Source organism: Chenopodium quinoa, unplaced genomic scaffold (assembly GCF_001683475.1).
Source record: "Chenopodium quinoa cultivar QQ74 unplaced genomic scaffold, ASM168347v1, whole genome shotgun sequence".
Classification (NCBI taxonomy): domain Eukaryota; kingdom Viridiplantae; phylum Streptophyta; class Magnoliopsida; order Caryophyllales; family Amaranthaceae; genus Chenopodium; species Chenopodium quinoa.
In genome coordinates, this window is record NW_018744137.1 from 396,239 (window position 1) to 537,094 (window position 140,856).

Consider the following 140,856-nt stretch of genomic DNA (forward strand, 5'->3'; position numbering starts at 1 on the left):
ACAGTATTAATATTTTATTTTTTAATTTTCCTCTTTTCAGTCCTTTTATTTTTTAACGTTCTTTCTGCTTTTGGTTAGTCGACAACGCCCTTTTTCTTACTTTACATAGTTGTATTAATAATGTGTTGAATGTTGATTGTGTTCTTGGTATGTAATATAAGAATAATATCTAATGGTTCCAATATCTAATTTTCCTCATCTTTTGGGTTGAATGTTCAGTGGATTTGGGATCATGTTCCATTCTTGTTATGTGGATTCTTATTCATGGAATTATTCACTACGAATTGTGTTTATGCTAAATAATCTATGTTATCTACACCATGTTCGTAGACATGTACTATAAATTACATGTAATAAGACTTCTTCTATTAAGGAACTAGAATTTCCCAATGTTTAATTTTTTATACCTTTTGAAAAAAAAAAAAAAAAAAAAATAAAATAAAATAATAATAATAATAATAATAATAATAATAATAATAATAATAATAATAATAATAATAATAATAATAATAATAATAATAATAATAAAGACATATTAGCTTTTCAATGGAGTGAAATTTAGAAATAAACCTTAATGCATGGATTATTTTTTGATTGATAGAAATGATGGATTGTGAAAGTGAGGAAGGAGTTGGTGAGTTGAGGGGAGAAGTCTGAAGGGAGAATGGATTAATTAGGTTTGTATATTACTTTGTACATGCTAAATGTAGGGCCGACAATCCGTGATCCGACCAGATAATAACACGATCCGACCTCGACCCGATACTGAGAGAAACCCGACCCAAACGAAACCCGAACAACCCGAATTCTACCCGATTTGACCCAAATTTCATATTTCGTAATAACATTAAGTTTTACACTATTTTTGATAGTTTATAAGCATAACCCAAAATCGACCCGAAATCTGACCTGAACCCGATCTAATGACCCGAATTGCCACCCCTAGCTAAATGAGCTAGCAATTTTAGTTAGCTTATTTAATACTGAGTATTTTTTTTAAAAGAAAAAAAAAGGTACCTGTTTTTTTGTAATAAATGTTAATGCCAAATTGCCAATGCAACCATAATTACATGTCAATGTCTAGCGTTTCTTGTTGGTTAGATTCTTGAATTGTAGAATGGTTTTCTATTTTAATTGAAAAAAAATGTGCATATTAGGTTGACTTAAAATTTAGTTCGTTAGGTTTCAAAAAAAAAAGAAAAAAAAAAGAAAAAAAAAGAAAAAGCTGGTTAATGATTGTGGTTTGTAAAATGCTTACAATGATAAAATTGTGCATATTAGGATGATTAAGAAATTTACATTGTCTCTAAAATTATTATTTTTTTAAAAAAAGTTAATATTATGTAATTAATTATTTTATCAAAATTGTGTTACGGAGTAGTACTTAGTGTCTATATTTAATATCGATATATGCTAAATTGGCAAATTGCTAATATGCGGCTGCCATAATGGTTGGAATTTTACTGGCACAAACTAATTGTATAGAAGATGGACTACAAAGGAATTATCACCAATGAAAATTGCATTGCTTTTTGGTGCAATATTAACAAAATCTGGTATGAATTATACACGCTACCTACAAAATCTTACAGTGGCTGCAGAGCTGATTATACACACATTTACAGTATACAACTTCATCTGTCCTCTATTCATCAAACGGTATGCTTCCGCGTTCTTCCTTGTATTCATTCACCAATTCGATCAGAAATCTCAGCACAATTCTGTAACTGAACTGACCAAGCATGAGCCTATTGCACTAGCATTGACGATCTCTCCGTCCTGGGATTGAAAGTCAAATCCATTTACAAAACAAAAACATGCTTATGAGATCCTGCTATTACTCATCCTCTGATATATTGTCCATGAATAGAGGTCTACCAGGTTATGGTTGAATCTAAGCTTAAGAACGTACACATCACAGTCACCAACAAAAAGTTGATGAGTGTTTAATTATGCATTAATCCTCTTATGTATTTTGCTCATTGAATCTCATGCTGAAAGCTGAAACCTCTCTTATTGCAGTTTTTGTCATAAAATCTGAGAGCATGGCATTCGTACAGGTGAGAACACAACAGTGAGCCGAGCATGGTCAGACAATGAGTAGTCTTCAGGCCACATCCCTTTCTCGACTTCAGTGGGGAAGAGAACTGCATTTTTAACGCTGAACCCAATAGCTTGCACCGTGTCATTGACATCACAGCCATGTACACTTCCATCATCATCCGTGTCTTCTGAATTCCAGATTCTTTCCTGCAATAATAAGCAGCTTGCAATATAAGAACATCAAAAAAAGGAGATAGATTGATTTCATAATGACTATTAGTCTCTACTCTCTAGTCATTTACAATGATACAAGTTTCATTACATGGGTCTGTAACTCTGTACTTTGCTAAAATGCAGATCAGGTTTTTATGTGTTAGCAACACCAAGGTCGCTTTTAAATTAACATCAAAGTCCAATGTGAGCAAAAGTAAAGTTTGTTTTCACCTGAAATTCACTGTAATCGAGAACTCCATTTCCATCAATATCTGCCTGAACCCACAAGTCTTTCATTTCTTCCTCACTCAGTCCGTAAGGTTGGCCAGCTAAATTTAGCTGCAAAAGCAGAAATATCAGTTAGAAATGTACCAGAGAGGGTAAAAATGAGCTTGATGTTGAAAATCTATCATTACCTGTCTAAGAGCCTCACAGAAACACGAGTAAGTTATATAATCACCCCCGCTATCAGCCTTTATAAAGGCAAATGCATCATAAGCTGTCAATGAAGCTCTCCGAAGTAATGACTGTAAAGAAACAGATTGCCAATTAGATACATAGCTGAAAACTGCAACCTTGATTGCAAGCTTAAAAAGAGATTCATATTTGATAATTAATACTTTTGATATTAATTACAGTGACAATCCAGATGAATAGATCTACAGTGAGATGCAGCAAAATCAATAGATGAGAGTAGTTCACCAAGTTGATCATCATAACCAACTGATTATTATGGTTTCTGAATTTCAAAATATTATTCAATCATCAAATCATGCCATACTCAATTAAAGAAAGTCAAAGCATCAATGTATAACACTATCCTATGGAGTAATAATTTAGAAAGTATTTTGACAAAGATCTTCAATATACAGACGAGTAGACGACTAGTTTAAGAATATTGACAGAGATTTTCATTATGATTAACACTTTTAAGTTTGAAATTTAAATATCTAGTTTATTTCATAAATTTCCAACAAAAATCCCAAACTAGCCAAAACTTAAAGAATTTCGTTAGCCATAAAGAATTTCCTAAGCGTGCTAACATATAAAATTCTTATCCCCAATCCTTTTCAATGCATTAATATACTAATTTCTTGAAACAGAAAGATAAGAAACAGGTAATCAAGGCAATTACAGTCTAGCAGACATACAAGCAGGATTTAAGATACATAAAGAAAATAAAATATAAAATATACAAAGTAAATGAAGAAGGCATTCAACCTTGAACATGCTAAATACTGTCTCATTCCAGCTTGTCTTGAGAATCTTCCGACACTTGTTTGGGTTAAGAAGCCATATGAAATCAACCCCACAGATGTTTCCTCGGTGATTGCGATGGCTAACCCACTGTGTAAAAGAAATGAGTATGAGAAAAGGATGAACCCTAATTACAGCTGTATATGCAAGAAGATACATTTATTTTTGAAATAATTTAGGTGATGATCACCTTATGAGCATCAGCATCCGTGTACTGATGAGCAGTGTCATATGATGAGACAAACCCTTGAGATCTTAAAAACTTGTAAACATGTCCACGTTTGCTGCCATTCCAATCACTGCAGCAAAAACAATTTAGTGATCAATCAATGTACTAATGTAGTACCAACAACCAGCAAATCCTTAGTTGCAAAAATGTAGTACATATGTAAGAAGCTTACCCACAGAGTAGGATAGGCATGGGGTTCAGCTTAAATTCTTTCTGGTAAGATTCCACATTTTGTAGGATCTCATAAACCTGAATATTACGTAATTTCACGATTAGAGGTTTGTAATAGTCAAGAAACAACTACGCCAACCATATTGAATACAACATACTTGGTGCAATCTCACTAGGCAGAGACTAGAATCATGAGGAAACAATAAGTGAGTGTTCACTATGATAATCTCTTGTCGGACATTTGTACTTCGATTTTGATAGAAAGGGTTAACTAATTCAACATGTAGTAACTGAGCAACACGATCTCCAATATCATTCAATAGCAAATCTCGGTGATTAATAACTTTAAAGTAATCTCGATGTACTGCAGTCAGCAGACCTACATTTTCCAGAAAAAAAACATCACAGGGTCTCAGTCAGGAGGGGAAAAAAACACAAAAATTATATTGTCTGCGCTTAGCAGCACCGTAAGCATAGATACTAAAGTAGGACTACAAAGTACTATAGTCAATTAGTCATTGTTTATTTTACTAGTTGATTGAAAGTGGTGATATAACACAATTTTGTATTATGCAGCAGTTGATGACAATATTTTAGCTGGACATTACCACCAACCACTGCTGTAATAGAAATATGGAATACAATACCCAAATCATGCAACTAATTTCAATTTATTAATGGCAACACCACATGAATGCGACGTTGCAAACCTCACCAAACAATAGAATAACGTGATTTATCACCGGTCCACCGCCTTTCTCTTCCCTACCAAGTACCAACTCCTTTAGTCTTTGTATTTCCACCTCTCAGTTTCCCAAACAGCAACTTGGACCGTTAGGCAGGATGGTTGAGAATCTAACGAAATGATCATGTAAATAGAAATACAAGAAACAAGTTTCACTCCACACTATTACAGTATTAACAGTACTATAACATATAACTCACAAGAATACAGAATCACATTATCATCATAATTCAAGGCAAACTATCTAGCTAGGACGACTACAGAATAAACGTTTGACATTCAACAGCGTGAATTAATAGAACAATAGCATATGTTTGACAGCCAACAATGTGAACTAAAAGAGCAATAGCATACCGTCTCCACGATTGTTCGTTCGTGCTAGCTGGAAATTATTGTAACCAGCATCACCAAGCCGCTTTTCATACATACTGACAAGTTCTTCATTACCAACCCAAAACTCCTAAACACAGCATATAGAAATCACAAGTATTAGCACCCCAATAGACCAATAACAAATTGCAATGCACCATTAGCATACTATTGAACACAGGACATGAAAATGCCACCAACCTGAAGACAAATAATAGTAGATCTCTCACACAACAACCAATCTAATATCCTTTGATTTCTAGCTAGCCAAAATGCTCTGTAATCGCTCTCACGGCCGTCTTGATCCTGTTACCTCCCCGAAAACAATACGAAAATCAGCAATAATCACCAGAAGACCAACTGAGAATGCAATCACCAACAATATAATGAACATTATAATTCATAATAAGAACTATATTATAAAATGCTAATCAACAAACCTCATCACTCAGCCTTTTGTAGATTGGAGCAAGGATATTAAATGTAGTACATGTAATACATTGATCTGTAATTGATGAAGCAATTGCATATCTCCCAATTCTCGAAATTCTTCCCTTCAACATACTTTTTCTTCTTACCATTCCTATTTTCTCACCCTTATCTTCTTCTCCAATTACTTCCAGCGCAACAAACAACAAAAATTGATGCTCCTTACCTATAAATTCCAATTAAACCAACATACATAAATCTTATTATAATTGAAATTTTATATTTGTTTCAAAAGCAATCAAACCCAATTCAATATTTATAAAAAACATACCCAGAAACATATATTCATCATTAAAACTTCATATACAAGCCATATTACGAAGTAAATCACTAAAACATCACTCCAATGTCAAATTATATACAATTTCACAAATCCCAAAGCGACCCAGAAACAAACACCTTATGTGCATTCCAAAAACGCAGAAAAATAACAAAAAAACTCAAACCCATTAAACCCAATTGTCAAATAATGACCCCCATAATAAAACAAAACAAAACAAAACAAAAAATCTCAAAAAAAATTGGCTTTTCCCTCACCTAAAGGGTTCTTCAAACAGCAAGAAATTGTCTTTAATTTATTACAGTATTATTAGCAACAAAAAAAATCAAAAAAATTTGCAGAATTTATTTTCTGGGTTTTTGATTCTTAGATAATTGCTTAAAAATAGGAAAATTGGGAACTTTTTCGAGATTTTGGGGAAAAATATACAGAATATAGAGAGAAAGAGAAATTAGATGCCGGCCTGTTTAAGTTTAGAGAGAGAAAAAAAGAGGGAAGAAGATTTAATTGTATTCTGTAAAAATATAATTAACTGAAATACCGGTACCAATGTTCTTCTACAAATTGGTCTCTTTTTAAAGATAAGAACAGAGTAATTAATGAAGTCTCTTTCTTAATCTTAAGATAAATTTGATTGACTGCTTAATAGGTTTAATAGTGATTTATATGGCTATATTTATAGGTTTTTAAATCTATAATAAAAGAAAGAAAAATATTTGTAAAAAAAAAATTATAAAACCTACTTGTATAAATTAATAAATTCTTTTTTGGCTTTTTTGGTTGAATGAATGGACCATGTTACTTGAGCGTTAATTAATGATTATAGACTCTAATGTCCAAGTATATTTCCTACTTTAATCATTAAGTAAATGTTATCTTAGGAATAGTTATTAGTATCATAGTATGTATGTAACAAATATCTTGGGATATTTGGTTGCTTGATTATGGAAAAAACCTTGAAAAGATATTTGTTTAAGATTTAAAAAGTGGATTTAATTAGGTTAATTAGTAGATTAAAGAGAGACGATATTCTATACCTATGTTCATATAAGTTTGGACAATAAATTTATTTGTTTTTTTTTTTGGGATAAATTTACATAAGGGTAACCCAATCCATAACTCAAATAAGTTATGGGAGAAGTACATATATATGATAATATGAAATGTGACAAATGGTTAATGAATGTATGTAAACGTGTTTCCTAAGGCAATAATAATGTTTTTCAAGTAAAGATTGCCTATATTTGTGTATGTTCTATTTACCTGATTTTCACTGATTTGAACTTATATGAATTAATCTGAACTTATTAGACCTTATTAAAACTTATTTTAGTTGTAATTTGTACTTGGGTAACCCTTATCAGAACTTATTAAACCTAAACTGAACTTAACTAAACTTATTCAACTGAAATAAGTGAAAATAAAGTGAACAAATAGACCCTAAGTAGTGGTCAATTGAATTTTTGATTAAAAAGTCAGATAAAAATTTACTATTTCAATCACCTTGGCTAGAATTGAATTATCTAAAGGCAATGCATATTATGTCATGTTATAAAAGTGGGAATTGATTTTGACACCTCCATTCAACAACATGGTTTTCTATGTTCTGCTCACATAGGAGTGTGTCAAAATCAATTAGTGGTGTGCTAAAATCAATATCCAATAAAAGTGCATGCATATATACTTAGGCCATGTTTGGTAATTGGCTTTTTAATAGCTTTTTTAGGTGGTCAAACAGCCAAAAAATATGTTTGGTAATTGACTTTTTAGTCAGCGAAAAAGCTGGCTTTTAAGCCAAAATGAAAAAGCTGCTTTGAGTAGCTTTTTTGTTGGCTTTTGGCTTGTTGGCCTACAAATTATCTAATAAACAGCCAACAACCAACAATTAATTTACCAAACACTTTTATAAACAGCCAGCTAAACAACCAATTTCAAAAGCCATTATAAACAGCCAAACATTCCAGCTAGTCAAACAAGCTAAGTGAACCAGCCAACCGCCAACAGCCATTTGCCAAACAAAGCCTTAGTATACAAGTACTTTTTTTTCCACTATGGACTACCCTATCCACCCATGCATGCATGGGTGTATTGGAGCATTTTGAAAGGAAGGTGTAGATTTGTGAATAATGTTGGTTATCATAGATGCATTTTCCTAAGACATGATTATTAAAACTAATATAAAAGTGATTTTTAATCTTGAATTTCATAACAAAATCATGTCTTGATAAGTTTTATTATTAATGCAATATTCATGCATGTAGTAGTAAAGATTAATTAGTATATCAACTTTCCATTAAATTTGCTTCTTTGTCTTGCACATTTTAATTATTTAAAATCTTACTTATGATTAACATAATCAAGTATGCTATAGCTTTATGGTGACAAATAGGGAGACAATAAGCTAGCCTCGTGAATAATGTTTCAATCTTCTTCTATCTTTAACGAGCCGAAAGTTAAAGTTAATGAATTCCTTTTTACTATGGATCTTTTTGTTTACTTCATATTAAGCTAAGATCCTTAATTTATGTGATTTTGTTCAAGAACATGTCTTTTTAAATTGTAGAATGTGCCTCTTGGCTTTTGCTATAGTCGAAACGATAAAATAGAAAAAACATGTTCTTTTGCTTATTGTCCAATATACGTGATGTGCTAGCTCAATTGTCGCATTCTATATGTAGGACTATAATAGGAGTTGTTTTAAATGCCAAATAAACCACAAAGATTTATCTCTTTTTCTGTCAAGTGTTGACAAATCAAATAATAACACAAAACATGGAGTGTATAATGTGTATGTGTTACATCATTATTTGTAGATTCGTAGTAATAAATAACTCTGCACCAACAGGTATATGTCATCATCCTATTTGATAATAACAACAACAATGTCATCAATGCATGTACTTTTTATCTAGGAAACACAAAATCATTCAAAGATGAAGCATTAGCTCTTCATAGCGGCATAACACCAAAATATATTTTGTATGATTAAAGGAGACAGTCTTATAATTATTCATCCCTAAGGTGCAAGGTGCTCAAGAAGTTCCACGTCAAAATAATCACATAATCGTTGGTATTTGTTGCATTATATGACAATTTGACAATTAGAATATCCAACACATCTAAGCTACCGAAAATCAAACTAAGAAGGTCAGTTAGTTTCATATGATTCGGATATTATTGTTTTAATTGGTAAATAACTTGTCTATCTCCCATTAGTATATACGATGTATTAGGTATTTTTCTCATAAGAAGAGACTTCTAATGTTCCTATTTTCTAACCCCTCCAAAAAATCAATAAAAGACCAATTAAAATAGTGTTCAACATTGAATCCTTAAAACAAGGTAAGGTTTTATAATGTTTATTTTTAAAATGCATATGTTTGCCATCAAATAGATTAGAATTCAATTTCACAAATTATGTCAACTACGCTAATAGCAAATTGATTGATAAACTTGAGACTTTTAATACGGTGGTCAAATTGTCAAAATTATTTTGACAAAGATAAGTGTAGAGCATAGATGTTTTAGTTTATTAGTAGTTAAATTACATGTTATTTGTACATTTGGACTAAAATCTAATTTTCATTCTTTCAAAATATTTTAACATCATTATTACTTTAAAATTGTTAAAGGCACAAGTTGTACAGTTTGCTTGTCAAATTGTTGCGCTTTCAAGATGTAGATATACAATATACAGTCCAATAAGGCAATAAGTGGCTAAAGATAAAGTTTGTTCAAACTTAAAGCAATAAAAAGCAAATTAGTATAATTTGACATGAGAAAAGTTAGGTAACAGGAAAAAGGTTACACTTTAATTAATCACTTTCTGTGCTTATTACTGTTCAATTTTGTTGCAGACTTTGCACTTTTGCAGCCACCCACAAAACAACTTGCTTTGAATAACTGATTACTGCAACAATTGCACGCACGGATAATAATGATGATTCCCCTTTTTGTTCTGTATGATTAAGGGTTTAATCATTTAACTTATGAAAATTTCTCTTAGCTTTAATCACATATTATATATTTAATAAGTAAAATTTATATCCGAGTTTGATTTATATCCTTACATGATATGATATGAGAAAAATAATCATAATAATAATATTCCCATATGAAATATATACCAATGAGTCTCAAATTAATTAGAGCAATCTTTAATTGAATCAATAGACTTTTTAAAGTACTCCCGCCCCTTTTTCATAAACATCTTCTCAATTCTCAATCCTAATGACTTGGTATATAAATTTATATTACAATAGTTGAGTAGGTCAATATATATAAATACATCCAGAGATAATAATTATTGAAGTTATATTTTTATAGTGAATATGACAAGCGATTAAAAAATAACAGATGAAGTAATATATAACTTTATGCCGTATTTTATAAAAAAAGTAATGTTGTATTCCATAACGAAGTAATCTGTAATGACGGCTATTAATTTATAATTTCATCAATATACATCAAATAATTAATATATTATTGTAATTATAATATATAACAATGAACTATAGTAGTTTAAACAAAAAGCGTCCTTAATTAAATTGCCTAGTATTTCAAATGAAGAATGTATGTGGTTTAGGAGGTTTTGGAAGTCACGAAACAAAATTATTTTTTGTTTAAAAATAGTGAAAATGAAAGGGAAATAATATAAATTAAATTGAGATCATATGAACGTCAAAATTTCAAAATCTAAAATAAATAAAATGTTCATGGAGTCAACATCAATCTACCGACGTGAGAGAACATGTTTTAGCATTTTATTTGGTTTGGCACCGTCCCTCCTCTTTTGCCCCCTAATTAATTTTGATATGACGCACGGCCATTGCACCAAAATTCACTAAAAACAAATGAGTATTAGAAATAACGTTAATTCATCAACCCTAAATATATTGAAGGTTATTTTATAATTAGTACCCTTTTTGATATTAATATTTGTGGAAAAATAAATATTGTAGATTTTATAATCAAGTATCACACAATTTCATACCCTTTTTGATAGTATGAACATTATCCCTTATAATAACTTTTGTTTATTTCTTATTATTGTATCCAATGTATTAGCAATACTCCTTCTGAGAAGAGTCTTCTATTATTCATTATTTTTTCTTATCTTAAAAAAAAAAAAAAAACGAAGAAAAAGAAAAAAAAAAAGAATATTTGAAAGATTGAAAGCCTAAAAATTTATAAATCAATACAAAGATTAATCTTATAAATTTACATCAAATGTATGGAATCACCATTGCATTATTCAAATTTAATTTTAATACAAGTTTCATCAAAATACATAATCAACACATCTTCATTGGAACTCATATGTTCGTTATATAAGTAGTAAATAAATTTCTATCAAAACTTCATACAAGTAGCTAATTTTAACACGTTTCATGTCTTTTAAATACTTACTGCTGATAATTAAAGATTAAAGCATATAGTCAATCCACTAGCAGTAAAATCGATTTTTAGATTTTTTTTTAATTTTTTCAAAAAAAATCAATTTTTAGATAGTAAGTGTGAATGTGTGATGATAACATTATCATCGAAGAATATTGATAGATCGTGAATCACATTTTCTGCCCGCGTGCACGTACATAATCTGCTTGCTGTCTTAATCATAGGTGCATTACACCAAATTTAGTCATCCCATTTTATAATCACAAAAAAGAAAGTTAAGCTACCTTACAATTTGATTTTGTTGAAGACACGTCTGAATTTCTTGATAAATTATTATTAACAAACCCAACCTTCATTTTCTTAATTAAGACAAATAATTCCGAGTTGAACTTTGACCGCTAATTTCTCTTGCAATAACGAAACTAGCAATTTATCTAGGAGAAAATCTATAGCTTATATCATTATATTTTGGGGTAAATTTTTGGTCTAAGTTTAATCTCAATAAACAAAGAATTGACAAGTATTTAGAAATTAAATTACAGATGTGATATGTAGAACTGACACGCATTGAAAATGGCTAGAGTCAAAAGTGAGTATCTCTAAATTTTAGAAACAAATATTATATACCTAAATAAGGCTTAATGTTCTTACATATCTCTCAAATTCTCATTTAGCACTCATAAATATAGAAATGACAAGCTTGCAAAATTGTTGCACAATCTAAAATAAAAAGAGTAGATTGAAGATTGAATAAGTCCTTTTACTCCGTATTTCAATGAAATTAGAATATTTTATACACAAAGAATTTGAACCCGTGATCTAAAAGTTGGATACCTTATTACCTTACCAACTTCACTTCCCTAAACTAGTTTGGCGGGAAGATTACTCAATTGGTAGGGTTATGGGTATAATGGTTGGATTACTCCTAATCTCCCGGATTATGACTCCTTATGACCTTATGCAATCATTTTATCTAATAATATGTATTCAAATGGAAGTGTAATGTGCAGAATTGCATACAATGAACAAAACACAATACAAGTAATAGATACTTTTTTTTTTTTTGACAGGAAGTAATAGATACTTATTGCTTGTAAATATTCTAGAATAATAATGGGCCAACAAGAAAACAATTGGTTTAATATTGGGCTTTAGGTGCAAATTGGCTTAGGCTAGGGGTATTTTAATAAGGCCTGCCCTCTACATATAATGGGTCTGGCTTGACAGTCAAACAAGCACAATTTAGTATCCAATACAATGGAGCTGCCGTGGGCCCAATAATACATAAAATCTCTTTAGGCCTTACCCGAAACCTCCAATATTTCTCAAAAAGCGTAGATATTAGCCTTTAATTTTAAAATTTTTAGAATTTTTTTCACCCAAAAATAAAAATTGCCAAAATATTTTCCATGTTCCCTAATATCCTCCGGGAGTCCAATTGGATTGGTGGAACCATCCAATTTGCCTTTAAACGACCAATTTACCGGTTTATAACTTGCACCGATCTCATTACCTCAAGCTTACCACGAACATTTATGACAACATATAATGATCATATATGATTCCAAACGGCATTATATGACCCCGAAGTGTATCCCTAAAAATTTCAATGCATTTCGACACCGGGCCCCAAAACCTCAAAAATTCTCAAAAAGCGTGGATATTAGCCTTCAATTTTGGAATTTTTTGACTTTTTTTTGTCCGGAAATAAAAATTGCCGAAATGTTTACCATGGTCCCTAATACTCTCTGTGAATCCAACTGGTTGGGTGGAACCATCAAATTTGCCTTTAAACAGCCAATCTACCGATTTACAACTTGCACTGATTTCATTAATTCAAGCCTACCACGAACATTTATGACAACATATAATGATTATGAATGGTTCCAAACGGCATTATGACTTTGAGATGTATCCCCTAAAATCTCAAGCCTTTTCGACACCGGGTAACGAAACCTCCAAAATTTCTCAAAAAGCGTGGATATTAGCCTTAAATTTTGGAATTTTTTGACTTTATTTCGTCCGAAAATAAAAATTGTCGAAATGTTTACCATTGTCCATAAATCCTCTGGGAGTCCAATTGGGTGGGTGGAACCATTCAATTTTCCTTTAAATGGCCAAGTTATCGATTTACAACTTCCGTCGATTTCATTAACTCAAGCCTTTTCAACACCTTGCCCCGAAACCTCCAAAATTTCTCAAAAAGCGTGGATATAAGTCTTTAATTTTGGAATTTTTAGACTTTTTTTCGCCCGAAAATAATAATTGCCGAAAAGTTAACCATGGTCCCTAATACTGTTCGGGAGTCCAATTGGGTGGATGGAACCATCCAATCTGCCTTTAAACGGCCTATTTACCGGTTTATAACAAGCACCGAGTTAATTAACTCCAGCCTACCACGAACATTTATTACAACATATAATGATCATATATGGTTCCAAACGGCATTATATGACCCCGAGATGTATCTCTTAAAATCTCAAGCCTTTTCGACATCTTGCTAGGGATGTCAGTGGGGTGGGTCAAGTAGGAGACCCGCCCCATCCCCGCCCCAATGGGGCGGGGATGGGTCTCGGTTTGGCGGGTGGTGGGGCGGGGATGGGGATAAAAACCATACCCGCCATGGGTGATGGGGCGGGGGTGGATTTTAAGTTGTACCCGCCCCATCCCTGCCCCGCCCCACCCGCCCTACTTCGTACCCGCCCCATCCCCACCTCATACCCACATCTATATATCTTTTAAAGCAAAATTACATACTTTTATTCTATTTATAAAATAATTACATAAAATACAATATTAATTATAATACTTTGTACGACACTTATATTATAACTCAAAATGTGTATAGAATGTTTAATTTTATAATTCGTATTAATTATGTAAGATTGTGTATTTGAGATATGGATATAGGTGGATCTTGGGTGGGGATTAGGCGGGTATTTGGTGGGGATGAATATCCAAGTGGGGGGGTGGGGCGGGGATGGTTTTGGAGTTGTACCCGGTGGGGCAGGGATGGGGATGAAAATTGGACCCGCCGCGGGGATGGGGATGGGGATGAAAATATTAGGTGGGGATGGGGATGGGAAGGCCAACATACGCCCGCCCCGCCCCATTGACATCCCTACATCTTGCCCTGAAACCTCCAAAATTTCTCAAGAAGCGTGGATATTAGCCTTTAATTTTGGAATTTTTAGACTTTTTTTTCGCCCAAAAATAATAATTGCCAAAATGTTTACCATTGTCCCTAATACCGTTCGGGAGTCCAATTGGGTGGTTGGAACCATCCAATTTGCCTTTAAACGACCTATATTACCGGTATATAACTTGCACCGATTTCATTAACTCAAGCGTATCACGAACATTTATGACAACATATAATGATCATACATGGTTCTAAACGTCATTATATGACCCCGAGAATGTATCTCCTAAAATCTCAAACCTTTTCGACACTAGGCCCTGAAACCTCCAAAATTTCTCAAAAAGCGTGGACATTAGCCTTCAATTTTTGGAATTTTTTGACTTATTTTCGCCCGAAAATATAATTTTTTTTAAATGTTTACCATGGTCCCTAATACCCTACAGGCATCCAATTGGGCGACTGGAACCATCCAATTTGCCTTTAAACGGCCAATTTATCGGTTTACAACTTGCACCAATTTAATTAACTCAAGCCTACCACTAACATCTATGAAAACTTATAATGATAACATTTGGTTCCAAACAACATTATATGACTCTCAGATGTATTCCCCAAAATTTTCAAGACTTTGCGACATGAGGCCCCAAAACCTCCAAAATTTCTCAAAAAGCGTGGACATTAGCCTTCGATTTTTGAAAATTTTGACTTTTTTTCGCCAACAAATAAAAATTGCCGAAATGTTTACCATGGTCCCTAATACCTACCGGTAGTCCAATTGGGTGGGTGGAACCATCCAATTTGCCTTTAAACGACCAATTTACCGATTTACAACTTGCACCGATTTCATTAACTCAAGCATACCACGAACATTTATGACAACAAATAGTGATCATATATGGTTTCAAACGACATTATATGACCCCGAGATGTATTCCCTAGAATCTCAAGACTTTTCGATACCAGGCCCCGAAACCTCCAAAATTTCTCAAAAAGCGTGGATATAATGTCGGGGCCCGGTATCGAAAAGCCTTGAGATTCTAGGGAATACAGGTTAAAAAGGGTTTTCACAGGTCAATTGGACTCTCGAACGGTATTAGGGACCATGGTAAACATTTCGACAATTATTATTTTCGAGCGAAAAAAAGTCTAATATAATGTAACCTGAACTGTTATTAACCCGACCCAAACCCGATAAGAAGTATGACCCGACGTGACCCGACTTAAGCATGACCCAACCCAAACCCGACCCGCATAGGTTATGGAATTAATCTGAATTGACTCGACCCACTCTTACCCGACCCAAACCCAACCCGTTTACCCGACCCAAATCCGATCCGCTAACCCGAATTGGCAGCTCTAGCTTTAGTAACAATCAAATACAGTATTGGATTTTTGTGTATGTATAAAATGCAAAAAAGTTATACACTTAATGGCGTGTTCTCTTCAGCTTATTAAATTCAGTTAAGTTCAGCTCCAATCACTTTGGCTCAATTTTTAATTTTCTTCTCTCATAAACAATTTATTTCAGTTCAATTAGCTCAATTCAGTTCAGTTCAGTAAATGAGAACATGCCCTAAGACTTTAAGTCCTTAAGAGTGCTTCTCTTAATGCTTTATAAGAGTATTTCTCTCAATGATTTATCTTAAATTAATACATATAGAATATATTATAATATGAATACTTCCACCGCTCTACAAATATTGCAATGGAAAAATGGAAAATAAATTCATCTTAAAGCACAATTTCATTGTTAAAGATTTTGAATTGATATAAGAGTAGTTGATGGATTATATTGAAAGTATATAGCGAATCTAATCCAATTAGACCCACATAACTATATTATTTTCTTACTTATAAATCACAACATTTTAAAACTTTGAGTGTGTAAATAGTGTCAAAATTATATACGTTTCACTATTTAGAGAGCTACAAAATCAATATATATATTTCTAGAATAAATTATAACCTAATTTGACCCCAATCCAGAACCATAAGACCAGATACCCGATTCTGCTCACCACTAGACTCAATACCTCAAATTTTAACTTCTGAGAGCTAAGACCATAATACCACAAGCAAACAAATAAAAAGATAGGCAAGAAACAAAAATAGATGAAAGACATAATTGTCTAGGAACATAATAAATGCTCACATTAACAGAGTCACAGCTGTATGTGCATCCCTTATTTCACATCACATGATCATTTCCCTTTGTACAAGACATTCCGTTACACCCTTTCTATCATCTTGCATTTATTTTCTTTAGGCTCTTCCCATACTTTACCAAACACATCAATATTCAATAATAACACACCAAATCATATAGTATACCTTATATATATAAACATAATCTCTTCATCATATACATTATACTCCATATCTTACAATGGATGAGTCTAATAAGGTAAGAGCAAACTACAAACAGCATAAGAAGAAGATGTTGGCACGAAATCGAGGCGCTAGGATAAGTTTTTCGGCTAACTTGCCTAGTGATGTTTGTGGGGTTTGGGCTGATAACACTATGTGCGCGGTATTATACACGAAAGATCCTTACAAAGAATTGAAACGATCGATACTCGAGATGGTTCGAGAGGGTGGAGTTTGTAATTGGGGGGAGATGGAAGAGCTGATATACTGTTACATTGCTCTCAATTCCTCTGATGTTCATAGAATCATTCAGGATGCTTTTCTTAGCTTGTTTAGCTGATCAAAGAGCATATAGTACATAAATTTAAGCATGTTTTTGTTTAACAATTATGTAGTGATCTGAGTGTAAGCTCATTGTTAGATTGTAACTAAGACTACTTGAACTTGTAGAATGCCTTGTTCTGCTATTTTAATAGTACATTATATTATCATATTATGTTCATTTAATTTGCTTTGGCTACCAGGCGTATGCCTTGTTCTGATATTCTTGTGTCAGATACTTATTTTAAGTCCTTGGTCTCATGTTAAGCGAGCGAGAGGGCAACTTCGTTGCTCATCTTATCTAGATAGGTTAGTTCCTTTCGGTGTGGAATAAGTTTGGGAGAATCATTGTCCTAACAAGGTTTCCTCTTATAGTCTTATGTACTAATGGACTCTTTGTCCCGTGATTAATACTAGCACTGCTTCCTTTTGATTAAAACTTTATGAACAAGTTAGACGTTTGTATCGGTTTCATAAGTACCTATTGTTAAATATGTTTATCAATCAATTATTTCACTATGCCTTCAAAACAAACACTCATAAATTTGATACAAAATGTACTGTGTACATAATCACTACACCAAAATAGCAGCATTTTCAAACATAAGAGCATCCAAGGTTGACAATATATTGAGGAGTGATTTGATGAGTGACCATTAAAATTTAACACGAGTCCTCTTGTTTTTGTCTTGGTCTTCCATTTTTCTCTACCTTTTTGACCTTGTTAACCATTAATATAGGGCTTTTTGAGTAGATGGCTTTCGATCCTTGAGTTACAAAATTGGTTATCTAAGATGGTCCCAAAATCTATCTACCACATGCATAGTTTACAACTTGTGCTTGTAAATAGGTTAGCTATTACTTCATTCGTTGCACCCATTTAAATCATGTAGACCCCCTCTTAACATTATTTGGATCATATCATATCTACTACTCTGACACTATATAAACATACATCTATTCCACGACTATTATAATATTACTTATCATCTAAGATTATATTCTCTTTACCTTAAAAAAGTAATTTAAGGCTAATCATAGTTGATCAACTCAATCAAATATAAGATATGGTGACATCAGAATTAATCTGACCTAATACGATCTAATAAGTTCATATGCATATATGTTATGATACCCTCCGCACAAGGTCGAGAATCATACCTATGTCATAGAAAAAGAACAAGTAAAAGAAAGAGCAAGCTTCATAGATTTGTTTGGAGTTTAATGGAAGCAACGAACAAAACTATACACATTCCCCATGCTCATCCTTCCAAAAATAATACTGTACTATCAATTTCTTGTGGTTTATAATAATGGGACCCTTTACCTTCAGTTTGCCCGTATTAGGCCCATCTTCCTTAATTGAAATTATTCTTACCATAAAAACAAAATTAGGTCAGCATGTCATATTCTCTTTAAAATTTGCCTATTTTAGGTTTACGAGGCATATAATTGAGATCAATACCAATGATTTTTATAGGAAAATCGTACTTTATTTCACATGATAGATATAGGGAATATTATGTTTAGAGTTTTAGACGAAATGTATACGATTTACCGAAGGAATTAGATGATTGCTTAGCCCATTTCATAAAAAATGAACCCCATATGACTAAATTATGTTGGACGATGCCAATGGATTGTATATGAAATGGATTAATGATATTTATAAAACATATTAGATTGAGTTTTAGACGATAACATGTGGTTTACTGAAAGGTTCATATAAAATGGTAGCTCATTTTATAACAAATAGACCCCACACTTGATCACTCGTTGTCTGATCAAGAAGTTAAATGTATGGCTAATGTGCCGATGATATATACTTATATATTAATTAAGCCCTTAATTAGAAGAATGGGTACATAATTGAAGGTTCAAATCCTAGACAAACAATTATTTTAGTGCACTAATTTAACTCAATTTTCTCATATACCCTATTGTAATACTGTCTATAGTTTCCTTTCATCTAGCTAGTCTACTTACTACAAGAGGATGTGCTAATAATAAAAGAAAAACTAGGCTCAGCTAGTTAAACAGATTGTTCATGATCATTTTGAGAGACATGACTAATAGGTGATGCAGTTGGAACAACAGTTGCTGACATTTGTGACCTTGCTAGCTCACTGCTTTTGGCTGTTTCTCCTTCATTGTTGCTTGATTTTGGCAGGGTTAATTTTGTCTTTTTACCTGTACCACTACCCCATAAGAAGGCATACAAGCCCACTATTATCACCAACATACCTATCAAACTGCATTGGAAGTTAAAAATGTTACTGAAAATTATTATTTTTTTATGTGTTTCATTGTAATGTAAACTTTTTTTTTTATATATAAAAAGTAACCATGAAAGATTGAAAGCCAAATATAAGTACTCGTAAAATTTTAAACTATAAAAGGGACCGTGATAATCATATTTATTCATAAGGTAGTATTTCCGCCTCTTATATTGACATATATATACAGTGTGACAAAACAGAAGTCGATATATGAATGGAAGTACATATATCACTATCCTATAAGACATACATGTCACAATTAATTGTATCATCAATATTTTCCTTAGGATCCAAATTAAGAACATAAAAAGGAAAAAGAGGTCAATTTGTTACCTTCCACTTCTAAGCTCTTGACCAAGAGCTGAGACTTCTATAATGGCTACAAATATCAAAGCTAACGGATTAAACATGGCTGGAAAAGTGGCACCCTTGCTTTTAACTGTCCATGAGATCATACAAAATGATGCTGCCGATGCCAGTACTCCCTGAAATTGTCAATTAAAATTTGGTCTATTCATCGTGTAAAATAATAAAATAATATATCCACGTGTAATAAAAGGTTAGTGATAGTAGAATTCAACTCGATCTAACACAATAAATAGTTAGATTGGACACACGAGAGATTGTTCATAAGAACAGAAGATTAATACTACCTCCGTTACATATTATTTGCAATGATTATACATTTTTCCTCTTTATTTTATGTCAAATCGTTGCAAATAATGTGTAACGGAGGGTTGGAGGTAGTAGCTACGTTCTATAAAAAGGAGAAAATTTTCAAGGTATATACCGAGTAAACAATTGTAACTAGTTGAAGGTTCCACCCAAGCTTCCATGCACTTGAACTCCTGTCTAAGAAAACGCCAACAATTGCTCCTTGAATTGATGCTGATAAACATGTTAACATTGTTGCCCAATACTTTAGTGGAAATTCCTTTAGCAACTTTGCCTGAAAAAATACATCAATTTATTAGAAAGCCCCAAAAAAAGGGACTAATGCAAGTAACTTATTTATGAAGCCGGCCCGATGGGCCATAATCCTTGATCCAACTAGTTGATATACATGGGCTTGTAATATGGTTTGTTTTATTTATTTGTTTTAAATTTAACATTATAAAGCGCTGTCACGAGGAAAAGTACCTGCACAATGAACCAGAGAGCGTAGCATAAAATACTTGTACAAAGTTTGATAGTGCCAATTTTGAAATCTGGCTTGATTATTTTGGCATCCTTAATTGATTCATGACCGACAACAAGTAAGCTTCCTCTGTATAGACTAATGATGATGGCTCCTGATAAACAGAAGATCGTTCCTATAACCCTAACAATTCCTTTGATGGTCTTCAAATTAAGTTTCTCCAATCTACATCATACGATCAAAGTCACATGCAATCTACATCATATGATCAAAGTCACGTGCAATGTGCCAATGTTCACTAAAAATCAGATTAAGTTTCTGAAATGGATCAATGCATACTATAGTTCATGGAAAAACTTACTAGAAATTAAAAACTACTTGTAATAACATGATCAGAAATGTTCAAAGTCACATGCAATGTTCACTTAAAGCATATTTATACACCATAATTAAGTTCATAACCATATTATTTAAATATATTATCGTGTAATTTTGTTGAAACAAGACATATATACTTAATTAGAGATTGGATCCTAGATTTTCTTTTTCGTTTTTTGGAAGCAAGATTGGATCCTAGTTTTGATCAAGACAAATTTGCTTTTGAAAAGTGATTAGTTAAAACATAAATTAACTTAATGATTGATTAATTTAGAGGTGTAGTCAAAATTTGGTGTGTACCTTGAAATAGCTTTATCTTTTGAGAAGATAAAGTAGAAAACGTTTAAAATTTGCAAAAAAAGTAACGTACCATATTACTATTAGCATGCATGCTTTAAAGTATTTATTATTATAATACATGTGTGCATGCAAATATCATGCATGTATAAAATAAGTTAATGTAAATTTACCTTGTAATGAGGGAGAAGATGAAAGTAACAACAGGGATTAAGTTGAGGAAATTGGTGGCGTAAGTAGCTGTTGTGTCACGAAGTCCATAATAGAACAATCCCATCCCCAAAATTATCCTGCATTATTTTATACCACAAATTATATGCGAAGTAATTAACTCGTTATAAAATTATGCAAAACACATTTCAAATTGACTAATAAATCATACTAATCATATTAATTAGTCTGTTCATATTTTATATATACGCCTATCTTTAAGCTTATTTAGAAAACGAGCTAAAAAGTTGTAGCATCTTGATTATTGTTAGTGACAAAACATTTTATGTGTACCCTTGATAACAGATAACATTGCATTGAGACTTGAATTTAAAATAAAAAGGCAGCATATTATGAGAAATGCGATGTAGCAGGACAGCATTATATTGTGAATTGTCATTCAAATTGCTAGTAATAACTAACAACACATATGAGAACAGAAGGTACTATATTATTCTTAGTCATTTCATGACGTAAAACTTTAAACTGACCAAATTTGATGTTTTTTAGTTAAACTACGTACGTAGAATGAGAATATTAAGAAACAATCTTACATTTTTGACCGAATTGTTTAGCATTTAGCACAAATGCACAAGTCACTCAAAGAATTAATACCTAGACATGATCACTGCTTCAATAGTACTGATAATATATATGGTATACTTTATTGCAAAATTGAAATTAAATATCAATTTCCACTTTAATCTAAAAATAACATAGTATTATTATCTATCAAGATGATGAATAGAATATGGATGGTAGACTACATAATTTACTTTGTAATTCTCCCTTTGAAATTGCATATAGTTCAAACATACATGGCGAATGGGTGAATTATACATCATAGGATAGACAATATATACTTATTACAAATCATAATTTACTCCGTAATTCTCCCTTTATTCCTGAATAATTGATGGTTATTACCTAGAAGTTGCACCAATAATATCTTCTTAGTACTTTAAGCATTGTCTACCAATAATTGATGAGATAAAGGTTAAACCTTATGATATTAAAGGTTCATACCACGTACTCTAAACATAGATGAAGAATGGAAAAAAAAAAAAAAAAAAAAACATTGAAATGACACTAAAAAAAGTCATAAAGCTAAGAAATGTAGGAATATGTCCAAATAAAATAAATAAACCTATTTTTGTGTTTGAGAATCAAAAGAAAATCAACAAAATATGTTTTTGATTAGTTGGAAAGAGAAATATAACGTGTCGCATATGATTTTTAAAGGGAATGTCCTTTGTTCTTGCCTATTGCCAAGTGCCCTACTACCCTAATTAACGCAAATCACTTGGTTACCTTACGCTAAATTCTTGGGTTGGTTGCCTATAATATTTCAATTGTGACTGAAAATATGTTTATGGTGGGTCAAAGAAAATGGCCACTTTTTTTTGGTTAATTTTTTACTTTATTTTAATTTAAATTTGATTTTTTTCCCCCCTCAAATCTTTAATGTGATATTTACTCCATAAGTCCGCATATAAATGTAACAACTATTATAATAAATCTGTCTCTATTTTATTATCTCATTTATACATTTTCTTTCGATTTGACTCATATGAGTCCAACATTATATTTTTTTTTTTCACTTGTATGGAGTATTTTTTTTTAGCAACAAGAGCGGGTGATGAGAATCGATCCCAAGATCTCTTATAATCAGAAGGGGAGCTCTAACTACTTGAGATATCCCTCACTGAAGTATAAAATTATGTACTTATACGGAGTAACAAACTAACGATGGGGTGTTATTACACAATTTCTCAATTTATGGTAAAAGAAAGTTGGTGAGGAGCTGATTACCCGGATACAGAACTCAAAAAGACCCAAACTCCCGCCATCAAGGTTAACTTTATGTTACTTCCCCTGCAATCACAACATTAAACTCAAATTATCTATTAACAATTTAACATTAAAAAAATGCATGTTTTAATCGTGGATAATTTGACTATTATTATACAAACTTATTTTTATGGTGTTAGAATTAGCCCATACATTTTTTTTTTAAAAAAACTTCGTAATAAATTAAGCTTTAACGTTGGTAAAAAAACTATGTCCGAACTGATTTTAGTATACATCAACAATGTTTTCTTTTGAATTCTAATTGACATTGCAAAATCACAAAGGTGGGACGCAATTGTAACCTTATCACCTTCCAATCCCAAAATTTGTACTTCTAAATAATTAAAAAAAATAAATAGAGTATCAATAACAAATGTCATACATATTTGACATTTGCAATATTGATACTATGACCATATATTCATATGTATTAATGTATTTCTTTCTATAGCTCTCATTTCCATATCGGAATTTCATACGTAGCAATTAATGCAGTACAAATGTACAATACATTGGCAACTTTAAAATCCCATAATTACTCCCTTCATGCCACCTTTCCCATAAATTTCCAATTTTAGAAATGAAAATTGAACTTCCTTACTAAGAGGATTCTCCTAAAACATACTAAGTTACATCATTTTATCCATTAACACCAATATTCATGTAATTACAACATGTAACGCGTTCGTCAAAAATAAAATAAAAAATAAAATAAAAAATTACTCCGTAATTAAAATTACTTGAAATTTGGACTAAAGTTGCACAAAAAAAAAATTATTTAAGTTGCACCTAAAATAATTTATAATAATTGCATTAAAGAAGACAACATAAACAAGAAATAAATTAGATTGAATTAATATAATTAAGGGGGTTACAAAAGAATACCTTTCAAGATAGTATGCAAATGGGAAAATACAAATGGCAGCAAGAAGATGACGATACGCAATTAGAGCAAAAATGAAAATTCCTTGCGTTAATATCATTTTTGAAAGAATTTGCAACCCGGTTGATACCAATTGCACCATCAACATACCAAATATTGGACCCGAACTCGAACCCGAAATCATTTTCTTGTAATTCATCGTTACTCTGTTTTTTTATTCCTTCTTTCTATATATATATATTTACTCTGGTTTTTCTCTGTTTTCTCTCTCTATTTTTGAAAGAGGAAAAAGAGAGAAAAGCATTTACTTCTCTAACTAGCGATAGCTTCACTCTTTATATAAAGGAAAGGGGGTTCTTCGGGTGGTAAGTGGAGAATTAGAGAATTTTAGTATCGAAATAATTTAAGGGAATAAAACAAAAGGAGAGAGTTCCTTAAAAAAAAAAAAAAAAAGGAGAGAGTCGAAAAAATAACCACAAGAAAAAACCCCGATAGAAAGATTATTTAAGGACAAATTAACTAAAGGATAATTAAAAACAAACGAATTTGGCTAAATGTTAGGAAAAGGAAAAAGGTAATTTAAAGTAAGTTTTTAAATTAGTGATTTCCAAAATTATAAAAGTTTTTTTTGTGTATATATGTTTTTATGTGTGTATATATATGCATAAAAACATGTTAGGGTGTGTACCATTTTACTAGGGTTTGTGAATGTGTTCATATTTATAAGGGCCTAATGTATGCTTAATGTGCATAGTCACTATCTTTATTAATTACTTTCCTATGTTTAACAAATCATACACGAGCTTTTTATGGACCTTTTTTTCATCCCCACAAATCTCACCCAACAAAATTTTTATTTTATTTTTTAAAAAAAAGTCCCAAAAAAAAAAAATTACCACGTGGTGGATTTTTATATTATGATTGATATATTGCTATTTTTTCTTGATTTTGCAATATTTTTAGTTGTAGTTTGACTAGATTTTTCAGTATATCATGTAAGTGTGCAAGTTTTTCTCAAAGTCACAATTTCCTATATAAAGGTGAGTAAGGTTTTGGTAAAATTATACTTTGAATTTTAATAATTATGTTTCATTGGAAATTAGATTCACACTTGATTATTTATTAGGGTCTATTCAGTTCAACTTAATTTCAGTTTAGCTCAGCTCCAATCAGTTCAGTTCAGTTCATTTCATCTCCTAAACTCCTTCATTCATAAAATATTCATTTCACCTTTAATCAGTTCAGTTAAGTTCAGTTTATTTCAGTTCAGTTCAGTTCAATTAGCCCACTTATGTAAATGTGAACAAACCCTTAATATTAGGACTATAGGAGTAGTTGTTTAGTACTTTAAGTTTTATTGGTCAAGGTACTCAAGGATGTCTTTAATTAAAGGTGAAATTTGCAAAGTAATGTACAACAAAAGTACCAATTTACAGATTATAACTTTTTAAGACTTATTTTGTAAATTATAACTTCAAAACATAACCAAATTATTCCAAACTTCAAAATAATTATAAATTATTCCAAACTTCAAAATAACCAAGAGTATATTACAATAATCAAATAAGACTATCCTAACTTTTTGTTACCTTTTCTATATAAAAAAATAAAAAATAAAAAATAAAATTATTACAGTATGTTTTACTCTAGTGTGCAATATTTGGTCACATTTCAATATTTCAGGGTACTTCTTGAAATGTTTGAAGATTGTTCATTGTTGAGAGGTACAGTTGTTAAAACAAGCATAATTTTCACCAAAAAAAAAAAGCATAAATAATAATCACTGCTCGTATATTCGTATCACATAAAGTTCATATTGAATTTTGTTTATCTTTATTTTTATTTTATGCAAATATGTCTGAATTGATGTTTCACATTGCAAAAAAAAATTGCATAGTTATATAGAGTACTGCCATAAATTGCCATTAGTTTCCCTATAATGATAAGGTGTAACAATTTGTCTCCTAAACAGGGTAGTACAACACTCAATCACTCTCTTAGTCGGTGTTACGCATAACAGATTAACAGCCAGATATGTATATGAAGTATATTTCAAGCCAAAAAAGGTAATACCCTAAGATTTCCTTGTAATTTAAGATTTTCAATTCCTACCTCTCCCACTTAATTATTCTATGCTACTTATGTTACAGAGTAGTACATCTTAAAAAATGGTGATCATATTATGTTGTTTAGTTTCCCAAATAATGTATGCATTTACTTGGAATTTATTTTAATTAGATATTTGCAATGAATTAACATTTCAATGTATGTGAAAGTGTGACAAAAATACAAAATGGTTCAATCCAACAGAAAAGTTTATTAGCCAAATAATCTACTATATAAAGCCATATTTTGGGCTTCAAATCATTATGCATAACTAGTGCAGTGTAATTAGTGCTTAGAAATACATGTAAATACTACAATTACATGGATATTTTGCATCTAGTAACCTATATTATACTTGCGAAGTTACTAGTTCTATCTCTAACCATAATGTATCTTTCATTTTTATACATGTGTTTACATATTAGAGTGGATTTTTGGGTACTGGTGATTATTGTTAGAAAGGTCAAGAGATGTCAATGATCCCATCTCACCAATATTCTGAGGAATAATTCCTGTCAAATGATTGTTGGACAAGTTCAAACCAATGAGTCCAAATAGATTTGTGAGGTCTTCGGGTATTGATCCCACTAAGTCGTTGCTTGAGAGATCCAAGTTCACTACAAGCTTCAACGTTGTGGTGTATAGTAGTTCTTCCCCTTTCAAGACCACCACAGCATTCTCCCCCGGGCAAAGAAATTCCTGGTGCTGGTGCTGGTTCTGGCGCCATTTCGTAAGTTGAAGCTATAAACGCCATTTCATCGGTATGCAATGACTTCATACTCTTCAAATGGCCAAAACAACTAGGGATGCTTCCAGTCAAATTGTTTATTGCAAGGTCAAGGAATTGAAGGCTAGGGAGCAAACACAATCTTGATGGAATAACACCTTCAAGATGATTCGCTCGCATGATAAAAATTTGCAAAAAAGGGTGACTTTTTGCATCCCAATTTGGAACCTCCCCAGTTAGTTTATCTTCACCAAGATCCAAAATCACCAACTGCGAAAGTTCATTCAGTGTTGCAGGTAGAGTGCCTTCTAAGGAGTTGTTGTTCAGTTTAAGATATGCCATACTTGGAAGTAGCCCAATAGTCATGGGGATACTTCCAGAGAGTTTGTTAGAGGAAAGGTCAACAACACTCAAGCCTTCTGAGTTGCCCCAACAATCAGGGATTGAACCAGAGAGTTGGTTACTTTGAAGATGTAAGAGTTGTAAATTCTCTAAATGGCATAATGGAACTTCCACTACACCATTCTTAGAGGATGAACTATTGAACAGAGGCCCAGAAAGTAAATTATATGAGAAGTCTATGTTAATTAGTTGAGAAGATGGAAAAAAATATGGAATCGGTCCCATAATGTGATTATTGGAGAGATTTAACTCTTGCAAATTAACATTTGGAATCCAATTAATTATTTCTCCAAAGAGCCCCGTATTTGAAAGGTTCGATGCCGAGAGCTTTTTTTGCATCGTTAACCATTGAGGGAATTGGTTTTCAATTTTACAGGACTGCATATGAAGTACCTCAAGTTGAAACGTGGGCATCTTGTTCCAGTTGAGGTTTATTTTTAAAGCATTATGATTGCTCAAGTCTAAAAACTTTAAACTTGAGAGGTTGGCTAAGTGTGAATCAGACACTACACCTTGAAGCTTATTCGACGAGAGGTCTAATACTTCCAAGGATGACAATGATCCTAAAGAGGTAGGAATGGTTCCCCATAAATTACAACTACTTAGATCTAACTCAATCAGTGATGACAAGTTTCCAATGGATGGAGGAATTGGACCATAAAATCTACTTGAACCAAGTCTTAAAATATTCAACTTTGTGAACTCTCCTAACAAGTACGTTAAGGTATCTGTGATATTATTAAAGGACAAATCCAAATACTCTAGATCATATTTCAAAGGATCACAATGGTAATGGAATAAACATATTAATACTCTAGAAGGGGGGGGGGGGGGGAGGGTTGAATAGAGTATGGGCGTTTTTCGCAAAACAGAAAATGTCAAGGCCTTGAGATCAGTTATAGGGCGGAATAAACTGATCTCTGTTTTACAAATCAAGACTTTGAAAACTATTTAAAGTAAAACAGTTATTAAGTAGAAGGTTATAAACGTTTGTTTTGGATTTTGTTAAAACTGTTTAACACAAAGAACGAAAGCAAGAATAAGGCAAAAATAAAAACAGAAATAAACACAAGGAATTGTTACGAAGTTCAGCACAAAGGCCTACGTCTCCGCCTAGGGTTGTCCAACCCGTAGGATTTTAACCAACTTTTATTTCTTCCCTTAGAGTTCTAAAGCAACCTAGAAGATCTCACTATCTTCTCTCCGTAGTACTTCCCACTACACCTTAAACACTCAAATCCTAGAAATAAAAGCTAACACACTCAAACAACTTCGAGTATTATAATTTTACTACGAAGTGTATCACTCAAGTATTACAAAGTTTAGCACAAGTGAACACTCGTATTTTTCCCTCACTTTTAAGTAATGAAAAGTAGTAAACAATGAGAGAATTAAAGCTCTTAGAATAGCACAAGACTTCTTGAAAAACTTTGATAATGAAACCGGCTGATCTTCATGCTATTTATAAGGCTTTGAAGTTGACTTTAAAACGTTGCCAGCAGTCTCTGGGTCTTCAACAAACTCCAGAAATTTCGAAGCTTTCAAATTCAAATTTCAAAGCTGCTTTTAAATTCAATGTTTATCTTCCAGCTAGAAATCTGTTACAGCATACTTAGCTTCCTAAAAACCAGGTCAACAAGCACAAGTAACAGCAATATTTATCTTAAACAGAAATCTTATCATATTCAGAAAAATTCAACAACCAAATAATATAAATAATAAGCTAGATAAATAAATACATTTGACAGAAAATATTATCTTAGAAATATAAAGATAAAATCAGTTACTTAAAGAATAATAAAAACATAAACATGCTTATAGCAGAATATACGAATAGGTTAGCATACTTAGCAGGATATATTCGAATATAATTTGACAGGATCATAAAATAAGCTAAGATAAATAAACTAAACATATTAGCAAATTAAATAAACATTGACTATTCATTTTGACTTCCATCATCCAATATAAAACTAAGTAGGAATATAAACGAAACAACAAGGGAAACAACAAGGTGGAGTCATCAATATTGGACGCAATTAGAGTAATTCTCATGATTAAGGCCTGAAAAATTACCTCCTACACTAGAATTTTGCAACTCGAGTGATTTAAGATGGCATAAATTCCCCAAGATGCCCATAATTGTCCCTCCCTCAACATGACTAAAACTATTCCTACTAAGGTCAAGATATTCAAGGTCTTTCATGTTACTAAGCCAAAGTGGGATGGAGCCATTCAAATAGGTATTTGAGAGGCCAAGGAATCTCAGGGAGGTCATGTTGGATAAAAAACGAGGGATTGGCCCTTCCAAGTAGTTCCCTGAAAGATCAAGGTGTTGGATAGTCGAAGGTGGAGTTGAATGGGAGAAAAGAGGATTTGAGAAGGAATTGCCAGAAAGTATGAGAAATTCTTGACCTCTTATGCTCTTAAGCGGCCAGAGTGGGATGGAGCCATTCAATAGGTTATAAGACAGGTCAAGGTATTCAAGGGAGGTCAAGTTGGAGAAAATATGAGAGACTGAGTCTTTTAAGTTGTTCTCTGAAAGATCAAGATGCTGAATTCTAGAAGCAAAAGTTGAATTGGAGAAAATAAGAGATTAGTCATAATTACCAATTCCAACTCTTGACAGATGCAAGTCTAACAAAGGAAGTTGGCCAAATATTTGCAGTGAGTTTGGTAGTGATATTGATGCCACTCATGTCCAAATACCGCAAATTCAAAAGAGAAGATAGCCAGAGGAGATTGGACGATTTAGAACCTTGGATAGCATAATGAAGATCTAGAGCCCTTAATCTAGTAAGATTGCCAAGTTGTGGAGGGACGACCCCGCCAAACTCTGCCCCTGAGAGGTTTAGATACCTCAAATGTTTCATTGAGCCAATGAACTCCGGGATACAGCTATTATTGAAATCATTCCCACTCAAATCTAAGTACCTCAGTTGTTTAAGTTCAAGCAAATTAGGATCCAACTGAGAGAATCTTAGCCAAGATAATTCACCCCGTAGATCAAGCCTAAACACGTGACGGGTAACATTGTGACAGGTACAACAATCATCCCCCTTCCATGAAAACAGAACGTTGGCATCGTCATACCAGACACTCGCCTTAAACTTGAAGAGAGCCTCTCGTTCCCGCTTAAGGCAGCCTAAGGCGAAGCCCTTTTGCCCCATTTGTGTATTGATCAAAGGCAAAAGGACTATAACAAATAAAATTATTTCTGGATCAACTTTACCCATTGTTAACTCAAGGTAAAATAAAGGAGTTGTGTTTGTGATTTTGGATGAATGAAAGCTGTCTTGAGAGAGTACTATATATAAGTGCGTTGGACCTCTATTATTTTTACCCCAAAATTCACGCAAAGGCTAGCTTAGTACGCTACAAGTGACATAAATCTCATAGGAATAGAAAAAAAACTCATGTACTATTTTTTTTTTTTGGTGTTTAGAGAGCCACAAGGGTAGGGGTGAGAATCGATCCCAGAAACTCCTGGGACCGGGAGGGAAGCTCTAACCACTTGAGCTATCTCTCACTCTCACCATGTACTATTATTACTAGTAAAGAATAATCATAATCGACGTAACTACTACTAACTCGGAGAATTTAAGTGGAGGGCGGGGCAAGGAAGGTTCATAGTCGTATTATGTTACTAAACTGCTGTAAATGGTACATACAGACAAGTTTGTCAGTCAATGAAGTCTTCCATCATAGAAATAGCATAGACAAATTATGAAGATATAAATAAAGAAATTTATGAATATTTCGAATTATGTATCATCTATACATATATATAATCTATGTTTAATGTTCTAATCTTTAAGTAAGCTGTGTTAATGTTTAACTGGTTTGCATAACTTATCTATTTTGTTAGGAAGGTTAATGAACCAAATTTGTGCAATCTTTCAATCATGTTGTATTCATTTTTTAAGAGGACTAAATAATGTACGTACATGTTTAATTTAATGGCATGCATGCAAAAGAAAGGAAGCTTTTGTATTCAATTGAGCTCAAATTACAATTCTAATTTACTCTAGTTGTCAGCATATTGAAGTACATCCGTACATAACGTGCTTGACAAGTCAATAAAAAAGGAAGACGTAGTAGAAGTCGTTGGTCTTAGTCTCCATTGCTACTACTCTAATGTTAAGTACTACTATGTATTAACAAGCGGGACATATAGGCTAACTGAGCGACAACGCGTTTACGTTTACTACGGGGTGTCTGATTAAAATTTCCACAACTATTATTATTAGGGTGTGTTTATTCCCAGACTCAACCTCTTTTTTCATACAATCATACTCTACCATATCAATTTTCCACTAACTTTTTCTAGCTTTTATACGAAATATTATTCTAACTTTACTAACTTACAAAACTTTCTCCACTTTTAGACTTTATCCCCAACCCCGCTCCGAACTTCATCGCATACTTCCTCCATTTATTTTTAGAGGCCCTGATTTACATATTACACTATTCACACACTTTATTTTGACTAAATTTTGTGATATATATTCTTAATTAATAAAAAACACATAATTATGTAATATTTTTTTAATTCGTCTCAATTTATTATGAGTATGAAGAAGTAAATTGATTGTACATTGTCATGTACTATCTTCCCCCGCTTAAATCCACATAATTATGGACAGGTTTGGTTGGAGAATAATCCAGTCTTAAAATTTTACCAAACAAGCCATAATACTACTAGGGACTACTGCATTTAGTAACACTTTTGTACTTCTGATTTTTATTTGGGCTTTTAGAAAAGCCTTCTGGACTTATGGTTCTAGCCGTTTTAGGTTAGATATTTTCAATCCTTAACCATACCGAAAATGACATAAATTCAAAACAATCCAACCCGAAATCGAACCAACCATTTTAAATCTTTCACTCTGTAATAAATTTAATTAGTCTTTTACTAGAATAGACCCGATCTACAATAACTTATTGTAGACCCAACCTTCCAGCATACCATACAAATGTTATTATATCATACGAAATGTGATTATATTATTACAAAAATGATTATATCATCTTGAAACTGTTATTTATATGTATCACTCAAAAAGTGAATTTATCATTATAAAAAGTATCAAATAGTAAATTACATCATTCAAAGATGATTTTTAAATTTTATCATCTTAAAGATAATTATATAATCTCATTAAATGGTTTAATATGAGATCAAAATATGACTCACAAAAAGATAATTATATCATCTAAAAAAGTGATTATACCATCCACAATGTGATTATATGATTTGAAAGTGTCAAATTTTGGGTCTACAATAATTTATTGTAGACCGGGTCCATACAAGACCAATTGGTCAATTAAAATAAAAACAGAAATATAGAAAAATAAAATTAAATTTATATTATTGAGCAAAATTACCTTGCTAAATTTCTTTAAATCATTGAACTTAATCATTGTAAACCCACCCAAATTTAGAATCTGATTTAAATATACATTTAAACAAGTCAGGTGGTTAAGTATTGGTGTAGCAGCTATAAGACAAAAGAGTGATTAATTTTTTTTCTTCCTAGTGGTTAAATATTGTAACACTATTACTTAAAATGGCTATAAATATTACTACTAAAATAACATATACTCTAGTAGTATAAATTACATATATAATGGTATATTGAAAATACCACTATATTTATAATGGTACATTAAAAGTACTACTAAAACGATAAAAAAAAATGTAAATTTATCGTTTAACCCTATTATATGCATTCTAAATAAATAACTGTTATGCGCCTAGTTGCAATCAAGTCAGGGTATCAGTATCACTTGAGCTGACAATACACACCTACTATGTTAGGCAGAAAAAATAGCACAATTGTTCGAATGAATTAAGATATCATGTGATATTATCCAACTTATTCAGCCCCACAATTAATTCCATTATTGATATTACATGCATTAATACAACAAAATGCCAAAATTTGATAGTGGCCTTTGTTCTTATCGTCGTCCTCCTCAACTTAATCTATCTTTTTCATATTTTACACACTAATTGACAAATTCATCTATCTTCTTTTTATTGCACCAATGCTCTTTATTGTGCCACGTCCATTTACATTACTCGTACACAACTAGTGTTACTCTTACGTGACCAACTTTTACAAACTATATGCTTCATTATTTTCATATCAATCCTCTACCATTACCACCACCACTACCACCGCGAACATTTTTTTCGCAACCCTTTCCTATGGCATGTACAACTTCCTCGAGGAAAGTTCTCGGTTGGTTAGCTCTTATATTAGTTTTACGTGTGGTTTTGGGTAGCGAAGATGGTACTAAGTTGCAACATAAAATTACCATGACTAAATCTCTATCATTTCCGGAGTTTAGTACGTCTATTAACCCGAGGATTGAACATGATGTGAAACTCCTAGGAAGTGCTAAGTTCTCGAGTGACAAGAGAAGCATTCAAATTCCGGATATCTCAGAAACAGATGACCTTAGGCATCAAGCTGGTCGCGCAATTTACTCTTCACCCATTCGGGTGTTTGATCCTAGTACCCAAACACCAGCTTCGTTTGACACTACATTCACCTTTCAATTCAACAATCATACTTCGAGCTCATTCAATGATACTCATGCTTCAGGAGAATCTCAATTATCTCATGGAGGTAAGAAGAGCTAATTTTCGGTTTTGTCTTAGTTTACAAGAATTGTGGGGCAAAGTTCATATCAAACTATGGAAGCTCCTTTAACTCTAAATGATTTGAAGCCTATAATGCACGAAAATATACCAAAATAAACCATTACCCATATGAGATATCGTGATTCCTGATTGTTTAAAGGTTGAATATTTGTAGATTTTAGGCTGCTTTTGGAAAATCTAAGACTAATGTTTGGCTTTTAATCAGGAAATTTTTGAGGATTAGTAACTTTTTTTGTTGATGTCTTTGGTATTATATTAAGATTTGAGATAGCTTAGAAAATGAGTGAATTATTGGACAATCATACAAGCTGCATACTTATCCTGATTACTGAAGTCTCATTTTATGCAATAATCTTTTAAGCTAGCTAGTAGTATAACTAGTATGTAGCATAAACATTTTACCCAAATGAAGCTCTTATTTCCATAGTTTCTAAGCACATTTTGGTACAACAATTATCCTTTCACAAATTAGTTTTTAGACCAGAGCAATTTCAGCTAATCCTAAGGTTCAAAATCAGTACTTAATATATGCCTAATTTTCTCAATTTTACTAATCAATAATATGACTTGTGCTCTCAAAAAGTTAAGATTATAGATGATAGATAAAATGCAGTATAATGTTATAGTGACAAATAACAGTTCAATAAAAATTATATGCAGGAAGTGGACTGACCTTTCTGATTGCCCCGGACGAGTTTACAGTAGGCCGACCCGGTCCTTGGCTAGGAATGCTAAATGATGCCTGCAACGACGACTACAAGTTTGTGGCAGTGGAGTTTGACACCCGCCAAAACCCGGAGTTTGGTGACCCGAATGATAACCACATTGGCATCAACTTAGGCAGCATTGTTTCAAAATCAACTATTAATGCATCAGATTACGGCCTATCCTTTGAAGATGGCTCAACCCATTTGGCTCAAATAACCTACAATGGCTATTCAAAGAGGATGGATATTCGAGTCGGATCACACCCAAGGATGCCCTTAAGATCAGTGTTTTCGGATGACATTGACCTCACTCCATTTCTGAATGAGTATATGTTTGTAGGGTTCTCTGCTTCAACAGGAAACAGAACACAAATACACAACATTATGTCCTGGAACTTTACCCACAAAACCCCTGCATTACTCCGGTATCCAACAAGCGAGACGTGTGAGAGTAAGATTTTGGTGGGTAAGAATCAAGTTGGTGAAGTTCGTGCAGTACCCATCAAAGAAAAAAGGCCATCTACAACTTTTTTGATCTTTGTTTGTGTTGTGGTGCTCTGTTTTGTGATTCTCATCAACCTGTATTGCAACGGCAGGAGACCGAAATCTGGTAGTACTAGTGGTTCGGCATTTTTGGTCTTATCGGAAATGAAGCCCCGGCCAACGCCTCCAAACAAGCCGAGGAGGTTTACAGGGGCAGAGCTGTCACTAGCTACTAGGGGGTTTACTGATTGGGAGGTTTTAGGGAGTGATTCAAGTGGTGTATTGTATAGGGGTACTTTGCCAAATGGGTGTCATGTTGCTGTCAAGCGTTTCTCAATTCAATTCTTGAGCTCTTTAACCATGGACAGAAGGAAGTTCCTAAAGCGGGTTGGGGCTTTGAGCCGGATCAAGCACCCAGGGCTGCTGCCTATCCGAGGCTGGTGTTATGATACAAGGGAATATATGGTGGTTTATGAGTATATGTTTAATGGGTGTGTTGATAAGTGGTTGTTTGGTGTTGGGGTTTTACCTTGGAGTCGGCGTTTTAAGGTTGTGAAAAATGCTGCTAATGGGTTAAGCCATCTGCATTCGCGTCAACTTGCTCATAACAACGTTCAAGTAAGCAGTGTTTTCCTTGACGTGAGCTTTAAGGCCTCAATCGGGGATTTTGGACTGAGTGATCCATTTGGGATTGATCCGGTATCCAGTAGAAGTGTTGATGTGTTCAACTTTGGCATTTTCGTGCTTGAAGTAGTGGCCGGGAGGAAGAGATGGGCAGCCGAGCCAGAAACTAGAGTGTCAGGTTCTAGTCAAAGTGAAATAGAGATGGATGAAATGGACTTGGTGGACTATGCATGGATAATGCATGAGAGGAATGAGAAAATTAAGATGGCTGATCGAAGGATGGGAGCCGTGGTAAATACCGATCAAGCAGTTCGAGTTGTGGACATAGCATTGCTTTGTACCTTGCCTGAGAACAATGGAAGGCCTACAATGGAGGAAATAGTTATGTTCTTGACCACAGACTGCCTCTTGCCCAAGCTGCCACCAAATCGACCGATTGTGTTGTTTCCATACAACAGCGGCCCTCACCTTTGTGGAGGCTACGCTTGTGCTCCCTTCAGTTAAAAATTGAGAGTAACATAATCAGAAATATCAGCTAAAAATCGAGAGTAACATAATCAGAAATATTTGTGTGATCGAGATGAGTTGTTGAAAAAGAGAATGATAATTTGATTATACTGCAGCATTTATTTGCATTTACATTAAATTAATATTTTGATTGTAAATACAAAATAGTGAGCTATGTTGGCATGCCAAAAACAGAAAAGAAAAAAAAAGAGTTATAATTCAGATAGTGTAGTTCTTTTCAACCAGTTGGACAATGCTCTTATTCAAATGAGAAAACTACGTTGAATTGAACGGATCGATACTCAGATTTCAAGAAAAGAATTTGCCCTACAAAAACCTTGTTGCAGCAACAAGTGAACATTCCATTTCCATTTAATCCGTCTATTTCTATCCCCTCTTTAAGCTTGTCCAAATGGCTGGAATAAAAAATTGGGGATGGAGGGAGCAAGTATCGAACACTAGCATCAAGATTCAAGAGAAAACAAGAGCATAGGTAACATTAATTTTAAGTCTACATACTCGTTCTCAAAGAAATGTAAATCAATCTAACTGTAAAAGCGAGGTTGCTGACAAAAAAACTCTAGTACATCTTTGATTCTCATACAAAATCCATAGAGTACAAAACCAAAGAAAGAAGCAACAAAAATCCCAGTTCGCTCAATATAGTTCCTAACTTAACGGTTGGCCTTGGCAACTCTTTCAATCTCATCTTTCTTCTTGATAGCATAACTGCAGAAAAAAAAATTACAGAAAAAATAATAAATAATCCGTAAAAGACAGCATATGACGAGCATTGAGCTGCTCTGGCCTCTAGGTATCTTTCTAAACATGATACTCCATAAGAAATCATCCGTGTTAATGCACGGGATATATCTAGGATTACTATTGCTATGAAAAGATAATATATAAGAATCTTGATAAAAGGTACTCATACTTTTTAATAAAATAAGGTATAGTTGAACAAATTATTACTCGTAGAAAAGGTTAGTTTGATTTAAGCTATACCAAGTTATGTATTTAGAAAGGAAATTAATGGTTCACATATAATACACACAAGAAGAGCATATATGCTCAACAATCAACATACTACAGTTTTCAAACCATGACATTTCAACATTGAATTCAGCATGTCAAGAACTGTACAGCTAGACAGCTGCCCACACACATCACCCAGCATATACAGCTAACTATAGAGCATTCATCAAAACAGACAGCTTACAGACTAAAGCACAAGTAGCAACATTCAGGACAGCAATTCATCAACAGTGGTTATGGGTAGAGTGAAATTACCTGTTGGATGAACCCTTAGCGGCATTGATGAGTTCATCAGCAAGGCACTCGGCAATTGTCTTGATGTTCCTGAAAGCACTCTCACGAGCTCCAGTAGTAAGAAGATAGATTGCCTGATTAACACGCCTTAGTGGAGAGATATCAACAGCTTGACGCCTCACAACACCAGCAGAACCAATTCTGGTTGCATCTTCTCTGGGTCCACTGCATAACACAACATGGTTTAAGTAACAATAAGTCAATAACAGTATAATAATGCTTACAAGAAATGAATAATGTTGTAAAAATATTGAAAGCTAATGAAACAATACCGACTTTTAATTCACTTTTCAAAATGTCCTACATATGATAAAAATGAATTAAAACAAAAACAGAGCCTGTAGAGAAGTCAATACAAAGAGGAACCTATAGAGAAGTCAATACCTGTTTATGATGGCATCAACAACAATTTGAATGGGGTTTGAGTCAGTCAGGAGATGGATGATGTCCATGGCATGCTTAATAATGCGAACAGCCATCAGCTTCTTTCCATTGTTGCGCCCGTGCATCATGAGAGAGTTGGTCAACCTCTCAACAATAGGGCACTGAGCTTTCCTGAAACGCTTCATCTGATATCTTCCAGAAGTGTGAGGCACGTATGTGGCATGCTTCACAGCAGTCACTCCAATGTAATCAGCCAAAGCAATGTCATGCACCTACATGTCAAACCAAGGGCATTCTTAGCACAAATATAAGCACTAAAACACGCATCCAAAAATAATACTTGTAAAATCCATCTATTGTCAATAAACACGCTCCTTAAGAGACAAATATGTTATTCATCTAATGTAGCCACGAAAGAACCAAATCATCCATAATGTCGGCAACTTACAACTAAATCACAAATTCACAATATTGCTTATGAAATTCTAACCCTCTACAGTCTACACACCAATTAAAATCAACAGAATACTTTAAACACAATACAGCAAGGTCACAGTGAATTCCAGAAACAATAGCTACCGTGATTAAAACTCGTAACGTAACAACTAAATCAGGACAACCCGAGTACTTTCATTCCTATTCACATTCCCATTAAAATGACAAACGAGGAAATGAAATTCACAAATACATACATATACATTGTACATGATTATTTCACTACACCAACCGCTGAAAAAATAAAACAATTGGTACGCCTAAATTCCTCAATTCCAAAATTAAATAATCCTAGCAATTTTAAATAAACTATCTCAAATCACTAAAGTATATGGATAAACAACAACTTCAAAACCATTTCAATGAAAATAATCAATAATAAGCATGCTTAATAATTAACAATCTCAAGATCCAACAAAACTAACAAATTAGCAGCAACCTACATCATCCATCATCAAATTAAGTCCAAGTTAAAGCCTTTTCCGCTTAATTAGCGTAAACAAAAGTAAAATCATCTCACATGAACATACAAATCAGTAGAAATAAATAAAATCACACGTTTTGAAACAATAAAGATCGAAAACATAAACCCTAAGTTAAGAGATAAAATAAAGAGGATTAAATTCAAATATATAAATAAAAAGGAAAAGGAGAGATAAGATTACGAACAGTGACTTCTTCGAAGCTCCATCGACCGAAAAGCTTGACCTCATTTTGCAAAGGATCGGAAGTTTCAACAGGGACTGGGACTGCAACTTCTACCGCCGCCATGGTTGAGAGATTGAGCAGAGAGAAGTGGAGGAGAGAGAAAGTGTGAAGTGCAGAACTTAAAGCTCGCAAAACCCTAATTTGCCAAGCTTTGGAACTAACTTGGACCCTTTTTATATTGGGGTTGCATGGATATGGGCCGCTCAGAATTTGATTTCAAAGGCCCACTGTTTTTATTCATTTGCCGTTTTTTTTTTTGGGTGGTTGGGGGGGTTGGTTTATGTGTTATGAGCAGAGGCTTTAAGCACATCCGATCCGACCCGAAAAATATCCGATTCAGATTTAGTCTCGTGTGAACATAACAATATAGCATGAGTTAACTTTAAAAATTGACCCGACCCGACTCGATCATATCAGACCCGATCCGATCATTTGAATTGACACCTCTAATTATGGGGGCAGTGGGCTGGTGTAGATTACTAGGTTTAGATGTTAATCAATCGGATTTGAATTAGGTGAAACTTTATCCGCCATCTATTAGGAGGAATTACTATTTTGTATTTATGAATAAAGAGCGTGTTTTATTTATCTGATTTTTACTCATTTAATTTTATTTAAATTCACCTGAATTTTTTAAATCTTAATAATAAATTCATATTGAAAATAAACTATGTATATCCTTTAAAAAATTCCACCAATAATTGTCATATAAGATAAAAGAAAATTTCACAAGATTGTGTATACTGAAAAATATCACACATGTAACAAAAATTTAAGTAGAATAGGAGGCTTAGGAGCCTTGTACATGAAAAATACAGGGTTAACCATTATTCTTAAAGATAAATACAATTTACGTACATTAAAAATACAACATCAACTTAGGAACGACAAATAACGTAGTGACCCTAAACAGTAAAACAGTTGAAACTACACACTTAATAAACAACGAGATAGGTGTGACAGTTTGAACCTTACATATATTGATATATATACATAGAAAGTTACAAGATTAATCATTATTCTCAAAGACAATAACGATCAACACACATTAAAAAGACAAATAGACAATTTCAACAACAATTATGCTATACACTCACAAAATCATGCGTAACATTTTAAAAGCAATGACAAATAACGTAGTGGCTTTAAACCGTAAAACGGTTGAAATTCAATAAGTTTTAGGAGTTGTACGCTCAATTGTCATCCTCCAATTCTTGATAAATTTCTTCTGTGCGCTTTCCACGAAAGGTCTTGATCCGATACCAGAACATGGGACGAATGTTAAAAGAAGTGGTGGGAATTGAAACAGATTCACGGGTTTGGGCATTTTCCTCTGAATCGGGGTCAACAATTGGGTCTCTTTTAATGGGCCAATAGTAGACAAATTTACGGGCTGGCTTATTTGAAACACTAGTGTAGCTTCGTTTGATCTTTGGGCTTGGACGGCCCGCAAGTGAGACAGATTCAAGAACTTGACAATTTATCTCAGCATCTCTTTCAACATCGTCCATTTTTGTTCGTGATTACTCTATTAAGGAAAAAACAAAGTGTTGTATGATTAGGAACATTGTTATGGCAAGATATTATGCTTGTACGTATACTTGTTCAATAAATTCGGTTTTTTAATTTAAATCATCCTCTTATGTAAATTGTCTAATACGGAGTAATAATTAGACAGAATTGAGAAAGGCTTGACTTCTAACGTGACATAAACAAGTTCAATACGCAAATGAATACTTCAATTGTTTTTTATTCAAAGGAATCAAAAAAAAAAAAAAAAAAAAAAAAAAAAAAATTGCATCAAAAAAGCTTATCACAAATGCAAGTGCAGGTTAATTATCTTGAAATTGAATGCATGATAACACTATAGTATTTGAAACCATCAATTGTATGAATATTTACTATTTAGTCTAAAAATCATATAGAGAGCATAAGATAGAAACATACGTGGTTTGGGTAATACGGAAGAGAAAAGCACAAGTATAACAAATCTTCTCATTGTGAAACAAACAGATTCGTTTTGATTATAAATAATAATGGGTATAGCAATGAGACTTGTTCAATTTCTATGGAAAGAACAAAAAAATAAAAAAGTACTTGAATTATTATACTAGTATTATTGAAGGGTCACAAATAATGGACTGATTACTGATTATTATTTGATCAAGAAAACGATTGCATTTGACATTTTAGGAGCTAAAGTAGTGTGTAACTCAGGTAGTATCTCAAGTTGTTATTTTTTATGATTTTTGTATATGAGAAAATTTCAAAGTTATAATGTGATCAGTAATTGTCTGACGACATTCGAAAACTTTTACGGAGTATAAATATACCATTATCGTAAGAAAGTTTTTTTTTTTTTTTTTAAAAAAGGTTTAAAAATATAAAATATTTTCTTGTTATTATTGTAGATGTGGTGTAGGCATAATTAACTATGAAGTACTCCATAACAAATATTGTAAGAACATCTAATCATATAAGATTTTTTTTTATTTTTTTTTATTTTAAACCATTTGACATCGATGAGTTGGATTAATGACTATGTTTTTATTTTTTATTCTATAAATCATGTGTTCAAAAGCTTGTACTCCGTTGTAGACTAGTAGTAATTACTATACTTTTGAAAATTAAAGCTACGTGGACATTGAGCATTTGCATGGAGTAGTACCACACATGGCACACAAACATTTTTTGACACGCTTTAGTATATATATTATATATATATATATATATATATATATATATATATATATACATATATAATATTAGTCGGTTATTATCAATCAAATTACTTGGTATATTAATTATTAACAAAGTTGTTGCATGTCGTTGTCTAGATCCAATTGCTCTGTTCATAGTCATTTTAATCTAATTTGACCTATATATACGACAATTAATATTAGGGGGAGAATATCAGAATATCATAATATGATACATATACGTAACCACGTACGGCACATAGGTAAAGAACTAAAAACACATTTTATACTCGTACACAGAAACAATATCTTCTACAAATGTAATGTAACTTGGTAAGTTGGTAGAATGGCTTGACTAATTATCCAAAAAATATACAAAGTATAATTATTTAATTTGGTTATAGAATATACATGTGTTATTTAGAAACTAGACATGCTAATGTGTTGAATTCAAAACATGCTACCGATTATTAAGAACTCTCTAGTCTCTACAATTGTAAAAGGAGAGTGAGTTTACCACAAGAGTTGACCTTGTATATTGCTCTTCAAAATTCCTTGCTATAATGATCCGAATGAATACATCGCACGATGAAAATCAGGATTTCGAACTTAAATTAGATCGAATTTATATGTTGAAGAACATCACCAAGATGACAAACAAAAAAATTAAAAAAAAACTAAGCGTATACGAACTAGAAATTAAGCAATAAAATTAGTCAACCTTGGACATAATATTTGACATTTTATTCGAAGTACATTCATAGGTTTTGTAAAAGAGAACACGGAACGCAATTAAGGTTGTAAGGTATATGATAAAACAATTAAATACTCCGTATAACCTATTTTTATTGTACGTCTTCATCTAGAATTGCTTATCGTAAATAGTATTTTGTACAATATTTAATAATATTTTTTTTAAAAAAAAAAAAACTATAATATATAATAATATACAAAGGTTTTTCTAGGGTGACAGACCACATGGAGTGGAAGGGTTTACTTGTAGAGTGTTACTTGTAAGTGTAACAGTTACAAGTAACCCCATACCAAACCATTAACATTCTACAAGTAACCCCTGACCAAATCAATAACATCATACAAATAACCCCGCCGTATCATATAACTAGCCGCATACAAATTTTTTAAAATATTAAATTCTTAATACTCATCATAAGGTAAAATAAAACTAAAAAAAGGATCGATGTTGCGTTACACGTGATTATCTAATGGTTAATGATCGACAATGTCATATGAATCAGGGAATCAATTTAGGATAGTTTTGGAAAAGATGAAGTTTGAGACTAGACCCATCATTTCTAGCACCAACATTCTTAGCAGGTTTAAAATACAAATATACATAAAGTATAATCGTAATACTGTCATCTTTACGATATTCTTTATTCATTTGGCGGTGGAGATACAGGATGGCCTTAGATTGTAAATCTATCTAAGATTAATCTTTATTAATAACTAGTTTTGTGCCCGTGCGATGCCCGGGTTGTTTATTGAATTTTAAAATTAATTTTTAATTTATATGTCAAATTTTAAAACATATCATTGATACAAATTAGTTAGGAAATTATGTGTTTTAATTTTGTGATAATTTAAACTATATAGTAGGCATATAATGACTACTAATAATAATAATATTGGTGAAAATATTTCTTGACCCGTAACTTGAAATAATCATTTGGCGTTGACTTGGTCACGTGACACTTGGTGAAAGAAAAGGGTCATTAAGTGTCACGTGATGGTCACGTGACTATCAACACCGGAGAACTTTGGTCAAACTCCTTCATAATCCGGCGTAAGGTAGTAAATTACAACATTTTTCGAAAATTAGGTAGTCAATTACAACATTTTTTTAATAGGTAGTTTATCGCAAATTCTGGACTATAATAGGTAGTTTTTCACAAAATTTCCTAGTATGTATTATAAATAATAGATGTGGTACATTTTGAACTAATTCCTTTACTTCAAAAAAAAATATTATGATACAAAAAATAAAATTATATGATAATTTATGAGAGTTATAATGTAATTATTTTTTGAATAAAATTATAATTTAATTTGTAAATATTGATACTTTATCGAAAATATAACTCTAAATTAACAATTTTATCCTAAAATTATATCCAAATTTGATTGAAAATAGAATTCTTAACGAACTTTTTTATCCTACAAATTGAATTCTGTATAACTCTATCCTACGTGGCGCGACACTTGGCGAAAAGTTAGAATGTCAAGTGTCGTTGTCTCGTCGCCTGGCTAAAAATTTAGCTTTATATATTAGTTATATAATGTACTGTACTAAAATCCTTAATATATTAGTTACTGGTATTATTGTAACAATTTCTTAATAATAATCGTCGTCTTTTAATTTCTGAGTCTTCTTTAAGCTAGGTATATTGGAGATGTAAGCGATGCTATTACAAATGGTCTCATAAAACCGTCATATGTGCCTACATCACTTCAGTTAGCTGACATTTTCACGAAGGCTTTGAGAAAAGTCAAGTTTGATTTTTTTACTCAGCAAGTTGGGTATCTATGATCCGTATGCTTCAACTTGAGGGGGGTATTAGAAATATTCTAAATACTCTAGGATATATTGTGATATTATTGTGATTAATTTAGGTAACATATCTTGTAAAAAGATATGATAAAATATTGTGGAAAGTTTTGGGTGTCATGTTGTTATCCTAGCTTTATACTTGTACGAAGTATATTCTTGTATTGTGGTCATGGAGTTTAATGTGAACACAGAGAATATATTCGTAATTTGTCTCTAATTTAACAAGGTAAAAGAATATCACATTTTCATTTTAGCTAAATGATCCTCACAAGTTATAGTTATATATTTCTCTCTCCGTTATATACTCCCCACACATTTTAAATAATAAATCTTCTTTCACTTGTTCATACAATTTTTAATAATGCTATAATTTAAAATAAATTAAATACAAAGGGACGAAAAAGGTATAAGGCGTGAATGTCCTTAACTGATCTGATACATACATTGATACTCCATCTGTTTTTAAATACTTGCTTTATTTCTTTACGTGCGGAGTTTTAAGAGGAATTGTATAAAGAAATAAAATTTAAAGGTAATGGTGTACCGGTGTTAGTGGAAGGTAAAGTAAAGGAGAGATAATCTAAAAGTAATAAAATTGGGTCCCACTAGTTGAAAGAAATGAATTAACGGCTATTTCACCAAATGCCACTAAGCACTTTAAAAATTCACCAAATGCCATCAGACTTTTCAGAATTCACCAAATGCCACCGAGTTTTTAAAAAATTCACCGAGTGCCATTAATGACTAACGGCAGTTAACTCCGTTAGTCATTAAGGCTAAATATACCACGTGGTGGCTTATGATTGGTTGCTTATTAAAAACCACCCACCCATCATGACTCAGCCCGACCACCGTCTATCACTGCCACCACCATATCCCCATCTCCAACCAATCCCCACCGCGGCGGCGACCCACCCCTGAACAACCGAGCCGGCGAGCCGGCGACCCAGCCTTGAACAACTGCACCGCCGGCGACCCAGCATAGCCAGCCCGCATCGACAACGCACCCAACCGATTCGCAAACTCTCCTTCTCCCTCGAAAATCCCTCCCCTCACCACCGCCGACGACCAAAGCCCCCCTCCCCACGCCGGAGAACCCAAATCAGTTCATCCCCTCCGAGCTCCACCCTTTCAACCACCACGTCGGAACCCTAAATTAAAATCCCCAAAAATTGAAATCTAGGGTTTCGACACCTTAAACCCCAATATCAATTTCCCTAAATTCGTAACCCCCTCCACTCCATCCCTCCTGCTCCAACGAACCCAAACCACCTCTTTCCCTCCCATCTCCGTCCACCCCCTGAACCACCTATCTTAAAATCGAAAACCAAATTTGGTTTCGATTTTGGAGATTTCGTTTTTGGGGTTTTATTAGGGTGTCGAGGATGGGTGTTTAGGGGGGAGTGGATGCAGATGGTAGGGGGCATAGGGTCAGGGGGAAGGGTGGCCGTCGACGATGTTGGTCGCCGGTGGGGGTGGAGGCAAGGGGTTGGGCTGGCGTAGGGGCGGTGGTGCGGTGGGAAGATTGGTCGGGGTTCGTTTTTTTTTTTTAATTTTTTTTATAATTTTTTTGATAAATAAAATAATAATAAAATGAACCAATTAGAATATGCCACGTGGCATAATTAGCCTTAATGACTAACGGAGTTAATTACCGTTAGTCATTAATGGCACTCGGTGAATTTTTTAAAAACTCGGTGGCATTTGGTGAATTCTGAAAAGTCCGATGGCATTTGGTGAATTTTTAAATTACTCAATGGCATTTGGTGAAATAGCCGATGAATTAAATATTATAAAATCTTTCAAAAAAAGAAAATGGACTAAATATTTAAAAACGGTCGAAAAAAAAAAGTGGAACAAGTATTTTAAAACGGAGGGAGTACATATATACTTCGTAGTGGATGTTTCTCCATGGAAATATGATTGCCCTATCATTTTAATGATAAACAATACTCATCGATCCATTTTTTCACACTACAATATAGACACATTTAGTATTCTAATATTTACAACACAAATATAATTTTTAAAAAATTTCATCCAATAAAATACACAAATTTTTATATGCGGCCTATTGTACCGTGCGGTAGGGGTTACTTGAGTTTTTCAGTTAGGGGTTACGTACTTGAGTTTCTTGGTCAGGGCCCAGGGGTTACTCGAGTTTTTCGGTCATGGGTTACTCAAGTTGTCGGGGTTACTCGAATTTCTCGGTCAACAGTTTCTCGAGTTATAATTTTTTTCCATGCGGCTTGACTGAGAAACTCGAGTAACCACTGACTGAGTAACCTTAATCGAGAGAACCTCTTGAGTAATCTTGAATGAGTATCTCTAATAACCCTTTGACCGAAAAACTCAAGTAACCTCTGACTGAAAAACTCAGTTAACCCCTAACCAAAAACTTGGGTAAGCATCAAATAATGTTATAGAATTTTCACTAATATATGACTATATGAGTACATATGTATTATGTACCTCTTAAATCTGGTTGGTGCATGCATGATGCGTTATTCTGCTCTAGACGTGTGGTAATTATGGTATTAAGTATTAACTAATAAAAAAAAAAACAATTAATTTGATTACGTACATGATTCAGATAATTGTCTATATTGCCGTATACTTTAGGAAACTGTCAGAAAATCGCAACGTTTTTCTGACCAAAGCAAAATTATACGAGTACTACTCTATTATTCTCTTCTGCAACGACTACGAGTACTATTTTTGATAAAATTATTGAAGAAGTGGAAATCTGACTCAAAAGTTTATAAGAATAGCTTTAGATATTCCTTTTACATATACGAGTATGAAAGTAGAACCTTAATTAAACACCTTCATTCTTTTTGTCACTTCATTTAATTTAGAATATCCCGTTTGAAGAGGCATGAAAGTAGAACCTTAATTAAACACCTTCATTCTTTTTGCACATTTCACTTAGAATATTTCATTTGAAGAGGGACAAGTTTTACCATATATATTCATTAATTAGTACTACTTGAGATCTTATGATATATCTCGATGTATGTTATGGATTCAAAACATAATCTTTTTGTGTTAATTACTGTACATACAGTATATGTGCACAATGGTTTAAAAAATTGTAACTAAATATACGATGTGCATTACAAACTTAGAAGAAAAGTAAATAAATCAGATAAACAAAAAAAAAAAACAGATGTAATATTAATTACTCTGTAGAAACATTAGCTTAGGAAGGTAACAACATACGCATCTTATAAAAGATGACACACAAAGAACAACATTACTAGCTCATACATGTTGCTCAAAACAACAATTAGAACACATTGCATAAACACAAAGTACTTCAATGTCATGAGTTATAGCTAACTAGCTAGCACTCAAAGAAACCAGATCAGATCGGATCGGACCGGAGCACGATCGATACTTATTAGGCGCAAGGTTTGTAACAGAAACAACGGCGGCGGAAGCCACGGCAACGGCCACCGGGAAAACCCTCAGTTTTGCAAATATTAGCACAGTTTCTCCTGCTAACACACAGTCCCCTGAACCTGTAACTTGCTGACTCGCAGTATCTTGCTTCTGCCACCTTTGCACCAATATCTGTATTTGATAAATTGCACATTAAATATCACACGTATATTTAATTTGGCTAACATTATTATTGCATCACAAGTACTAATTAGAATTTTTTTAAAAGGTAAGAAAAATAAAATAGTAGTATTAGAAATTTGAACAAAAATAGAGTAATACTTTTACTAGAACAAAGTTGAGTACATCTAACTCTTTTGTCCGATCTCTTTTTACAAGTTTATTAGTAGGAGATTTATTTATAGCTTGAAATTAAAATAAAATCTAGTGTTATAAAACTGAATCCGATCATGTTGTTGAGACTCGTTTATTTTATTATTTATACTTGTCACCTTAGATGGTATAGTAGCTTAATATTAAGATCAGATCAAGTTATTATTACGGAGCTAGTATATACTTAGCATGTAAGACTTTTTAATGACTACATATATTTGCATGTATTTTATATAATATTCAAACTCAAGCAAACAACAAAAAAATTGAGTAGGGTTATAAATTAATTGAAATAGAATGATGAATTAATTGAAAGAGAATATAAACCTGTGGAAATCACAAGCACAAGCATGAGAAGAACAACTGAAAACACACGTGAGGACCGCTCCATTTTAGTTTCCCTCTCTTTCTTTCTCTCACTACACTTGAATTAAAAAAACGAGGGTAGATTTTGTGGCACACTACTATCACTGCACTAAGCACCTCTTTATATAGCCACAGCTATCCTTTATTATAATCAATTACATGTTGATGAAGTGGTGATTGGGAATATATTTGATAGGAAGGACCCGAGTTTAATCTCTCGCAACAATAATTGAAAACGGACTGAAACCTAACCACTCATAACTGATTTCTGAATCCGGATTAGTCCAAAGAGTCAATCGGGTGGATATAAATAAATAAATAATTAAAAAAAGAGCTATCCTTTATTATTATTATTATTATTATTATTATTATTATTATTATTAATAAATAGTAGACCTCAAGTGAGTATATGGTTCAGGATGTTCACCTCTTATAACCATTAAAATCAGTGTTCAAATTACTTGTTCGGTATAAAATAAATTTGAATGATGATATTATTTGTTTTACTTTGTAATCGGTGTAATTGAAATTACATCATAGATTATTATTGATCAAAGTTCAATATCCTTTACCTATAGACTTATATATACACATATTCTTATTTATGATCCAGTTACACATTTAGTTTAATGATGGTGCGACCATTCCACGTATAAAACACTTAATTGCGTAATAAGGATTGTAGTACAATGAGTAATTTGTTTTGTGTATCACTGTAATTAACATTGGTTAAAATAGTCAGATTATGTATTATACTACCCTACTAGCATTGATTTTAAAACAGAGAAAAATAACACAATAAAGTATTATTATACTAACCTAGCTACTAGCATGTTCGATATCTAGAAAAAGCTACTGAAAATAAAGATTTGGAAAAAGCATAGATCAACAAAATAAGTGATTCAAATGAAATAATTATGTATATGTGGAGTAGGTCTCTTTTCTCTTTTGCGTTGGTTAACATAACATTGATTTCCTTTTGAAATGACAATTACACTTACATTAGACATTAGCACATTAGTGACATTACTATATGTATAGTGTTACTATTATTTTCTTGCCTTTTTATCTTCTTACTTGTCATCAACATTATCGGGCATTTTCTCGATCTTGTATCTTCTCTTTTTATGGTCTTCCTTTGCTTTACTTTCATGTGGGGCCACCTTTTTCATGCAAATTAATTATCTTTTATTTTTTGTATTTCTTAGGTGTAAAATTTTGCAGCGCATTTTGTGTGTGGCCGCTTATAAAAGAACAAAGTAATCTATATAAAATTGACCAAGTAACCTCTATAACACTAACTGAGTAATCCTATAGTGTACTGACAAAGTAACCCCTTTAACACTGACCAAGTATCCCCTATTACCCTAACGAAATAACTCCTGCCACACGGTGTGACCAGCCACATATAACACTTCTGTAAATTTTGAAGTTAGGTCTTGTGTTTGGCTATCAATTATGAGATTGAAACTTTCATCTTTAATTTCTTAGCTTTTTGCATGAAAGTAATAAAGTCCACCTAATTTCTTTTTTTTTTTTTTTTTCCTTCTGGTTGTTTATGTTTGACGTGCTACACGTTTTGAGAATCATTCATCATATTTCTAAGTGTAATAATTACTATGTACATACGTCTTGAATCATAATTCAGAGAAAGAATTAATTGACATGCATGAATGCATGATAGAATTTAAGTTGCGGGTCGCGGGTGGAAAACAATACTCCTTCACTTCTACCTCATCTAATAGGTTATTATAGAGTAGTATAACATTTAACTTAGAGCGTTTGTCAATATTTAAATTATTTGATTGTTAATTTGTTTGATAATCTATTAGTAGAAAACTCCCGTAATAACATTTTACTAAGGTACATAATTAACACTATGATTATGTGATAATACTATATGGACAACGGGTTTTTATGATAAGATTAAGAGTAATTATGGACATATTAAAGTTTGTCATCTTGACATGTTCCATCACGGTTATACATATATACATATTCTTTTTAACTTTTGTGGTGGACTTGCCCGAGTCACAACTAAGTAAACACTAATTGTACGCGTTTTCCTTTTCATAAATAATAGATTCACTCCAGCCATCTTAATCATATCAAGTTTATTAGTTAGGTCAAGTTCGTGGCCTTCATGCTTGTATATGTTAGATCAAACCAATCAAGAATTTTTAATTAGAAAAATTGATTCTAATAATCCCACTTTTGGCCGGTTCGCCATTAATAATCCCACTTTTTGATTATTATTTAATAATCCCACTTTTTGATTATTATTTAATAATCCCACCTTTATAGGCGATTTCCTTCTATTGGTCCCTAACATATTGGTAACCGGTTTTATTAGGTGAATATGCTATGTGTCACTTTGTGATTAGTTGAAAATTGTAAAAATTAAAAAATAAAAGAAAAACCAAAAAATTAAATAAAAAAAAAATCTCAGCCATATCTCTGTATCTCAACCCCACGCCACTCTCTATCCCAACTTCCGGCCACCCCCTTTCCCACCCCCACCACCACCGGAATATTCCCCTCTTCACGACCCACTGTATGACAACGCCCCCCTCCACATCACTTTTCCTCTTTTATTCCCCTTTCTCCAACTTCTCACTGCTCGTTAATCTCTCTCCATACTGAAGCATTATCAATGGCTCCCAAAATCCCTAAACCTCCGCAAAACTCTTCAAAGCCCCAATAAACCTCAACCAATTCAAAATACTACGAAGCTATACCAACCGCAAAACACTAGCATCAAGCGAAATTGGTCAATAACTGATTTCGAAATCAAAAATCTACCTTGCTTGTGAAACAAAGGGGGTTTTCCCCAATTTTGCAGTAGTAATTGTTTATTTATTCAATTGTTTTGAATATGTTTTCAATTTTCGATTTTGATGGAGCAAAGTACATAGTGGTGTTGAAAGTGATATTTAAGGAGAAAATGAGAAGTATATACTGCATCATCAATTAAGGAGAGACATGGAGATTCAAATGGGTTTACGCCACCGGAATGTTCCGAGGCTTTATGAGTGGTTTCATGATGAAGAAAGGATTGTTTTTATCCTTAAAATGGAGAAATTCAGATGGAGCTAGGGGGTGGTGGGGTGTTGTCGTGAGAGGGGAAAATCCCGGTGGTGGTGGGGGTGGGGAAGGGGGCTGCCAGAGGATAAAGGGGGTGGCCGGATGGGAAGGGACGAATGTCGGAATTTCGGGTTGCCTTCCGTGGCTTTGGGGATGGCTGAGTTTTTTTTTTTTTGACCAATAACATAATAACACATGTCACTTAAATAAGAATTAAAAAAATTACCCATTGTACAGGTAACCTGTCACAAGGGACCATTAGAAGAGAATCTCGTATAAAGGTGGGATTATTAAATAATAATCAAAAGGTAGGATTATTAACAGCGAATCGATCAAAGGTGGGATTATTAGAATCAATTTTTCCTTTTTAACTTTCAATTTGGAATTTTATATAGGTGATTTCGATTTTGGAGTTACATTTATTAGCTCCATCAATAGCCGTAACATTTATAAGAATATAATAAATCAGATTTTTGGCTAGTAATATTAATCCACATCCATTATTGTTTAAATTAGTCATCATCACTGTTAATTACTCTCATTATTTATATTTTTTATTTATTTATTTTTTTTATGCTTTGTCACTTTTTTTTCTCGCAAAAAGATAATGTGTAGAATAAAAAAGGAATGGAAGGAGTGGTATACATTAAACGATTTATTAGTCTGAAGTTCAAATTGTATGAAATTTATCAATATGAATGGTACAAAGGTATTAATAATTTGATGAGTGTGGTATAGTTTTTTTTAATACTTGTAATTGTTACTTTATTATCAAAGAGATCGAAGTAAGATACATGAACTTAGAGATTTTGTTAAAGTAGCATGAATTTGGCGCATAAGTGTCACAATATCCGTCATAGGTGATGTTTTGAATAGGGTAAAAGTATGACAGATTTTACTTAAACTTTCTTTTCACAATGTTAAAAATTCATTGTAGTACATAACATAAATGTAAATAAATAACTCCATTTGATTAAAAAAAAAACCCATGTTATTATTCAAAACAACCCCATACAGAAAGGTAATACTCATTACATGTACTCAGAAAAAAAAAAAAAAAAAAGGTGATATTCGTTACATATTGAACACACTATCAAGGTGACATATATGAAATGGTGATCTATATTATATGGAGTACTCATCTGTATTTGGTTATTTTGGTATATATGCATGCTAAATAATTAATTAGCAATGTTTAGTGCAGAAGCATCTACGACGGAAGCCTCGGCAGTGGCCTCCCTGGAAGCCTTCACCTTGGCAAATAGCAGCACAGTTAGCCTTCCTCCCACATAGCCCCTTGAACCTATGGCTTTTAGTCTCGCAAGTTCTAGCCTCCGCGACATTTGGCCCTAGCTCTATTCATACACAACAATAACAACGTATTAAATATTAATTCCGTATTACTGTGATCATATATAAATTAAACACCCTAAAAATTTGGTAACGATTTTATAAATTAAGATCAACAAACCTACCTGTAACTGTAAACATAAGCATCACCAAAATAAGAGCCGAAAATACACGAATAAGGCGTGCCATCTTAGCTTGCTAGCTTCTTCTTAATGCTTGAAATCAAAATTAGTCAAGACCTTAATAGCACAGATATAATGATATATATATTATAGTGTATAATATATGGTACATTTATATAGCAAATGGTAAAGGCAAAACCGAGTATATTTTAATTTTAACAAGAAGTTTAGGAATATTAATTAATACCTGGAAATGTAATGAATCAATATGTACACGTTACAAAAAGCAGGGTGCATGAACTAAAAGAGAAAGTTCAATCTCAAAAGAAAAATCCACGTTAGTTTGCATGATTGTATTCCCACCTATTGTAATGTTTGTATTACTACTAAATTGTTTGATTTTAATCGATACTTCACACTACTTTTTAAAAGAGCATAATCATTCATGATATTAGTCTAAGCTTTGGCTATGCCATTTCGAATTAAATATTGATGTTGCAGCTTATCCTACTTGTATACTTACGTACGTACATACATATAATATGTTATGCGTAGTATATGCTTTGAATTTATGGACTCTATTAACCTTTTAAACTTAATAAGAATATTTTATATTTTTTCCAACATATGAGATCTTGAATTCATTGGTCTTAATGAGTCTTGTAAACATCAAAGTGTTATAATTTTCGTTTCCTTCTATTGAAATTGCTTCTTACTCCATGATTCATTAAGTTTGCCCCTTAAGTTCATAACTGATTAAGAGGCTACCATCAATGTTTTTCTTATCAACTTAATCCAATCAAAACTAAATAAGTACCATAAATATTACGAGTAAGTACTATATAATACGGAGTACAAAACGAGTACGAAATCATTCTCCTACAAGGACTAAGGCAACCCAATGGCACGGTGGGATTACATGACGGTACGAGCTTATTTGATTCCAGCAAATTGAGTTATGTGAAGTGGATCTCGCAAAATGGTCAGCATCTATTGTAGTTGGGCCAACTAATGTATTGCAGGCTAAATGCTGCTGGGCTACTGGATTTCTTATTGAGCTTTCAGCTTTCTATAATCTGGTCCATGTGATGTGGTGGACCTAGTAATTTTATTTTTATTTTTATTTTGTTAACTAAAAAAATTCTATATCTATACTTAGTATTTAAAAACAAAAATCATCATCAATTCATCCCCATCATGCCACATGTAATTAAAATTTATTTTTCACCAATGCCACATGTCACCTCCCTTCATTAATTAATCCCCTTTCTTATTATTTTAAAAAAGAACTAGCTTTAATTCAATACATGTATGAATGTTCCCTTCAAAAACAAAAAAACAAAAAAAAATACATATATGAATGTTATTTGATTCATTTTCCCCCAACTTAATATCTCTACAATTACATTCAATTATCACCCATTCTTCTCCTTTATAAACTATTCATTTTCCAATTAAAACATATTATAAAACAAAAGTTACTATTGTACCCCTTATAAACATCCCGTGCATTTGCACGGATCAGAATGCTAGTTCATTATTAAAATAAAGTAAAATGATACTTTCAAACAATGAGCCTTATCTCCATTCCCTCCTCTTAAAAATGATCTTAGGTTCTGTTCGATAAATTGTCATGAAGTTGATTAGTAGTTTGATATTCTATAATGAATTTGTATTGACTGATTTAACTATTTGATTGTAAATAGTTGCTGGTAATCTGGTATAAAAGTGTTTGGTAGATGTCTATAAATTTTAAAAATTCCAATCATTATTTAATAATAAACACTGTTCAAAAAACTTTTTTCATGAGCTTTTTTTTTAGCACAAATAGTTCTTTTTGTAATAATTGTTTACAAGAAAAGAAAATTAGGAACTCAACTGAAGAGAACATGCCCTAAGTTGAGATTATTTCAGAATAATAAAAAAAGATGAGATTATTTTTTTTTTTTAAAAAAACGGTCAAAGTTAGGATTATTAATACCAAAGTAGTTCTTTTCATAATGATAAAATATTTAGAGTGTATTCTATTCACTTAATTTTCATTGATCAGAACTTATCTTTACTTTTTAGAACTTATTAAACCTTATTAGAATTTATTTTAGCTGCAATTTGTACTTGCGTAACCTTTATCAGGACTTATTTAACTTGAACTGAACTTATCTAAACTTAGGCCCTGTTCTCTTCACCTTAAAAAAATAATATTAAGTAAAAATAGTTTCAGTTCAATAAAAATAAGTTCAGTTCAGTAAAATTAATTTCAGTTCAGTAAAAATAAGTTCAGTTCAGCAAAATTCAGTTTTATTAAAAAAGAATTATAATAGAAAATCAGTAAAAATAATTCCAGTTTAGCAAAAATAATTTCAGTTCAGTAAAATTAATTTAAGTTCATTAAAAATAATTTCATTTCAGCAAAAATAATTTCAGTTCAGTAAAATAATTTCAGTTCAACAAAATTAAGGTGAAGAGAACGGGGCCTTAATTGAACTTCTTACACCTGAAATAAGTGAAAATAAGGTAATAGAATAGACCTTTAACAAACCATGAGCTAAAAACTCTAAAAAAAACTCTACCCCTAATAAGAAATTACTTATTATGGAGTAGTTGGACTAATTTAATCGGTATACCAAGACATTTATCAAAATTCTCTAAGTCGCTTTAAATAAATTTAAAAAAATTTATTTGAATGACTATAATACACCCTATATATTTCAAGAATGTTTTCTTTTTTAAAAAGTATTTTATGGTTACCGAGTAATTAATTATTTTTCGAGCAAACAATTATTATTATTATTATTATTATTATTATTATTAAATAACAAAAACCTACAAAGTCAAAAGATTTACAAGAAATTAGTGGGGAGCCGAGATACAATCTGGGCCCCCACCCCTCTAGCTATAGCGAACCCAATCCTGTTAAAGATGTGAGCAGCCGCACGAGCTCCAATATCCTGAGTCCTAGCGAACGCCTGAACCCGCTTCAGCAACGCAACAACATCCTTCTCTAATTCCCCCAATGAAGAAAAGGAGAAAGGAAGAAAACCATAGCCAATAGCCCTGCAACGCGCCCCATACTTGTCTCGCTTCCGCTGAGCCGCAGCCGACATAACACGACCAGGAACGAAGTTAGACAACCCAGATTGAGTCAATGGAGAAGACCCCGTCAAGTCAACACATACATCTAGGCCTCTATCCCAGGAGTTAAGCAACACATCTGCTGGCCGAAGAGCCCCGTCGTTCCCTCCAGTTAACCCAACGTTGACCTCCTTCCTTGCAGAAATCCCAGAGCGGAAACAAATATCAACAAGGGTATCACGAACAACGTTATGCCGATGTTTAATACCCACCATCCCAGCACAAGACACTGCATGATCCCCATAAATATCCCCATCAAAAACTCTTGAGCAAGCAGAACAAGGTGCCGATACGGAGAACAAGGGAACACCCAACCGGTAGCAAAGAACACAACGGTAAGTCTTACCATTCATAGTCTGACCCAGACCTGATATCGGGACCGCTCGCAACCAGGCAGAAGAGTAATCCCCCTGCTGGGACTTCCATAAGGCAATCTGACGCGGAGACAAGGAGAAAGTGGATTCTGCAGATGCAGTGACCTTTGTGAAATATATATCTGCCAATTTCTTCATGAGTTTGGGGGCAGCGATCTCACTAGGGTAACGCAAAAGGTCAGTCTCCACAGTCCTATTAAAAAGACTAAGAGCGTCGTCGAAGGCCGGACCTGGACCAACAATACCAGAATTGCGAAGAAGCGAAGCCTGTAGACCAGAAGACTGCAAACGCGACGCAAGGAAAGCATAGTGTCGAGCATCACCCGCTGAATAGACACCCAGTCCTCCATAAGAAAAAGGTAAGGTGGCAAGGCGCCATTGCCAATCACCAAAACCTGGCCCCGAAGCAGTTACAATGCGCTCCACAGAACCTCGAAGGGCCACATCAAAAGAAATCTGGGCCGCTTCAAAAAGACGAGGAGGACAAGTGCGCATAGAAAAGTAGAGTTTTGAAACTCCAGTACACGCACGAAGAAGTAATAACTCACATTGGGATCCTCAAGCTTAGCAACAGCATCCATGAGCACAATGGTCTTCGACACCCTCTGCCAAACAAGCTCACCACAGAAAGAGGCATCCGCACTGACAGGACCCCCAAGCAACTTAACACCATGAGCAGGACGAGCAATATCTGGAGGAAAGACACCGGCCAGACGGCTACGAGGGTCCTTCGTGGGCCAGAAAACTTCCGTTTTCTCAACGTTAACATGGAGACCAAGACGAGGTCCCTCCACCAAAATCAACTCCATAACCTTCCCTACCACCAAGGTGTCACCAATAATAGTGCCATCATCCAAATACCAAGCCTGCAAACATAAGTCAAAAGAATCCCTAATTTGACAAACCAACGGATGGAGCACCAAAGCAAAAAGCAAAGGGCCAAGTGGATCACCCTGCTGCACACCCTGACATGACCTTAAGGTATGCTCCCCATAATAGAGCCTGGCTGGAGTAGAGTAACAGAATTCAACCCAACGCGAAAGAGCTGGACAACGGAGACGAACCTCACGCAGTAAAGCCGTACGATCAACCAAATTAAAGGCATTCCGGAAATCCACCAGCAACATAGAGAGGCCAACATCACCACCTCGAGCCTCAACCAAACGATTAACAGCATGAAGAATAGCCTCGCCACCCGCCGGCACCCCAACACCAAACTGAAGACCTCCTAAATAGTTCCCCATACGCGGACCAACTAAAGCAGCCCCAACCTTTGAAACCAGACGCCGCCAAACAGTACCCACAGCAATAGGACAAATACCACCACCAGGCTTAACAAGTGGCGTGAGAGGAGCACTAGCAATATACTCCCCCAACTCAGCAGGACAATTTCCTGCGAGAAAGAGATTAACCACCTGCGTAATAGAGCCCACCAACTCATCTGAAATAGCAACCGCAGCACCACTCAAGCAATCCAGAAGGTGCTGAGCACGCAAGCCGTCTCTACCGCATGACATACCACGCGGAAAACCCCTAATTTGATCCAAAACAACAGCAGATGTAGCAATAAGGGGCTGATCAACGGGGATATCCGGTAAGATAGGAGCCGGAAAGGAAGGGTGCTTAGCTTGTAAATCAGCAAGAGTAGCATCATTGTAAGGGGCAAGACCAAAAGACGAAAGAACCCGAACCGCAGCAGTGTAATGTCCGTCACAAATCTTTCTCTTACATTGCTTAATATTTCGCTCAGACAAATCATGCTCATCATCAGCTTCCAACAAAGGAGGAGACACATCTGCCAACGTATCTCGCACAAGATGCACAGAACCACCAGGCTCACACCAAGAACGAATAACAGCGGTGATACTCTCTTCCTGCCGCCGCCGCCGGACACCCGAAGAACACTCACGACTACTCCTCGGGGTAAAAGTTTTAAGAACACAAAGAGGCAACACAAGTAGTTGAACCCAACAAGAGACGTCATCAGGCTTGCAAATCACCTTATCAAGCGCTCCTTTGAGAACCCGAGAAAAACCCAAGCGACACTTTGGAGTAATAGATTTCACCGAACGAAACCGCTTAGATAGCAAACTATCCAGGAGAGCAACATCGAACGCCAAAAGAGGCTGACGAGGCGCACTAGAAACAAGATCAGATACCTCCGAAGAAAGACCCTGAGGTTTAGGAAAACCATAAAGAACAAACCGAACAACACCATCCCCCAAATCAGGTGGGTCCACAATATCATCCGAACCACGACCATGTCGACACTTATTATTATTATTATTATTATTATTATTATTTTTGACGGGAGAATGGGGGCTATTATTATTTTGAGAAAATTAAGTAACCCGTATTTTTGTATGGTTGATAAATTACTCTTCAAGCAAACATTTTATTTTAAATAAGAAAAAAAAAAACACTTAAAAAATTGTTCCGCAAGAAAACAATAACCATCTGAATAAATTCTCCCTCTAAAAATGATCTCATCCTCTTAAATAAAGGGTTTTAGCTTGAACTTCTCCATTCTAGGGCTTAAGCACAGAAATTCTTCAAGCATTCAAAACCTGCTAAAAATGTCGATCTCAAGATTAGCAAGAACTAGGGTTCTTGAATCTTCTCGTCATTTCTTCAACAATTTTTCGCACCAAAATTCAATTACTTCTTCTCCGATTCTCAATCAACTAAGAAGTATCTCTACTTCATCGATTCTCAATCAATCTCCTTTTTATCCCTCTAATAATTACGCGGCGCTACTTTCTCAGTCTCGCAATTTCTCCTCTGGTCGTAATTTTGATCCTTATGAGAGGTATATTTTCTTGATTTCGATTTAGAAATGTAATCTCGTTTCTACATTTTTTCTTGAATTTGTGTTAATGCGACTTAGAATTTTCGTAGTTGTAATTGAAAATGTTCGTTGTTAGTGTGATTCTTGAAATATTGAAGTAATTGTTGCTCTTAATTTTTGGTTTGAACTTGTAACTTCTTGAGAGTTTGTGATTTGTGGTGAATTTATGCTTAAATGAGTTCAGATTTTGGTTTATGCTTTGATTATTGTACTCAATTTTTGTTGAATTTGTGTTATTGTGAAAATTGTAGTGGTAATTTGCAAATGTTGTTATAAATGATGTTCTTATTATTCGACTTCATTTGAGCAGCGAAATTTGCGATAAATTGTTTGCGATAATTTATTTGATGTTCTCCATTAATTTTGACGCACTCTTCTTTGCTCTTTCTATTGTACATTTTTGTGTGGTTTGCTAAGAAATGTTTGCTCAATTACAATTTATAGACCTTAGAGTTTATGCTGGAATAATTGATATTCTCAATTTTCTATGTGAGATGATGAGTTGTTTGTTGAGATGATTTGAGAGTTGAGACAACATTTTGGATGATTAACATTTTGCAAATGATGAATTAATGGTAGATACAAGTATACAATGATGATTTTGGAGGTTTTTGCAATTGTATTGTGTTAGTATGTTGGGATATCAGTGTAATTTGTACGCAACTTGACTATTTGAGTAGGTATATGAGAAGGACAGCTATCAATTGGGGTATAAGATTTGTGCCTCAACAAGAAGCTTATGTCATTGAACGTTTTGGGAAGTTCAGTAGTGTTCTTGAAGCAGGGTTGCATTTACTAATACCATTTGTGGACCGAATCGCATACATACACTCACTGAAAGAACAGACCATCGAAATTCCTGAGCAACCTGCTGTGACTACTGACAATGTTAGCATTAGGGTGAATGGTGTCCTCTTTGTCAAGGTATTCTGGTACTTTCTTGTGATTGTGTGTGTAATTTTTAGTTGTAGCCAGATTGTTATCATACTCCACACCCTTTTTCCACTTGGTATAAAAGTTGTTATCGGCAAAGCAGTGACATATTAGTATAATATTAGTATGCACATATGACTCTTTTTAAAGTTTTTATTGGTGAAGCAGTGACATATTAGTAATTCACTATCCAGAGCGTTTGTTTACGTTATTTATAGTTCAATGCACTTAGTGCTAAATGGGGAGGAGAGGAATGGTGCTAATGGAGAATAACTAAAAAGTAAAAACATAGACTAAAGTAAATATAAAATACTGCAAAAACAGAGAAAAATATGATGTGAGCTGTTTGCGCATGCTCCAGTGCAAAGCTAAGTTCAAATGAATCCACATATTAAGTTTTGTATCAATATGTTACTGCTGGTGATTAGTGTTATACCAGTGTGACAAAAGGCTGCAAAGTTTATCAACAATTTGGCTACTTGCTATTTGTTGCGTGTGCTGAACTTAGGAATGTCAAATTGTAGGTCATTGATGCAAAACAGGCGTCATATGGCAATGATAATGTCCTCTATGCAGTAACTCAGTTAGCACAAACTGTGATGCGTAGTGCTATTGGAAAAATGCCACTTGACAGGACCTTTATGGAGAGAGACACTATAAATGCAAACATTGTGGTATGATTCTTATTACCCTGTCTTTAATCCTTTGCTATTTGCTATTATACATTTATCTCTGAATATTGACATATATATATATATATACCTTATGCTTGCGGTGTATGATCTTATTTGCCTTAGTAGGGTTTCTTCATATTGTGTTTCAATGCGTGATGTATGAGTAAGTTTATAATTTACACAACATTTTGATGTTGAATTCTTCAGTTACAGCTCATGTGAAACCATACTGTATTTCCATGCAATTGACGATAGTATCTATAGATTTGTCATTTACCACATTATACCTTGTACTATATGCTATCGGATTCCTTTATAAAATTTGATCTATAGAAACTCAGGTGACGAGATGTACATAGCATATCATAGTTGAGATAATGCTTTTTTCCCTATATACTAATTGTTGATTGCTGTGCTTAACTCTATCTGGCTCATATATTTGCTCCAAGTACATGCAATAAAATTGTACTACTGATAGTATTTTAGAGAGATTTCAACTGATTATTGCTTTATTAATTATATATAATCAGGAAGCTATCAACGAAGTTGCCTCACAGTGGGGTCTTATCTGTCGCCGTTATGAGATAAGTAAGCGGCTTTTATCACCAACTTATACTCAAAACTTTTAAATTCAACCTAAAATTTTTTTCCCCTCTAAATGCTTTTCTTTGTTTATTATTCAAATTCTTCAGGGGATATTCTTCCACCTCCTGGGATACGAGAAAGTATGGAAAAGCAAGCTGAAGCAGAGAGGTTGAAAAGAGCTTTAATCATTGAGGCAGAAGGTCTGTCAAGCTTTACCCTTCTATTATTTTTGACTTTGAATGTGAATGCTGTTAAGTGTGGGTTATTATATACATATCATCATGAGCTGAACTCCAATACCGAGTATCATCAGTTGGGTGTCGGAGTCTGTCCATCTTACTTAGCCTTTTGGAAAGAAGATCAATTCCCATTTACTTTTTAACCTGTTATACAATATTGTCTAACATATGATGAGTTGAGTAGAATTTGTTCCTAGTATGTATTGCCTTATTTATCGATTCTTTGTCCCCAATCGACAATCGTGGTGCTCTTGACTCTATTCACATACATGCATGTTCTTTGTTCTGCCACTTGCATTCTCATCTACTCTGATGCATTGAATTTGTATTTCTGGTGTTTCAATTGTCCTTTTCATTCAGTTTTACCCCTGTAAAAGCATAAGAATCAAGATGATGCAAAATCATAGTGTTGTTTGATTATAACTTTTGAAGGTTGATTATAGTGGATAATGTACTTTACTTTTGGCTGTTCATTATATGCTGTGTTTTGGCCCTTTTTGCAGAAACCGCTCCTAAAATTTGCTTCAAATATTTTAGGTTATGATTAGGAATTTTTTCTGTGGTTGGCTGTAGGATTAATGTTTGATGTTCTGGTTGGTATCTCTGAAAACTAGTGTCAAAGTTGTCAAAAAACCATGATAGTCAATCAGCAGATGATCTGAGCTTTCTCATTTTACCCTTGTAGTGCAACTTTCACTTGGAAATGAACAAGAAACACCTACTAAATTGATACTAAGTTTTAGCTGAAAATGTAGTGTTACAGGTTGATTGTGCTTCATCACAAGAAATTTTCCTGGGAAAAAAAAATAATAAATAAAGAAAAGAAAAAACCTTCATCACTAGAAATTTTCCTGGAAAAGTTGCTCTTATAGGCTTTCAATATTAACTATGCAACAGCTCTAACCTCTTCTGTACTCTTTAAGTGCAATGTTGGTATAGTATTTTAGAGTGGTAAAATTGTGATCATTTTAATACCTTACGATTACGATTACCAATTGTTTGAAATGAGAGTTTGGGTAACACCCTCTATTTCCTAAGGGTAACATTACCACCTATCGGTTTCCCTTCCCTACCCTGTTGTAATGGTAACAAAATGTATTCTTCAATCCTCGATTTGATACGAGGGATTCCTTTCCTTTGGTAGATGAAACGACCAATAATAAAGTAACGCTTAACATACCCTTTTGCTTTCTTATTTGTTTTTAATTCTATTGTCTTCCCTAAATTTATGTCAAACATGCACTAATTTCCTGTGCTCATTAGCATAAGGGGGTATGTAGCCTCATGGGTGTGCAAGAATAGTTGTCCTACTCCCCTTGCCATAATTTCCAAGTACTTTTTTAAGCATCAATTTCCTGAATTACATCCATGTCTTTGGTATGTTTATCACCCTGAATCATTTATCATACCTAAGGTTTCTACTCCTGCCTTGGTCCAGCTAGCAAGGCGTAGTATTCGGTTATAGTTTAGGTATAAGTACGTTTTTACACCATTTTGGCCTTTTCCCTGACATGAACTAACTGGCGAAATACAAAATTAATGAATCAATCTGCATGTCTAAGGTTCATGTATGTCCAAAATCCTCATAGCTTAACTGGATTTATCAAAGTGTCAAACAAGCTCTAGGTTAGTGGTTTATCAAGCAAACTGCTGTTGGCGGCTGCATTGTTGATATTGGTTTTTGTTCTGCTGAGATGCCTGAAAAACTGCATCTTCTTATTGATTTAGAAATTTACTGTGTCCACAAGACAGTCTTTTACCACCAAATGTTTATTTACTGTGTCATTTGTGTGTAATAGGAAAGAAAGAAGCTGTTGTATTAACTTCAGATGCTGCAAAGATGGACCAAATTAACAGGGCAACAGGTCTATGTTATATCTTTATTGATGCCATTGTAATTTGTAATTTTTGCTAGTTATTGAGCTGTTAATGAACTATGTATAATCATATGTGGATATAGGTGAAGCAGAGGCCATCCGTATCGTTTCTGAAGCTCTTAAAGGAAATGGTCAAGCGGTATAGTCTTCATGTTCATTTAGCTATTGTAGCAATAAACTTATGTTGGTATTTGTTGACCATGTCAAATTTTGTAGGCTGCAAATCTCAAATTGGCCCGAGACTATGTGCAAGCTTATAACAACATGGCTAAGGAAGTAAATAACTGATCTATAACAGCTCATTTACTTAAGTGTTCTAACATGAGGTGTCATTGATTTAATTCTTGCTGTTTTTGTTGCTGTTTCAGTCTACAATTATGGTGCTTCCAGCAGCAATGAATGATGTTTCCAGCACAATGGCAATGGGTCTTTCTCTCTACCAGAAAATGTTTGCAAACAACAAAGGAGATACTTCAACTTTTTCGCCTTTCAATCCAACATCTTCAGCCACTCAAAATGAGAGTAAAGATGATAACAAAGCTACAGCAGCAGAAAACAAACCTGTTTTTTCACTTCAAAGCCCGAAGAAACCTGAGTAGGAGAATTATAGGACATACAAGGGAGATCTACTTTCAGTTTTAATTAGAGAAGAAAACTGAGGAAAATTTTGCTTGATGTAATGTTTAATTCATTTAGCCTCTAAGGTACACAAACTCATTCTGCTTAACAGATATGTCTAGTTGACCTAATTGTTTTAGCTTAATGAAGGAACCATGCCCTCATTTTTCATTCTGTTGGAATGTTCTTGGGGCTACCTTCAGGGCTTCAGGCACCAGTCTGTCAGAATAATGTTTTGAACAAAATTGTGGTTTTGTTCTTCCCTCTTTTAATGATGAAGGTATCAAACCAATTGTGGAATATTTTACTTGATTTATGATGTCTTTCCCATTTAAGTGACATAACTTCTACTCTGTATGAAAGATGACACCTGAGCTGAGGCACGTCTCGTTAATATGCTTGCAAAGGGTCATGTACCACCTTTTTGTTTAAAGAGCACAGGACATGGCTCGGCACGATGAAGTACGGCAAATTATGATGATGGCGCAATGGAAAAATAAGTTAAACTTGGCCAAGACATAGCATGGCATGGTATAGCATAGAGCCATGTAAAGCTACCTTGGACTAAGGTGTGAAGCCATACATCTTTATATCATGCTTATTGGATGAGTATTGAGAATTTTTTTTCCGAAATGCAACAATTACAAGAAATCAAACTCATAAAAGCAAATAATAAGAAATTTTCATTTATGAGTTTGTCTAATTCAAATACAAATACTTGCATAAAAGAATAATAATCACACCCCGACAATTTTTTTTTTAAAAATTTACAAATATTACAATCCTCTGAAATTAGAGCCTAAAATCAAACTCATTTTCTCAATTACATACAACAATCCCTCTACAAAGAATTAGTACAAATCTCAAAAAAAATCCTTAAAATTTTAAAGCAACCCACAAAGAACAGAAAACCCTAAAACAATCAACCAAATCAAATGAACCAACAAAAAAGCTTGACCCGACAATGGGCCCGATCCACCATTTCCCACCTGACAAAACCCACGTTTGGCGACTCGAGTACCCGCGCAATGAGCATCGACGCAACCGCACCAGTAAGTTACCCCATTTTCGCCGCAAACCGGGTCGGGTCGAAAACATTTCACCGGGCAGGATTTTCCGGATGATTCTTCCGGCGAGCATAATTCAGCATTTCCGGAGAAATCGGAAGGTAATCTAATGACGGAAGTTTGGGTGTCGGATTTTACGAATTGAGTAAAGGAAATTAAGAGGAGAGAGAAAGTTAAGAAAGAGAAATTGAAATTACGGTGAAACATTTTAATGGAGGTTAAATTATGAAAATTTAGGGTTTCAGAGGAATTGTAATTGGGGTCCTCAAACCCTGTAATTTGGGGATTTTGGGAAGAATGGAAGAGAAATTGAAATGGTACGCTAAGAATGGTATGGGTCAAATGGTGGTTGAGTTGGTTTACTGGTTATTCTTTGGCTAGCTGTTGTACGCTGTTTTCTTTACTTTTTCTCAAAAAGGAAACATGCCGTTGATATGACACAAGTCACACAACAACTATTGGAGAATGTTTTTTCTTAACAAGTCCTTGTTTGTTTTAAGTAGCAGTTTTTCTTGTAATGTAATACTACCTCCGTATCGTCTATATGCAACTTTGAAATTTTTTATATCTCACAAATAATACACTAAAGTTGCATATAATACGATCTGAAATTAGGATTATGAAATTAATTGGAGCTCTCAATTTGAAATCCCATTATACTTCCTTTATTGCATAATACGTAGTAATTGATGATTAAACTTGATATATATTACGTATGTAAACATTATTTATCGATATTACTTGAAGGTTATTTGTTCTTTCTATTATTTTACCTCACGTGTTGATCAATTAAAGTATAAGAAGTGGTGTGTCTCTAGGATTGTAGCTCACCTTAAATTTCATGGTGTTGCCTTCAATTTGAACCCTTCATGGGAGTCATGGCCATAAGGATGATTAGGAAGGAGAGTTGATATAAGAGTTATTTCTAGATTAAGCCTTAAGAGTTAAGACTTGATAAAGGAGACTGATTTCCACAAATGATTGATGATCTATTATATTCCACACTACCATACTTTATTTTATCACGAATTCAATAAAAAAAACCAGATCTAGTTTAATAAAAGTAGATTTTAATATGTATAAACACGTAGAATTAAGAAAAATTAGTTTTAGTTACTCCGTAGTAAATATTATTTTCATAGGAAAGAAATTATATTACAAATTTACATTGAATACTAGAAAAATTAGATTTTTTTTTTTTTTTTTTTTTTTTTTGTAATAATCAATTTCAGTTAGTAAAAATCAATAATTTAACTACATGTACCACTACTCCACTAGCCATTAGTCTCAGAATTTTTTTTATTTATTATTTATTATTTATTTTGGGAAAAATTACATTTTTAATGTGTGATCAAAATTATTGATGCATGCACTCACAATTAATTCAAGGACATGTTGATTTGTAATTGATCAAAAGTTGATAAAAATTACACTGTTGTAACTTTTTAGGTATTCTTGATCCCAAGTTCCCTCTAGATGCAAAAAGCATTAATCAAGTCCCCAAAAAGATTTCCCATCTTAGTTAACTTGCTAATTTCTAACCAAAAAAAATGTACTAAGTGTCTACCTTACATATGAATACCATAAATTTGTTAAACAACTTAGTCCAAATGAAATAATTAAAAATTACAAGTATTTTTTTAGTAAAATTAATCAAAGGATATGAAAGAGATAAAAATTCCTTAATTGCCGTTATTGTTATTGATAATATGTTGCAAAATTACTACTCCGTATTAATTTTATTAACGGTTTAAATTAACCAACTAAAAAATTGTGTAACAGAAAAAATGCTGTCCTTGAGAAAAAGTCATGCAAAAATGAACCACAAATTAAATGTAAGGCAAAAGCCTAAGAAAAAGGAACAGAAAGTTGCGCATTGTTTATGGAGCATTGCACATTTGCACTCCCTATGTTTAGAGCTCTCTTTCATCCTATAAGAGATGCCTCCTTCCATCATCCAAAGCAGCCTCATTTGTGGAATAATACAATAAAAACTTTCAATAACATTACATTCTTCCAAGTTTTTTCTCATCCCTCTCACCTCCTAATACTCGCCTGAATCGTCCTTGTTTATAACCCCTTTGACGATCATGGGCGGCTGTGCTAGCAGACCTAAGGACTTGGACATCAACGAGCCTGTGCCAGCTGAGGCTCCTGCCGTTGATAAGCCCGAGTCCGACCCCGTTGCACAGGTATGCAAAATAGCTAGCCTACTTTTCAATTTTTAGATAATTAATGTTATACGTTAGTTTGATTTACATTGTTAAAAAAAAAGGGTGCAAGTCACAACTACGGCCTCATGTGTGCATGACATGACATTGTCAATCATTTGAACTCTTAAATAATAAGTCACGTTTCTATTATATGTACATTTGAGCTTTTCCATATTGTCCATAATAATCAAAATTCTAATAAAATGACTATATTGATATGCCAACATTTTTTCATCTTTGAAAAAAGCAAATGCCTACATTTGTTGTTGATTTTCCTTTTGTGTGTGTGTTTGTTATGATAGGAAAATAATGGAGGTGAAGAGACAAAAACAGAAGAGCCCTTAGTAGGTCTCTCTGAAACCACAGAAGAAGCAAAAGAGTCCTCAGAATCAACACAAGCCAGGGAGCTCATCACAGAGGTAGCAGAAACCAAGGCCGAGGAGAAGATCGAGGCTGAGGAGAAGGTTGAGGCTGAGGCTGAGGCTGAGGCCAAGGAGCAGACCGAGGCTAAGGTTGAGGCTGCTCCGGCTGAAGCTGAGGCTGCCCCAACTGAAGCCGCCGAGGCTGCTCCAGCTGAGGTTGCTAACACCTCTGAGATAGAGAAGATCCCTGAGCCAGTAGAAGAAGCCAAGGTAGTTGAGGCTCAACCCTCAGAAGGAAAAAGCGATGCACCTCTCGTTACAACCGAACATTGACCATTTTATAGAACATTATACTTAAGTGCACAGATTTATGATACCTGAGTAAAAATTCTTTTTTGTAATTGGTACAGCATGTAGTGAGAGTTTGCATCTAAACCAAATAAAATGTCTTTTTTCCATTCTGTTTCTGTTATTTACAGTTATGCATATACAACTACTAACATGTATGTATGGGTGATCTGTCTCACATGATACTCCAAAAGGCAACATCCTAATAAAAAATCCTTGGCCTAAACATCCAATAGCCAATTTGTCTTGAATCATGACAGCAAGGAAGCCTAGCAGATGCTGAGTTTTACTTACCTGTGCACGCTCAATAAGATTCGTAGTTTTGTACTCAACAGCAATAAAATCCACATATCAAGCAAAATCTGCACCAGTAATTTTCATTCGATGTCACAAAGGCATATCTTGTTTCTTTATCCCCTCCAAAATCCAGGCACAGTAAGTTCTGAGCATTGATCGTGAACCTACTTATACTGCTTAGCCAAACAAAGACAATATAAGTCAAAACATTATACAGTTTATTCCTATACACTACATCGTTTATCTTCAGGGATATAGCAGGGTTTGAAAGGGAGTTCCCTGGTTAGGCAATTGGCAAATAAACAAAAAAGAACTAGGGAAACAGATGAAGCAATAATCCTGGTACACAGAATAATACCAATCTTGATCATGAATCCTGGATGATCAGAGTATGGTCATTCTGTTCAGTCAAACAATAAGTAGCAGCAAAATATATATGTTAATCATGTGTTAGGAGGATACATAAAAGCAGCCCAAAGTTTCAGAATATGACAATTGACAACAGTTGGCCTGATCAACACATCAAATGTAGTTAATGATATCTTAATCTGTTGAACAACTTTCTTTGAAAAGAACTCTTTTAGTATCTGGCATCTTGATGTTTCTAATCATCAAACTTAGATAGTAATTTTTTAAAAAAAGCCTTTTATCTTGTCTGAATCCAGTGTTGCAGGCGAAATTCAATAACAACGGATGAAGTTCAATTTTACATATGCATGGTTATAGATGCTTCACTTATTACAAAAAGGGATCTTTGCTCAACGCCGAATATGTCAAAGTTTATCAGCTCTATGCTGATATTTCAAGGTGACATCCCCCATTCACAGAGCATGACAAACCTTACACTTCTTTCTAGCTATCAGCATAAACTCTAGAATTTTCGTCTGTTGTAGTAAGCAACATCGAAGTAACAGCCTTTGTCAAGTAATAAGCACAGCTTGAATTCACATGCCGTATAACAGTATATCGTTTCCATCCACTCATACAACTAGCAGAGGGCAAGAATAAGGGGCAGCACTATACAGCAGCAGTAAATTTCCTTTGGCAGCATACATATCAGCAATAATTAATGTTGCAATTTTTCCTACTAACCAGATTTTGATAGTCATTTGTGTCCTACTGTCCTACATGCCAGCCTAATGATCTCTAAAACTGCAGAAAGGACGAGAATATTCACTCTTTTTGTATCTTTCTAACAGGTCTCCAATGGTTATTAAGTAGGCAAAATTCAAAATTACATGCCTAGCAGAGATACAGACATGTATAAAGAGGATTAACAGTGAGAAATTTTCCAATCAACAAAAATAATACTGTTTATCTTTTTATAAATTCAAAATTACATGCCTAGCAGAGATACAGACATGTATAAAGAGGATTAACAGTGAGAAATTTTCCAATCAACAAAAATAATACTGTTTATCTTTTTATAAACACATTATTTCATAAAGTTGATAACAATTTGACACTATAAGTATATAACAGATATATAAGTCAGACACGATCACACGAGTCAGCACGTCCTAGGCACACTGATTTAAGATGTGAAGCCTGCCTCCATCTAGGAGTGCTCTTACTTCCTAAACTTACATCATATCTTCACTATGACTATAACAATATAGCACGAAAAGCCGAAGGTCAAGAGGAAGCATAAGCATCAAGATAAACTGCTTAGCCTATCATTCTTATCTTCTAAGAATTGTTCTCCATTTACACTTTCATCCTTAACTCCAAACATTATTAGTAGAAGCAGGAGGGGATAACTGACTGTAGTCAATACCCAGTTCACAATCAACTGGTTAAGGTACGAGACACTGTGTACATCAATTTGCCAAGCAACTGCTGCCCCTGCACTCTGCACTCCCTTGTAGAAACCACTGTACCTGAAACATTTTACAGAAACTAATGTTTCAGTCCACATCAATCCCATCCCCCAATAGATGCACCAACAGCAATAATACAACACCGCCTATATTTATAACTCAATCTATCATTTTCACTAGTAATTCCAATTCTATAGCAGATTCATTAACTACAATAACACAAAATAACAGATGCACCAACAACAGCAATAATACAACACCGCCTATATTCATAACTCAATCTATCATTTTCACTAGTAATTCCAATTCTATAGCAGATTCATTAACTACAATAGCACTAAATAACAGACCAATTACTACTGCATAACACTAATCTAAAAGTTATGTCTTACCTGCTAAGTGTCTCTGAATCATCTGCCAGAGCACCAATAACCCAGTAAACCATGCTTTGGAACATGGCATCCAACAAGCCAAAGCTAAAATATAATAGGAATGGACCGGCATAAGCAGCACCCGAATCCTTAAAATCCAACTTCTCAGGAACATTATTCCTTGAGTACCTCAACTGATTGGCTAGACCACCTCCCCAAATCGCAGTTCCAAGCAAAGCAACAACCATAATCCCCAAATATCCCCTTTTCCTCCGACTCTGAAAGCTAAAATCCATCAAGTATCCTATCCCAATAGACCCCAACATCTGAGCCCCCCAATAAAACACATTATTAAACCCCCTAGTCCTCAAATTAAACAACTCCCCATTCACATTATTAAACTGATAAGTATAGAAAAAACTGCTCCCCCAAGCAGCTGGCACAATCAATAACATCTTCCAATTCAAGAACAACTTCAAAATCTCAGCGAGTTCAGTCGTTACATTCGAGTACTTAATATGAGCACACACACTCCCATCATTCCTAATCACTTCATTAGGTGGTAAAATACACAATGAAAGAAGTACACCAACACCCATAAAACACATAAATCCAATATAAGTCCCATCATTAACAGAACTAGCCTCAGCCCTATTATAATTCAATATAAATGGAATCAACCCACCTATAACTCCCCCCATATTAAATATACTCCAAAACATACTAATATAACTCCCTTTTCTCTTAGTTGTAGGATATGAAGTCATGATAGCTCCTTGACCAGCCCACAACAAACCAGCACCCACACCCAAAAGTGCACCAGCAGCAATCACAAAACCCTGAGAATGGTGGTGATTATAGTTCACAAACGAGCCTGCGTACAGCACATACGTCGAACACCCGGCTAGCAAGGTCAATCTAGGCCCTAATATATTGTAAATTCCACCACCCAAAATCCCAAACATTGCAAATGTAGTGTATAAAGCTGTATTAGCATTATTTGCTGCTGTATGATCAACCTGACCACCACCCCCCATACCAGATAATGCATTGAACATACCAGGGCAACAAAAACATACTAACCCTATTAATATTACTTGAATTAAAGGAGAATTATACCTTAATTTTGACATTTTTGTGGGTTCTTCTTCTTCCCTTTCCAAACCCATTATTTATATTGTATGATTTGAAATGGGGTTGATTGATATACTTGGAATATTGGATTTGATTGAAAAATGTTAATGATTTGTATTTAGAAAGGTCAAAGGAGAGAACTTTGATTGTGATTTGTAACGTAATGTAAAAAATGGAAATTAGACTGATGGATTTGTCTTGATCTGGGAATATTTATGGAAAACTACTCAATGAGTTGCCAGCTTTGTACGCTAAATAGGAAAAAATGACAGACAGTGAGCCAATCATAGGAAGAAATAGAAGATATTTGGCTTAATTAATATAGAAGGTTCACAAATCACAAGAGAAATGAATATGTTGATTTTGTAAATTCTATCCTATTTTTTTGTTTGCTTGTATTCTCGAAATGAGGTTGTATAATAATATAGAAGGTTCACAAATTAGAGAAAAGCAATAACGCACCAAAACAGAAACAATAACGCAACAGCACACAACAATGCGCACCACAACCAAAATTAATTAGGATTTGTGAGCCCTCATTTGTAGCAATTTAAACCGAATTTGCAGTAAATAATAATCTGGAATAATAAAATCAAAGCCTAAAATTCTCAAACAAACAAATAATTTGCGGAATTAAACAAGAATAAACCAAGATCGATTAAAAAACCTCTAGAAATTAAAGAGGCTTGATACCATGTTAAACTAAAGGAAATACGGGAGAAAATGGCTTAGCCTTTTGTATTGATAATTATTACATGTATATACACAATACATTAGGAAACCTAATTAGCCTAAAACTCCTAATAAGATAAACTTAACATAAATAAATACAATATTAACATAAATATAACCAAACTCTAATGTGTAGCATTGAGTTGTTTTGTTTGTTAGTTGTGATTATTGTTGAGAAGTTTAGCATCTTATTTTTAATTTTTTGTTTGGTTGAGAGAGAGTCGTATGAAGTTAATATTTTAACCAAATTTTAGAATTAGGAGAAAAAGGTAAAGATTCTCTTGTTGTTTATTATGAAGTATAGCTCATGATAATATTCATCTTGTAAAAACAAATATAAGATAAGTAACCAACTTCAAATAAGAAAAAGAATACCACTTAAAATCTTAAATAATGCATCAAACAAGGATATTCATCAGTTGATAACTTTTGTTAATGAAAAACAAATCTTGTATGTAACTGGACATTTCATTAACGAGAACATCTCATTTGATGTAAATACTCCTTCCCTCGATCTCTCACATAAGATGACTTTAGACGTGTATAATATTGATCAACATTAATGCCCTTCCTTAAATCCAAGATTGATTGTGCACTTTGGGATGTCAATTTAGATTTGAGCACTGATATAACTGATATTATAAGCGTCTTTTGTTCATTTTATTTTCACTTAATCAAACAATATACAGTTTAATCGGTTACGACTACGGTCTCAAAAAGTGGAGCCACGTAAAGTCGGAGGGAGTATTTTAATGTTATCCATTCGATCATCTTCAACTTTCTTCCATTTTTCCACGGCTATTTTCAGTTCTAAAACCCAGAAAAAATTAAAAATTATGCTCACTTCATCTGTTTTCCGCAATTCAATCACCTCAATTTCAGTATTTTCATCAACAACTACTAAACCAAAATTATCAAATTCAAACTCAATCAAAAAATTCCCTATTCAATTCAGAATTCGCGCCACTATTAAACAACAAAAACCCCTTCAATCTCAATCTCCAATTGAAGATTTTGATGAGAGAGAAAATTCTAAACCTAGGGTTTTGCTCAATAGTATTAGGGTTTTAGAGTGGGATAAGGTTTCCGACGCTGTTTCTTCCTTTGCCGGCACTTCTCTTGGTCGTGTTGCTTCAAGGGTTTGTTGAAATTTCTCCCAATTTGATTGTAATTTTGTTGAAATTGATTTTTAGGGTTTTGATTTTTTTGTTGTTGTTGTTGTAGGAACAATTGTTGTCGCTTGATCAGACGTATGAGGAGAGTTTGGAGTTGCTAAGAGAGACAAATGCAGCGGTTGAAATTCGCAAGCATAGTAATTCGTCCCTGGATTTCACTCCCATTGATGTTGTTCTGGTTTGTGCCTTCAATAAACTACGCGTAGTTACTATTTTGGGATATTCGGAAAATTTAACACTTTTGTTCTCAATTACTCTGTAGTAGTAATGGTTTATGTTTGGTCTTTTTAATATGACCCTATCTAAATTGAGGGATGGAGAAATGGTAGACATTGCCAAGCTAATATAAAGATTTTTTTTTTGCCCTTTTGTGATTTTATCAGATGCTATTTTATAAAGGGAAGGATTATGTGATTGCTATTTCTAGACTGAGTTATTACTTTTATTCTTGAAAATATGTGATGGAAATTTCCCTATTGAAATTCACTGTAAACTAATTAGGCCTGGAATGTTGATGTCTGTAACTTATAGTCGTGCTGCAAATGAGGACATGGAATTTTTAGTGTGCAAAGTTTGAAATTTGTCTTTGTACTTCATTTTGAGCTTAAGAGTATCAGTGTAAATAAGGTGACATTAAGCAAGGGAGCTACTTTACGTACACAGGACGTAGTCGTTTGTAACTAGTTTTGGTTGGTTTGTTAGCTCCCTTCAATCGAATAAATATTGGGCCTAAATAGTGGTATACCTGCAAGTGGGTGGCTAGCTAGACAAAGTAAGCTTACATGTATTATGTACTTTTGAGATAATCTTAGTGTCGAATTCATAGGTGAGATCTGCTGTAGACCATGCGCGGAGATCTTCACCAGTGGCTGGACAAGAAGCTATGGCTGTTGCAGTTCTGCTACAGATGGCAGAGGCTTTGCAGACTAACATCAAAGCAGCAATCAAAGAAAATGCCGATATGCTTGATCGTTTCATGCCCCTGGCTGATTTGGCAAGTATAAGAAGAATTGTTTTGTATAAGTTGTCTCTCAGCTATTTATTGGATGGATAATCTGTGATTTCACTCTTTATCTTTATGTTTTCCTTTATCCTTTATCAATGCAGATACTGGACTGGGTCACCAACAAATTGCTAGTCAGATCAATACTGCAAGTTATTGATGAAGATGGCTCTGTCAAAGACTCAGCAGTACGTTGCTTACCAATTTAACATCTGAAACCAGAGTATAAAGTTGTCTTGTTTCATTTTAACTTCTTATGGCATGCTTGGATTGGGGGTAATATATTAAGAGGGTAATAAAAGTCAAACTTGAAAAAACATAAGTGATTAGAAGTGCTGTTGTACAAGACAAGGTGTATACAAATAAAAAAGATAGTTGTGCCATGAGGAATAGAGAGAGATGGAGGAATTATTATCCTTATAAATTTATAATGAGGGTAATAGTTACCCACCCTCCCCTAGAGTAACTATTACCCCCAAAATGAGGGTATTAGTTCCTCTTTCTTCACCTCATACCACACCATCAAAACATAATTTTTCTTACAATCACACCATCACTATCTCCTCCTTTCCTACATTCACTTTCATTTTACTTAGTTTGGCTTTTTTTTTTACCCTAGTATTACATCTCTTCAATCCAAGCATGCCCTTAGACATAATTGTTACTGGTATTACTTAAGAAAAGTGTATTAGAAATTTTTGTTTAAGAAATAGCCTTGGATGAACAATGAAATGATATATAATGCAACCATAAGAGGGAAATAATCATATTAAGTGAAATGGCCCATGGTAGATTACAAGATCTTTAAAGTGGTAGTAAAGAGTATAAATTTAAAAAGAGCTGTTAGATGCTTTGCATATACTTTTACATTTAGGGAGTATTTTTTTCTATCTAGAGTTAGATGTTAATATGATTTTATCTGCTACCTTGAGCTTAAAGCTTGTACAGAGCATTTCATATCTAGAGTTTTATATTTATATAATCTGCTACATTGAGTTTAAAGCTTCTTTAAACAATTGTCTTGTTTATTTTTCTAATCTATTCTTGTATTAACATTCTTTACTTCAGAGTGGAAAACTCAAACAGGCACGTTGGCGAGTTTTGAACCTTGAAAACAAGGTTAGGACAACTCTTGATTGGTACTGAATCATGTTTGGATTCCTGCAAACATATAGAAGCCCATATATATTTCCAAAAGGTTACTTTGGTGGATATGTTTTCAGCTAGTAACTTTCCATGTAACTTGCACACATGTTGTCAGCAGTACTTCAATGGGCTTGAGTTCTGTATATTGGTGTTTTTTTTAAAAAAATAAAATATAAAAGTATATATTTATTTTGGGTCTCGATCATTTTTGTCTTCTTTTGCAGTTGCACCAGTTGATGAACACTCTTATTGCAAATGAAACAAATAAAACTAGTTCTTTGGTAAGCAATTCACTTCTATGCATCTGTTGCATTCTTTGTATTTTACTTCATGATATCATCTAACATGCGAGGAAATTTAGGAAGCAAGTAATGTTGATGGAAGATGGTGCATCAGATCAGGAGCACGTCAACTGACAAGTTTTAAAGGTTTATTGCTTTCAAGGTGAACTACTTATTCATGTAGCTAGGGTTACTGTTATATTATTTTGGACTCATAGCATAAAAATACTGTAATCTTGTCCCTGGTTCATGCTTTTCTTAGATTAGTATGCACATCCTCCCTTTTTTTTAGTTGTCCCTGGTTTACATGCTCTACTTTGACCATATTTTGTTATTTATGTGTAAGATAAAAGATAGCCATGTGGGATTTTGTTAGATTCATTTCTATAAGTATTTTCATAATGTTGACATAAGTGAAGGGAGTTAAGAACGATTCATGGAATTTGGGTTTATATTAGCATGTTGCTCTTGACCGAAGAGGATGGAGGGAAAGGATCTTTGTCAACATCCACCAGAGATATAATCTTGGCTCATGCAACTGACTCCATCGTATTGGGATTAAGGCTTTGGTTATTGTTGTTTAATCTACATTTTTTTTTATCATTCATCCATGACCTAGTTCCTATGGCATTATATCCAGTTTCTTTCTAATGAAGAGTGATATCTTTAGAGTTGATAAGTTTGTAATAACTAGGATATCAAGATGAAGTCAATTAATAACCGAAGTTGCTGAAAGGAATTGCATAGTCTTTATAATGGCTTGAATTCAATGAGTGGGGTGGAGTAAGTATATTATATTTGGAGACATGAACTTTGATAGGTTTAGTAGGACTTTGCTTCTTATAGTTGTTACCTATGATTATTTTTGTTGGAACATAGGATTCATATCCTTAATAATCTGTCTTCATGTGAATTGAGATCATGTTCTGACCATTTGGACACTACTTTTCTCTTGATACTTTTTTGAGGGAGACAGTAGGACTGTAGGAGTACTGATTTTGGTCCATGGTTCTTAAAAAGAAACCAAGAAGTTCTCCCAAATGTTATACGGGATTACTGATAATGGCTACAATGTAGAAGTACGCTCTACCCATTTTTGTTTTAGTCTTTGTGGCTTAAGGATGATTTCTGATTTCTCTTTGTGAAAGGAGAATTCTATGGTTTGAAGGGCTAGAAACATTGCTTTGACAATCAACATGTTCGTTATTCTTCGTCATGTGTATTTGTATTTACACAGTAGTTTGCTTACCATCTTCAAGCTTCCTTTTTTTTTTGATTAAAATTTCATTAGAGACGACAGGCGAGATGATAATGTGAACATGCCCCTTCATGTGTGACAGTTTATCTTTCGTTTGCTTAGAAATATTATCCCTTTATCTGTTATCGTTTAAGTTTTATATTGATTTCTTTTAACAGTCTTATCATTCATAACTTTAATTTTTATTTTGTGTTGTTATAGCGGAGCTGGCATGGGGAATATTATTGAGCCAGTCTCTGCTGTGCAGCTAAATGATGAATTAATGGAAGCAAAGGCATCCATTGCTGATGCAGAGGCTGAAGTTCTTTTGGATATAACAGAAAAGGTAGTATATTTCATGCTATGGATTGTCTCCTTTATTTGGTTTGACCTGGACAAGCTATTAATGACTTGTAGCTTTGCTTACTCTTGAGCAGATTAAACTGGACCTTGATAACATTGAAAAATTATTGAAGAGTGTAATTGCACTTGATGTTGTAAGTATAGCTTCTTGGTCTTTTTCCCTCTCTATATGCCTCTATTTTTTCATGGCTTGAAAGTTTTGTAGAAATTTCTTAGAGGCAAATAATGTAAATACTTTACCAAATTGGTGAAACTTGCTTACTACATTTGGTTGTGATGAAAATGTGAAGGCTAATTTTGTTAAAAAAAATCTACATGCTACAGCATGCAACAATTTCAGTATTTTTTTCTTCATGAGGAACTTCTTTCCATTTTTTTTATTCTATTCTTATTTTTTAAATATATATTTTTTCATTCTAGATGATATAATGACATAATGTACTTTGGTTAAGCAGAGAATCGTAGACTTGATCTCTAGATGCCAAAACGTGTAAACTCTAAGTTTGTTGGGCTAATTCATACTTGATGATTCAGAAGAGAGCTCTTGATTTGAATTTTTTCATAACCTTTTATGGCTTCATATAGATCCATGTGATGGTCAATTTATTGGTCTGCTGCCGAGATTAACAAATCTGTTTACTTCCGTAATTTCTCATTCCAGCATTTCGCTTAATGAAGGTAAATGCTAGAGCCAGTTTTGGCCTCTCATTAGAAGGAACCTGTCCTGAGTTACTTCTACTGGATGATAAGAATACACCATCATCTTCAGAAGGCTTTTTGCATAAAAATAACGCTATGAAGCTTGCCTACTCCACCAATAAGCAATGGAAGTTGTGTATGCCCAAAGCATATCATCCTATTTTACTTCAACGACACCGGCATGATCTACGGGAAGCCAAAAAGGATGTCGCTAATGCTATTGCTGTATGACCACTCACACTTGTTTTTCCTATTTGTTTTACTTTCATGACAAAGATATTGTTATTTGTGCTATAGCATTATTATTGGTCATCACCCTTGACCTTGTTTGGACTGAGATAGGTAAAATTATAAATATGTAATTTTTTAAATTTATGCGCTTATCTAGTTCTTCTTGGCATCGTCTTGATCAGCTGGAACTCGAACTCTAATTTCCATAGGAATTTCGGAGAAGAAAAATAAATGGGACAAATTTCGGCCAGCAAGAAGTCACACAAGAAAATATTGAAATCCTACAAGAGAAGGTAATTTTGCAGTTTGTAGAGGTCCTTGCCTTAAACTATTGCCCCAATATGTTGGTCTAATAAACTCTACACTGTAGGTTACTCAATTGGAACAAGCTCACCCAGTTCCTGCTGATATAATGATTGCTAAGAATACAAAAGTTCTTCTTATAACTGGACCTAATACAGGTGGCAAAACCATTTGCTTGAAAGCGGTTGGATTGGCTGCCATGATGGCAAAAGCAGGTGAGGTCTCTTCTCCATTTTCATTAAATTAAGCTACATCTATGTTGCACAGACCTGGATATGGATATTAGATTGGTATGGACCCAGAAAAAATGGCAAGTGTGAGAATAATTTGTTACAAAAAATGTGTATCCAAGATAAATCAGTGTCAATATTGAACATGGTACATACAGCTATAATTGCTATTGATACATGCACTTGGAGTCACCCGATGAAGAGAAGGTGGCCTTTTGGATCATTTTGTGTATGGTGAAGATGATCAGAAGCTCTAGTCATTTAGTTTATTTTATTTACTCCTGTGTTAAGTATTTGTTATAAGAATATTAAGAATGATAAAACAAACAAGATGTTAGTGGAGGCAGGAAGGGGTCTTTGTTAAACTAATTGATGTAATGAATGAACCCCCACTTCCTCCCAAGGGTAGGCAGACGAGTTGTTGAGAATATTAGTTCTTCAGTTTTCATCTGGCCTCTAGTATATTATTATGTGAGTTTTCTCTTAGTTTTTAGAACGCTAGGACATATATATCAACCGTGGTTTGAAACATGACTGGGATGGAAACCAATTTTGTGATTTACGCCACAAATTATGTCTATTATGTCACCTCACAATAATGGATTAACAACATCTTTTATTATCAGGCCTGTATGTTGTATGTGCTGAACCTGCACAGGTCCCATGGTTTGATTCTGTTTTTGCTGATATTGGTGATGAACAGTCATTGTCTCAGTCTTTATCAACTTTCTCAGGACACCTCAGGCAAATCAGTGTGAGTATTGTGCTTGAAATATGATTCAGTCTTTTGATCTTTTTATCATAATAATTAGTGCTGTGTGTGCAGCTTTTTTTTAAACTTCTTACGTTAACTTTTAGAGGCAAACGCTTATGTCTTTTAATACTTTCATGCTTACCGTAGGTACAAACACTGATACCTTTAATTATCATTAAGTAAAACTTATTAACTGATATCTTTAATTATCAACGAGTAAAAACTATTAATCAAAATTAATATTATTTGAAAATATACATTTTGACGAAACTAATAGGATCCTGCATGAATATGTTTTTCCTTATGATGAGGCATCTAAAAGATTCTTCAGTTGTTGAGTGGACAGTAGTAGAGCTCATCAGCTGAATTTGCTTAGTTTGATGACCTGGGCCTTCTCCTCCTTTCCTTATGTTATATACTAACTTCCCTTCACAGTGTCATATTTCTTTCAAACACTAATTAATATTGACCTTTGGCCCTTTGCTGTAAAATTTTAAGGAAATTAAGGATGCACAATCAAATGGTTTTGTATTCTTGTTTCCCCGCTTGAAATTTCTCAAACCCATGTTAAAGTCATCCAGTGTGAGAAAACATTCTTGTAGGAAAGAAAAGATGAAGAATAAAGTTACAACTCATTCTTTCTATTTTATTCTATACTAACTACTAAGTTTGCTTATCACAGATTTTTTTTTTTTTTTAATCCTAGTCTATTTTAGTGATATATATGTGTATGTGAACGGGGGAAAGGTGGGTATTTTATTGTGTTTGTCATTCTGGCTAGATGTTGTATCTTCAAATTGCTTGCTACATACTTGTAAGTAGTCTCAAGTGTTGATCTTCTGTATGGATCACAGGATATACAAGCTAGATCTACTAGTCAATCTCTGGTGCTTTTGGATGAGGTAAGTATACATTATCCGTTTTCATCTCTAAAACATCATTTGTAGTACGCTTCTGATGCATCTTTAATACACTAGAACATAGGAAGTGGTAGGAAAATTATGTTTTGCCCTATACGTAGGTGAAGCTAAGAATGATATTTGTTTCTTCATATATTAGTATTAGATGCAGCTCTCAAGCTATCAAGACACTCTTGGAAACTGACACTTTATTTCTTCATATATTTGTTTAATCTTTACCTATGTTTAGATTGGTGCTGGCACTAATCCTTTAGAGGGAGCAGCACTTGGTATGTCTGTTCTTGAGTCATTTGCTGAAGCTGGTGCCTTACTAACTATAGCCACAACACATCATGGTGAACTTAAAACCCTCAAGTATAGGTATGACTGAAAGAGACTATTTGTTATTTTTAAGACTTAATATTAGAGTTATTAGCCTTTTTGTCACCTGAGGTGAGCTGCAAGCCCTCAGAAGATTTAAAGTTTTTGTTTGAAAATTATCTCTTTTGCAGCAATGATGCATTTGAAAATGCATGTATGGAGTTTGATGAAGTCAACTTGAAGCCAACTTACAAAATTCTTTGGGGAGTTCCAGGTTGTTATCTCATAAAACCTAAGCAAATCCAGTTCAAAAATTCCTAATATCTGGGCTTTCTTTGTCCGTGGCAAATTATTCGATATTGTGCACCGTGGGTGAAGCCAATGAATTCCTTGCTATCAGTTCTATTTTGTTGCCTTCAGCGATTTTTATTTTACATTAGATTTTGTTGTTTAAGGTCTTGCAACCTGGCCAGTTTCATTCCATGCACCTTCCTCCTGTGCACATTATGCTTTTGTACCTAAGACTGTTATTATTGTATTGCAGGACGTTCAAATGCTATTAATATAGCTGAAAGGCTTGGGCTTCCTAAAGTAATTGTAAATAATGCTCGTGGACTATATGGAGTCGCCAGTGCAGAGATTGATGAGGTGAATACTTTTCTTCTGTTATTCTCACTCCGAATCCTCTCACAGACGGGAATTGGAGAGTATTGAATTTTATCAGGAGAAACCAAGGGAAACTTTGAGGGCCCTGTTCTTTGTCCTTCGTAGTGGAAGTTTTACTTTGTAATGTTTGATCAATTTGTGCTCATGTTTATTCGAAAAGTATTGCAATAAAGGCAGATTCTTGTTATTTTGCCAACACCAGCAATGAAAAAACAAAAAAGTACACCTAATTTATTATTTCTTGCTATTGTTTATGTGTGTCTTGGGGGGGGGGGATTGACTTTTGTGCAGTCTTGCTTTTAAGTAGTAAAAATATGATATGATGGGGAAATTGTTTCTCTGAGATTAATGTTTTGGAAAATGCAGAACATCTTGAAAGAGTGTACAGTGCTCTAACTATTGAAAGGGTGTGTTGACACTTCTTCATAGCTTCTAAACATGATGCTTTGAACATCATGAATCTTACGTCTCTTCTCTTGTTCCTCATTACTCTAGCTTGGAACTTAATATGGTCTGACAAGAAGGATTGCATGTGCAAGCCTTTACTTTTCTTGATTCTGAAAAAAAAAAAAAATGACCTTCACATAATGTTTTATTGTTTTTGCAATATTTTAGGTCATATATGATTTGGAGAAGTTCAAGCTAAATGTTGAAGAATATAAAGATGAAGCGCAACGTTACTTGAGGTTAGATCTCCCTTTTTTTTCAAGTACCGGTGATTATAAATTTGAATCCCAGTGCTGTTTAAACTTAAGGATGATTTCTTTTCCTTGTGTGTATCTGGGTTGGGGTGGGGGACTGGTGACGGTTTCATGATCAGTTTTTGTATAATTTTTCTTGAGTACTTTAGCTTGTCCATTAGCTTTACAAATATTTTAGACATGATGTCTAAAAATCTTTAAATTCTGCAATGTCATGGTCCCTAACTGAGTGACTGGAGAAGACTTCCTTGGTCATGTGTATTGTGTACTATTATCCCTTTAGTTGTTTATATGAGCTGGGTTTGATCTGCAATGCCTTCAAGATGGCTATTCTTCAGTCATAGAAGATGTTGGGGATTGGGAGAAATAACTGTTTGTTGTGGGAGAGTTGGAAAGTAATTATAAGAACTGATAAGTCTCCTTACATGTCTATTATGATAGGCTTTCCAGAGATCTTCATGAGAAAGTGCAGCATACCCAGAAGAAGCTTGATGAACATAGTTCTAATCTTAAATATAGAATGATGCAACAAATAACAGAGCTTGCATCTACAGCACGTTCAAATCTACACATGAAAATGCGTCAGTATCGTGCATCTGCACATAAGAGAAAACATCCTGCAGAAGCGAACGTGCAACCAGCTGGTACACTGATTAATAGCCAGCATTATACAGCAGGTTCCAATACTGTTGTTCCCGAAACTAGAGGTACATCTTCTGCCAAGGAGGTCAAGCCATCATCATCAGGTATAACCAATTTATATCCCCTTTAATCTTACATGTAGTCCCTTTACTTGTTAGCATGCGTAGGAGTGCCCAAGTGAATGCAATTATTCCAAACAACCATCAATCGATGGGCCTTTATTTTTTTTGATAAGAAAAGGAAATTTCTTTGGAAAATTATATAAAATGAAACGAGGAACTTTATTTTGGGACGGACTTGGGAGGGGGTAACAGCCTAACAGGGACTTCCTCTTGAATTCTGACAAACTTTCATTGAAGGTCTAGAGAAAAAAACTATAATCCCCAAGGTTGGTGAGACCGTGCAAGTTCCTTCCCTAGGGATGAAGGGAACAGTTCTTAAGGTGGAACCATCCAAAGATGAGATATTAGTACAAGCTGGTAAACTGAAGTTGAAGTTGAAAATGTCTGCAATTAAGTCCTGACTGGTAATAATGCTGTGCAGTTGTGAAGATAGATAGGTATGTCGATTCATCTATCTGTCAGCATCGTATTTGGTAATCTTTTTGACAATGTAGAAAAGAAGTAAAAACAAAAGGTTGGATTGCTGAAGCGTGGAGGATTGCTCTATTTGGAAGTATGGTGGCATTGTGCTGCACTTGAAAAGAAAGAAAACAACAGCTGTTTAGGTTAGAGCTTTCCCATGATGCGGTATTCTATTATGGATATTGTATAGCTACGTGTGTTATATTCCTGATCAAACTTGATTTTTAGATGTTGTAAGTACATAATGTAATAGCTTAAGTGCATGATTATTTTAGCCCTGTTTTTGTATACAAGTGATGACACTTTGTGTATTCATAAAATTATTATATTTAACATTTATATTTATGTCTGGAAAGTTTATGATATCAAAATTAATTGCTTTATATTATTTAACATAATGTTGGAATGCAGAAACCCCCTTCTACTAATGAAGAATTTAATGAGCCTAATTGGAGATCATGAGATGTTAATATGACATGAGCACGACCTATATTTTTTTTGGGTTTTGCTATACATAGCCCTAAGGGCTATGCATAAGAATCAACAATTTCATATCATTAATTCTATTTTTCTTGTTCCAATGGAATCTTATAGTATTATTAATCCAAAATTAATCCATCCCAAAAATGTAACTAATATTTTTCTAGTTTTCTTACCTACACAATTAAATACCATGAAAATGCTTTTTCTAAAAAAAAAAAAGTTCAATATCATCATCCTCTCTCTAGTCCAATCTATCCTAAGATGGATTCAACTAGTTGTTTGGGTGCCGAAGATATGCGAGGTCGTATGTGGCACTTCTAGTAAAATACCTTTATTTGATATGTATGAATGAAATATTTTGAACCAATGAAGATTGGCTAGGCATGGGAATAGTACTCCATAGTTTTGTTGGATGGGAGTACGTTAAAACAAATTAAAAGCTTGAAAAGGATGATAATAACTAAGTTTATCTTCTAATAAACCAAATCAGGCGTATAAACAATTTTTTTTTAAAAAAATAAATATCTTAGCAGCACACTAATATATTGCAGTATTGTCCACTTAGTATTATCTAATACGGAGTAGATGGTTTGGTTGCTATATGTTGTTTCTTGGAAGAATGTGGGTAAAAGATTAACTTGCACGGTGTTTATTTTGGATTTTAATACTACTAAAAAAATTTCTTTTTTACCGTATATATAATATAATTTTCTATTGGTATGACGTTAGATTGTTAATGCTTAACTAACTAAATAAAATACAAAAGTTTAATCCTGAAAGGAAAAAAAAAATAGCTTTAATGGGTTAATAAATGCATTTTGATAATAACTTATCCCATAAACAATATTACATTAAATTAATAATAACTTAAATTAATAATAATATAAGATTCCATTGAAACAAGAAAAATAGAGTTAATGATATGAAATTGTTGATTCTTATTAAGGGCTATGTATAGCAAAACCTATTTTGTTTTTTATATTTTTTAGTTAGGACATATCAAATTTAACCATTGATTCTCTTTTTTTTTTTTTTTTTTTTTTACACAAATTTAACCATTGATTCGGAATTGAAGACTTTGAATGAAAAATGCTGGGATGGAGAGATAAGAGAGAATAGTGTTTGGGTGCTAATGAGATGAGATAACTAGCAAGGTACTCGAGTTTAACTTAATCAACTCTACCACTAGAGTTGTCAAAAGTTGACCCGACCCGAAATACGGACTCAAACCCGATTATTACCCGACCCATCTGAACCTGAAAAAATGGTGACCCAAATCAGACCTAACCGTACCCAACCTGAAATCAACCCTAAACTCGAGTTAACCCGAGTGTGTGAGACCCGAACCCGAACATGAATTGACCTGGAGATGACCCGACCCAAATGTAACCCCTAAATTATTGACCTGAACGAACCCGACTTGAACAGAAATTGACCCAAACCAATTTTAACCTGTCAAAACCCGAATTTAACAACATGAACATTTTTGACAACATATAATGACCATTTATGGTTCCAAACGGCATTATATGACCCCGAGATGTATCCCCTAAAATCTTATTTCTTTTCAACACCGGAACCCGAAACCTTCAAAATTTCTCAAAAGGCGTGTATATCGCCTTCAATTTTGGATTTTTTTGACTTTTTTCGCCTAGAAATAAAAATTGCCGAAATTTTTACCATGGTCCATTATATCCTCCGGGAGTCCAATTGGGTGGGTGGGTGGAACCATCCAATTTGCTTTTAAACTGCCAATCTACCGGTTTACAACTTGCACCAATTTCATTAACTTAAGCCTACCACGAACATTTATGACAACATATAATGATCATTTATGGTTCCAAACGGCATTATATGAACCCAAGATGTATCCACTAAAATCCCATTTCTTTTCGACACCGGGACCCGAAACCTTCGAAATTTCTAAAAAAGCATGGATATTAATTAGCTTTCAATTTTGGAACTTTTTGACTTTTTTCGCCCGGAAAAAAAAAATTGCCGAAATGTTTACCATGCTCCCTAATACCCTCCGGGAGTCCAATTGGGTGGGTGCAACCATCAAATTTGCTTTTAAACTGCCAATTTACCGGTTTACAACTTGCACCGATTTCATTAATTCAAGCCTACCACGAACATTTATGACAACAATGATCATTTATGGTTCCAAACGGCATTATATAACCCCGAGATGTATCGCCTAAAACCTAAAGGCTTTTCGACACCAGGCCCCGAATCCTCAAAAAATTCTCAAAAAACGTGGATATTAGCCTTCAATTTTAATTTTTTTTTCACTTTTTTTCGCCCGGAAATTAAAATTGCTGAAATGTTTACCATGGTCCATAATACCCTCCGGTAATCCAATTGGGTGGGTGGAACCATCAAATTTGCCTTTAAAATGTCAATATACCGGTTTACAACTTGCACCGATTTCATTAACTCAAGCCTACCACGAACATTTATGACAACATATAATGATCATTTATGGTTCCAAACGGCATTATATGAACCCGAGATGTACCCCTAAAATCTAAAGACTTTTTAACACCAGGCCCCGAATCCTCAAAAAAATTTCAAAAATCGTGGATATTAGCCTTCAATTTCGGATTATTTTCACTTTTTTTTTGCTCGAAAATAAAAATTGCCGAAATGTTTACCATGATCCATAATACCCTCCGAGATTCCAATTGGGTGGGTGGAACCATCAAATTTTCCTTTAAACTGCCAATTTATCGGTTTACAATTTGCGCCGATTTCATTAACTTAAGTTTACCACGAACATTTACGACAACATATAATGATCATTTATGGTTCCAAACGTTATTATATGACCCTAAGATGTATCCCTTCAACCTCATTTCTTTTCGACACTGGGACCTGAAACTTTCGAAATTTCTAAAAAAGCATGGATATTAGCCTTCAATTTTGGAATTTTTTGACTTTTTTCGCTCGAGAAAAAAAATTGCCAAAATGTTTACCATGGTTCCTAATACCCTCCGAGAGTCCAATTGGGTTGGTAGAACCATCCAATTTGCTTTTAAAGTGCCAATTTACCGGTTTACAACTTGCACCGATTTCATTAACTCAAGCTTATCAAGAACATTTATGACAACATATAGTGATCATTTATGGTTCCAAACAGCATTATATGACCCCGAGATGTATCCCCTAAAATCTAAAGGATTTTCGACATCAGGTCTCGAATCCTCAAAATTTTCTCAAAAAGCCTTCAATTTTAGATTTTTTTCACCTTTTTTCGCCCGGAAATTAAAATTTCTGAAATGTTTACCATGGTCCATATAACCCTCCGAGAGTCCAATTGGGTGGGTGGAACCATCAAATTTGCCTTTAACCTGCCAATATATCGGTTTATAACTTGCACCGATTTCATTAACTCAAGCCTATCACGAACATTTATGACAACATATAATGATCATTTATGGTTCTAAACGGCATTATATGAAGCCAAGATGTATCCCCTAAAATATAAAGGCTTTTCGACACCCTGAATCCTCAAAAAAAATTCAAATAACGTGGATTTTTTGCCTGGAAATAACGGCCTTCAATTTTGGATTTTTTTCACTTTTTTTTGCCTGGAAATAAAAATTGCCGAAATATTTACCATGATCCATAATACCGTCCGATAGTCCAATTGGGTGGGTGGAACCATCCAATTTGCCTTTAAACTGCCAATTTACTGGTTTACATCTTGCACAGATTTCATTAACTCAAACCTACCACGAACATTTATGACAACATATAATGATCATTTATAGTTCCAAACGGCATTATATGACCCCGAGATGTATCCCCTAAAATCTCATTTCTTTTTGACACCGGGCCCCGAAATCTTCGAAATTTCTAAAAAAACATGGATATTAGCTTTTCAATTTTGGAACTTTTTGACTTTTTTCGCCCGAAAAAAAATTACCAAAATGTTTACCATGCTCCCTAATACCCTCTGGGAGTCCAATTGGGTGGGTGGAACTAGGGGTGTTCAAATCCGGGTACCCGAAAAAGCGCGTACCCGGATCTTCGGGTAGTTTGGAACTCGGCCCATGTCCCGACTAGAGGTGATCATTTGCGGGCTTGGACGGGTAGCGGGTCGGGCCTATGCTTTTTTTTGTCCAACGGGCTTTATGTAGCAAACCCGAACCCTTTAATGCGGGCTTGATACTTTGTCCATGCCCGCTTGTTAAACGGGTCGGGCTTGCCCGCGGGCTAACGGGCCTTTATTTTTGTTTTAATTTTTTTATAACACTAACTAATTTTTTTATTATTTACTTGTGCTAAAATTATTTTGGTATAGTTGTCTTATAATTTTTTGTTCACAAATGGTAATAGATTTTTTAAAAAAAGTTGAAATTATGACATATGTTATAAATATATGTAAGATAAAACTTATTTAAAAAGTGTTAATGATAAATTAAAAAATTAAAATGAAAAATTGTAACTAATAAAAGCTTATAGTTCAATATAGTCTCTTTGCATTTATTTTCAAAAATACACAAAGTATGTCATAACTAACTAATTAAATAAAATTATTAGAGTAATAAAGTAAGAATGTTATTATTATTATTATTATTATTATTATTGTATATTAATAAACGGGCCGGGCGGGCTAGCCCGCGATACATATTTCTTGTCCATACTCGCCCATTTATGTTAACCGGTCGGGCCTAGCCCGCCCAAATATCCAATTTTTTTAAAAAGGTTGTCCAAGCCCACCCTTTTTGCGGGCCGGGTTGGACGGGCTTAGCGGGCCGTCCCGCCCATGAACAGCTCTAGTCCCGACCCGAGAAAATCGGGTACCCGAATTTTCCGGGTCAGTTCAGAGGGTACCCGTTTTTTTTTTTTTTTTTTTTTTTTTTTTTTTTTTTTTTTTTTTGGAGATTAACCATTAACAATTAGAAAAGAAGTAATTCAGTAGCTCTAATCCACCAATTAATACATATTCAATCGAAAATTAGTCTGCTTCCCTTCTCTAACCATGAACCCTATATAATTTATACATATTACATATCATAAAACTTTAATAATGTAAATCCCACATCAAGTTCACAAACACACCTTCAATGAAAGGGATTTATATGAAAAAAATATTCAATATACAAATTGAAGAATACCAAAAATCGATTACAAAAGAGAAATTGAATAATACACAACAAAATGGACATCAGCTCCCTCTACCCCTCGTCCGACGACCACCTCATAGTCAGCCTACAGGGCCCTACACCGTCAATCTCCAACTCAAACAATCTCCGACCTTGATAAATGGTGAGGTGAGATGGTGAGATTTTTGCAAATTGTGGATATTGTTGCCGCCTCTTGCATGCATTGGGGTGAGATGTAGAGAAAATTTTACATTTTACTGAGAAGAGAGTGGAGGGATGAATTGAAATCAGAAGAACAAAGAGAAAGTGAAAAAAAAAAGGAAAGAGAAAGAGGTATGAGGGAATGACGGCTAAGAATTTTGGACTGAGAAAAAAAAACCCTAAAAGGCTAAGATAGTGGGCTGGGCTGAGAATACAAAGTAAGTGACGGTTTGTTGTTGTTGTTCATTTCTTTTTTTTTTTTGTTAATTATTTATTTTTTAACCGGGTATTCGAGTACCCGATATTAGCACAACGTGTTTCATGTCCCGGCCCACGAAACTGTTATTTTACCTGGACGGGTACCCGACCCGCCAAAAACAGAAAAAATTCCTAATTTCCCATCGGGTTTTTTGCAGGTCATCGGGTAATCGGGACGGGACAATTGGGTCGGTTTTTTTTTTTTAACACCCCTAGGTGGAATCATCAAATTTGCTTTTAAACTGCCAATTTACCGGTTTACAACTAGTACCGATTTCATTAACTCCAGCCTACCACGAACATTTATGACAACATATAATGATCATTTATGGTTTCAAACGGCATTATATGACCCCGAGATGTATCCCCTAAAATCTCATTTCTTTTCGACACCAGGCCCCGAAACATTCGAAATTTTAAAAAAATCATGGATATTAGCCTTCAATTTTGGAATTTTTTTACCCAGAAATAAAAATTGCCGAAATGTTTACCATGGTCCATTATACCCTTCGGGAGTTGACCTGACCCACTCTTACCGACCCAAACCCGACCTGTTTACCCGAATTGACAGCTCTACCCGAAACCTCCAAAATTTCCCCAAAAGCGTGGATATCAGCCTTCAATTTTGAATTTTTTTACTTTTCTTCGCTCGGAAATAAAAATTACCGAAATGTTTACCATGGTCCCTAATACCCTCCGGGAGTCTAATTGGGTGGGTGGAACCATCTAATTTGTCTTTAAACGACCAAATTACCGGTTTACAACTTGCACTGATTTCATTAATTCAAGCCTATCACGAACATTTATGACAACAAATAATGATCATATATGGTTCTTAACGACATTATATGACCCCGAAATGTATCCCATAGAATTTCAAAACTTTTTCGACACTAGGCCCCAAAACCTCCAAAATTTCTCAGAAAGCGTGGATATTAGCCTTCAATTTTGGAATTTTTTGATTTTTTTTCGCCCGGAAATAAAAATTTCCGAAATGTTTACCATGGTCTCTAATATCCTCCTGGAGTCCAATTGGGTGTGTGGAACCATTCAATTTGCTTTAAAATGACCAATTTACCAGTTTACAACTTGCACCGATTTATTAGTTTACAACGGCCAATTTAATTAACTTGCACCAAACCCGACTTGAACCAAAATTGACCCAAAGTTGTTTTAACCCGTCAAAACCTTAATTTAACCCGACTTGTTACAAACCTGACCTGAATTCAACCCGACCCGTTCCTAACCCGACCCAAATTCAACCCAACCTGTTACAAACTCGACCCGAAATCAACCCGACTTGTTATTGACCTGACCCAAATTCAACTCGACTTGTTATTGATCTGTCTCGAATTTTACCATACCTATTACTAACCCAACTCAAAAATTCAACCCGATCTGTTATTAACCCGACTCGAAATTAACACGACTTGTTATTGATCCGACCTAAATTCAACCCAAATTGTTCCTGACCCGATTTCAAATCACCTTAAATGCAATTTAGACCACCTTATTATTGTTGATCAAAGCATTTTGTCTTGGGAGACCAAGTCCGTCCAAGCCAGCAAAAGAAGGAAGCATCATCCTCAAATTTAAATGTTAAATATAATATATATTTGTTGTATGGTCAAAGGAGATAATTATTTCTTACTAAATTATAGACTATATTTCCCTAGTATATTGCCATATATATTATAGTCAAATGAAATAATTGGCTTTATGAAAATGGTAATGATCTATTTATAGTTAGTTGAACCCGAATATGACCTGACTTGGAAATGACCCGACCTGATTGTAACCTGCAAATTATGGACTTGAACATAACCCGACTTGAATCCGAGAAAGACCCGACTTGGAAATGACATAACCTAATTATAACCCGCAAATTATTGACTTGAACTGAACCCGACTTGAACCTGAGAATGACCTAACTTGAAAATGACCCGAACTGATTATAATCCGCAAATTATTGACTTGAACCGAACCTGACTCAAACCCGAGAATGACCCGACCTGATTTTAACCTACAAATTATTGATTTGAACCAAACCCGACTCGAACCCGAGGATTACCCTAACTTGTTTTAACCCGTGAAAACCTGAATTAAATCCGACCTATTGTTCACCCGACCCAAATGTAACCCGACCTGTTATTAACCTGACCTAAACCCGATAAGAAGTATGACCCGACGTGTCACGACTTAAGCATGACCCAACCCAAACCCGACCCGCATAGGTTATGGAATTAATCAGAATTGACCTGACTCGAGTTGACCCGACCCACCCTTACCCGACCTAAACCCGACCCATTTACCGGCATTGACATCTCTATCTACCACTAGTGGTTAAAATAGTGAATGGCTTGGGAGGTAGATACTTGAATTCTTGGCCGTATGCCCGTAGCTGGTTCTTTACTACTATAACTGGCAACAATAGGTACTAATTTTTTTAGAACATAATAGGTATATTGAAATTGAAGGTGATAATCTATTAGTCATCAACTCAATAAAAGGAATCTGGGAAATACCTTGGCAGATTGAACATATTATCGAAGGCACTCGTTCTTTTCTTTCTCAGTTTCACAATTGGAGCATCCATCACATCTACTGAGAGGCAAATTACGCAGTGGATTGGATAACTAATGTTGGCCATTTAGTGTGTAGTAGTATGAATATTAATGTTTGTAATAACTCTAGTTTGTTTTCTATTCTTTCTTCTGATACATTAGGAATTCTCCTCATGAGAAGGGCTTCCTAATATTTTTTTCTTCTTACTTTCTAAAAAAAAAAACGAAATGTATGGCTACATGCCTACATCACATTCATTTGAAAAAAAAAATAATAATAATAAATAAAATTAAAATAAAATAAAAGTTTAAGAAAAAGGTGTAAACTTTTAGCCAAACTAAACTTTCCGCGCAAATCACATGAATGCATGACCCATCCTTGAATCTTTTCTACCGTCAGTTATTTAATCAATAACAGCATTAGAAAATTTGTAAATTTTAAGAGTCTAAAATTTTCGTTTTTCTTTTCGATAAATTTTAATTTTTTTTTTACTAATAAAAAAAAATTAAAAAAAATAATGACATACTTAGCCCTTATGGCATATAAGCATTAAATACACTCTTGAAAATTGTATAAAACTAGGAATTAAAGATAAAAACCCGCGTAGATCAGTGTAATTAGTGTGTTTTTGTCATAATTTTTAAATTTATAATAATTTTCAAGAGTGTTTTTAATGCTTATATGTAGTAGCATTTTCCTTAAAATAATCATTAAACATATAAGTTCCCTCAAAAAAAAATCACTAAACATATAAGTCAAGTAACGTAATATCAAAAGTAATTTTAGCACACCCTTTGTGAGAGCACACTTTTTATGCTCCTCTCATATAAAAGTGTGTCAAAATCAATTTCCATACAGTTTAGAAAATCTCCATAGACATTCGGCATTAGATGTATTCATATTAATCAATTTATGTGTGATTTCAATTAAATGTGTAAAGAAGCAAGTAAAAGCAAGGGATGAAGTCAATTTTCCATATATAGATATTCTTCATATATGCCAAATTGTCAACCAACTTCATTTATAATGAATGTTGCAATTGCTCTTACAAGTGTGAAGTGTACGACTCACCCTATATGGGAAGGCATGCAACTATGCAAGTTGTATGTATCGTAGTTTTAATGGCACTACTTGGAAGTTGGAAGCCCATTTATGTTTGTTATAATGCTTGCTGAGTCTATAAACATTACCATGTACTTCTCTATTTTTCCTAGCTACTAGGTAGGAAGGTAACAAACTTTGTTCATTCAAAAGTAAATGCTCCTATTGAAGTAATTGTATAACAACTTATGAGGAGTTCACTCCATATATGTATTTAGTCACGTAGATATTGCATCATTTGTCAAATGGGTAATCGAGTAGTGCCATGTATATATACTCTCTTTTCACAAAAAAAAAAAAAAAAAAAAAAAAAAAAAAAGTAGATATACTCCATTTGTCCATAATTAATTGTCAAGTTGTTATGCACATAGATGTACTTTCTTTGTTCGGAATTAGTTGTCACGTTAATACTTCACAGAAAAGTAGAACTAGAAGTGCGTTAGGTAGAAATTCTAAAGGGGTTATGCGAATGTTCAGCTTTTGCAAATTAAATCTACTAAAGTAACATACAAAAATTCAACAAAAATACTACAACCCAAAGAAGTATATGTTGCAATATAATGCAACTCAACTCAACTTTGATTGAATTTGAGTTGCTTTTGTAATTATTTCTGATGTTTCTGTGAGATATCAGTTGATGATCCTACCTAAAGGAAACCTAGTCGAACTAGAAAAACCCACCATACATAAAAACTATGAAATTAACAAAGTCATCTACCTAGCTTGTTCTTCATCATGACCATCCAACACACATTCACCATCACTCAAAGCCCCAAATTCGACGGTGAAATCCAAGAAATAGAACAAAATAACCAAAGAAATGCAGCTGCAGAACATAGGTATAGGACCAAAGATCCAAAGAAACAATGGGAACGAGAAGTAGAAGGCACGCAATCCGAGTGACCAGAAGTAGCCTCCTCTATTAACAATCCTCCCTACATAATCAGCTGTCATGTATGGAGAAGAAACCTTCTTGAATGGTACATTGATGAGGATGCTAGCGTGACTGTAATACCTTATCGATTGCACATTTAGCAGGAAGGCCAAGAGGAAGCATACCACAAGGCTGAAAAACTTAACAGCTCGCGTCCCCTAATACAAGACCGAACATACTGCCACTGCCTCGGCTTGTCATAAGCACCGCGATTACTGAGCTGAGCATGATGGCTGTTGATGCCAACAGGGTTGATGCCATTATGTTGTTCCTCAGTGTTTGTACTGCTAATACTGCATTCTTTGTGTCCTGCCATATTCATTGAGTTTTGTTAGTGAATTTTTTCTGATGGCTATTCACAGTAATGAGAAAATACAGCAAAACTATGAAATACTAATAAGGCAAAAGGATGACTCAAAGATATACAATGTAAAGTTGTGAACATTTGGTTAGTCGTAGAAAGTACCAAATAAAATGTAAAATTCTTGGAACATTCATCAAATAAAATAAATCATATGGAGGTACTACTGTAACAAGTACACCATGTACGATAAATTCAATTATTTCGTACCCCCTCTTCCGTCCCTAAATTACATTTCTACTTCTCTTTATTATGTGAGGAATAAATGCTAGAATGTAATTTAAGATCGGATGGTGTATATGTTAATCCGTAACATTTTAATTGATTGTAACAATTCACATGTATATGACTGACTATGTGAGTGTATGACACTGTGACATTGATCAATCTCCGATATTAACATACAAAAAATAGGTTTAAAAAAAAAATTATACACTTTCAAGTTACTTGTATTTTGATCCCAAAAAACAATAAAGATTGATTCTTCACCAAATGAAACACAAATATATACATAAAAATAATATCAGAAAATATAAAATTGAGAAAATACCTCCATCATAGCTTCAACCCATAAACGTCGATTAATAGCATGAATTCCAACGACAGTTTTGGTGGGTTGTTTCATGATTTTGTAAAAAAGACAAACATGGTATCCCACCATTAACAATAAACCCAAAGGTACCAAAAAATAATCCAATACTTTCTCCTTCATTTTTATTTTACTTGTATCTTTGTATATTGTTGAAGAAAAAAACCCTTTTAGCTAAATCTTAAATCTTTTGAATGATTTAAATATCAAAAGAATTAATACTATCCCAAAAAAATGGAGGATATTCCCAATTTAAACCCTTATTCTTAATCTTATTATTAAATGTAGAAGAACAGAAAATGTGAAAATAAAATTTTAAAAGATGGTAGAAAGAAGAAAACAGAGGAATTCAAGTGTTTAACAAAATGCATAAGATTTGGAGGAAAATAAGGAGGAATTTTATGACAACAAAAATAGTGTTAACTAGGAAGTATTTATAAAGAGTTACACTTGTTAAAAATTAATTACTTTATTACTTTAATTATAAATTTATTTGGAGTATGACTGTATTTTGTGTGTGAAAGTGTGGAGTCTGCTACTTTGCTTGTGATGCCCACCAAACCTTCTTCATAAATTTAATCCAACGCCGCCAACTTTTTAACTTTCATTATGATCAATTTTGATTCTACAATGTAGTATAAATTTGAAAATAACTAAATTAATTTTTAATTAATACCAATATTTAAAAGCAAATGCTAACGAATGCCCCAGGGAGTGCTTGGTATAACTTTTTATTTTTAGCGGAAATATAATACAGTAAAATAATAAACCTCCCCTAATCATGATACTTGTACTTGGTATAATGTTTGCTCAGATTAAACAATACTCATGGCCGTAGAAGAGAGAGTGCAAAGTGTCCTGTCCTTTTGCACAGGGCCCCCATTTTAAAAAGGGCCCAATTTTTTTTAATAAGAGCCTAGCTTCTTGTTTCTAACGCAAGCATTTTTCTAAGCTTACATACGAACTAATAATTTACTAATTTCCAAGCTCATTTTTCTAAGCTCATTTTACCACCAATTTACCATTTACCAATTCCCAAGCTCATTTTCCACTCTTAAACTAAGCTTCCAAAATACTTCATAATTTCTATGGAGTACAACTTTTCGTATTCCTCCATCAATTCAAATCACATTAGTATTTTCATAAGTACATCAATTTCAGTTTCAATTCCATAGATAAAAGAAAGTTAATTTCACAAGTATATATATCAAGTGGGAAATTTTTTTTCCAATATATACATGGGTTATCTTCAGTCTTTTTTAAATCATATGATTCCCAGTTGATACACAATTAAACTAATATGAATTGAAATAAAATACAAAACCTTGGTTTGATTTAAGGTCATTTTTTTGGGTTTTTGTAATGTCAATTAGATTCTTTAATTTATTTTTTTTTAAACAAAAAAAAATTGTTAGGTTTACCATAATTGTGTTATTGCTAACACTCAAGCATTTTTTTTGTTAAGGTTAAAATTTTCTTAAGTCAATAAGGTTAAGAATTAATACAAATTAAGTAGATGTAAGTTTTGAGTTGTATATTTCTGCTAATATCAGTATGAAACAAAATGTTTACAACTTATATATTAGGTAAAACAAAAAGGTTAAAAATCAAAAAATTGTATTATTTTCAAATTATTAAGGGCCTATTTTTTATTTTAGAACAGGGCCCCTAAAATCATTGCAACGGCCCTGACAATACTACTCTGTAGTTTATAGAGAATGAAAGAAGTAACTTGGAATTATACTAGTAACTTTCAATTTAAGATTGGCCTTAATTAATTCGGGATCGAACCCGGCAAATGTCCACAAAAGGGTTTCTTGTACATAACTATGGTTACCATTGTTAAGGACAAAAGGCCTAAAATGCAGCATCAAATAGGCATACTATGTAAAGGTTGCTTAATGAAAATGCAATGGTACACAACTTTAAGTGGTTAAACAAAAGGGGGATCAGCTAGGTAATTGGCACACAATAATCTTCATATAATGGGTTGTTGAAATCTTATAATCTACCTTCTTCATTATGTTTTAAAAATCCACTAGGTCTGTCAATATTGACTCTGAAATACACAAACCACAAAACAAACGTGACGCTAGTAAAATCATTGGGAAATCCACCACAGATACTACCCAAAATCTGATCCTCACCGGAGCTTCCTCAGGTGTCACCAAAAACATTTTCACAATAGATGCATGACGCCTATCAACATTAATAACACTAACAAACACATGATTTTGTCGTATATTTTTAAATTAATACAAAATACTCCGTAATTCCGTATCATATTAAGAAATATATAAAATGTTTATTCACAATCCTAAATGTCAAGACCACCTCTTGTTAAAATTAGAAAAACGCAACTCTTTTTACAAGTTGATCCAGGCATGTGATAAATTGATAATTATATTTACTGACACGATGTAAAGCCCTTAATAAGAAATCACCAAAAACTGAAGCCATGCGCTAAATACAGAATATTCTCTGATCTCTAGCTTTGTTACATAATTAGCCCTTAGAGGGGAAAAATAATTTATCAACCAAATGATCTTTCACTTTAACCTACAGATTACATATACCGGAGTATTTAAATGCATGAATAACTTAATTAAAGTGGACAAGGTGCTTTAATTTACTTAATTACACAAGCACACAGCACACTTACAGTGAGTTAGTGACGAGTATATACTGATATACGAAGTAAGTATATAATTTAACGTGCACAACAGCACAAGTGTATGAATTATGACTGATGTCTACTAACTTCGCTTATAAAGTTTATAAAATCTAGAGGCCGATAATCAAGATCTAAGATCAACTCTCGTCTACACTACAAATTAACTTAGCATGACCCTGCACAAGAATAGTGTGCACAACAAATTAACTCTGTAAATGTATTTGTTTGTGTGCAGTAAAATTTTCATGGCAACAAATCCCAAATCTGAATTAAAGTAATGGTAATGGACTGATTGTTAATCTAAATCCACAAGCCCGATTTTAAAGCAACCTCTAAATCGACTGTATTTAATACAATAGCAAGCATTAAATAAAGGCAGTACGGTCCATAGACACCCGCACATATTAATGTACTGCTGTATGTACTAAACACCCTATTTTATACAAGAGGGATCAGTACTCGAACACCGAGTTTATGATCCACACTGCATGCCCATAAAAGAGGAGAGAATTTAAAGCTATATAATCTGTTCACCATTCAGACTTTATATTAACAAAAACTTAAGACTCGAGTCGGTCGTGGTGATAGCATCTCCAACCGTACCTACCACCGAAGTGACAAGGATTCCGTTCAAACCGGGGGCATGGCTGCATGGAAGCCTGTGAAGAACTAGAAAGGTGTGAAGTGTGGGGTTGTTAACCTAAGAGTCATCAACCCAATCCGGACCCACATATATCATAAACTCCGTATGTAGTTATGTACCTTTCCCAAAGAAAATGCAGAAACTTAAAAAATGTGACTAAATGCCGATAACATCCAAAAGAACCTGGATCATTGTGTGTAGCATCATATAAGAAATTTGCTGCCTTAACTTCTAACTCGGTATATAATCCACTTGAAAGAAAGGTAAGAAGAAACTGAAAACAGTTTTAGATGCTCAGAAAACTTCTACAATACAGAAACTTGCCTTAAGTCATGTGTTAGGGACAGCAGGTCATGGCGTTTGATAATCACGGGGCCATCATCTACTATACATATAAATTGGGTTCAAGGCATAATCGTAGACTATATGAAACAAGAGAACTTGATTCTGGAACTCAAAACAATGGTCCAGAATTTCAAGGCCATTCAAATAACTCAAACTTAGTTGTGAAAGAACTTACTAGCAAAACTGAGTTCATCTCGCTGAACTCTATGCGGACCTTAAATTAGCTGCCAACTAGGCGTAATTTTCACATAACCTAATTCATATGGAGCATCATACAAAATTGGAAGATTATCTAAGCATCTTCGAATCTTCAATTCCAGAACTACAATAGTGAGTTAAATACAGGAATACTCACTAATGTTCCAGTACTTTTATCCTCTCGAAACAGTTCTGCATTTGGCGATTTAACTCATCTGTAACTTGACCTCCCTTTAAAAGCTTATACTGTGCAAATTTTGCTTCTTCACAGCTCAAGGCAGCTTTTCTGCAAGCTTTAATACTCCCTGTCTCATATAAAAACGAAGAGCGTCAGCAAATGACATTCTCAGCTCAACCATGGAAACAAACAGGAAGAGCGGATTTTTTTATTGTAGTAATTTCAGTTTATAATCATATTGAATCATCAGAAGTTAGATTAGCTGACTATAAGGATAAATTCACCTCCCTGAGAATATGCCCCATGTGTTACTACAAGTCACAGCCACAGCTAGCAACTTAAGTGAATATCAAATAAATGCTGCACCAGACCATCTAGATTGAAAGCTCACTGATATATGTACTAGAGTTTGTTCAGTGATGTTAAAGAGCAAAAGCAAAATAAAGGTGCGGAATTGTGGATTGTGAGTCTAACTTCATCTTAGGTTGTCAACTTGTCAATCTAAATAATCATCAACTAAGTTACGGTTTCGGCAGTCAGCATGGGGCTAACAAATCTTAATAGACTAGAGTTGTATACAAATGACCAGCTGACAGACGACCTATGATTAAAACCAAAACCTCATTTCAGTCATTCTGGATTTCTTCTCTTTGGGTTGAAACTGTTGAATAACAGGCCTAGTATCAACTGAGTGCTCCATTAGCCTCTTTTTCTAATCTTTTTTTGAGTAAGATGGAGTCTAAATCCATAATATGAGACTATGAGTCATATGAGACATGGACCCTAGACCATAGGATTTTGAGGTGGGGAACAGTGCCACTATTCCACCACCTCAACCCCATTGCTTTTTAGAAAGCATGTCAACCACGAACTTTTATTTATCTGTAGCAAACAGAATTGGATTGTTAAATACATATAATATCATATTGCCCAGGAATCAACATGACAAACTTAACAGGTGTTTGAATGCTTGAGCTCTAAGACCACAGCACTTAACATAAAATTATTGTAATTCAGCGATTTGCCAACAGATCAGATCAAAAGGTCAATGCTTAGAGAAGATTTGTGAAGTAGTTGCTTATTCAGACCAGTCATGTATACAGATTACAGAAATTCGGGAAAACTTGATTTAGCTATTTCATTTTTCAATAGTTGGTGAGCTACTCACCACTTAGATCAAGCAGATTAAATAAAGCAGGGCAGTTTCCAATGCTTGATACCATGGTAATTGCACACCAGACTTTCTGGTAATCCTCCCTTGATGTTCGAACCATACACAACTTTGTTATTGGATTCACATACTTAACTGCAGAAATATTCATGCCTCAAGTCAGAAGAAGAGAAAAAAACAAGTAAACAGCCATTAAATCAAATTGTGTTATACGCAAACCATGTATAGTCTCTTACCTTGGAAAGAGCCAAGGGAAGAAGCAAGACCGCACTCCCCAAAGTTGATAAGAATACTGTCTTTTATTGCTTTCGCCACATTGAACTGGGTAACAATAACAGGATCATCCACCATGAGATCCTTGTTAGGATCCAGAAAAATTTCCAACACCATGTACCTATTTTTAAATCCCACCATGACTTCTCACCTGTATAAAAGACAACAGAAAATGTCATCCTACATCAGTCCTTAAATCATTATATTTCAGGAAAGAATACGCAATTAGATGCATGCTGAAAATGCTGATTGAAAGGAGACCTTAACTAGCAGCAATACAACAGTCAAACAAGTAATAAACCCATCACATGAATTCACTACATACCACCAAAATTAACCAAAAGAAATCCTTGAGGGCCTAAGAGCATGAGTGGTTTTGCATGAAGATCAAGGAAAAAAGCAAACATTTGTTTACAGCAAATTCACGGTGTTGCACTAAACATGAAAAAACAATGGACATACATTGATTAGGGCATCAGGTGCAAGCTACTAGAAAATAGCCAAACTAATAATAAAGTTGCTTTCCGAAGCACTACCAAAAATATATGTATCTAAAATGGTGAGTTTATATTCAATCATATTAAAAATGAAAACATAAGTACATTTTCAATGAACTCAACTAACAAGGATCTCATTTTTTGTACTTTTTATTATTTATTACCTTCAAGTTATATAACCAGAATATGTCCATGACAAGTGCCATGAAATATCATTAAGACATATAGAGTAATGAGTCAAATACCAAATTGGCATCGCTTTCGTAAAATTAGGTGAATTTCATCATATCCCAATTAATTGATGATAAATTTTTCAAAAGAATACCCAAGTTCATAAGCAACTATGAAGTACATAATGGAGATTATCACTATTGAGTATTGACTACCATCCAACCACCACAACTCCACAATAGACCAGCTGTAAGCCTGTTACAACAAACATAACTCCAATTTCACACTTATTCCATAATTGCACTGAAAAATCCACACCAACTTCTACAGCAATTAATCAACACTAACATGATCATACCTATATCGAAACACCATGAAATTGAGCTTAAAATCAACACTTTAATATACTAATGTACCCAATAATATGAATTGATAACAAACAATACAAAATACTCCGTAAACAATTCCAAGAATCAATTTTTAACATAAAGGGGAATGAAATTCGGATTAGGGAATGAGAAATGCAGCACTTTAACCTTCAACATTCAATTCAAAATTAATAAGCTTTGTACATGATTTAAGAATCCTAACATAATTCCTAAAAAAAAAATTAAAAAAAAAATGAAAAACAGAGAAGCAAAACAAATCCCTACCCAAAACAAAAAAAACACAAAAAAATACTAAAATTTACTAAGCAAACAAAGAAAAATAAAAATAATGAAAAATCCCTAATTTTAAGAACATACCCTAATTGGCCGCTTGATTATTTGCAAAGTTGCAACGAAAATACGCAGTAGCAGCTTGAATACCTTGAAAAATGGAAACTTGTAGAATGAATCGGCGGGCAGCGAGAGTTCCGGTCAGTGGGTGGCGCCTGGGGTGGTTGTCAATGGAGGTTTGGGTTACTTGGGTCTTGGGGATGGGTTTTTAAATTTTACTTTTAATTTTTAAAATAATTGAAATAATTAACCATGGTTGTGTGTAATGAGTTAAAATTAACGGAAAACGTCAACAATGTCATTAATCAAAGCAAGAACAGAGGCTATCATTGATAAATTTCCTTTTTTTTTTTACCTTATTTTTTAGTCCAAATTAGACCTCGCAATCCTAACCCGACCCATGACTCAAAAACGTCAACCAGAAACTGACCTTAAATCTAACCGACTCGACTACCCGACTTGAATGCGGAGTTGACCCGATCTTAGCCCAATACTCAAAATGACCCAACCTAATTATTCCCAACTTGAAGTTGACTCGATCTAAATTTAACCCAAATCTCTTAACCCAAGCAAGCCCGATACGCAAAATATTCTAAACTAAAATTATCTTATACCCAAAATATTATTGTCTAGTGTCAAAAATGACTCAAACTGTTTCAATTCATCTCCAAGTATAAATGAACTCATAAACCGAATAAAATTATTGATTTGAGCTTGATCAATAATATCGACACACAAATGGAACAACCCGAACATACTCGACCGGGAATTGACTTGAACCGAAAGTGACCCAAGTTGATACCCAACCTGAAACATACCCAAAACCCAAACCCAACACAACCCGAATCCAAATCGAATATTAGATGATTCAAAATGACTCGTCCCATTCCCAATTTAAATGACCCATTTGCTAGTTATAGTTCAAATATAACACTAAGGCAATTACTTAAACTTTAATGTAGCATCGTTTGAATCAAATAGAATCGCGATCCTACTAATCCTATATGATCGGAATATGATCGCAATCATACTGATCCTATGGTATCAAAATATGGTCGTGATTCTAGTGATCCTCGCGATCATATTGATCCTCATGATCCTACTAATCATATGCAATAATAAGAATACTATACAAGCACGATTTTACACATATTCGATTTTAAGCACGATTTTACACATATCTGATTTTTAGCATGATTCTACACATATTCGATTTTAAGCACGATTCTACACATCCAATTTTAAGCATGATCCAAGTCATTTGATAATACACGTAAGATCATACTGATCTGAAACATGTTAAGAATCCTATGCTCGATTCTATACATATTCGATTTTAAGCACGATCCAAGTCGTTTAATGATATATATAAGATCATATGATCCAAATCGCGATTTTGACAACATTGGATCCTATAATTCCACATTTACCCATACTCACTTTCTTTTGTCTCTCCTCCATTCTTTTCCCTTGCTTAGTTGCTTGATTATTGACATATCTATTATTGGCCCAAATGCCCAATGACCCACGACTTACATTGACACAAACCATCCAATCCGTTTTCGACGCTTGTCTTAGTAATTATATTACCCTTTTTTATTCGACTTTTAATCGAGCTGCACCAACCTTAACACCTAAACTATTAGTACTCTGGTCATTACTACTTATTCCTAACTCTCGACAATTATGGGAGTTCATTTTTCTATTATTATAAGATTATCCTAGCCACCAATTCTCTATCTTTATTCCTTTTATACATATGACATATCCCTCATATCAAACAGTAGATAATTTATTTCCGCTATCCTTATACAATTTCATATATCCCCCCTTACCTAGTTACCTTGCTTTATTTTTTATCCCGTAAATGTATTTTCACTTCTTCTCTTCCTCCAAACGTGAGCTAGTTTTGATATTAACTCATAGGTAGAGAATCTACATTATATCAATAATATTAATTAACCATGTACTAAAAATAACAATAATATTAATTAACCATGTACTTGGTACAATGAAGGATATAAGATAATTAAGGTTCATGCATGAGGCCATTAATATGATAAGTTAATTAATTAGTTTGAAACGATTCTCAAATTGCTATTCCTTCACTACTATATATCTTTATTCTCGATTCCTCTCTCATTAAATCATTATTATATTGAAATGTGTTAGGAACAACACAAGTAAGGGATCAAGTCCTTCAAAAAAAAAAAAAAACCCTACTAGTAGATTCCTTCTCCTAGAGATGTTGAATTGCTAAAATCAATTTATCTAATGCCATTATTCACACCACCAAAAGTAACAAAATAAATATCAAGATAAAAAGATCAAAAGGAACAAAAAGTGGGCCCACGGCCCCCACCTACTAAACGTCCAAATCCAAAGCAAAGATCACTAACCCCATCATCATTATTTTCTTAATCACAAACAAACAAAACCACTCACTACTACTAATCTACTATTCACCAAACATTACTTAATTTTTCATTCCCTTCCGTCCCTCAAAGATTATCCTAATTATAGTCGATTTTTTATATTAACGCGTCCATAAAAATTTGATAAGGCTTAAAGAATAATTCGTTATCAAATTAATGGTAAACTTAAAAAGAGGCAAATTAATTAGAAAATCAAGGCGAGAGTGAGAGATAATGACTTGTCAATTAAGAATTTTTTTTTTTACGGATTTTGTAAAAACACTCTTTAAGTGAAGGGGGCATTAGATTAAAAAAATTGTACGGCCTACCATAATGTAACGGCTACATCCAAACATGCAGGAAAGAGGAGAGAGAAAACTATAAACACCGGCCAAAATGAATCTGATTCCACCACGTGTCACCATCTCAAAACCTCAAGTTAAAGTCACCCCACTCACACGTGACTGTTAATGCACCTCCGTCTCACTCGCCAACTTCTTCTTCACTCACACTCTCTCTCTCTTCGTTCTCTCTCTACAAAAATAAAAATAAAAGCGAAGACTTTGACTTCTTCCTAATTTTATGGTCTTAATGACAAATTTTACAAATAAAAGGACAAAAAATGTGATTATTTTTATTGCGGAATTCAAATTTAAGTGAAATTTGAGGAAATTTCAATTGAATTTAGTTTAATTTCCAATAATACCCCTTATGTTGTTTCTTTTATCCCATCTCACTCTATAAATACTTACCTTCCCCTAACCTAACATTTCCCAGTTTTTTCACAAATTTCAAGAAAATTCTTAGAGAGAGAAAGGAGAGAGAGAGTGGAATTTTGTTTTGTTTTTGGTGTTGCTAGGTTTTTTTGCAGGTTCTTCATTTGGGTTTTTCTTAATTCAACTAACAAGTAAGTGTTTTTTATTTTTTAATTATTAAATTAATTTATTTTTGTTTTTGATCTTAATTACTGAACTGGGTTTGTGATTTTCTTTTTACCAATTTGTGGGGTTTTTGTTTAAAATATCTCATGACATTAAAGTTCACATTTTATAATTATTTATTCATTTATGTATTTATCTGAATTAGTGAAATTGGTTCGTGATTTTATTTTTACCCATTTTTTGGATTTTGTGAAAAATTATTACATTATTGGATTAAGTTTACATTTTTATTTTTTGGTAAACTAATTGTGATATAATCATATAATTAGTATTTGGTTGTTTTTAATTATTTTAGCTACCTAGATAGTTACTGATTGGTTAATTTCTGCTTTATATTATAGTTTTATTTCTAGATCTACTGTTTATTATAGTTTAATTACATCTTTTAGGCCAATTTCTAAAATAAAAAATAATGTAATTTGATAGATGGTTCATTAAGATGATTATATAGGTTAATTATATATTCCGTACATGGTTTTTGTGGATGCGAGTTAGATTAGTTGGTTAAGTTATGGTCCTTAGGGGTGCTACCGTGCTCTGTGCTAGTAAGACCTAGGACCGATCTATCAAATCTCGTCTCCATCACTGCTGGTTGTCGCTCTCAATCTACCAACTTCTATTTGGTTATTAATAAAATTATAGTATGGAGTGATTTTAGAATGGTCACCCTAGTATCAGAACATACTTTCTCTACCTGACAATAGCGCTTATGAATGACCCACAACTCCACAAGATATCAACATGGTTTGATACTTGTAATTCGAGATTTGCCTAGTGACAATGAGGAATCATGGTCAGATTTAGCGAGTAATAGGCCGGAATTATTAGAATTAGAATGATCTTGAGTTAAGTATGGGTATGTTGCACATTTTTGTTAGATAGTAGTATTAGGTTCTTAGGACAATTCTTTGAAATCATATATATTTTTAGTAGAAGTTGTATGGGTTTAGGTTAAGGCCCTCTTCGTCGTTTCATTGACATTGCTCCTTTGGGGTTCCACAGACTTTCAATGGAGGCACACACAGCAGCAATGATGACTGGCTCCTCAAATGTTATATATATGTCGACTATTCTGGGTCAGGATGGACCAAACCCAGGACACAAGTGTGATTGGAAATGTCAAAACGAGCATGTCTGTGGAAATATGTACCGATGCAGACTTACTGGGCAGACTCATATCTGTGACAAAAATTGTAACCAGCGAATTCTATATGGTAATCACAACTCACTGTGCAGAGTCAGTGGACAGGTTTTCCCACTTACACCTACAGAGCAGCAAGCAGCTAGAGGTGTCCGCAGGAAGTTTGAACCTGAGGCTTGTCCTTCTGAGAGCTGTTCTTTCAAGCGTCGTCGGGATTCAAACTTACATCCTTCACCTTTCGAGAGATCCTTTTCTGCTGTCAGCCCAATCTGCAGTCAAATTGGAGATGGCATGGACTTGAACTAGATAACTCAATAAGCTTAATGCGCCTTTTTTCTAACTTTTTTTTCCTAGTTCATTTAACTTTTACATTATGGTGAACTATGTGAGAATCTTAATTGCGGAACCCTGTGCGCCCCTTATGTGTGGCAGAAGAATTGTTATTTCTAAATTTAGTGGTTATGTAGAAAACTATAAGACTTCATCTACTTTGGTGCTCCTATGTTGTCAATTTGTCGTATTCCATGTTTGCTCCAAATTTAATTAGCTATAATATGATTAGTATCTCTCTGATATCTGGTGTATCTTGTTGCAGCTTTTGCTATGATCCAGACTTTTCTTTTTATCTCTTGCCTACTTGGTTGGGAATGTCTCAGAAATCTTTGTTTGTAACGATTGTTATAATGCTATTGCTTGCAGCTTGTAGACACTTCCTTCTGTTTTTAGTTGTAAGTTGTAACTGGACTGAGCAGTTTCCATTTCTTGATCCCTGCTTCCCTCCCTGCCCCAACCCCAAACCAAAAATTAAAAGCAAAGAATTGGGGAACAAAGGGAGAAGGAGCAACATAGATACATCCGACTTCCATTATAATTTGTTGTTTGTGGATTTGACATGTGTGCTCTTTTTTGGTGTTATTTTGCAGGTTACAAACTTTTTCTAGTCAGGGAGTTATAATCTGCTTATGTGTACTACATGATTTCTTGAGTATAATTTCTATACAAGGAAGTTACTAATAAATTTTCCTTCATTGCCTTTCCAGGAATGCAGAAATATGGCTATATGTGGGGTTTCATGAAGGTGTCTTAAATCAACTGGACGATCTGCAAGTGTCAGCTGATGGGCTATTAAATCTCTGCTTTGAGAATTGAATCAACAAGATGAATTTTTTGGAAGACATCTTGTGGTATTCATATCTGTCCTGGTATAGGTCTTGAGAGGATCTATGCTTCTCATCTATTGAATATCATGACATAATTCTCCAGTGCTTCCGGAAGTTGATTGCTGATTTCAGATAAGGTTACAGTATCAGCCTTTGTTTTTTATTTGGCTCATCACTTCCCATCCATTTGAGATTCATGTACTCTTGCCCTACTACCAACCAGTAGTTTGAATGCTGCAAGAGTTGCTTCTTTGCAGCTTCGAATCCCTAATCCCTGCAGTTTTTTCTTGTAGGCAGTTGTATTCTCTGAAGGCACGATGAACAAGTAGTTGACATGCTTCAATTTGCAATCTTTTTCACAGAACTACTGTCTTTGAACTTCCTGAAGTCCTGTACAGCCAGTACAGGAAAGAGTTATATTCTCTGAAGGCTTGAATATGTTGGATGAAGAGAGCAGTCCTTCAGTATTTCTGATAAGTTTTAGCAAGATGTATAAAAAGTTTAGTTTGTAAGAGATGCCAAAGCTTTTTTTTTTTTTTTTTTCTTTTTCCGGGTGAGTTTAGGGTATGAGCATTGTGTATTAATAATTGATATAATGTAATTAGTGATAATCGAATCTTGTATGACATAAAGAATTGTTTTCAATACAGTTCTTGCCACCAGAATTTCAGGCAGATGAAAAAACTGTGGTATGTTGCTACTTGACTCAGAGTTTTTGCTTGTTTCCTAAGGTTGAATGAAGTCTACAAAATTTATGGACTTTAAAAAAATGTGCATTGCTTGCATAAATCTGTTTCGAAGTAGAGCTTTTCAGGGGAAGTGTTGCGCCTAACTCATGGACAGGCCATGTTGTTGCTACCATGCCCATCGACCCACTCAATGCACCCTAAGGTGTGGGAGATGAACCACGACACCATGAAAACGGAAGCATTTCATTTCTAGCAGTACTATTTGGGGTAGTACCCCCACCTTTTCACACTATGCAAGAGATACATACATCTTCACTTAGGGCAACCTAAGGTCAAAGGATACTTTTCCGAATCTACTTAGAATAATACAAGTAATCAAAATATCTCATTGGAATTATTTGGTGTATGTTCAAAGCAAAATATTCATTCTTTGCAGCAAAGTAAACTTCAAGTACCTTTTATATGATGAACTTCATTTATATCAAAATCCTATGTTTAAGATTCTTTCCCAAAAATAAAATTGGACTACACGTAATTTGTCACACAAGCAAAGTCAACTTATCAACCCTTCTCTCCCAATTTATCTATTTATTTTAATCCTTATTTGTTAAAATAATTGAAAGAAAGGAATTTCTTTTTGTTGAGGCTATATAAGAAAAATACAAAAATACATACATGATACATAGATAAATATATAAATAAATAATTCTAAACTTTAAAACTTAATATTGCGGCTAATACATGAAGTAAAGTAACGTAGACCTTAGTATTTCCATTGTCGGATTTTTCAAATCCAAATTCCTCTATAATTCATTAAACCCTCAAGACCACCATAGCTTAGAATAGACCCTCCCTCTCTTAATTCCTCCCCTTTTCTAGTGCACAAAACAGAACAACTCTTATAATGCTAAAAAAGCTATTGTTTGAGCTCACAAATTTCAACTTGTATCTCTTTTTATTGCTCTTTCCTTGCACAGTTTCTTGCACATTCACAATAACCAATAACTGCCCATTTACAATATGGCCCGGGACATTATCTGGGTCGGGAACGCCCCCACTTTCATCCACCGGGTTTCAGCTAGATTCCGGAAGGACTGCGAGGCTTGAGACAATTCCAGGTTGGTCAGGCAGGATATGGGCTAGGACAGGCTGCAAGTTTGATCAGACGGGTGCAGGGAAGTGTCTTACAGGTGATTGTGGAGGGAAATTGCAATGTGGTGGGAGCGGGGCAACACCGCCTGCTTCACTGTTTGAGATCACATTAGGCCAAGGGAGTAACAAGGATTTCTATGATGTTAGTATGGTGGATGGTTATAATCTCCCTCTTGTTGCCTGGCCTACTGGGACTAATGGTGCTGCTTGCAACGCGACAGGATGTATTTCTGATCTTAACATGGGTAAATTTCAAGTTGCTTATCCTAAATGCTATGACAATCTCATATGACTTGTCATGCACATGATAAGGGGTGGCTGAGGGCAGAATCGATGTAGATGCCATGGTTTGATCCTAGCCAGTACGGGTTCAACCAAACCAATCTCGAGCCATATATACCAAAGTCAAGTAGAGAATAATTGAAGCTGCCAAGGATAACAGAGCCTTGATGCCTATCTTAGTATCTTTTTATGCTAACAGCTCCTATCATGGATATGACAAGTCGTATGATATAATGCATCATATAGCATTCGCTACTCTTTACTTGTTTCCAGGTGAGAATTATATAGATTAGCTGATGGTTTTCCATGAAATTTTTTCACAAACAGGCTGCCCGAAAGAGCTGCAAGTGATGGGTGAAGATGGAGCAGAGGGAGTGATCGCATGCAAAAGTGCCTGTGAGGCATTTGGACTAGCCCAATACTGCTGTAGCGGACAGTTTGCTAATCCGACAACATGTCAACCATCGTATTATTCACGAGTCTTCAAGAGAGCATGTCCGAGGGCGTATAGTTATGCCTTTGATGATGGCACAAGCACATTCACATGCAAGGCTAATAATTATGCCATACTGTTCTGCCCCAAATCTGCTGCTATGTAATGCCCATTTCTAACTGTCTTTATACCCTGAATCCTATGTATCACCATTAATGTTGTATTCTCTTTAATTGATCTTTCTTTTCTTCTGATCTGGCGCAGGACAAATAATCCAATTGGTGGCCCAGCTACATCACCGCCAAATGTTCCATATAATTCACCACCAAGTTCCACCAACAGTCCACCACCAATAGGTGGCACAGCTATGTCACCACCAAGCATCCCATATGAATCGCCACCAACATACAGTTCACAACCAAGTGGTGGCACGACTATGTCACCGCCAAGTATCTCATATACGCCACCTCCAAGTCTCACCAACAATCCAGCACCAATTGGCCAAGATACACCTCCAAGCTTCACTGGCAATTCACCATTCGAAAAGCACAGTTATGGGGCATCTGAGGGGGAAATGTCCTCCTCGTACACCACCCTACCAAATTATGTGCATATACTTTTGATCGTTAGTTTGCTGTTGTTGAGATAAAATGTTCCTTGAACAGGATCAACTTTCAGCACCCTAGGCGAAAGAAATTCAGAATTAACAAGCTCAGCTAGAGATATGAGGCAGAACAAGAGGTTGAAGGTGTTATACGTGGAAAAATGAGAGCACATAAGGAAATCTCTGAGAATACAGAAACAATGCAGAAGATGGAACCCAGTTCCTTTAAAACTCAAATGACACAAGGAAGATCAACTGTAAATTAAATTACCAGACAGTCCATAGACAGGTCTCAATTATTACTAACATCTTGCGCGTAGAAGATAGAAGAAATCTTCTATAATGTAATATGTATAAACGTTCTCTATCATTATGAAAATTGTTATCACATTCAATAAATAGAAACAAGGGAACACAGGATAAATATCCTATAACTTTGATCAAACTAATTGAAAATTGGACTATCTTGGTTTATCTTGGCAGCTACAAGAATATATCCTAACTGGTGTACAACCTATTAACAGTAAAACAAATCTCATAATTTACTTCTTACCCTTGCCTTTCTTTGGTGCCTGAGGTTTCCTTTTCTTCGGCTGTTTCCCTCCTACATCTTTCCCCTTCTTTTTAGTCGCAGCCTTCATGATATAGTAACCATGCATATACAAGGAAAAAGTTATTTCAAGGAAAATACTAGTATTATATTACATCATAACTACTGTGAATTGTTTAGTACATACCGGTTTTTTCTCTGCTTTTCCTTTAGCTTTTTTGTTAGGTTTCTCTTCACCCTCATTCTGATCACCTTTACTATCCTTGGTCATCTTATCAGTTTCATCATCTGAGTCAAAGTTGAACCCTTCCAGTGTTCCTACTCAGAAATTTTAGCATCAGATAAAGCCTCATAGCAACACAGGAGCTGCACGATGAATCTGAGTAGAATGAGGCTACAAAAGGACTTCAAAGGTTAAAAAACTAACCTTCAACCATAGTCTCAGCATCATAAACATTTGATTGAGGTTTAAGCTGAATAAAATCATTCATGATGGCCTCTATCTGCACAAGAGATACTAGAACAAATGAATTTTCATCACTACGTGATTCACACAATCTTATTATATCCCTCTTGATTAGATGAAAAATTCTAGATTAAACCTCTATAGGAGGCCAACCTAATTCATCATTGTGGATGAGAAGAGCACATTATTCACCTAATGTGGGACATAAAATTTTGGTGCCTTAACCGAAATGTAATGAGCAAAGTACAATTTCAGACACTTGATTTGGAGAAGAATATAGGACATCTTTGAATTAATGAAAAATGATAAATATGAAAAAAAAAAAAATAATGAGAAAATGTAAATGATAAAGGTGTAGGTATCATACAGACATACCTTGGCCTCAGACTGACCAATGCTAACCTGAAGAAAAATTACACAGATTAAGGTTCTTCTACATAAGGTATCGCTTTCACATAGCGAATGAAAAAATTTAGCCACAGCAAAAGGTAAAGACATTTAATGTCGAAAATATAGAAGGATATGGTAACGTACAACGTACCACACAGAAAGTCCTTGAAGGAACTATTACAGTCTTGTATATGGTTCCTGCATTACCATCAAAACAGAAAATTTTAACAAGGAATTGAGTAAACAGGAGGTATATGCATATCAGGAAAGATTAAAAACTTAATTCTATACATTGCATTCTGTGTCCTACAGTAGTACTGTGCGTCCCATCCTATATTAGTATATTGAATATGCCACCTCAACAGCATAGAAACTCTAATCTTAGGCTAATGACATTTGCTTCACTAAGATACTGACTTGGAAAAAATAAAAAGTGGCTGGACATAAGATAAGATGGCTAAAGGAATAGTCGAATAGAGGATCAACAATTACCACTGCATCAAAAGACAGAACATTGGCAACATTTATATTTATAAAAGAATGTCCCTAAAAGTTGTTAATAGCAGTTGAATTTATTTATTTATTTATTATTTTTTGTTTAACTTAAAGGGCAAGATTTGTACATTAGCTATCTATCGAAGGCTACGATTGCTCAATACACAAACCTTTTAAATCTAGAAACATTTCAGACTCTTTTGAAGGAGTCTCTGAAATAATTACTCGTCCAACAGCACCCATATCACCACTCAAATCAATTGATTCACCTTCACACTCAACAAGTGCCTGCAAAACCATATACTTCATATTACTACAAGAAATAATTATATTTCATATACTACCTCTGTTTTTTATTATATGCAACAAAATAATATTATTTGTGACGCATAAAATATTCATTTGTTGCAGATAAGGTGAAGTTATGAAACTCAAAAAATCATTTTGCTGAAAATATAGGATTAACTACAAGAAAGTAAGGAAGGGAGAGAAGGAAGAGTTGGAGGTGAAACAATTATCTTGAACAACATAGTTAAGTAAGATAACAAATTTGGGCTTAAAAAGGCCAAAAAAAAATTAAAAACATAAAAGTGCTTACCTTAGAGCGATGTACTTTATCAGGCAGTATCAAAGGCAAAGTAGAGGAGCTAGCCTACAATTAGCATAAAAAGGTGTATCAGCAAACCAAAGATTAGACACATGCAATATCAAGATATTAATGTCTCTCACTGCAGCTTCAGTTTGCTTCTCAAGTTTGTTTTCCTCTGCGATATCCATATTGCCAACTTCTCCTATCACACACATATACACAAAACATTATTACCAGAAAATGACTTATTTAAAATAAATTTAACAGAAGTACCTCTGGCTCTAAACAACCATGAAACTAAAACTTTGATTATTTACAAGCCATATTAAAAATTAAACTAATCTACCTTCCATTTTCACAGGCTCATGAGTTTTCTTCTCTGTCGGTTGAACATCTTCCTTTTTCATCTGTTTCTTTGTAGATTTTCCTATGACTGTACTTATGAGTGCAGTGTCGTCATCATCGTCATCATCCTCATCTATCTCTTTCTTTTCCCTCATAGTTGCATCTAAATTGGATTCAGAATCTGATGACAGATCACAAACTGAATGAATTGGTGCCTGTTAAATAATAACACACAAATTTGTATCAGAGGCAAGCAAATAAGCAAACTTCACAGAGCCTACCTGAAGATGAAGAAGCATAAGAGAGCCATTACTGCATCTCAATGCAAAGCAATAACAGGTGCACCCACATGACTCTCAAGTCTCAAGCCAGCAATAGATTATTGTCTTTTCAAGCTTAATCCGAGTGGATTTTAATTAGGGAGTATTATAAAACGGATAGAACTCATTGAAGGCTTAGCATGAAACTTACAGTTGCAGGAGTTTCTGCCGATTTATCAGATGTTTCTTCTCTCTTAACATTTTCATCATCTTCACTCCCTGTTTCATAAAAGGATCACATCAAGAACATACTACACTATAGAGAAATTATAAGGATTTTTTGTAGGAGAAGAATTCGTTGAATAGTAAACATCAGAAAACTATTGAGCATGGATATGTCAAGTTTCAGCCTAGAACTTCAAAGATTAGAACCAATCGCACTTTTATTTGTTCATATGAGATTGTTTCAAGACAATAGGTACTAGTGTTTTACAGACCTCTTTTTCCTGTTTTTATCCTTTTGGCAGTTGTTTCATCACCAGCTTTCAATCGTTTCTTAGTTGTCTTCTTGACAGGTGACTTCTTGTTAGATGACTTCTTTGTATGAGTCTTCGGGGAAATCTTGCAATTTTTTTCATCTTCTTCCCCATCTTCCTCTAATAAGTTTGATGTTCTATGCTTTATATCATTATCGTCTCTTGCAGGGCTTTTGTCACTAGAAGGCTCAGAATCAGATGACAAAGTTGTGATAGATTGAGTAGGAGCCTGTTCCACAAAATGGATTTTCAAAAACATAAGAACAAGCAACCAGACACTTCTCATAAAATAAATCAGAACAAAAACATTAAATAGATATATTTACAGCTTACTGCCCTAAAAGATCAGATAAAAAGGTCAAATTCTCTGCCAATTTGTGACAACTACAATGAATATTAAAGGTGCATTGCCGCATTGGTCATTTGGTCCTTAGACCTCCTGAATCTCGCATTCAATTAAAAACCTGATGTCTTACAGTAGCTTGATCAAATTTGTAGTCATAATATCAGAGAATTAAACCCCCAAATGTGCTCTATCCTGTTATTCAATCCAATACTACCACAAAAATATAAGAAGATCTAGAATTAATCCCATCACTAGTAGGTGTAGGTTTTGGTAAGGTCAGGATACAACATTTAAGCAATCTTACCCTAACAATCTGCACAGAAACCGAAACCGATAAACCTTTCGAACAAGCTCAAGATACATCCTTTTTCCGGCAAATTTGCCATAACATGACCAGCATCATACCAGCAACTCAACAAGCTACCCTTAACTAAGCTCACTTCAACCAGAAAAACAATCATTTAACAATTAACATCACTCCCTTCAACATCATTATCGTAACACATCTTGAACACTTCGACTATGTCACTGAACTACTTCAAACACCACTTCTCCAAAAATTAAACACTAGTACACACTGAAGACTGAACTGATACATGAACTCATTGCTACATTAAATCAACCATAAGATAAATTAATAATGAATATTACACAGTTCTTCAAATACCCTAATCCATCAACCTAAAATCTTAACATATTTCAAGAAAAAATTCAGCAACCCATAACTTAGAAACTGAATTTAAGCATCAGAAAATACCTGAAAAGAACGCAACCAATCAGGAGATGCCTCTCTAGAATCTCCCATCTTCAAGATTCGAAATTTCCAGCGTTTCTGCAACTAAGAAAAAACACTAAGATAGAAACGTTTCGAACAAAACTGATACTGTAGAAATGTAGAATTGGTGTAGTGATTGGATCCAAGTAGCAAGTATTGGGAAAATCGAACTAGAGGGTTTTACCAGATTATAACTAGAGGGACTATGAAATCAAAATTGTGCGAATATTTTCAGTGATTAAAATTAGGGTTTTAGAATTGGAAGAAAAAGGGGGATAATGGTTGTTCAAAGTGGTGGAGGGCGGCGACTGGCGGGAGGACGGTTTAGACAAATTAATTGGAGGGAAATTATTGTTTATTTTTTTGTTTACAGACGTGTATGATTTTTATTTTTTACTTACCATAAATAAATAATTATAACTTCTGACTTATCTTGTCAAAAAAAAAAAAAAAAACTTCAACTTATCTTAAAAAAAAAGATATTAGAAGGGTGTTAAAAAAAAATTAGAAGGTTTTTTTTTTAAAAAAATAAAAAATTATTATATTATTGTTACTTGTACAGTATAGCTTCTATATGGAGTAGTAAATTTGTGTGTATATGGAGTAGTAAATTTGTGTGTGTTAGTGAATTATATGGAGTAGTAAGTTTTACTTTACTCTGTTGAAATTTGCTCTATCTAGAAGCTCAAAAGAACTGTGATTCTGTGAAGAAACATATCAAACTACGAGTAGTAGGAAATTTTGTTAAAGAAGAATGTTCACCAAAAACCTAAATACTCCATAACCTCTAAACATAAATTTAAAACTTTTAAAAATACACATAAATTTCAAAATAATAATAGCCGTAAAACCTTGTGATATATGACACATTAGTCTACAATCACAGGAACATGTAAAACCCTAAGGAAATAAACCAAAGGAAAGCTAGTTTATTTAAGAGATTAGATGGAATGAAAAAAAAAAAAAGATGGATTAATTCAAAAATGTAGTTGAAAAAGGAGAACTATAGAAGGGGTTGAAAACTTTAATTTTCTATTAGTTGAAATTGTATTAAAGATTATATTTGTAACTTTCAAATGTACATTTCAAAGTTATTTCCTATAATAAAACAAATTTTTATAGTTTGAGATATTGGTTAAGGAAAGGAAAAGAGACAATATTAAAATAGCTTAGGCCAAATAGAAAGTATCAAAGCATTAACCTTGGAAATGGTAAAAGAACCAAAATGTCTTTACAGAATTAGAAGGGGTTAAAGAAAAATATTAAAGGAGATGAGGAAGACAAAATAATTATGGTTAAATGAGCAAAAAAGTTTTCAGACTAACAGCTAAAAACATTCAAAATACCAAAAAAAAAAAAATTAAAAAAAATATAATAAAAAAAAAACTTTCTGAAAATGGTTTCATTCATTTTGTTAGCTACCGGAACAGTAGTCTTGATAAGCATGAGTTTGATGACTATATCAACTATCTTCTCTGCTATCTGCCCTACTGAGAGGCAACGCAAAACCGATCCATATGAAGGGAAAGATGGCCAAGCCTTCTTTCAGACTGTTTATCAAAGTGACTCGTGGTGATCGCCATGGTTCAGAGATCAGGCTATGGAATAGTCATGCTCCTCAGTCTTGGACTAAAGTCTCCTGCTGCCAGGTAAGGATAATTGCTATGATGCTGAGGAATGAAGATGTTATTGTGAATGGTTTCTGAATGATGTTTGCTTAATCACTGTAACTGTAGTATACGCTGTGTCCCTGTGATGCATAAGCTTGATCTTGTTCATTGTATTTCATTTGATTTCTACGGAGTATGTATTTGTTTCAAATGAAGAATGGAAATTTTGCCAATAATCTATGGTCTAAAAGTGTTGTTCATTTATAGGTATTACTCTTATTAGGCATAAATGCATAATGATCAAGAATTCTATGCAACAAAGAGGAAGTACATACTGATGATTCACAAAATAATAATAGATGCTAATGATCATAGAAATATCGGTACACAATATATTGCATACAAGCTACCTTTTTCTGTTCACCTGGGATTTTTCCCCAGAATAATACTCCGTATATACTTTGTATGAATAATAATATAAATTAAAGTATAAAACGCCAGAGAGGCTCAAGGGCTTCTGTATTATCCTGAATATCATCCGCACTGGAAACCTGCTGCTACATGTGATACTGAGATGCATCCTCATTAGATGTACTTCAGTGAGGGAGTGCTGTGATGCCATAACCCCGCCAACCATATCACAGAGATCAAGCTTTAAATGACTGAAGTCCAGTTGATCAAGGCTGAACAGCACTTTTACAAAATTCCAGCTTCAAATGACAGATGACCAATCTCTAACTCAAGAAATGTCTTCAGCAAATATGATGTCATAGATTAACTGTACTGCAATCCACAACATGAGATGACATAAGAACTTCTATCTCTACGTGCAGCTCATCAAAGTCACAGTTATAAGAAAGCTTCTCGGCTTTCTGCAAGCCCCGCAACAGAATAGAAAAGAGATGCTAAGATAACAGGAAAAATAACAATCACAACTTTATCTGCTTAGTCCAAATTTTTACAAGCTGCAGACATTTTTCTAGATCAAACCTCTCTTATGTCAACCAGATCAACTACCACTTTCAGGCAAAGTTGACAAAAATAAAGTTTACTAAGTGTGCATAAAGTAGATCAAGTCAGAAGGAAAAAGTACAGACTAAACGTGAAGAAGGGTGGGATTTAAAAGGTCAATGCTGAGTCTGAGAGGGAAGTGTAACAAGCCTATGTTTTGTCATATGCAAAAGCAATACTTGGCCATCCCATTGATCCAGTCAAAATCCAAAATCAAATAACAAGGCAGATAAAATCCAGATGGGAGTGAGTACGGAGACATTGGAATATTTGAGTAAGTTGTCACATAGAATTGCAAATACTAGTACTCGGAAATCAAAAGGCCTTGTTCAAGGAAGGATATTTAAGCTGCAGCATATATGCCAATGACAGCATACATACCTTCATCTCTTGGAATATTTGGCTGATCGAACAAAAGCTGACGCAATGCTCCCAAATCTTTGGAACTGAATGCAATTGAGCCTTAGTTAGAATCACAAATATCAAGACACAATAATGGCCAACAAGTGCATTTGTAACACAAGATTTTCAAACCCAAGCAATGCTTTTGAAACTTCTAAGATCTTATGGTTCCACAACATAGATAACATATATCTATAAGCAATAGCAGACCATATGACAAAAATAGCCACATGTCACAGCAATGAAATAACATCCCTTAGGAAATAATAGGAACATAAAAATTCTCCAATTTCTGAACTGTATAGTAGATAATTTTTAATAATGCAAATCATTAACAACGACAAGCCCTTTTTCTTCTTATTCTAATTTTTAATTCTAAGAACTCACAGCCGTTAGTGATTACGGAAAATTGCATTAAACCCATTTCTTATCATATTGTACCTGGGCTTTAAAGCAATACTCAAGAGTGCAGAAACCACTGATGATTTAAGACGGTACCTACATAGAAAACGGAAGATAATGTAAGCTTTAATATGCTTTGACAGTCTTGACACTTGAGGAAAAAGATAATTAAGGCTTCAGCAGAGAGAAATAGCAAAAAGCCTAATCCCTCAAATCCCCCTGATGGTTGGAAACAAGCGACTAATCGTAAACAATGAGGAAAGATAATCCTTAAATGTATCACTCCACCCATACAATTTATACCTTGGTGAGTCATAAAACCAATTCTTATGAATAAGAACAAGCAAAAACAAAGAAGCCAAGTTGAACGTACTCAGAGCTGTGCATCTCCTGCAAAATAGCAAGCCCATCTAAGCAATCTGAAAGACTTGGTTTAATTCCCACTCTTTGCTGCAGTTGTTTAGTGGAAAGCACATGAGATCCTCTTCCAGCAAGCTGCCTACTGTCTCTGACCATCTTTTCCAGAGACAGTACAATACTGTGGAAATCCTCCCTACACAAAGCTCCCAATTAATTTAAAGTCTGAAGTATTCAATATCATGCTATCATACAATCTAATTCCTCTTTAAATACAACGAGGGGAAACACCCACCAAACCAAAACATCCAAAGAAGCTAAAGATTAAGATATAATCACTATCATAGTTTCTGTCATTTACAATTAAAATCCAGGGATAAAATATATGCGCCAAACGAAGTTCAGTTAATTATGCAGAACTAAGCTCATCCACCTAATAAAGCCACACAAAATTTTATTCAAAAAGACTTTTTTGCACATTACCAACTTTGCAGCATAAATTGAAGTGAAACTTAAAACTTTTATACACTAGACAAAACCCTTATCATAACTCTATTGTTGTACTACAATCTTTAATGTCACATTGATTTTTTTTTTTTTGTTTTTTTTTTTTTTTTTGGTTTCCCCGTTTTAGCTATACCAACTCTAACGACTATATGGTCTATATCCAATCGCCATATCATCAGTAAGGTTACATGCTTATATGCCAATTCTTGTCAATTAGAAGCAAATGTAGCCATAAATCTCATACAGCAGAAAAGACATAATTATTTTCATGAGCAATGATTGTATTTTTTTAAAACATCAATATCGATCAATTGTCAACTACAATGTTTTGCCAATTGACTACACTTAACCTAATTAAACTTCAATTGTGAACACACAAGTCACATAATCTTCTTACAACAAAACTACTAACACAATTTAGGGTCTTAACTCTTAAGACTAGAAGGGCCAGACACGGCCATGTTATGAAATTGACCAACTTATGTTACAAACAGAAATATTTGGCCATATGGGTGCTTGAGGTGAAATGAAGAACTCTCAAGTAAAAAGATGTTCAATTGCAAACAATAAAGCAACAAGAACAAAATAAAGTACTATGATAAACAAATTGAACTAACATAGTCTTCTTAATTGAGAGCAAAATTGTCTCCAAAGACTCCATTTGCTTCTGCAAAACTGCATCTTCAATCCCATCAACACCCTTCAAACAACCATAATTCTTCTTATTTCCAATCACCTAAACAGAAATTTCCCAAAATCATAATCAAGTTTCATAATTAATGCGCCAAGATTGAAACTTTAATCTAACACAAAATCAAATATAAAAAGAGTGAATTTAAAATGAAAATTAGAGACCTCAATTCTTCCAATAATCGAAGAAGCATTAGAAAACTGAGAGAGTAGGCGGGATTGAATGTCTTCCCAATTATCCATTTCTTCTCGAACTTTCTTGAATTTTTGTTGATATTTCTTGAGAATATTTTCCATAACAAGAGAAAGAAGTGTTTAACAGATGGTGGTTGTGGCAGAGGAGGCGGCGGTAGGAGTCGCGGCAGGTTGGTCTGGCTGTCTGAGGAAGTGAAAGAAGTGCACTAGTGAGAGTGTTGAGTTGGTTAGGAGCCGACTAGCCGAGGAGGTTTTGAATTATATACTTGGGGTTGGGGCCCTTGAGGGTGTGAATTTAAAACAACTTATGAGCTGGTGGTGATGGCGCGAGGATGGTGTTGGGGACGGCGGACGAGATGGTGGTGGTGCTAGATGTGAGTGCGTGACGCACGTCCCCAATTGGTCGGGTAAGTATGTAACATCTAAGTTTGTTGAGTATATGAGAGGGTTGTATTGTCATGTGGTGCAACCGTTATATGGGAAATCTTTCGATTCAAATGAAAGGGATTTAAAAAAAAATAAAAAATCAATGTGCGATTTGATTTTTACATTTTTTTATGTTAATTTGATGATTTACTTAAATTTAACCCTATTCAATTAAGTAATCAATTTACTTGTCAAATAATAAATTAGAATATGTATGGATGTATGTTTGAGATTGAAACTCACTCATTAAGTTCCCTAGTCTTAAGGAACATTTCCTAAGCTTCATAACTACAAAGTCTACATAACAAACTATCTGAAATGGGGGTAAACATGATGTAACTACGATATTAAACTTTTAGATGCCAAGTATGTTATTTCGTGCACCTGATATGTTTTTTTTTCGGAAGTGCGCTCGTTCGTTTAAGATTGTATTAATTTGCGCACTCATATAACTCCTATAATCTATATCATAGGTTAATTTTGCGTTTTAAATATTTTACAATTATTAAACCATTAAACATTTAATCCCTTTCCATTTTCCAAATATAGCTAAGCCAATAAACTCCCACACCTATTTGCCAGGTTAGGGAATTGGGTCGAGTGACAGCAAAAACTTGTCTTTTGCCACTCCAAATTCCCATTTTATCTATCCATCCACACAACTCTGAAAACCCCTCTTCTCATCTTCTCCCCAAAAACCCCTAAAACCCCAGAAAAGCAATCCACCATGGGAGATGGAAAGCAAGATGTAATGGCGGTTAATTCACCAAAGGGTTTAATTCAACAAAACCCAATTACCCAAATTCAATCTGAAATCAAAAAATTGGAAGTTAACGTTAAATCTTGGCTTTCTAAACAATCTATTCCTGTTGAAGCTGCTGTTGTTACTGCTGGTGGGGCCATTCAAGGTGCCCTTATTGGTGGTCTTATGGGTACCTTTACACAGGATTTATCCTCCTCCATGCCTATGCAACCTCCTCCTGGTAGCCTTGACCCTAATGCTATGGCTAGTTTAAAACAAGCCCAGGTTTAATTTCGAGTTTTCATCATTTCTCATTTTATTGTATTCTTATGGGATGAAATTTGATGTTTTTTATGTTACTTTGAGTGTTATTATTTGGGAAAGTGAATAATTTGATTCTGTTTGGTTATATCTTTAATGTGGATATGAGTGTATGACTGTTGTTTTGTGGATAGTGCATAATTTGATTGTTTTTGGGTATATGTTTAATTTGGATATGAGTGTTTTTATGTTAATTTGAGTGTTATTATGTGGGATAGTGAATAATTCGATTGTGTTTGGTTATATGTTTAACGTGGGTATGAGTGTATGACTGTTATTTTGTGGATAGTGTATAATTTGATTCTGTTTGGGTATATGTTTAATATGGGTATGAGTTTTCTTGTATATTAGATGTTTATACAATCTTATGGAATGATCTTTGAATTTTGTTGTGTACATATCATCCCATTTTGCATTGATTTTGAGAATGAATCCCCTGATATCTTCCACGTTGGATTTGAAGTTCGGAACGTTTGTTGATTTTAGGATTATTGTTCAATTACCTGAAAATGGATTTTGGAATTTTGGTTATAAAGAGGGTTGAGTGGTGTTCATTGAGTCCCTATAATCTCGTTTTAGAACTGGCCAAATGTATTGAGCTTCATGTTGGGGTGCTCAAATTGTTATATCCCGCTTAGTTTTTCGCTTTACACATTTCGGATTGGGGTGGCTTTATAGATTGTAGACACTAAGGGTTACCATAAGAAATTAAATTAACTACTTTTGATTTTTGTTTGTGTGAAAAGGTTTGGGATTTCTAGTGCTACTTCTTACCAATACATTTGTAGAAAAAAGTCCCTATACTTTCATTTTGGTACTGACCTATGAGTAATATATTGAGCTCCTTGTTGGGGAGCTCAAGCTGTTATGGTTTGTCTAGGTTTTTGTGCTCCCTCCATGGAAGGAGTTGATATAATTCAAAGCTGTTGTATCAATATCTAGTTTATGCATCGATGTCCTACATTTTGTGATCCTTGTAGAAGAATAATAGGTTATTTTCATAATCATACCATGTATCGTGTGATGGGGAAATTGATTGCAATTTATAGCACTGTTATAATTTGGGTGGAGTAAAAAGTTGCATCATTTGGAAAAAGGGGGTTATGTTTAACTATTTCAAAAAAAAAAAAAAATTATTTAGCCCCATTCTCAAATAGAAAGTTGCCTTCATCTAGTGCTGGGATTTAGGATGGATCTTTATATATATATATATTGTGTGGTGGTGGTGGGATGATGCTTCTAAGTTTATTGAGAATGAAAGGAGCTACCTCCTTTCTAATGTATAACTATATCTCCTACTTGATGACCAAGCTTTCACTTTTTACCTTTTACAGCCTAACTCCTATTTTATTATTTGTGCAGTTATTGATTTTTTATTTTTTTAATCTTTAGTACTTCGTATCTAAAATATCTATGCACTTGGAAGTTACTGATACAATTTAATTTGTGTGTTCTAAATATCATTTCAATAACTAAGTAACTAACATTTCCTCGATATGTGAGGATGACTTTCTAAGACATTTACTAAAAAATTAGGGAAGTATATCAGCTTGTGCTTGGTGCTAGTCTTGATAAAGTCTTTTCTTGTAGGCTCTCTCTGGGGGTCCATTGGTTCAAGCTCGCAACTTTGCTGTCATGACAGGTGTCAATGTTGGCATCTCTACTGTTTTGAGGAGAATCAAAGGGAAGGAGGATGTATGGTCCAGGTAAGCTTGCCAAATTTCTCATTTGTTGATAATTTTTAGAGGTTTGTTGTTCATTTTTGCTACAAAACCATTTTGCAGTTCTTGCAGAGTTGCAGTGTGACTTTTATTTTTAATCTACCCTTTTGTTTTGCTTCACTGTTGCACGTATTGATTTTGTGTTTGTTGGTTATTGGCAATGGTGCTCTTGCCTCTCTATTTCAGCTCTAATTACCTGGGAAATATGAACAAATTGATTAAGTCGAACAAGTTAGCTAGGCCATCAATCGTTGAAGTACTGGGTTGAATTTTTTTTTTTTTTTTAAAAAATATATATAGAAATTCCTGGTTTAGGAATTAGGAGACACCTCCTTTGTGTCACTTTATTTCTATTGTTTATTTGTTTATAACTTCTCTGTCAAAATGTTTATATGTGTATTAACTTGATAAATTGCAGCATGGCAGCAGCATTTGGTTCTGGGGCCATGTTTTCTTTGGTTAGTGGTATGGGTGGGCCAAACCAAGTTTCCAGTGCAGTCTCATCAGGAGCCTTTTTTGCCCTTGCTCAAGGAGGAATTTACAAGGTTTGTAATGTATTTTTTCTAGTCTAATTAATTATACTTCTCTATACCTTTTGTCTTTTCACATTCCAGTATGGCAGTATCCATATTGATGAGCTTGATCAATTGGGAATATGGACTCTTGAGTCTTGATAATCAAACCTTGAATCTTGATGAGAGATAATTCTTGTACTGGATGAGCTGAAAAGACATATTGATAGTGCCGTGTTAGTGCATGTTGAGACTTTCAGCACCTGGGTATTTGCCGTCTTATTGCCCCCTTGCCTATAATGTTGTTGTGTTTAAGATTTGAAGTGATAACTGATCAGTTCAACGACTGTTTGTCACTGACACTGCTGTTGTGCTTCATAGGTTTAGTATCGAGATTGTATCTTTTATTTCTATATATTGAAGTTATTAGCCTTTTATTTATGCAGCTAGGAGAAAAGTTCTCTAAACCAGTGGTGGAAGATGATCCGTTCTATGCTAAAACAAGAAGTTTGTTATTTAGCCTTGGCCTCCAAAGCTATGAGAAAAACTTTAAGAAAGGCCTGCTGAATGATCGCACATTGCCATTGCTCAATGATAGGTAAGAATCAGTGCTCGTATTTCTTGTCGTCCGTGTTGTCTCTCATATTATTTTTTGTATTGGCAGTAGATTGTAAACTGATAGATATGGTGGTGCCGAAATCGGGTTAAATTTGCTCATAAGTGTTATAATCTTTTACTGTGTATTTCTTGGACTTTCCGATTAACCTCAAGTACCCGTACATATCAAATATTCCGACATAGAATTAACACTTGGCCACTTGGAGGCTTGGAGCTAAACAATTTCAAAATTTCCCTAATGTTGTTCTACGCCTGGATATGTACCCATATCTAACTCTCTAGGTCTGACTATTTGAGTAATCTAGGCCTGGATAATTCAACTATTGGGAGTGTTGATCTCTATTCTCTTCTCTTAAATGCTGCTTGAGGTTATTGGTCTTTCCAAATTCTGCAATCTTGTAAACTCTTAATAGCATATCCTTCCAGTCCAATCATGACATTCATGAGATAGATGATAGATAGGGAAGCAGGAAGAGGTTAGGACTTAGGAGAGAAGAAGGATCAGGAAGACATAAATCACTGATAGATCTGGACTCTCTGCTCTTTAGATGCATGTTTTACTTTCTTTCTAATGTAGTTTATAAACCTTGATTTTCGTGTTTCTTCCCGTGTTTTGTTTAATCACAGAACTAAAATAGTAACAGTGAAATTAGTTTGATTGAAAACTTCCGAATTAGTCCAACTGTAGCACATTTGCATTTTCACGAATGCTAACAGCTAACGTCTTTGAATGATTTGCATGTTCTTTTCAGTGCTCTTAGAGATGTAAAGATTCCTCCTGGCCCAAGGCTTCTCATTCTTGACCAAATTGAAAGGTTTGATCTTTTGCTACATTCATGCATGGCATTTTGTATGAATCCGATCTGATTTTTGTGTATTTGTTAACTTTGGGTACAACTTCATCAGGGATCCAGAGCTTAAAGAGAGGCGAAAAAAGTAGAGTGCTTACATTGTTGTCAGGCAAGCTTACAGGGCAGCAAAATATGTTTTATCGGTAGAGGGGAGTTGAGTCCTGTACTGTAGGTGGAATTTCATTTCAAAGGTAGATTATTGTTGTTAAATTTTTAACTACGATTATGTTGTAGTTACTTTGAATTCTTATTTATCTATGTGAACAACTAGGTTTTTGACAGTATTATTCCAATTAATAACAATAAGAGGCGAAAAATTGAGGATGTAGTAGCTAGGTTTAAATACTTCTACATGGCAGTAACAATCTTGTGCAGCTTCCAAGCTACCAGTATCATGCATTTCATGCTACATGAAAACGTTGGCATTCAAGGAGTTTCATCTAAACACTTTAAAGTCTTTAAATCATTGTAAATCTGCCAAGATTTTACTGTACTCACAGTTGGCCATATATTGGTTCGTCTAACTGAAGCTTGTTTAAAAAAAATGTTGGAGGGAACATCTCCAATTTCGTTTTCTAGGCACATTGCATTACATTTCTGGTACCTCTACACACATCACGTACAACCCGAGTGTGCATAGAGTTTAGATGACACTTATTTGCGATTGATACACGGCCATTAAACCTTGTCCTGTTCAAGTTTCCAACATCGACTGTCCAACTGTTGCTGATAAATTTTGTAGACTTGGTAGAGTATAAGAGACGTAAATTTTGTACTCTACCAAGTTCCAGCTTGAACTTTGAGCCTCTATTTTATACGTCAAGGCTTCTAATTAGCTCATTATGTTGAGTCTTTTTCACTCTTCTTGGTTTTTAATGCTTTGCTTCTTTGTGTATCAAGGAGTTTGCCACTTTTGAATTTAATGTCATTTGTTCTATTGTAGCCTTTGAAACTATATCCAAGTTTTAAAATTTTAAATTATACTTGTAATTATACTACCTTCGTTAATGGTTACCTGCAACTTTGGAATTTTTTATGTCTCACAAATAATACCCAAAAGTTGCAGATTATCATTAACGGAAATAATATGTTCATTATCTTTAAACTATATGCTTACTTGGATCAAAATTGACATTTATGGTGGGTCTATCCCGTCTATAATATAATTTTAACCAAATTTGGATTTTTGAAAGGTGACTGATTTGTAATGTGGGATATTTGGCCATTGATGTTGTTGAAGCTGTCCCTTGCAAGTTGCAACTTTAACCATCTGAATTGTGGTCAAGTGAGGGTGCTTGTGGTAGACCGTAGAGTTCCTCTTACCTTCCAATGAGAAAAATGACAAATGGTTAGGAATGTTTGCTACACAAAATTAAAGCAATAGGGTATTAACACTTTTTGGAAATTTCTCAATAAATCATGAAGGTTGAGTGTAAATTGTTTTAAGCCAACTAACAAACTTTCTGTGTAATAATATTTATGTGGTATATTGACAATTGACTTATGGAGTACATATGTATTGTTAGTGGAATTTAAATGAACAATTTTTTCAATTTTTTGTGTGTAATAGTATTTTTTCATGCTTGAATGCTTTATCGAAATTAGACTTTGATTTCCAATTCATTCCTTGTTAAATGTTGAGGTCAAATGTTCTATGTTCTATGTTCATTCCAGCCTCTAATTTCGTTTGCAAAATGAGGTTGAAGGTTGTAAAACTTTTAAGTAATCAAATATATCGTTTTTATAGGTAAATGAAAAAATTCTTGTCAAATATTTATGTTAGAGCGTTTATCATTCAAATTTTAACATAGATAATATTTTAAAAATTATTATTGAAGAATCCAAAAACGACTTTTAAATTACAAGTAGAAGATCATATTAGGCATTCTTTTGGTAGGATCAAAGACAAATATATAAATTAGTAATTTTAAAATTTAACTTTGATTTTTAATTTTAATTTATTTTTTTTTATAAAAAAGGCATTATTACAACTACAAGGATTATGAGATTTTGGAGAATCACTCATTATGTATAGTGTAGTTAAGTGGATCCAACATCCTAATTATACAAATAAATCACCGTCATTTTTTTAGAAATAAACTATAACTTCATTTTATATCCGAAACATCATCTGAAGAGTTGGATGGGATCAAGTTACAAAACTCATGAGATTGCTAATTGTGTAGGGTTAAGATTTTGGTGAAATTATATTTTGAATTTCAAAAATTATGTTTCATTCATTTGTAGCAAGTAGATTCATACTTGATGAATCATTAATATTAGTATGAGTAGTTTAGCACTTTTGAAAGAAAAAGTAGTGTAAAAATAATTTGTAAAATGAAAATCAATCCATAAAAGTCTTAAATCCTCTTAATTTCATAAGTAGTATCGGCTACATAAACGGATGAACCATTAACATCCATCATTATTTTGTCAAAACACTATTTAAACTAAGTATTAAGTAGTGGTAGTAATGTGGTGATTACGTTTTAGTAGCTTTATTCTCTTATGCGTGTATATCAATTGAATGTCCATATCCTATATTTATAGCTGAAGATGGAGATCATTCTTTTAGTCTTAATATTCTTAACTTTCAATGTCAAGAATTCTCTAAAATGTTGTAGTAGATAATTCTAGAGAAAATATGAGTAAGTAGTAACCTAACATGAATATATTGCAAAGAGAGTAGAGAAAATTATTCATAATAGGCTCATTTAGGTTAGAGCGTTGTGCCATTCAAATATCTCCCAAATTCCAACCATACATCATTTATGTGAATTATAAGGTGAAAACAAATACTTGAAATTAATTTTAACAAAGATCTTATTTTCTTTCTTTCTTTTTTTTTAATGAAGAAGTCTAAAACAACTTTTGAAGAGCAACTAAAGTCAACATTATTAGAATTTTATACTCCTAACGGGCTGTTTGGTAAGTGGGATTATGGGTTGGGAATGGGAATAATAATCCCTAGTCTTTGTAAACTCATATTTTGTTGGTGGGAATTATGGAGTATAATATAAAATGGGAATGTGCATGGGAATAATTAGCTTGTAACCCCTACATTTTATTACTTGGGGGTGACAAGTAATATTTTGGGGGAATTCACTAAATTGTTAAAAAGACAATATTACCCTTGTTTTGTGCCATACATTTTTGTGGCATATGATAATAAAAGGACAATCTTGTAAATTTTGCTTTTAATCCCTCTATTATTCCCACATACCAAACATAGGATTTAAAATTTCTCAATCATATTTCCAAAAACACAGGATTGAGATTATTTCATGAATTCCCACCTATTAATTTCCATTTCCACTTCCACCCTATATTCCCCAAATTTCCAATTCCATTTGCCAAACGCCCCGTAAGAGTCTAAGAGTCTAACATAACTAAGAGTCTAAGATAAGACACAAAAGAATATACTCTGTATAAATTAGTAATTTGTAAAGTAACTTTTTTTTTTTTTTCTATTTTAAAAGAAGGCATTACCGTGAACTCAGAACCCTTAAACGAATGGTATATTGACAAAGTAATTACACAAGTGGAAATTATATAATGCCACAATATTAGATGGGAACAACATATACAAAAAGTATGTTCATATTCTTCCTTCATTGACAACATATCTCACAAAATCAGCCATATTTCCTCAATTTTAAGATTACAAAACTCACCCAACTACAATAATACTACAAATAAAAATTACAAAATTATAAAAATATTAAAATATTATTGTGAGGGAGGAGAAATTGAAGAAGATTGGAGGAGCACGTGAGCACGTGAGAGTTGATCCATCAACGCAGCAATACGCGCGTTGTACTCACGCGCTTGTTCGACGGCTTCAACTTCAAGTTCTCCTAATTGTGAACAAAGTCTCTCCTCGGCCTCTTCCGCCACCCTAACTCTCTCCCAAGCTCTTTGCAACTCTCTCTTCATTTTCTCTTCTCTCTCCAAACTCTCCCTTAACTCTCTTTCCAATTCCGCATTTTTCTTTCTCATCACCTCCATGTCGATATCCTCGACATTTTTCTTTTTATCCGAGGATTTACCATTATATTGTGATGAAAAAACGGCAATAGTAGGTGCCATCGTTGTAACAAATATAACACAAAATGACAAAAACAATACAAAATTTTACTCGATTATTTTATTCGGGAGGAGCGTGGTGTAGACTCAAAAGAAAAGGAGAGTGGTGTTGATAATGTAAGAGGTTATGAATCTTATGATTATGGATTGATTGGAGAGAAAGAAGTTTAGAAGGTTTGATGTGTAATGTTATTGGTGTAGAATGAAATGGCACCATATTTTTATAGGACATATTTAGGGTGTCTAGGTTCAATGTATCTAGTTATAGCATCTTTCATGATATTGGTTTATCTGTTATTTTTTGTTTCCTTTTTTTGTCATTTCTGTTGTTTTTGTGATCAGCATTGACGTGTATGCTTGTGGAATCATATATTTTGGGCTGTAACTCTTTAAGCTTGTAATTTTTGGTCCTTTATCTTTTTTTATGGGCCCAAAACTTGACCATTGATGGGAGCCTACAGCCTACTAGCCTAGTAGGGTAGAACCGTAGAAGCTTCTTTGGTATTTCCACTTGCAAGTATTTGTGAGTTAAACAATAGAAAGTACTTGTATAGTCGTATACTATGGTATTTGTTTTTGAAAGTTTTATTGACACAATAGTATCTGAAAGTATTTGCGAGTTAAACAATACGAAGTACTTGTACAGTCGTATACTATATTTGTTTTTGAAAGTTTTATTGACACAATAGTATTTGATACACATTTCAATGTACTGGTTTGACTTCAGGTATACTTCGTATGTATATTACAATAGTTACAACACCTTATAAAAGAAAGGTTTTTATGCTGATATGAAAATTGCATTCCACTATTACCTTTATTTAAAGCTCATAGGTCACTTGATTATTTAATTAATCCCATTTTAAATGTATTATATCATGCAATGTCTTCTTTAAAAAAAAAAAATCATGTGATGTCTGCTTTAATATTGTTAAATATATACCGTGTTAAAGTATGTTGCAACTATAAAGAAACGAATGAAGTAATTCTTTAATTTTTTTTAGGAAAATTTGATTTAAATAATCCAACCTTTGACGTATTTGTTTTTAATAATCTTACCTTTTGATTATTATACAATAATCCAAGCTTTGTGGAATGTTCTATTTTATTAGGCCATGCAGGTCACTTAACCTATAATAATAGGCCACCTGCCACGTGTCGCATTATTACTTGTCCAGATTTTTTTATTATTTTTATTTTTAAAAAACTTTTTTTTTCCTTTCCTCTTCATCTTCTTCCTCCAATCCTCCCTTCCACACCTCCATGATTGGCTACCCATTTCCGACCAGACCTTTGCCCACCACACCTCAACCTCACCTCCGGCAGCAAGGAACCCCAATCCACCAGCCACCACCTTGGTCGAAACACGACACCCCGAACCCAGAAACCCGACTTCGAATCCAGAAACACCCACCCACCATCGAAACTATGGAAAACCGTACCCCTAGCCACCGCCGATTTTTTTAAATTCTCTCTCCTCCAAATCCATCTTCTTCTTTCTTTCTCCCTCTGTTTCAATTTCCCTCCATTTGTAGGAAATTTTCGATCTTCAAAACCTTAGAATTTACCCCTAATTTAGGTCGATGTTGTTGTAATTGGTGGCTGCTTGCGGTAGTTTAGCGATGGCGGTCATGGTGGTGGTGAGATGTTACGGCCACCGTTGGTTGTGGCCAAAGTGGGCGGTTGTTGTGAATTACTTGAACGACTGTTGTTCGAGGCTGCGTTGTTGAATGGGTGCTTTGGTTGAAGTATGGGCAGTGGTGCGGTGGCGATGAGGGCTGTGTGGTGGTTTCAGGCGAAAGAGGAGAGAGGTTGTATGGGGGTTGTCGGTTGGAGCAATAAGGCGTGGTATTCTAGTGGCTGGGGGTCGTTGAGTGGGCACCAACCCAGTGACGGTGGTGTTGCGGTGGTGGCAGCTATGGGGTAGGAGAAAAAGAGAGGAGGGTGGTGGGTTTGGGGAAGTGGGAAAGGCTAGAAATGAAGGGTTTTTTTTTTTTTTTTCTTTATTTATTCTGATTGAATTTTTTAAAAAATGAAAAGAGGTTTAAAAAAAAGGAAAAAAAAAACGGTTCATCAGGTAAGTGGTCATATTGGCCTGATAAAATAGAATGGGATATAAAGCTTGAATTATTGTATAATAATCAAAAGATTGGATTATTAAAAATAAATATGTCAAAGGTTGGATTACTTAAATCAAATTTTCCATTTTTTTATATACATTTTTAAAATACAATATTTATAAGTAATTAAGAGTATAGAAAATTGACCAAAGTCTTATTAGATTGTCTCTGCACTTGTATTTTCCAAAAAAGAAAAAGAAAAAGAAAAAGAAAAAGAAAAAAAACAAACAAAAATCATGTGAAGGAGCCTCAGCCCCTCAATTAACCTATTGATTGCATTGGATTCATTCTTTTTCTTTAGTGCATTATTTCCCACTATACAACTATATAAGTATATATTGTTCTATTAACTCCCATTGAAACATATGGCCTACCAATAATAATCAGTGGCGGACGGGCCCTTGTGCCTGGTGGGTCAAATGACTCACCAGGGCCCAAAAAAAAATTTCTAACTTCAGGTACTGAGGTGAGCCCGATTTGACGAATTCCTCAAGCAGTCAAGCCCTAGCCCACTTTGCATCTTCCTCTTCGCCTCTTCCTCTTCACCACTTCACCAAATCACCAGACTACCTCCACCCTCCAGTGCTGGCGTGCTGCTGCTAGCCTAGTCGCCTGCTCTGCTGCAGTGCTGCTCAGTGCGAGTGTGCCGTGTGCGACAGACCGACAGTGCTCACTGCTAGTGCTCTTCGCTAGTTCGCTTCGAGTCTTCGACGCTTCTTCTAATATGCTATTCTCATTTTGCTAGTAAGTTGATTTCTATTTTAGTTTAAAATTCTAATCTTCAATTCAATTCACTAATTAGTTAATTTTATTAAACTTGGTTTAAACTTAGGTTGATTTTTAGTTAACGCTTCCTCTTCGCTAGTTCGCTCACGCCTCCAGACTCTGACTCAGCAGGTATCAATTCTACCTTTTTGAGTGCTGAGATGGCTAAAAGTTCATTCAAATTCGAGCACCCTCTTGGTTTGTTACAATTTCTTGATTTGGGATTTTTTTTTTGCCCCCTGAAAATTTTGGTTTTGTTCCGCGTTATTTGGATGTTTGATGATCAAATTTTGTGAATTATTTATCTGGGTTTGTTTTTAAGTATGAATCTTCGAAGCATTTTTGGCTTTTCTTGGTGTAATTTGAATATTTGGTGATCAAATTATGTGAATTATGCATCTGGGTAGTTTTTATAAGACTATATATGAATGTCGGAACAATTATGCTTGATTATGTTAATTATTGCAGTAATTTGTATCTTATAACTTGTAATTTGATAAAGGTTTTGCTTGCAAAGTTTAAAGTCTTGTGTTTTTTCTAATAATGAAATATAATTAAGGATGTTGATTTGATTGATGAATTGTTGTGGTGTCAGAGGTTAGTTGAATATTCTCTCTTTTCATCTCCTTGTTTCATATACTATTATGTTCAAATGATTTTACTTGTATTTGGAATTCTAAATTTTGATTAGTTCTCACTTCAATATATGAGTAGCTCGGAAAAGTTGATTTTTTTTGCTGCAATTTCATGTTATGTTGACAAACTGGTTAAAATTTCTAAAGGGTATTTTTAACATTGTAAGTGTGTTACAATTTTATGGTGGGATGATGTTATATTTTGTTTAAATATGTGGGTTGTAGTACTATTATTTGGTTGTTTGGTAAAAAAAAATTTTTACATATTTGATTATCGATTGTGACTCACCAGTCGGAAATTCCTGAGTCCGCCACTGATAATAATAATGATATAAAAGTCGTAACAAGCACTATGAGATATTATATGGTGGAGATTGAAATATGACAATATAAATATCAATATCAAAAAATTAAATGATGTATCTCATCTCATGTAGTAGGTAATTTTTTTCAAAGATGACGTTGCTAATGCTAGGTATAATCCACCTACTAAACTAGAATCCGCATGAATCAAGCTTAGTTATTATATATGTCATAAATTTCATTTTATTAGTGATTTAAGTTATACTTGTAGGTATTACTAGAAATTCGAGTATACTACTCAATCTAAAGTCGCTCTCAAATCTCAATTGGTTTTGGTATTTGTGAATGATCGTTTATGCCAAAACTTTAGTAATCTAATATAATAATATGATTATATACAGTGCCGGATCCAGGATTTTCGAACTTATGAGTCACCATCAATAATTGATCACTTGTTACACTTCAAAAATTATATAAAAAAAATTATATTTCACCAAAATGATTTCAATCCAAAAATAGGATATAAAAATACATACTATAAAACTATTACATTAAACTAAATTTATGATTTTTTTTACTTAAAAACAAGAATTTTTTAAAATAAAAGTTAGATAACTTAAGAGACCGGTTATTATATATAACAGGTCTCTTTAATGAAATATGAAAGCAGTGCAAAAATTTATTCTAGGCTGACAAAAAGAGACCTGTTATCTATATAACAGGTCTCTAATGACGTGGTGGCAATAGCAACAACAAAGAGACCACCTATCTTATATTTTAATAGGCGGTCTCTTTGATACTTTAAAAACTGACAGTGGGCTAGAAACAAAGAGACCGCCTATCTGTAATAGGCGGTCTCTTAATTATTTTTTTTGTGGTGATGAGTCACGTGACTCACTGTGCACCTTAATAGATCCGCCCCTGATTATATAGAAGTATAACTCCAATAATATCGACGTTACATGCTTTCGATTTATTGAAAGTGATCCTAATCTTGGCTGGATAGTAGTCCAACAAGTAAAAGAGTCAAATTCTTTCAATTTTTCCATAATTTATAATTTTTATTACCGTCTTTTCTTTTTATATTTTTATTATTGTTATAGATACACCTAATCTTTAATTCATAATTAATGTGAATTGTACAAAATGAACTCTTAGTTCTTATTGATAAAGGACCAGAAGTGCATGGTGAGAGAGAATGGGGTTTTGACAATTTTTTACTCCCTCCGTCTCTAAATTACATTCGTAGTTAAATTGAAGTAAGAATGTAATTTAGGGACGGAAAGAGTAGTTAAATAGAAAAATCAAACTTTTTTAAGTGAGGGTGCCATTTTTTTTTATTTTTTTTTTATACTACGGTGTACAAGCTGCAAAAGGGTTTGTAAGCTGTTCAAAAATTAATTAAAGTGAGTGGGATAAAGAAAAAGAATATTAGTATATATTCTTGTGTTTCACTTTCATGCTTGCATGATTAGTTTTGATTTTTTTTTTACAAAGTCTACAAGAAGCTAGCCGAAGGTGGTATAAAAATAATCATTATTATCTTCATAAAAGGTTGTAATAAGTTCATCAGGACAAAAGTTTGTTCCAAAACCAATTAGCAATAATGGAATAGTTAAATATATTTTTAATAAAACATTTTCTCTACTCAACTCTAATAATGCACGGCAATTTATTGTGTGGACAACAAGTTAAATTTAATTACGGAGTACTAGGAGTAGTATTTTTCCTCATATCACGTGTCACATGTATCTCGCACTTATATAAGATACGGAGTATAAAGATAATTAAGGTCATTTGTTCTGATTTACTAAACTGAGTTGAACTGAACTGAACTAAACTAAATTGTTTATGATAAAAGAAACGTAATTTACAAGCATAATTAAGAGGCTACACTGTTTTTACGTACTTTGTACTCGGCATGATTTGAAGTTACAACTTTCAAGTTACAAGTCTTATTACAACCCTCTCTCGATCATATTATATTCTGACGACTTAGACTATTATTCTATCATCTTGCCCCAGTTGTAAATATGGCCCAGGCTCATTAATGAAATTGAATTAGTAATATAGTCCATATAATTAATTGATCTATCATCAAGCCTCTCATCCTTTAGATAAGGTTATTAATTAGAGTGTTAATTTCATTGCTTTGTCATACACCTATACAAGCATGCTATAAAGTGTAACATAATATTATCCCAATACGTAAAAGGAAAAATCAGGAACCACTCAATAGTTTAAAACGAAAAGATCAACAATTTTACGGTCCAATCAAATAAAGCTAGGCTTCTGATATTAAAATTCAAGAGATAGGACAAAGTATGCATGCTTCATGATCAATACCTCAACAGGAACAGCCAGATTGAGAGGTGACTAATGTTTGTTCATGAAAGGAACAAACATATAATGTAATGGATTATGGATAAGTCATTGAGAGAAATTGACATATTTCTTGTAAAATTTATCCTAATTAATGATGTGGATTTATGGGATTGGGATCGGGAATGGGATAGGGATCGAGATCGGGATCGGGTGAACTTGATTCATCCGGACACAAATTATTAGACTTTTATCAATTTTATTGATTAAAACTATCACATCTTACGGATAAAGTTAATCTAGTTCAGTAAACGCTAGAAAGCAGGGGTTGGAGAAGGTAAATGAATCTCACCACTCCCAAGAAAATATAATTGGCGAGTCTCGAATTCGTGAAATCAAAGTTACAAGATGAGTTTTCCACCAGCTTAAAATTAATCATAGAGTTTAATACATAAATTATTGTAGAGTGGCTCATTCTTTAATATACTGCGTATAAAGTAAAGTAATTTTATTCATGATATTAATATTAGGAAAAAGATATATGCAGCCCTAAGGGCTGCATATAAGAAGCTAAAAGTGGAAAGAATTGACAATAATATATAATTATTACACCGATTTATTCGTGAATTGTTAATAAATTTCCAATTTAATACTAAAATAGGAAAGATATTAAATGCCAATTGTTATACCCTTATACAAATATCTGATTACTATAAAAAAAGTAAAGAAAAATTGTACAAATATCTGATTACTATTTAAAAAGAAAAATCAACTTTATGTACATAGTGAATGCAGCTAGTGATGGTGTGTGGGGTGTCCCTTTTTTTATGGCTCAAAATTCACTGATTTGAATGAATTCTTTAATCATTGTCTAATTTCTATCAGTGATTCAGACAGCTAAATTACTTTTTTCTTGATTTGCTACGACACATTAAGCTATTATTTTCAACACCAACATTTATATTTCTTGAAACGATCCCATGTTGAGCTAGCTGTTTCTTTCAAACCAAGTCCAATATGATTTATACTATTATTGAATCACATAATTGAGTTTATATCTCGAAAATAATTCGAGGTTGATTTGATTATATGTCTCAAGACTCTCAACTTGTTTTATCGTAAAACATTGTGATTATTTGTTTTGGTTTACTCGCTCTAGGTTTTTATTTATTTAATTATTATTTATTTATGTTCCACCCGATTTATCGTTTGGGTTAATCAGCTGATTCAGATTCGATAATTAGTGGTGGGCTATTAAATTCCAGTCCCTTTCTAATTATTGTTATTTGTTAGTATTGGTGATGTATTTTTTTTTTACCAAAATATTGTTCTAATGTGAATATTTTTTCCCCTGTGCATTTGAAAATTTTGTCTCACTTATCTTAATTTAGCTCAACTTTGTAAAGTAAGTAACAATTCATTTTCGTTATCAAAATAATCCAACTATTACGCAAACATACAATTTTTCCTTAAATTTTCCTAACTGTTTATTAGATCAGGCCACTTTGATTACAATTAACAAGTAGGTTGTCGTCTTTAATGATTATATTTTTTTTTCGTGACATCAACTATATCACAACCAAACCGTTGAAATTGTGTTTGAAGAAATTGGTTGCTCATGCTTCCTTGATAAACATAACGTAAGTGATGTGGTTCATTGATAAAGTTTGGACATTCAAATAAGAGGAACCCAATAAAATGGAGGAAATAAAATCTTCTTAGGTTGTGTGCTCTTGTGTTAACACTCATTCAAGGCGAAATGTGACCTGTGCAAGATTGTATAAACATGTAAAACATCAAAGTTTCAGTTCGATAGATTGAGGCGTTTCCAGATGAGGAAAATAAACATTTTAATCGGTTTTAGGCACTTACTTACATGTGGATGACTACTTTTAACATGAACACACACATGTATATTAAACCAATTATAGTCATTGTCAAGGGCAGCATGACTTAATGCATGATACTTGGCCTTTAAAAACTCTTTCCAATTTCAATATAAAGAATTGAGTGTTTTCCTTATTAGTTGGTTCACCTAAAAAACAATTAAGATAAAGAATTATCCTCAAATTGCGATGATTGTTGATTTAGTCGTAAATGCCTTCATTCTCAAATAAAGGCAGAGTTGAAATTATGCCTTCTAAACTACAAGTTGCAGATTATGAAGTCAATTAAGAACATCACTTGTAAATATTAACTACATATATTTTGATTTTTAACATTTTTCGTATATACAATTTTACTATTTTTATGAGTTATAATCAAATTTCAAGAAAGAATAATATAGCCATATGCCCATATCAAATTGTTATTTTTCATACCGAGTACAATTTTTACTTACTGTAATTAAGATTTAATTTTTTTCCATTTTGATTTTTGACCTCTTTAATCTCAAGATTTGAAGAAAGCTAAAATTATACGTACGTGGGTGTTCAAAAGAACAAATAAAATTAGACAAAATATTTCACAATTTATTTATTTATTTATTTAAATTTTTTTTAGACAAATATTTCATAATCTTAAACAAGGAGTTACATTAATTCACTAAACCCAAAAAAAAAAAAAAAAAAAAGAAAGACAATCCATAACCACCAAAATTTATGAGTTACGTAGTTATATACTCCTCCATTTATGTATGTACAATAATATAATATACTACCTCCGTTACAGGTTATGTGCAACGATTTGACATAAAGCAGAGAAGAAAAATGTCTAATCGTTGCACATAACCTGTAACGGAGGTAGTACATCCAACCTCAACTCACATAGGCGATAAAAAAAAACCCCTATAACTTTCACGTTACTAGTTCAAATTACACAACCATACAGACAGCTGTCGTGTTTTTAAACATCGGAAGTAAAAACACCCCGATGACAAGCCCGGCACTTGTATATATTAAACATATGATCCTTTTTTTAATGCATGGAAATGGAATGAAGTTGAAGAAGTTGTTGAGCATGAGAAAGTTGATCCATCAAAGCTAACATTCGAGCTTGAAAATCACGCGCTTGATCGACAGATTCAGCTTCAAGATCTCCTAATTGAGAACAAAGCATTTCTTCTCCATCTTCAGCCACTCTAACCCTTTCTAATGCTTTATACAATTCTTCCTTTGTCTTTTTTTCTCTTACTAAACTTTCTCTTAATTTTCTCTCTAATTCTTTGTTACGCTTCTTAAGATCATAGTTTTCTTCGTAATTACTTGCCATAATATTATCGTATTAATTAACTTAACTTGCTAAGATTATATGTTAACAAGTTGGTTAATTTTTTGTAGGAGAAAAATATGCAAGATTTGGTTGAAATTTGGATAGATAGAGGTAAAAGGTGCAATTGAGTGTACAATATTTTGGCACAAGAAAATAATACAAGGGGTTATTCTCTATTTATAGAAGAGATATTTGTATGTCTAGGTTCAATGTATCTAACAATTTTTTGTGAGAAATTGTTGACGTAGTTGCTTACCCTTTTTGTCAACTATTTATAATATATGCTTTGCAATTTTTCTAAGGTCACATATTAAGTTTTATTTGGCCTCAAATGTCAAATTGTTGAAATTTAAAATATTGAATTGTAATATTTCAACGATGTATGTTCCAGAAATGTATATACAAGACAATGTTTTGAGAATGGTTATTTTTCACTTATATTCAATAAAAAAAAAAATACGAAGTACGTATTAAATAAAGGCCGTATATTTTTGTGGATGGAAAGAGTATGCAACTCTGTAATATGCAAATCAAATATACTTACAAAATCCTCATTTTCATGTTATTGTAATTGTTTTTTTTTTGGTGTGTGTGCATCAATTTGATTTTTCTGGTTTGTTATAACAAATTAATTTATTATGGATTACTCCGTAGTGGTAATTGATATTTTAAAAATATACGTTTATAAAAATACATATTGTGCAAGTTGGATGTCCTTCGTAGTCCTTTTAATTTATTGATTGCTTGCAAGTAACCACGTGAATTTTGTCCATGTGTCTACATTACTAAGCAAGTAAACGAAAATACATGAATGAATAATGACAGTATTCGTAAACTACGATGAATTGATTATTGATTTCTAATCTTCAGATTTGCTCTTTACAATTAGAATTAGAATTAGAAATTCTACTATTAGTTACATCATAGCTCAGTATAAAGTTATTCTAGTCTTCTAGACGACTAGACTCAACCGAAAAATC

General features: G+C 33.8%; 19 protein-coding genes, 2 long non-coding RNA genes and 1 pseudogene across 30 annotated transcripts; 7 read left to right on the forward strand and 15 right to left on the reverse strand.

Annotated features, from left to right (window-relative positions):
• Positions 1–1,435: 1,435 nt before the first annotated feature.
• LOC110692936 (uncharacterized calcium-binding protein At1g02270-like) lies at positions 1,436–6,450 on the reverse strand. 3 transcript variants are annotated; one of them, XM_021870021.1, is made up of 11 exons: positions 6,054–6,450; positions 5,468–5,682; positions 5,229–5,333; positions 5,013–5,118; positions 4,072–4,292; positions 3,915–3,991; positions 3,704–3,812; positions 3,478–3,603; positions 2,673–2,783; positions 2,488–2,595; positions 1,436–2,250 (listed from the first exon to the last, which is right to left on the reverse strand). In XM_021870021.1, exons 2-11 carry the CDS (start codon positions 5,606–5,608, stop codon positions 2,029–2,031), a joined length of 1,326 nt encoding a protein of 441 aa, XP_021725713.1. In that variant the 5' UTR covers positions 5,609–5,682; positions 6,054–6,450; the 3' UTR covers positions 1,436–2,028. The 3 variants fall into 3 exon arrangements, with proteins under 3 accessions (XP_021725713.1, XP_021725714.1, XP_021725712.1); XM_021870022.1 differs by having other exon boundaries at positions 6,338–6,426; XM_021870020.1 differs by lacking the exon at positions 6,054–6,450 and adding an exon at positions 5,788–6,018.
• Positions 6,451–18,822: 12,372 nt separating this feature from the next.
• LOC110692937 (WAT1-related protein At1g09380-like) lies at positions 18,823–24,508 on the reverse strand. The gene is made up of 7 exons (XM_021870023.1): positions 24,062–24,508; positions 23,138–23,200; positions 21,289–21,405; positions 20,443–20,665; positions 20,093–20,251; positions 19,636–19,787; positions 18,823–19,275 (listed from the first exon to the last, which is right to left on the reverse strand). The coding sequence occupies exons 1-7, from the start codon at positions 24,256–24,258 to the stop codon at positions 19,056–19,058; spliced, it is 1,131 nt and encodes a 376-aa protein (XP_021725715.1). The 5' UTR covers positions 24,259–24,508; the 3' UTR covers positions 18,823–19,055.
• Positions 24,509–26,652: 2,144 nt separating this feature from the next.
• LOC110693089 (probable LRR receptor-like serine/threonine-protein kinase At4g36180) lies at positions 26,653–30,530 on the reverse strand. Its single transcript, XM_021870216.1, has 3 exons — positions 29,915–30,530; positions 29,371–29,832; positions 26,653–28,055 (listed from the first exon to the last, which is right to left on the reverse strand). The coding sequence occupies exons 1-3, from the start codon at positions 30,528–30,530 to the stop codon at positions 26,653–26,655; spliced, it is 2,481 nt and encodes an 826-aa protein (XP_021725908.1).
• Positions 30,531–33,314: 2,784 nt separating this feature from the next.
• On the forward strand, positions 33,315–36,427 carry LOC110692938 (probable L-type lectin-domain containing receptor kinase S.7). Of its 2 annotated transcripts, XM_021870025.1 has the most exons (3): positions 33,315–33,932; positions 34,628–36,287; positions 36,323–36,427. In XM_021870025.1, the coding sequence occupies exons 1-2, from the start codon at positions 33,428–33,430 to the stop codon at positions 36,283–36,285; spliced, it is 2,163 nt and encodes a 720-aa protein (XP_021725717.1). In that variant the 5' UTR covers positions 33,315–33,427; the 3' UTR covers positions 36,286–36,287; positions 36,323–36,427. The 2 variants fall into 2 exon arrangements, with proteins under 2 accessions (XP_021725717.1, XP_021725716.1); XM_021870024.1 differs by having other exon boundaries at positions 33,316–33,932; positions 34,628–36,427.
• Positions 36,428–36,758: 331 nt separating this feature from the next.
• LOC110692941 (40S ribosomal protein S5-like) lies at positions 36,759–39,357 on the reverse strand. Its single transcript, XM_021870026.1, has 4 exons — positions 39,166–39,357; positions 38,002–38,273; positions 37,579–37,782; positions 36,759–37,017 (listed from the first exon to the last, which is right to left on the reverse strand). The coding sequence occupies exons 1-4, from the start codon at positions 39,265–39,267 to the stop codon at positions 36,963–36,965; spliced, it is 633 nt and encodes a 210-aa protein (XP_021725718.1). The 5' UTR covers positions 39,268–39,357; the 3' UTR covers positions 36,759–36,962.
• A 653-nt stretch (positions 39,358–40,010) lies between these two features.
• Positions 40,011–41,230, reverse strand: LOC110693121. The gene is made up of 2 exons (XR_002505557.1): positions 41,152–41,230; positions 40,011–40,732 (listed from the first exon to the last, which is right to left on the reverse strand). It is a non-coding gene; the product is annotated as an uncharacterized LOC110693121 (long non-coding RNA).
• Positions 41,231–47,621: 6,391 nt separating this feature from the next.
• Positions 47,622–48,731, reverse strand: LOC110692942 (defensin-like protein). The gene is made up of 2 exons (XM_021870027.1): positions 48,577–48,731; positions 47,622–48,048 (listed from the first exon to the last, which is right to left on the reverse strand). The coding sequence occupies exons 1-2, from the start codon at positions 48,638–48,640 to the stop codon at positions 47,876–47,878; spliced, it is 237 nt and encodes a 78-aa protein (XP_021725719.1). The 5' UTR covers positions 48,641–48,731; the 3' UTR covers positions 47,622–47,875.
• A 1,914-nt stretch (positions 48,732–50,645) lies between these two features.
• On the reverse strand, positions 50,646–53,350 carry LOC110692943 (defensin Ec-AMP-D2-like). Its single transcript, XM_021870029.1, has 2 exons — positions 53,175–53,350; positions 50,646–53,054 (listed from the first exon to the last, which is right to left on the reverse strand). The coding sequence occupies exons 1-2, from the start codon at positions 53,236–53,238 to the stop codon at positions 52,885–52,887; spliced, it is 234 nt and encodes a 77-aa protein (XP_021725721.1). The 5' UTR covers positions 53,239–53,350; the 3' UTR covers positions 50,646–52,884.
• Positions 53,351–59,050: 5,700 nt separating this feature from the next.
• On the forward strand, positions 59,051–64,765 carry LOC110692944 (stomatin-like protein 2, mitochondrial). Its single transcript, XM_021870030.1, has 9 exons — positions 59,051–59,486; positions 60,206–60,449; positions 60,983–61,132; positions 61,663–61,720; positions 61,825–61,917; positions 63,756–63,821; positions 63,917–63,972; positions 64,050–64,109; positions 64,202–64,765. The coding sequence occupies exons 1-9, from the start codon at positions 59,254–59,256 to the stop codon at positions 64,430–64,432; spliced, it is 1,191 nt and encodes a 396-aa protein (XP_021725722.1). The 5' UTR covers positions 59,051–59,253; the 3' UTR covers positions 64,433–64,765.
• A 346-nt stretch (positions 64,766–65,111) lies between these two features.
• On the reverse strand, positions 65,112–65,988 carry LOC110692945. The gene has a single exon (XM_021870031.1). It carries the CDS (start codon positions 65,723–65,725, stop codon positions 65,336–65,338), a length of 390 nt encoding a protein of 129 aa, XP_021725723.1. The 5' UTR covers positions 65,726–65,988; the 3' UTR covers positions 65,112–65,335.
• A 1,497-nt stretch (positions 65,989–67,485) lies between these two features.
• On the forward strand, positions 67,486–68,551 carry LOC110693122 (translation initiation factor IF-2-like). Its single transcript, XM_021870244.1, has 2 exons — positions 67,486–67,710; positions 68,034–68,551. Exons 1-2 carry the CDS (start codon positions 67,609–67,611, stop codon positions 68,424–68,426), a joined length of 495 nt encoding a protein of 164 aa, XP_021725936.1. The 5' UTR covers positions 67,486–67,608; the 3' UTR covers positions 68,427–68,551.
• Positions 68,552–70,135: 1,584 nt separating this feature from the next.
• Positions 70,136–72,356, reverse strand: LOC110692946 (UNC93-like protein 1). The gene is made up of 2 exons (XM_021870032.1): positions 70,951–72,356; positions 70,136–70,618 (listed from the first exon to the last, which is right to left on the reverse strand). The coding sequence occupies exons 1-2, from the start codon at positions 72,096–72,098 to the stop codon at positions 70,393–70,395; spliced, it is 1,374 nt and encodes a 457-aa protein (XP_021725724.1). The 5' UTR covers positions 72,099–72,356; the 3' UTR covers positions 70,136–70,392.
• A 1,128-nt stretch (positions 72,357–73,484) lies between these two features.
• On the forward strand, positions 73,485–84,369 carry LOC110692947 (endonuclease MutS2-like). Its single transcript, XM_021870033.1, has 20 exons — positions 73,485–73,934; positions 74,020–74,148; positions 74,797–74,964; positions 75,078–75,161; positions 76,042–76,092; positions 76,344–76,400; positions 76,481–76,563; positions 77,860–77,983; positions 78,075–78,134; positions 78,679–78,924; positions 79,140–79,223; positions 79,301–79,448; positions 80,090–80,217; positions 81,072–81,119; positions 81,367–81,497; positions 81,629–81,711; positions 81,982–82,085; positions 82,719–82,789; positions 83,246–83,550; positions 83,806–84,369. Exons 1-20 carry the CDS (start codon positions 73,548–73,550, stop codon positions 83,967–83,969), a joined length of 2,655 nt encoding a protein of 884 aa, XP_021725725.1. The 5' UTR covers positions 73,485–73,547; the 3' UTR covers positions 83,970–84,369.
• A 9,365-nt stretch (positions 84,370–93,734) lies between these two features.
• On the reverse strand, positions 93,735–95,957 carry LOC110693123 (annotated as a pseudogene).
• A 3,265-nt stretch (positions 95,958–99,222) lies between these two features.
• On the reverse strand, positions 99,223–103,106 carry LOC110692948 (probable ribonuclease P/MRP protein subunit POP5). Of its 3 annotated transcripts, none has more exons than XM_021870034.1 (4): positions 102,530–103,106; positions 101,079–101,266; positions 100,840–100,977; positions 99,223–99,798 (listed from the first exon to the last, which is right to left on the reverse strand). In XM_021870034.1, exons 2-4 carry the CDS (start codon positions 101,254–101,256, stop codon positions 99,650–99,652), a joined length of 465 nt encoding a protein of 154 aa, XP_021725726.1. In that variant the 5' UTR covers positions 101,257–101,266; positions 102,530–103,106; the 3' UTR covers positions 99,223–99,649. The 3 variants fall into 3 exon arrangements, with proteins under 3 accessions (XP_021725726.1, XP_021725727.1, XP_021725728.1); XM_021870035.1 differs by lacking the exon at positions 102,530–103,106 and adding an exon at positions 101,938–102,460; XM_021870036.1 differs by lacking the exon at positions 102,530–103,106 and adding an exon at positions 101,578–101,680.
• A 2,559-nt stretch (positions 103,107–105,665) lies between these two features.
• LOC110692950 lies at positions 105,666–108,858 on the forward strand. Of its 2 annotated transcripts, XR_002505543.1 has the most exons (3): positions 105,666–105,823; positions 106,860–108,295; positions 108,452–108,858. XR_002505543.1 is itself a non-coding variant. In XM_021870037.1 (2 exons), the coding sequence occupies exon 2, from the start codon at positions 106,867–106,869 to the stop codon at positions 107,302–107,304; it is 438 nt and encodes a 145-aa protein (XP_021725729.1). In that variant the 5' UTR covers positions 105,666–105,823; positions 106,860–106,866; the 3' UTR covers positions 107,305–108,858. The 2 variants fall into 2 exon arrangements, 1 of the variants encoding a protein (XP_021725729.1); XM_021870037.1 differs by having other exon boundaries at positions 106,860–108,858.
• A 675-nt stretch (positions 108,859–109,533) lies between these two features.
• On the forward strand, positions 109,534–111,391 carry LOC110692952 (pathogenesis-related protein 5-like). The gene is made up of 3 exons (XM_021870043.1): positions 109,534–110,244; positions 110,609–110,876; positions 110,979–111,391. Exons 1-3 carry the CDS (start codon positions 109,752–109,754, stop codon positions 111,361–111,363), a joined length of 1,146 nt encoding a protein of 381 aa, XP_021725735.1. The 5' UTR covers positions 109,534–109,751; the 3' UTR covers positions 111,364–111,391.
• LOC110692951 (DNA-binding protein BIN4-like) lies at positions 111,308–116,476 on the reverse strand. Of its 4 annotated transcripts, none has more exons than XM_021870042.1 (13): positions 116,053–116,476; positions 114,911–115,178; positions 114,625–114,692; positions 114,155–114,368; positions 113,949–114,010; positions 113,818–113,871; positions 113,390–113,507; positions 112,876–112,922; positions 112,710–112,736; positions 112,296–112,371; positions 112,056–112,186; positions 111,872–111,953; positions 111,308–111,396 (listed from the first exon to the last, which is right to left on the reverse strand). In XM_021870042.1, exons 1-13 carry the CDS (start codon positions 116,098–116,100, stop codon positions 111,389–111,391), a joined length of 1,203 nt encoding a protein of 400 aa, XP_021725734.1. In that variant the 5' UTR covers positions 116,101–116,476; the 3' UTR covers positions 111,308–111,388. The 4 variants fall into 4 exon arrangements, with proteins under 4 accessions (XP_021725734.1, XP_021725733.1, XP_021725731.1 ...); XM_021870041.1 differs by lacking the exon at positions 111,308–111,396 and having other exon boundaries at positions 111,669–111,953; positions 116,053–116,127; positions 116,255–116,476; XM_021870039.1 differs by lacking the exon at positions 111,308–111,396 and having other exon boundaries at positions 111,669–111,953; positions 116,053–116,133; positions 116,255–116,475.
• A 1,498-nt stretch (positions 116,477–117,974) lies between these two features.
• On the reverse strand, positions 117,975–121,851 carry LOC110692953 (uncharacterized protein At5g43822-like). Its single transcript, XM_021870044.1, has 6 exons — positions 121,215–121,851; positions 120,977–121,095; positions 119,869–120,048; positions 119,535–119,591; positions 119,073–119,137; positions 117,975–118,463 (listed from the first exon to the last, which is right to left on the reverse strand). Exons 1-6 carry the CDS (start codon positions 121,344–121,346, stop codon positions 118,420–118,422), a joined length of 597 nt encoding a protein of 198 aa, XP_021725736.1. The 5' UTR covers positions 121,347–121,851; the 3' UTR covers positions 117,975–118,419.
• Positions 121,852–122,248: 397 nt separating this feature from the next.
• Positions 122,249–126,844, forward strand: LOC110692954. Its single transcript, XM_021870045.1, has 6 exons — positions 122,249–122,697; positions 124,324–124,439; positions 124,873–124,999; positions 125,413–125,564; positions 126,337–126,399; positions 126,491–126,844. Exons 1-6 carry the CDS (start codon positions 122,398–122,400, stop codon positions 126,522–126,524), a joined length of 792 nt encoding a protein of 263 aa, XP_021725737.1. The 5' UTR covers positions 122,249–122,397; the 3' UTR covers positions 126,525–126,844.
• A 3,082-nt stretch (positions 126,845–129,926) lies between these two features.
• Positions 129,927–131,169, reverse strand: LOC110692955 (protein RESPONSE TO LOW SULFUR 3-like). The gene has a single exon (XM_021870046.1). It carries the CDS (start codon positions 130,522–130,524, stop codon positions 130,165–130,167), a length of 360 nt encoding a protein of 119 aa, XP_021725738.1. The 5' UTR covers positions 130,525–131,169; the 3' UTR covers positions 129,927–130,164.
• A 7,959-nt stretch (positions 131,170–139,128) lies between these two features.
• On the reverse strand, positions 139,129–140,041 carry LOC110692956. The gene is made up of 2 exons (XR_002505544.1): positions 139,422–140,041; positions 139,129–139,325 (listed from the first exon to the last, which is right to left on the reverse strand). It is a non-coding gene; the product is annotated as an uncharacterized LOC110692956 (long non-coding RNA).
• Between the last annotated feature and the right edge of the window lie 815 nt (positions 140,042–140,856).

Bases quoted from the DNA above. Each gene is read 5' to 3' on its own strand.
- LOC110692936 (XM_021870020.1), bottom strand. The intron at 3,992-4,071 runs GTATGTTGTATT...CGTAATATTCAG, and splicing joins GCCTAGTGAGATTGCACCAA to GTTTATGAGATCCTACAAAA. The intron at 3,604-3,703 runs GTGATCATCACC...TCTTTTACACAG, and splicing joins CGGATGCTGATGCTCATAAG to TGGGTTAGCCATCGCAATCA.
- LOC110692937 (XM_021870023.1), bottom strand. From the start codon at position 24,258: ATGAATTACAAGAAAATGATTTCGGGTTCGAGTTCGGGTCCAATATTT. The intron at 23,201-24,061 runs GTATTCTTTTGT...TTGTGATTGCAG, and splicing joins TTTGCATACTATCTTGAAAG to GGGAAGTAACATAAAGTTAA. The intron at 19,276-19,635 runs GTAACAAATTGA...CTTCCAATGCAG, and splicing joins CAAGAGCTTAGAAGTGGAAG to TTTGATAGGTATGTTGGTGA.
- LOC110693089 (XM_021870216.1), bottom strand. From the start codon at position 30,530: ATGGGTAAAGTTGATCCAGAAATAATTTTATTTGTTATAGTCCTTTTG. The intron at 29,833-29,914 runs GTTGGAATTGGT...TTGATCTTTCAG, and splicing joins TAGACTTGCATCTGTCAAGA to AGAACAACTTAAAAGACTCA. The intron at 28,056-29,370 runs GTAATTTTTCAG...AATATGATCTAG, and splicing joins GCAAAATTCTAGTGTAGGAG to AGTATTTGGATTTGTCCTTT.
- LOC110692938 (XM_021870025.1), top strand. From the start codon at position 33,428: ATGCTTCATTATTTTCATATCAATCCTCTACCATTACCACCACCACTA. The intron at 33,933-34,627 runs GTAAGAAGAGCT...AATTATATGCAG, and splicing joins ATCTCAATTATCTCATGGAG to GAAGTGGACTGACCTTTCTG.
- LOC110692941 (XM_021870026.1), bottom strand. From the start codon at position 39,267: ATGGCGGCGGTAGAAGTTGCAGTCCCAGTCCCTGTTGAAACTTCCGAT. The intron at 38,274-39,165 runs GTTCGTAATCTT...TTTGACATGTAG, and splicing joins GGAGCTTCGAAGAAGTCACT to GTGCATGACATTGCTTTGGC. The intron at 37,018-37,578 runs GTAATTTCACTC...TTTTTTCTGCAG, and splicing joins GCTAAGGGTTCATCCAACAG to TTATGCTATCAAGAAGAAAG.
- LOC110692942 (XM_021870027.1), bottom strand. From the start codon at position 48,640: ATGGAGCGGTCCTCACGTGTGTTTTCAGTTGTTCTTCTCATGCTTGTG. The intron at 48,049-48,576 runs GTTTATATTCTC...TATCAAATACAG, and splicing joins TGTGCTTGTGATTTCCACAG to ATATTGGTGCAAAGGTGGCA.
- LOC110692943 (XM_021870029.1), bottom strand. From the start codon at position 53,238: ATGGCACGCCTTATTCGTGTATTTTCGGCTCTTATTTTGGTGATGCTT. The intron at 53,055-53,174 runs GTAGGTTTGTTG...GTGTATGAATAG, and splicing joins GCTTATGTTTACAGTTACAG to AGCTAGGGCCAAATGTCGCG.
- LOC110692944 (XM_021870030.1), top strand. From the start codon at position 59,254: ATGTCGATCTCAAGATTAGCAAGAACTAGGGTTCTTGAATCTTCTCGT. The intron at 59,487-60,205 runs GTATATTTTCTT...CTATTTGAGTAG, and splicing joins AATTTTGATCCTTATGAGAG to GTATATGAGAAGGACAGCTA. The intron at 64,110-64,201 runs GTAAATAACTGA...TTGCTGTTTCAG, and splicing joins ATAACAACATGGCTAAGGAA to TCTACAATTATGGTGCTTCC.
- LOC110692945 (XM_021870031.1), bottom strand. From the start codon at position 65,725: ATGTTTCACCGTAATTTCAATTTCTCTTTCTTAACTTTCTCTCTCCTC.
- LOC110693122 (XM_021870244.1), top strand. From the start codon at position 67,609: ATGGGCGGCTGTGCTAGCAGACCTAAGGACTTGGACATCAACGAGCCT. The intron at 67,711-68,033 runs GTATGCAAAATA...TTGTTATGATAG, and splicing joins AGTCCGACCCCGTTGCACAG to GAAAATAATGGAGGTGAAGA.
- LOC110692946 (XM_021870032.1), bottom strand. From the start codon at position 72,098: ATGGGTTTGGAAAGGGAAGAAGAAGAACCCACAAAAATGTCAAAATTA. The intron at 70,619-70,950 runs GTAAGACATAAC...AAAATGTTTCAG, and splicing joins GATTCAGAGACACTTAGCAG to GTACAGTGGTTTCTACAAGG.
- LOC110692947 (XM_021870033.1), top strand. From the start codon at position 73,548: ATGTTATCCATTCGATCATCTTCAACTTTCTTCCATTTTTCCACGGCT. The intron at 81,498-81,628 runs GTATGACTGAAA...TCTCTTTTGCAG, and splicing joins CTTAAAACCCTCAAGTATAG to CAATGATGCATTTGAAAATG. The intron at 81,712-81,981 runs GTTGTTATCTCA...ATTGTATTGCAG, and splicing joins AATTCTTTGGGGAGTTCCAG to GACGTTCAAATGCTATTAAT.
- LOC110692948 (XM_021870034.1), bottom strand. From the start codon at position 101,256: ATGGTGGGATTTAAAAATAGGTACATGGTGTTGGAAATTTTTCTGGAT. The intron at 100,978-101,078 runs GTAAGAGACTAT...ATATTTCTGCAG, and splicing joins TTCCCTTGGCTCTTTCCAAG to TTAAGTATGTGAATCCAATA. The intron at 99,799-100,839 runs GTGAGTAGCTCA...TATATGAGACAG, and splicing joins TAATCTGCTTGATCTAAGTG to GGAGTATTAAAGCTTGCAGA.
- LOC110692950 (XM_021870037.1), top strand. From the start codon at position 106,867: ATGGAGGCACACACAGCAGCAATGATGACTGGCTCCTCAAATGTTATA.
- LOC110692952 (XM_021870043.1), top strand. From the start codon at position 109,752: ATGCTAAAAAAGCTATTGTTTGAGCTCACAAATTTCAACTTGTATCTC. The intron at 110,245-110,608 runs GTAAATTTCAAG...TTTCACAAACAG, and splicing joins TATTTCTGATCTTAACATGG to GCTGCCCGAAAGAGCTGCAA. The intron at 110,877-110,978 runs GTAATGCCCATT...GATCTGGCGCAG, and splicing joins TGCCCCAAATCTGCTGCTAT to GACAAATAATCCAATTGGTG.
- LOC110692951 (XM_021870041.1), bottom strand. From the start codon at position 116,100: ATGGGAGATTCTAGAGAGGCATCTCCTGATTGGTTGCGTTCTTTTCAG. The intron at 113,508-113,817 runs GTAAGCACTTTT...ATGGTTTTGCAG, and splicing joins ATAAAGTACATCGCTCTAAG to GCACTTGTTGAGTGTGAAGG. The intron at 112,187-112,295 runs GTTAGTTTTTTA...ATTTCTGAGTAG, and splicing joins TGCTGAGACTATGGTTGAAG to GAACACTGGAAGGGTTCAAC.
- LOC110692953 (XM_021870044.1), bottom strand. From the start codon at position 121,346: ATGGAAAATATTCTCAAGAAATATCAACAAAAATTCAAGAAAGTTCGA. The intron at 121,096-121,214 runs GTCTCTAATTTT...ATTTCTGTTTAG, and splicing joins CGATTATTGGAAGAATTGAG to GTGATTGGAAATAAGAAGAA. The intron at 118,464-119,072 runs GTATGTATGCTG...TGTGGATTGCAG, and splicing joins AAATATTCCAAGAGATGAAG to TACAGTTAATCTATGACATC.
- LOC110692954 (XM_021870045.1), top strand. From the start codon at position 122,398: ATGGGAGATGGAAAGCAAGATGTAATGGCGGTTAATTCACCAAAGGGT. The intron at 125,565-126,336 runs GTAAGAATCAGT...TGTTCTTTTCAG, and splicing joins TTGCCATTGCTCAATGATAG to TGCTCTTAGAGATGTAAAGA. The intron at 126,400-126,490 runs GTTTGATCTTTT...CAACTTCATCAG, and splicing joins ATTCTTGACCAAATTGAAAG to GGATCCAGAGCTTAAAGAGA.
- LOC110692955 (XM_021870046.1), bottom strand. From the start codon at position 130,524: ATGGCACCTACTATTGCCGTTTTTTCATCACAATATAATGGTAAATCC.